Source organism: Larimichthys crocea, chromosome IX (genome assembly GCF_000972845.2).
Source record: "Larimichthys crocea isolate SSNF chromosome IX, L_crocea_2.0, whole genome shotgun sequence".
NCBI lineage: Eukaryota > Metazoa > Chordata > Actinopteri > Sciaenidae > Larimichthys > Larimichthys crocea.
In genome coordinates, this window is record NC_040019.1 from 7,039,155 (window position 1) to 7,180,610 (window position 141,456).

General features: G+C 40.3%; 13 protein-coding genes across 20 annotated transcripts in view; 2 read left to right on the top strand and 11 right to left on the bottom strand.

Moving 5' to 3' along the window:
- Positions 1 to 10,761: 10,761 nt before the first annotated feature.
- On the top strand, positions 10,762 to 16,306 carry sftpba (surfactant protein Ba). 2 transcript variants are annotated; one of them, XM_027282106.1, is made up of 10 exons: positions 10,762 to 10,945; positions 11,046 to 11,104; positions 12,023 to 12,097; positions 14,367 to 14,489; positions 14,597 to 14,710; positions 14,806 to 14,889; positions 15,057 to 15,240; positions 15,497 to 15,555; positions 15,641 to 15,706; positions 15,799 to 16,306. In XM_027282106.1, exons 1-9 carry the CDS (start codon positions 10,894 to 10,896, stop codon positions 15,695 to 15,697), a joined length of 807 nt encoding a protein of 268 aa, XP_027137907.1. In that variant the 5' UTR covers positions 10,762 to 10,893; the 3' UTR covers positions 15,698 to 15,706; positions 15,799 to 16,306. The 2 variants fall into 2 exon arrangements, with proteins under 2 accessions (XP_027137907.1, XP_027137908.1); XM_027282107.1 differs by having other exon boundaries at positions 10,767 to 10,945; positions 14,809 to 14,889.
- A 545-nt stretch (positions 16,307 to 16,851) lies between these two features.
- Positions 16,852 to 24,497, bottom strand: mat2aa (methionine adenosyltransferase 2Aa). Its single transcript, XM_010736307.3, has 9 exons — positions 24,126 to 24,497; positions 21,337 to 21,414; positions 20,963 to 21,085; positions 20,561 to 20,673; positions 20,271 to 20,414; positions 19,912 to 20,130; positions 19,556 to 19,738; positions 19,273 to 19,406; positions 16,852 to 19,183 (listed from the first exon to the last, which is right to left on the bottom strand). Exons 1-9 carry the CDS (start codon positions 24,217 to 24,219, stop codon positions 19,081 to 19,083), a joined length of 1,191 nt encoding a protein of 396 aa, XP_010734609.1. The 5' UTR covers positions 24,220 to 24,497; the 3' UTR covers positions 16,852 to 19,080.
- A 2,562-nt stretch (positions 24,498 to 27,059) lies between these two features.
- inpp5ja (inositol polyphosphate-5-phosphatase Ja) lies at positions 27,060 to 37,727 on the bottom strand. 2 transcript variants are annotated; one of them, XM_027281954.1, is made up of 13 exons: positions 37,098 to 37,727; positions 34,981 to 35,592; positions 32,884 to 32,991; positions 32,613 to 32,721; positions 32,408 to 32,524; positions 31,813 to 31,988; positions 31,430 to 31,541; positions 30,314 to 30,423; positions 30,013 to 30,223; positions 29,783 to 29,920; positions 29,625 to 29,690; positions 29,428 to 29,532; positions 27,060 to 28,384 (listed from the first exon to the last, which is right to left on the bottom strand). In XM_027281954.1, the coding sequence occupies exons 2-13, from the start codon at positions 35,586 to 35,588 to the stop codon at positions 27,914 to 27,916; spliced, it is 2,331 nt and encodes a 776-aa protein (XP_027137755.1). In that variant the 5' UTR covers positions 35,589 to 35,592; positions 37,098 to 37,727; the 3' UTR covers positions 27,060 to 27,913. The 2 variants fall into 2 exon arrangements, with proteins under 2 accessions (XP_027137755.1, XP_027137754.1); XM_027281953.1 differs by lacking the exon at positions 37,098 to 37,727 and having other exon boundaries at positions 34,981 to 35,643.
- Positions 37,728 to 39,285: 1,558 nt separating this feature from the next.
- Positions 39,286 to 41,839, bottom strand: smtna (smoothelin a). Its single transcript, XM_010736296.3, has 8 exons — positions 41,581 to 41,839; positions 40,984 to 41,072; positions 40,732 to 40,807; positions 40,498 to 40,626; positions 40,362 to 40,395; positions 39,932 to 40,052; positions 39,669 to 39,820; positions 39,286 to 39,528 (listed from the first exon to the last, which is right to left on the bottom strand). Exons 2-8 carry the CDS (start codon positions 41,059 to 41,061, stop codon positions 39,381 to 39,383), a joined length of 738 nt encoding a protein of 245 aa, XP_010734598.2. The 5' UTR covers positions 41,062 to 41,072; positions 41,581 to 41,839; the 3' UTR covers positions 39,286 to 39,380.
- Positions 41,840 to 43,001: 1,162 nt separating this feature from the next.
- On the bottom strand, positions 43,002 to 50,548 carry slc35e4 (solute carrier family 35 member E4). Of its 2 annotated transcripts, none has more exons than XM_010736284.3 (3): positions 50,290 to 50,548; positions 48,576 to 49,192; positions 43,002 to 46,075 (listed from the first exon to the last, which is right to left on the bottom strand). In XM_010736284.3, the coding sequence occupies exons 2-3, from the start codon at positions 49,171 to 49,173 to the stop codon at positions 45,543 to 45,545; spliced, it is 1,131 nt and encodes a 376-aa protein (XP_010734586.3). In that variant the 5' UTR covers positions 49,174 to 49,192; positions 50,290 to 50,548; the 3' UTR covers positions 43,002 to 45,542. The 2 variants fall into 2 exon arrangements, with proteins under 2 accessions (XP_010734586.3, XP_019127448.2); XM_019271903.2 differs by lacking the exon at positions 50,290 to 50,548 and adding an exon at positions 49,364 to 50,259.
- A 1,107-nt stretch (positions 50,549 to 51,655) lies between these two features.
- On the bottom strand, positions 51,656 to 63,294 carry osbp2a (oxysterol binding protein 2a). The gene is made up of 14 exons (XM_019271901.2): positions 62,723 to 63,294; positions 61,487 to 61,692; positions 57,837 to 58,087; positions 57,532 to 57,700; positions 56,134 to 56,254; positions 55,966 to 56,032; positions 55,735 to 55,872; positions 55,381 to 55,626; positions 55,050 to 55,170; positions 54,814 to 54,917; positions 54,410 to 54,505; positions 53,861 to 54,045; positions 53,544 to 53,764; positions 51,656 to 53,433 (listed from the first exon to the last, which is right to left on the bottom strand). The coding sequence occupies exons 1-14, from the start codon at positions 62,881 to 62,883 to the stop codon at positions 53,291 to 53,293; spliced, it is 2,229 nt and encodes a 742-aa protein (XP_019127446.1). The 5' UTR covers positions 62,884 to 63,294; the 3' UTR covers positions 51,656 to 53,290.
- Positions 63,295 to 64,783: 1,489 nt separating this feature from the next.
- Positions 64,784 to 76,306, bottom strand: atp6v0a2a (ATPase H+ transporting V0 subunit a2a). Of its 2 annotated transcripts, none has more exons than XM_027281939.1 (20): positions 76,140 to 76,306; positions 75,390 to 75,468; positions 75,085 to 75,182; positions 73,486 to 73,623; positions 73,001 to 73,077; positions 72,773 to 72,899; positions 71,819 to 71,901; positions 71,642 to 71,735; positions 71,348 to 71,560; positions 69,989 to 70,139; positions 69,742 to 69,881; positions 69,496 to 69,653; positions 69,321 to 69,411; positions 69,116 to 69,234; positions 67,569 to 67,779; positions 67,360 to 67,479; positions 67,164 to 67,280; positions 66,768 to 66,885; positions 66,452 to 66,623; positions 64,784 to 65,800 (listed from the first exon to the last, which is right to left on the bottom strand). In XM_027281939.1, exons 1-20 carry the CDS (start codon positions 76,248 to 76,250, stop codon positions 65,698 to 65,700), a joined length of 2,520 nt encoding a protein of 839 aa, XP_027137740.1. In that variant the 5' UTR covers positions 76,251 to 76,306; the 3' UTR covers positions 64,784 to 65,697. The 2 variants fall into 2 exon arrangements, with proteins under 2 accessions (XP_027137740.1, XP_019127436.2); XM_019271891.2 differs by having other exon boundaries at positions 73,001 to 73,098.
- A 3,882-nt stretch (positions 76,307 to 80,188) lies between these two features.
- Positions 80,189 to 83,560, bottom strand: nfkbil1 (nuclear factor of kappa light polypeptide gene enhancer in B-cells inhibitor-like 1). The gene is made up of 4 exons (XM_019271904.2): positions 83,187 to 83,560; positions 83,004 to 83,116; positions 80,999 to 81,110; positions 80,189 to 80,915 (listed from the first exon to the last, which is right to left on the bottom strand). Exons 1-4 carry the CDS (start codon positions 83,458 to 83,460, stop codon positions 80,326 to 80,328), a joined length of 1,089 nt encoding a protein of 362 aa, XP_019127449.2. The 5' UTR covers positions 83,461 to 83,560; the 3' UTR covers positions 80,189 to 80,325.
- Positions 83,561 to 90,589: 7,029 nt separating this feature from the next.
- LOC104923213 (apelin receptor B) lies at positions 90,590 to 92,637 on the bottom strand. Its single transcript, XM_010736246.3, has one exon. It carries the CDS (start codon positions 92,561 to 92,563, stop codon positions 91,487 to 91,489), a length of 1,077 nt encoding a protein of 358 aa, XP_010734548.2. The 5' UTR covers positions 92,564 to 92,637; the 3' UTR covers positions 90,590 to 91,486.
- A 12,834-nt stretch (positions 92,638 to 105,471) lies between these two features.
- Positions 105,472 to 113,677, bottom strand: LOC104923195 (TBC1 domain family member 10A). The gene is made up of 9 exons (XM_010736227.3): positions 112,979 to 113,677; positions 111,416 to 111,515; positions 110,118 to 110,225; positions 109,921 to 110,027; positions 109,719 to 109,833; positions 109,554 to 109,619; positions 108,783 to 108,972; positions 108,418 to 108,572; positions 105,472 to 108,283 (listed from the first exon to the last, which is right to left on the bottom strand). The coding sequence occupies exons 1-9, from the start codon at positions 113,158 to 113,160 to the stop codon at positions 107,879 to 107,881; spliced, it is 1,428 nt and encodes a 475-aa protein (XP_010734529.2). The 5' UTR covers positions 113,161 to 113,677; the 3' UTR covers positions 105,472 to 107,878.
- A 4,598-nt stretch (positions 113,678 to 118,275) lies between these two features.
- Positions 118,276 to 123,934, bottom strand: LOC104923190 (protein phosphatase PTC7 homolog). Its single transcript, XM_010736215.3, has 6 exons — positions 123,277 to 123,934; positions 121,460 to 121,639; positions 120,115 to 120,313; positions 119,144 to 119,267; positions 118,885 to 119,014; positions 118,276 to 118,661 (listed from the first exon to the last, which is right to left on the bottom strand). Exons 1-6 carry the CDS (start codon positions 123,476 to 123,478, stop codon positions 118,603 to 118,605), a joined length of 894 nt encoding a protein of 297 aa, XP_010734517.1. The 5' UTR covers positions 123,479 to 123,934; the 3' UTR covers positions 118,276 to 118,602.
- Positions 123,935 to 124,454: 520 nt separating this feature from the next.
- Positions 124,455 to 129,441, top strand: prnpb (prion protein b). Its single transcript, XM_010736202.3, has 2 exons — positions 124,455 to 124,600; positions 125,094 to 129,441. Exon 2 carries the CDS (start codon positions 125,098 to 125,100, stop codon positions 126,532 to 126,534), a length of 1,437 nt encoding a protein of 478 aa, XP_010734504.2. The 5' UTR covers positions 124,455 to 124,600; positions 125,094 to 125,097; the 3' UTR covers positions 126,535 to 129,441.
- Positions 129,442 to 133,848: 4,407 nt separating this feature from the next.
- LOC104923170 (calsenilin) overlaps positions 133,849 to 141,456 on the bottom strand; it is a 13,408-nt gene continuing 5,800 nt past the window's right edge. Inside the window, exons 1-10 of one of the 4 annotated variants that reach the window (XM_019278789.2) lie at positions 138,523 to 138,971; positions 138,088 to 138,090; positions 137,151 to 137,153; positions 136,863 to 136,987; positions 135,007 to 135,076; positions 134,617 to 134,687; positions 134,427 to 134,534; positions 134,235 to 134,339; positions 134,084 to 134,146; positions 133,849 to 133,979 (exon numbers count right to left, since the gene is read on the bottom strand). In XM_019278789.2, coding sequence (XP_019134334.1) covers positions 133,932 to 133,979; positions 134,084 to 134,146; positions 134,235 to 134,339; positions 134,427 to 134,534; positions 134,617 to 134,687; positions 135,007 to 135,076; positions 136,863 to 136,987; positions 137,151 to 137,153; positions 138,088 to 138,090; positions 138,523 to 138,625 — 699 coding nt within the window. In that variant the 5' untranslated portion in view covers positions 138,626 to 138,971 and the 3' untranslated portion in view covers positions 133,849 to 133,931. Of the gene's footprint in view, positions 133,980 to 134,083; positions 134,147 to 134,234; positions 134,340 to 134,426; positions 134,535 to 134,616; positions 134,688 to 135,006; positions 135,077 to 136,862; positions 136,988 to 137,150; positions 137,154 to 138,087; positions 138,091 to 138,522; positions 138,972 to 141,456 lie in introns of those variants that run through there. The other 3 variants (XM_019278790.2, XM_010736184.3, XM_019278788.2) reach the window with 3 other exon arrangements.

Sequence of the window (141,456 nt, forward strand, 5' to 3'; positions counted from 1 at the left end):
AGTTACCACAGATTTAACCCCTGGACCTGGATGACTGACAATCTGAATAACACACACACACACACACACACACACACACACACACACAGCTCAGACGTTGGATTTAATCACAGCCTCTCCGACTCCCTGTTTTGAATCAGGAGGGGACAGATTTGAATGCTTGATCAGTCGTCCCACCCTATATTGATCAATTAAACCACACTTAACCTGATGTGTATACATAGGAATAAAAACAGGAATGTGTCTGAAAACAAAATTATTCCAACTTTATGGGCAGCAGTGAATATATTGCAGGTCGCAAACAGGTAATTTCACTATGTACATTGGTTTTTGTTGTTGTTTTTATTTGATCTAAATATTCACGCTCACTCAGCTTTCCAACCTTTTCCTGCATGAGTCAAAAACATTTTCATGGTTGCATAATGTGGGTATGACTCTGGTGCCAAGGTGTGAATAAAATGGAACATTTGACTGTTCTGACTAAAGACTATTTTTGGGGCTTTTATTTTGATAGTGACAACTGAAGAGTGGTAGAAAAGTAAGGAGTGAGAGAAAGGGGAGATGACATGTAACAAAGGGCCACAGATGAGATTCAAACCCTGGGCTACAGATCAGGACGTGCAAGAAAAAGAAATTGCAAGCTCCCAGAAAACATATTGATGCAAACGCTTTGACCAACAAGGTCATCAGGCAAAACTCAGACAGTGTGGACAGCCTCTCCTGCTCGTGCTCACTCTCCTCCAAATTTTATCTAGTGTGGCTTCATTAGCTGCAGCAGGCATTGTTGAAAACTTGACAAATAATTCATTAAAATAACGTCATACACTTACATAAAACACAACATACACACACACACAAAAAAAAGTTTTCATGAAGAATAAAGTATATTTTAAATCACTTTAAAAGTCAGGTTGTTTCCTTGCTAACAAAGAGCGGGGTTCACATTTCTGTCAAGCAAATCACTGTGTTAGCAATCCCCACAGGAAGGTTGCACTAATCGTGCTCAGCCCTCTTTTTGAAGGAAGTCAAAAAAAAAGCAGAAATTAACATTGTTAGTTAACCTCAGGGTTTAGAAATTCAGCAAGGCACCTCTTGTATTTGACCAGTTTGCTGTTGGGAAACGCTGTTTTACAAGAAGTAAAATACAAAGACCAACATGCTTAAAAGGGTTTCAACAATGCCTCATAGTTCTGCTGGTGATTAGAGTAATTCCCCCTGTACAAGAAAGCAGAGCTGTTTTGGACACTGCATGAGTCATTTATGCCATTTATGATAACAATAACTTGTACTTGTAAGTTGTACAATCCAGAACTTACCTTTACCGTGACCGTAATAAGGAAACAATGTGCTTGGTGCAGGAGACAATAAAGTCGTGGCGTCAGAACGATTACAGCAAAAAGAATTTCCAGCATACAGGAACTTTTTTAAATTTATGACTGATGACACCACTTTAATTCAATCTCAAAAGCCTGAAAACAAGGGCATTCATCCACTTACAAAAATATGCAGCAAACCTCTGTGGAAATTCCGAAATAAAAAAAGAAAAAATGCAGCTTCCTCACTTCTTAGACGTCTTGTCTGTGTGCGTCTCGCCACAGAGACGGCGAACACGATGAGGTTTAGAAAATATGAGCATCGCCTGCCACAAGCACTTAAGAAGTTTTACTATAAGAATACTTGTTTGTTTTCAACAACTCTTTGCCCTCTGGAATCTAGCCCTATGGATAGCTTAACATGCTGTATGTTTTAGAATTAAGAAATATTCAGGCCCTTTTATGCCATTAAACAAACACTGACATTGCATTTGACTTTTCAGTGTAAGCTGTGCTATGTGTAATATACGTTTCTTAATGTAAAATTCAGCTGAAGTTATTGCATTCTTCTTCTCTTTTCTTTTACTACCCCTTTTTTTATCAGACAGTGTACACAAGGGTTATTAGATTTTTGTTTCCTGATAAATTAATAACTGGCTCAGTTTAATGATTGGCTGACACATAATTTACACACAAAATCTGCTGAAATGTCAAATGAATTTCTTATGAAGACTTGTCACTTATCAGACCTAAAATCATTTTTGCACCATAATAGATAAATAAATATTCTTTGGCTGCTGGTTTACTGAGTTTTGGTAATTGAGCACACTGATTGTAACTGTTGGACTCGTCACAGTCTCAGCTTTCATATGACACATCGTTTGTCTGTGTAACATGAATTGTCAGAGCTCTAGCAATGGAAATGTGATGAGTGGGTTGACTTTATGACACTATACAGATTTTGATATTTGATAATTGATTTGCTTGGTGTTGGAGTTGTGTTCCGTGTGTGTAAATATGACTTACATGTGCTTGTAGCAGAGTTTCTCCTGTTTAATTTAACATGCGATATGACTGTATTGGTATGTGATTAGTACAGTGTTAAATGTTGTGGAGTGACCCCAGGGTCCCCCAATTGTTATACACATATTAAACTAAGCTATTTATTTAATAAGCAGAGGATGACTTCTGAATTTGCTTTGCACATGATACAGTTTGTAAGAGTGCATCAATAATGGGTCATAATGCCAGATTTAGTTGTAGGTTGAAAGTGGCTTGCTTGATATTTTTGTATTAATGCACTACTTTCATGGATTTGCTGAATTTATGGGAAATACTTCATTTTTTTCTGGCCTTGCCCTACAGTATATTTATTGACAGAGCAGCTGCTCCAACTAAAACTAAGCTTTAATTGTGAATGTTTTGATGATTTTACCTTTTCACCTCTGGACCTTTCAACATCTGGAATGGACGAGCACATTACATTTGGCACATAATTCACCTGGAGCTACGTCTTGAACTTGTCTATTTTGTCACAAATTGTGACTCAGGAAGAAACAGCGATGTGCAGAATGTCATTTCACAAGCTAGGAGATGACAGAGAGGAACAAAATGTTGTCATGAAATACCGCCTACTATTATTCCTCTTCAACTACTGTGACGGCAGTGTGTCCTTGGATCACTGCACACAAGCACAATGCAAAAACTATCTATTGTTTCTTTACGTACGTCTTGAGTCTGTTTCCACTGCCCTTCCCCTCCGAGCTTGTTAAAAGCTGCTTACCTCACTGTATGCTCAACAGGAAATAAAACTTGTGTGTGTGCATGTTGTAAAAATGCTCAAATAACCAACATCAAAGTAAAGACAGAGATCCATCTTTGTTTTTCACCTCAAGCTGGCTTATGTTACTGTATAGTGTACAATTCCAGGTAGTCACACTCATCAATCATCATCAGAGTTTAAGGTTATTGAAATGACACAGTTGCTCTGCCATAAACTACTGGTCATACAGATAAGCCAGGAGTCATAATACAAGATTTGGTTTGGGTAGGTTGTGTTTGAAAGTGACTTGTTTGATATTTTTGTTGTATGTTTGATGTGAAACCACATATTAAACTGTCTGGTTAACACAGTGGACAGTTATAGAAATATTTGTGTAACGCTGGTTACCCTTAGTGTTAACTACAAACTTGACTTTGACTAAATTTAATTAGTTATGGGCTGTGGGTCAAGCAAACGCACAGGCACCGTTTCTCCAGGGTAGCATGAATACTTTAATGTCCGTCTCAACAACAGGACAACTGAGCACTCACCAACATGTGATAAATGATATCACTCCGCCAATATTAACAATCACCTATTAAATGCAAGGTGTATCCTGAAATATAGTTCCTGTGCTGAATTAAGGAAAAGATTTTTAATGAATTAATTAAATTATACCAATTCCAATGATACCAATTAAATTTCAAAATAAATCTCATCTTACATGTCATAATTTACAGTGAATTCAGAAACTTTTGGCTACCTATATAATTTATTATGCTTTATTTAATTTTATGCATCTATTTAAACATCTTGTTTAATTATTTTACTATCATACATTTTTTGACATCTTTTTAACATTTTATATATACCTGCCTCCAGTGTTTCCTCACTGCAAAATGTTGAGAGACAGCTTTGATGTCCTGTAAAAATTTAACCTGAGGGTAGAAATCAGAGAAAGCAGAGATGTTGTTACACATATTACAAAACTTTATTTATTACAGCATTATTCTGTGCAGTTGCCTGTTGGGGAGGGGAGCTCTGTCATGGACTGCCCTCTAGACTTTAACAGACAACAACAGACTGCTACTCCCACCATGTATGAAGGATCGCTACCACAGATCCTTCAGGACTCTTTAACACCAGCATGACTTCATGACTTTATGACTTTACTCTATATATTTCTTGTTTATGAGCCATTTCTCATCAACCTTGTGTATACGAGCTGCTGTTAAAGTTTATTTTTCCTGGGTGGGAGCGTTAAAATCTATCGTATCTTAAAGATGGTAAAGTAGTATGTAACAAATTAGTTCAATAACCAGAAACTGTAATTAGATGTTTGCAAGAAGCAGGAAGTTTATGGGCCTCTGTCGTATGATGTTTCTCTGTTATCGTCAGAGTCATAAAATACCTAAGTACTTAAATTCTAGTGCCAATAGGACTGATAACAAAAAGAGATCAGTCTTTCTATGCTGTACACTGTAAAAAGACTTAAGTAACTTTACTCAATCACACCTGTGGTGTTTCTAAAGTGTATCCATCTGAGATAAAGAGTAATCAAGATGTACAAAAATGTACTGTACAGTTAGACGACTTGGCTTTACTTGGTTTACGGTAAAAACTTTGCAACCAGTGCAAACAAAGAAAAGCAATACTTGCCCTAGTGTTAAAGCAGATAGTACATACAGACTCTCTGTCTTCTCTTCTCATGATTTAAATGAAAACCAAGTGCAATGTGTGAAAGGAAATCAGTGCTCTATGCGAAGGAAAGAAGAATGTTTGAGGGTAGTTTGTGCCCAAGCGGCAACGTCTGTAGTCGAGAATTGAAGCCAGTGCAGAAGTGCCAAAACTGTAGTTCCTTAAACGTCCATTTGAGGCTGGCTACAGAAGAGAGTCAGTCTCCATAAGTCCTCATGTTACAATGTCCAACTTCACAGCAGAAATAAACATGTTTACAGCCTGGTACAAAAAACTGTTTTGGTCTCTATAGCTTATTTCCCCGTACATGACAACTGTACTGAGGGTGAATCTTTATTGAACTCATCTGTTAGAATTATATTAATGCTTAAAGTTATGAATGATTAACAGCATCGCCGCTTTGATTGACAGGTGGGTGCTGTTAAAGATGACTTGTTTGAACATCATTCAACCCGCCTCAGGTCCACCGATGATCCACATATTTGCCAATTTTTAGACTAGCCGGGAGGTGGAAGAAGCAGGACAGCCAACATGGCGCCGGCAGGAGCCACCACACTGTATATGAATATGGTCTCCATTCTTTAGACTGTCAGTGCCTTTGTTTTGTTATTTGCATATGTTGCACATTTAAGTTACAATAATAAAATTGGCTTTAAAAATAAAAAAATAAAATGTCAGTATCTCTCTCCTCTTTTGTTTGACATATGACGGTTTATGGCTGCAACTATTGCATTGTCTTAGAGGTGTCAGTAGGTGACCAGCCTTTACAAAATCATAAATAAATATTTACATGTAAGCAAACTAGCCTAGATAAGCATTAAAGTCACTGCAGACCCGGCACCACCCAACAGACCGCACCAGCCAAACAAGTCTCTCAGGTAAGACGCCACAACAAAGCTTCTGTCTTGAACATTTCTAGTTCATATTTCTAGTAAAGTGGTTGATTAGGACAGAGTAGCAAGCCAGAGGCTTTTCAATTTAGAAATCAGTGATTAAAATAAAAATAAATAAGAATTACACATTATTATTTATGCAGACATGCTGCTTAATTATGTAATAAAATGATGGCGTTATGATACAAAATTGCGTCTGTACCATGCTGAATGGCATCATGTCCTTATTGGGAAAATAAGACACTTGATCTGTTGCTAATGCCAAGGAGGCGTACAGTATTTCAGCTCTACCACCACTTGGCAGATCACATCATAATCTGGTTTCTCTTAAGCCTCGTACGGAGGCAGCCTGCAACCACCCCGCTCATTCACAGAGTGGTCACCAGAGTCTCTAGAAGACTGTTTTGGATGCACAGGCTGGACTGGACTGCTGGAGTCCAGGAGGGCTACAGAAGGAAAAGCAGAGAGACAGCTGCAGCATAACAACACCAGAGAGGTTTGGGGGAGAATGCGGACCATCACACGACAAACAATAGTCAAGCAACAGAGAGTGATGTGGACAGTGGCAGTGAACGCATTTAACACGATGGACAATGCCTGATCTGCCCCAGTCTGTTCAGCCTCACCTCTTCACTCTGCCACCACTTCAACCCTGCTCCATCTCCTCCACACGTTTGCAGCAGCACCGCCATACAAGATAGCAGATAAAGTGAGAATGAAGCTTTAGGAGGCTGTGCCATGGAAAAGCAACTAGCCCAGATGGTTTGTATCCTGCTCAAGGCATGTGCGGCCCAACTGGCTGAGTAACTTCAACATGAGATTACAAATGTGGATGATTTTAGTTCTGTGGAAAACCTCATGTCTTGTACCGGTACCCAAAGTACAGAGCTACATGCTCCAACTTTATTTGAGGATTATGTTCTTGTTTTCAAGGATCTTGAAGGGTGCAATTTCTAAGATGGTGGTGAGCAGCACTGGGACTGTTTTAAGCTCCTTTCCTGGTCACACTGAACACAGCAGACTCGTGCGGAGTCGTGCCACATCCAGAAATATGCTGATGATACTGCTATGCATCATGCATCAGGAAGGCGAGCAGAGAGGCCTGACAAAGGCCTTCAGCAACTGAAGCAATAAGAAGATCTTCTTACTGAACATCTCCGAGAGACTGTGGTGGATTTCGTAGGTCATCCATCTGTCTTAAAATGTAATTTTTACTCGTATACAAACCAATGTGTCCTAAAATAACCAAAGGTTGTCTACAAGTTGAATCATATTATTGTTTTATAATCGTTCTGTCAGTGCAATTATTAGTTGATAATAAACTACACCAAACAAGGAAATGTACAGTAACTTGAATAAAGGAGGCCGCAGGTGGAGCAAAGGCATCACGAGCAGGGAGAGGTAATAAAATGTCAAAGGAGTTTTTCAGGCACAATGAATGAAATGACACATGAAGCATGTAAAAAGGAAATAGATTACAAGTCAGCTGTGAGCTATGCAAAGACGGGGTGTGGTGGACTGGATTTTTTAACCATGTTCAGTCATTTATCAAGGACATACGGTTTACCGCGGGTTTGACAGGCACCAGGCCTGAGATGAATGATAGCTTAGGTCTTTAAATAAAAGTGTATGTGTGTGTTTCCAGATGCAGAAAGCAGCTGTTTCAGTGACAAAGCTCTATAAACCCACACTACACTGTTCAAACCAGCTCCAAACCACAAAGGCTCTGCTTCCTTGCTGAACTGCAGCGGACAGAAAGGAATACAAAGAGGGAATCCATTTAAAAAAAAGACTGTAACCTTGAAGGATACCACTTGATTTGACTAATGCAGCCTGCTGAAGCTTTATGTCAGCAGTGGATCGTGTTACCGATAACTTTTGGCGTACATGTGGGCATGTATGTTATTTTAAGATAGATAAAATGTCCTTCAATACTGTAGTTTGCTGTAATACTCATTAGCATAAGCAGTGAAACCAAACAGTCAATATTCATGAGAAAGAAAAGGAGGAATATTCTCATTATTGCACTTTTCTGAGGAGGAACTGGTTTGACCAACATGAACTCGTCACTAACGACTTATTGTTATTGTAACAATGACATACTTATTGTGAGTAAGCCCACTTCAGACTCACAGGCGCGCAAATACGTAGTACTTGTTCAATCACTCCAGGAAGGTAATAAGAGAATAAAGAGACATCCCGTATGACATAATCTGTTCAGTTTTGTTTCTAACGTTTCAGCCACAAATGATTATTTTGAAGAAATGCACTTTGAATGAACAAGAAACACATTTTTCACTGCAGAAATAACCAAAACATATAGATCACAAATGTATCGTGTACATGCAACATGTTGGAATAAAGGAGTATGGAACAGAATAAACGTGTTGATTGAATATGCTGACACTCACCAGTACTACACCACAATATTTGAGTTCCCTGCAGACCTCCTCACCATTAAAGACCCCCAGGTTATAGCAACAGTTGACTAAACCTTCCCAAGGATTACTATTTGCTCACTGATGATATTATTTATGCTGTGTATGTCCGTATTCAATCCAAATTTGAAATACAACTGTGCTTATAAGATGTTTTAATTTTAAAAAACACCCTAATTAGCTGCCCAATCTTCACATTTAGAGATGCAAAAGCTCGGGAGCAGTCATGCAGACAACACCCGCAGTGACATATATACGTACACGACACACAGATAGATAGATATGCACACAGAAATGGAAGAGTCATGACACTGAACAAAGCTGAAATTAAATTTTGCTTACCTGACCTCAAGAACCTTTTTCCTGTGATCAGTCTGTCAAAGAACAAAAAGAAAATGAACAACTCAAAAGATTTTCTACTAACCTTGACCTCTACAGCGCTTCACAAAGTATAAAGGAGCAGCAACAAAAAAGGTACGACATAACACCTGTTAGACATTAATTTGTTGTACTTTCATAGCAATACTTTTAACACATTACTTAATCCTGTATTCCAGTATTCAGTATGTTCAAAATATAAATTGATCAATAATTAATAATATATATTTAATCAGGTCATATTCAGAGTGAAAATGCAACAGAGGGAAGGGGGAAAACAGTCAGATATAACAAAACGGACATGTACATACAACAAACAAAATCTAAATTTAGGGTGTGTGTAAAACATATTGAAAGTAGGTAAAAAAAAGGAACTACCAGCACTTGCACGGTTTCCAGAGGATGTGGTCACTTTTACAGTGCCTGCCTCCTGCCATCTACTTCTGCTCACATCTTACAATGTTCATTTTCATCAGCATTTTCTCTTTGAGGCTCTACATGTATAAGATACATAGAAACCAATTTAACACCTAATGATTAAATGATTAAATCTGCTTTATGACTTTAATAATGAATCATTTATCTTGATTTATGCCGCTGATACAAAACACACTGTAGGAAATGTGAACATTCAGCGTGGAACATTGTTGAGCAGACAATGAGATGACTTTGCAGCTCTGTTTATTGATTCAAAAACAATTATGAAAAACAGGGAGGAACAAAGACATTGCAGTTTAAATGTCAAAGTATCTTGTCAGGCAGAACGGGAACAAAGAATGATGTGGTGATATTAGAGGTCAGCTACAGATGCTTTGTAGTCATGCAGAGTTTTGTTTTCTCACGACAGGACAGGAATAACACCAGGCCATAGATGCAGCTTGAAAAGGAAGTGAAAAGAGTTAATGAATGACGGCGGAGCTCTTCAGGCAGAAGCGCTCATTACCAACACAGCCAAGGGTTACAGTGAAGCGCTGAATTTAAAATTTAAATGTATAAATGTTTGTACAAAATTTCATTGCAACCCATCAAATTTTGTTGGAATATTTCACCCTCGTATTGCACCCCCTAAAACATGTTAAAGCCCATTTGTTCAGAGTTTTTACATGTTCACAGCATCTTTAAACTTATACTAATAGAGAAATGTTTTGGGATGTAAAAACTGTTGCACTCTGTGTTTACTTGTAGCACATTTATCTCAGTGTTCTCAGGTCAGGTCTACAGGACAGGGAGGTAGTTGCATGCATTGCTCCCTGCCACAAGGAGTCGCCAGAGTAATATGTCTAAAAATATGGCGGGCATGCGCTTTATAAAAAAAAAACAACACAATCCTTTTTTTAGAAAAAAGGGGTGAAATCTTCACCCTAACACACTGTAGAGGCTTTAAATGCACTAATAAACATTTAAAGTATAACATACAACCAAAAGATAACAGTTAGGAAAGAATAAACATCAGCTTTAGTGTTATAAAAATTAGGATTATACTGGGGTTCAGATGTTTTAACTCATATAATGTGTGTGTCCTGTTTTTGCATGTCTCGTGCACTTCCCTTAGTTGCACCGTGCGTTGCTGAGGATGGCAGGGAGAGATATCGATAGTCCAAGGCAAGGATGTGAGAAACAGAAGGGTCATTCTGATACATAATGTTCATTACTGAGAAGAAAACCAAAAAGGAATGTTATGATGTTATCTGTATCAGGTGTCTGAGACAGTCCATTTTTAAAAAAATGTATAAAACTGCACTGTTAAACGCTCCTTCTTGTACAGGAATAATAAATTCAACTTAAACTTTCATACTTTGAATCCAGTCCTCCTTATTAAAGAGTTTTTCTTTAAAAATTCCTGTAACATTTAGTATAATGGGTGTGTTCAAATAAACCTCCAATGATGAGATGATGCAGATGATACTCACTGCTTTACACGTCTTATGTGTTGCTTCAGTACAATTTCTAGGAAGTTGAAAGCGTCTTATGTTTCACTTCAGTTTCTCAGACTAAAACTGAGATTAAAGATCAGCCTGTGGTGTTGTGAAAGAATTATTAGCTTCGATGTTTAAACAGTAGTAGAAGAGAAAATGTGCAGATATGTTGCTGGCAAAAAAGCAACGGCAACAAGGCCTTTCTCACCTACTCTCATACCAGTACATTTGTATTAGATAAACAAGTTTTTGAATCTTGGTGTGAGGAACTGAATATGTAACGTGACTAATATTAGCTTACTGAGGGACAGATAAAAAAACAGTTCCTCTATGCTGAAAACATCTCTTCATCACAATAACACGAGGACGTTTTGTTTGCCCCTCAAATTCTGGTTGGTGGGGGCAGATGAACTGAAATATAAGCTGCACTCACAGCTCCACTGTGCAGACGTCAGGAAGGAAGACATTTGACTTGAAGCCTGAAAATCACAAAGGATGGCCTCGCTCAAGATTGCTTTGCTTCTCTTCGTTTGTCTCGAAGGCTGTGGTGAGACTATGACTAACTGTACTAAGAAGAGTGGATAGTAAATCAGCAAAATGACGAGTTGTATTTAAGGTTCATTAATGATCAATATTCCCTCCTGCAGTTCCAACGTCAGCCTTGAATATCGACGGTTTGCAGAATGTTCCAAATGCCATGACACCTGTAAGTTTTGACTTTTGATTTGTTGTATATTTTCCCATTAAAACGTAACACTACACGCACATTTTGATTATGATGTGCAGGTTCGCATAATAAAACATGTAATTATAAAGAAATTGTAAGGATTCTCCCATGACTTTACTACATATTGTTCATGAAAACATTTTGTGTATTGTTATGCTCTATTTAACACTCTCTTTTTCAGCGGTGGAGGAGGTATTCAAAATCTTTTTTGAGTAAAATTATTATCAGCAAAATGTGGTTCAAAAAGTAAAAAATCAAAGTAAAAGTGCATGTTTGGCTGCTGTGACTGATATATTATTATATCGAACATTTCTAGCCTGTTAGTTCTGAAGCATCAGTGTGTAATTAGCTGTTGTAGCCTGTGAAGGCTGAAATATTTTATATACAGTTAGGTAGTTTAAACATGGCAGAAGTTAGGGTAGTCTTTGGTTGAACAACTTGGACATATGAAATGTTTTTAGAGGCCTCTACTTGTTTAAGCTTTAACAATGCGTAAAAATATGTAATTTTATACAAAATATTAATCTGTAAAGTAATTGGTCATTATATCTGTCAGTTAAATGTAGTGTAGTGCAAGTATAAAGTAGCATAGAAAGGAAAATAATGTGCACTTCTTTCATAGATTTGCATTTCTTCAAAATCAGGAAGTCATCTGAAGTCATGCTTTTTTTCTCTGAGATGATTCAAAAGTTCAAAACTTCCCCATGTTTTTCTGTTGTTTAAGTTCTGACACAATAAGTTTCTTCCTCACTTTAGAGGTTAGATTAAACATTGCAGATTTTTAACCACAACGGAAATATCTCACGTACACAACAATTTAGAATGAGCCGTATGCGTTAAGTGAATAAATCAGTTTAAGGCATTCATTTATTCTCATTATGTGACTTTCTACTCTAGAACGGGGACGTCTGCAAGGACTGCACCCAAATATTTGAACTCCTCGCTGACCTGTTTTCCAATCAGGACCTGCAGGTGAGTACAACAGTCGACTAAACGGCAAACACATTCCAGAGGATTAATGTTTGCCCACTGATATTATTCAGCTCACTGTGCTAGCTATCTCAAGTGCTTGCTCAGATCTACGGCTGAATAGTTTTCATTAAATTCTAAAAACACGCTTAATTCCTGGAGTTACATTTCACCTGTTCTTTATCAGTTGACGCACATTCATCACATTCAGAAATGCAAATCATTTGAAATCAGTCGTGCATACAGTAAGCACACACACACACACACACACAGATATATCTAATAAAAGGAAAGGTTCCTTCTTCTTTTTATGCTAAGGCACTTCCTATTTTCTATGTCTAAGAAAGTTGAAATGAAAATGTCACAGGCAGTTTCTGTTTTATCACCTGATGTCACAGATCCTGTTTTCTTCAAGCTCAATCTGGTCTGTGGGGAGTCACATCTGTGTCCAAAGAGAGAAAACTTAATGTTAATTTCTATGTTAATTTTATTTACCAGTGTTATCAAATACATAGTGGTTAATCAGGTAAAGTGATTAAGGTAAGTGTAAAGGTGCAACAACTAAAAGTGTACCACATATAATAATAGACAACTTGACAATCTCATCCTCGGCTGCACTGATTACTGGACATTTTGTACATAGTTTTTATCTCTATTTCTTATTTCTATAAATATTTTTTCTATTTTATTTCTATAAATATAATTTCTTCTAAAACTTTTATTTCTATTGTTTATATATATATATATATATTTGTAAAATCCTAGCACGCGTTTAATTTCTCCGCACATTTAAAATCAGATTTATCTTATAGTTAAATGTATGTTTGTATGTTTCTATCTATCTATCTATCTATCTATCTATCTATCTATCTATCTATCTATCTATCTATCTATCGAGGTGTATATTAAATTCTCATCACATAAAACTGAAAGTACAAAACATTTGCACTGTAATTTACCGTTAGGAGTGAATGTAACTACAAACTGATGTTTAATTATATGAACAAATGCATGAATGAACCAATAAATGATTAAATATCTTATAATACATAATTAATAATACTCACCATCACATCTGGTCTCAGCCAATCACAAGACATCATTTAAATGGAAACTACGACAATAAATAAACACGGGGTGTTTCCACAGAGTTATATCCTGACAGGTGTTAACTACCTAGCCCACTATCTAGTTTCTGTGAAGACCAAAAAGAGTTTTTCTTCTTTTGTTGTTTTCTTTTTTAGGTGCTAGCTAACGAGCAGCTAGTTGTTAGGAGGCATGTGATTGGCTGAAAGGTGTGCAGGTGGGCTCTACCTGGTGATAACACCATGATCATGAATCCTGATATCTAATTTAATACACTGAATAAAAATTAATTCCAATACACACGAACACACATATATCTAATAAAAAGAAAGGTTCCTATATATTTTTATGCTAAGGCACTTCCTATTTTTATGTCTAAGAAAGTTGAAATGAAAATTTTACAGGCAGTTTCTGTTTTATCACCTGATGTCACAGATCCTGTTTTCTTCAAGCTCATTCTGGTCTGTGGGGAGTCACATCTGAGTCCAAAGAGAGAAAACTTAATCTTAAGTTAATACTATTTACCAGTGTTATCAAATACATAGTGGTTAATAAGGTGCAAGTGTGCCACATATAATAATATACAACTTGCCAATCTCGGTTGCACTGATTATTGGACATTTTGTACATAGTTATCTTATACATACATCTAATACATAATTATGAATACTCACCATCACATCTTAGTTTTTATATGTTTTCTATACTGCTTCTTAATTAAAATAATTAACTATTGCTTTAAAGAAACACAGTTCACAGACACCTGGCTTATCAAGAGGCTACCTAACTAACCTGCTATGAACTTGTCTGGCTTGAACTCTTTTTGGCACTAAAGTGAAAGCTGGTATTAACAGCAGCTTTGTGACTCCTTTAAGGTGATTTTGATAGACCATAATTTCACTGGCTTTGGATACCACCCCTTGCTTCAAGTTTATACACAATCAACCTTATTTTATTATCTTATTGCCTAATATCTTTTTACCTGTTTCGTGTTTTGCAACCTCTGCATCTCCTTTCCTTTAACACATCTGATCTTGGCAAGAAATAATGTCCCTTGACCAATAACCAGTTATCAATCTCTATCTTTTGGCCTTTGGCATAAATCAGTAATCATACTCTTGGTCTTACTGGTGTTTAGATTAATATTATGGTCATAACACACACCTAACACAGCTCTTTATTTCAGAAAAAGATCATGGATGGCATTGAAACTGTGTGTGCTCATCTGCCTGAGCCAGCTGGCAAACTCTGCAAAGATGAGGTGGAGAAGATGCTCCCAATCGCCATCAAGTTCCTCACTGTTATTGTGGTAAGTTGCATGCTGGATTTATCGTCAGAATAATAATAGTAATAGTGTTTCTGATGTTACTCGGCGGTCTATTCTCAATACATGTCGCCCCATCTTGTTCTCTGTAGAAACCAGCGGAGGTCTGCAAAGTCATCGGGCTCTGTAACTCCTGTGGCAAGCAGGAGGAGATGCTGCGGTACTTTGTCAAGGAGGCCCTTGAGGCTGCTGCGACAAGTGAAAATGTCAGTAAATTACAGCTCAGAAGAACTCGTTTGAAAAGAATACTGTTACAGTCTGATCTCTGCTTGACCCCCCTCTGCCACTTTTGTCTGTCAAGCAGGCGCAGCCCACATCACAATGCTCCTTCTGCATTTTTCTTGTCAAGACTTTGGAGGACTTGCTGCCCAGAGAAAGGACTGAGGTAAGTCACGCTTACACAAGGAAGGAACACATAAATACATAAACAAGGACAGTATCTCTTTGTCTCGCACACCCACACAGACATGTAAGTAGACACCTCAATGTCTCCAGACGGCTGTGTGGACGACACAATGCACGCTGACCTTTCTCTCTATTTCTTCGGCACAGGGTGCTGTGATTAAACTGGTGGAGGAGATTTGTCACATTTTGCCCTCCTCCTACCGAGATCAGTGCGAGGCTGTGGTTGGCAGGTTTACCAAGACGGTGCTGGACGCCATCCTGAGCTACGCCACCCCTCAGTCCATCTGCACTCTCATTCACCTTTGCCATGGGCAGGAGGCTCCTGTTGTAGGTCAGTCTGCTTCACATTCAGCGACGTGGGGAGGGCTTCATCTTCTTTGTTCATCCCTCAGTTCAAATGCAGACCTTGTTTGCAACAGGTTTAACTGATAACAAGGTGTCAAACCAGTGTACCTACACTGAATGCAGCAATCATTAACTTTATGAGCTCATAATCCCATTTTTAGAAGCTGAATCCACCAAATGTTTACTTGATAAAGGATTAAATGAACACACTGATTCATATGTCCCTGTTTTTTCACCCTCAGACCCATGCACTCTGTCGACGTACAGGTGCAGAGACATCAAGACTGCAGTGAAATGTGGAGTAAGTAAACTGCTATGAATCTGTGAACTTGCTGAGTTTATGAATGCTCAGCAGTGATCACGTTTAACCTGTCTTCTCTGTGCAGACGATGTTCTACTGTCAGAAGTTTGCCTGGAAGCCTCTCAGCTACAACAAGTTTTAAAATGTTGAGGTAGGTGAAGTTTTTGAGAGCTTCTGAATTGTTTAATTAAAGATGTAACACACAGCAGCATGTAACATATATCTCAAAATTTCTCTTTCAAGAGTGGGACTAAAAGTATGAGTGAACTTCTGCGCCCTCGTGGATGAAGCCAAATCTTTCAACGGCAAACTGCAAATATTTCTCTAACTGCTTCACAGCTTGACAGTATTTGTTTCAGATACTGATTTGATATCTTGCTCCATTCATTTTGTGATTTTCCATTGTACTGTACATACCGTCTTGCACTGAGAATGGGTTAAGCTTGACAAAATACGACAGACAAAAGGACTATTTGGACTTCAGGAATAAAAGGAATGTTGAAAAGATATGAAAAGCTTCGCTGTAGGATCAGAAGGTGTTTAATGTTGAAATGTTTAATCTGTATACTTGATAACATTTTTCTATTTTTAACTAAGTAGTTTCTTTTGATTTTTGTATTAGCAGGCCTTTGTTCTTTATATAAAGTTTCATGGCTTCATTTGATTTAATGAGGTTTCTTCTTGTAATCATTCACACAGACGATCACAGAATAATGAACATTCTTAAATAAATATGGGCTGTGAAACTTAAGACCTGAAACTTTCCTCCTTTCTACTGGTGATGAATTGTCAGTGTGGCATGCTATACTACATACTATTTCAGCACTCTGTGTATTTTTGTAGGCAAGCTCTATTCATAAGTCTAAATCCCCAACCTAGTGACAAAAAGTGCACTAATGAGCAGCTGCTGTGGTATGAAAGGCATTAGAAACTATTCACATAGTTTTGTGTCACTGAATTCATCTTTACAGCCTTATACTGAATCTCACTTCTGCCGTCATGTTTAGCATTTTTATTTTCATCTACATTTTGTCATACTGTAGGTTCTCCATATACAAATGATTTCAGCTAATTAAAAGGTCAGCTGGCAAACTGTCCAGGATGTACCTTGTCTCTTGTCCTAAGTCAGCTGGGATAGCCTCCACCCCCCATGGCCCTGATGAGGATAAGCAGTTACAGAAAAAGGAGGGATGGATGAATTTAAGACTAAGATTAGATTGAATCTACTGTACGACCTTAACATGGAATCACATAAATCCGCTTTATGATACAAAATAAATAGCCAAAGCCAGCGAGCACAAGGTAGAGTGTTTATTTGAAGGGTTTAAAACAGAAAGTGAACAACAAATCAGACTCCACAGTGGGAATTACTGAGGACGGACATTTTGATAAACTTCAGGGAAAGGTTCGTAAAGGACGGAGTGAGATATTTGGGGGCAGGGCGTGGGGGGGACATTGCAGATAATGAGAAAAGGCACTTTTACACATTCAGGAACCGCACTGACAGACTCGCGTCTTATCATTTCAAAATGATTTAACAGACAATGAATGCTCCTAAACCCCCTCCACAGGAGACCATGTAAACAGGCTGGTTTCTCTGTACAACACCAACCAATCATTTGAGTCGTCTGTGGATGAGCTAAAGGATTCAAAGGAATCTTTGGTCGGCTGAATCATTCTACTGGAGGATGGAGAGACAGACTGAGCTCTCTGGCTCCAGTCTGAGGTGGGGACACAGTGCCACCTAGCTACATAATGAAGACATTTTTGGACACACCAGGTATATATACTGTGGTGGAAAAAAACAACACTGGATATCAACCTCACTCAGGCTTACAGCTGGCTTAGCCTCAAAGTCAAGACATATAGTGTGTACTCAGGGTGTCCCACAGCATTTTATGCATGGAAACTCTTTAAAAAAGGACAAGGAGAGGGGCAACCATGACAAACTCGGATTATTTCAAGTGTACTAATCAGGAGAAATCAGACTTATGACATCCAATGTGGTATGGTTTTAAAAAAACAAATAAAATAAATAAAGAAGAAAAGCTTCAGCAACAAGACATTTACGCATTTGGAAACTACTTCACACGTGACACAAGCCTTTTCCATTTTTGGTAACTCTCTTAATTAATGTGCTGTGCAAGTCCAGTGATAGATTCAAAATCCACAAGCATTAAGTAACATATTGGATCCCACGTTCTCATCTGTACAAAACTAACTCTTCTGAGAAGACGCTTGCGGTAATACCACGTCTTACATTCACTAAGCTGATTGTGTGCTGCCTCTCATCTCTTTTCTTCATCTGCCTATGGCTCTGCTCTTCATCTTCTTCCACCTTTCACATCATGTGCAGGTAAGACTGAACATGTGAGTGGAAAACAGGTTTTTTTAAATATACAAAAACTTGTGGCACAAATCGTTCATTGCTGGTCCAATTGTTTGGTGCCACAATTAGTCAAATGAGTTCAAGTAAGGTGTGGCCATGTGATAAAGGCAGCCCCTGCCCAGAGAGGCGACTGAGCCTGGGTTTCTCTGTAGTTACACCCAGAGTCACTCTCAGGCAGGGGTGAGTGCTGTACCCTCGACTTTATCTTGGTCAGTAGAACATTGACACATTCATCATCATCATTTGGAAAAATCACATGACATTTAAACCAACAGAATAAATTACCTAAAAAAAAAGAAAAAAAAAGGGGGGGGAGTGATTTCATGGCGCAGCCCAACATAACCACAAAGTCATTAGCAGCTTCTGACTTCTCTGTAAAACGTCAGAAAAACAATGGCCTGAAGGGACAGCACACATGAAAGATATTAGTAGTTAGGGTCAAGACAAGTGTTTGACCCCATTTGTGCCTTAAAATGTAAAAAATAATAAAATAAAATTAGAGGGCGAGGGCTGTAATGGGAAGAGAGCTCGTGTTTTTTCAATGCTAAACTTCCATTAACTCAACAAAATGCCACTGAATAAAAAAGCAACAGAGAACGCCAACAACTGATCACGTCTTCAACTAAACCTCTGATTTTAAAAGCTAAGGAATGAGACACTTCTTTACAATCACATCATTACTTGGTTAATACCGATCTGTTCCTTCTGGATTACTGCAATAAATATGGTTTAAATATAAACGGTCAATAATACTCACAATACAAGTTAGTACACTTTTGACTAGTGGTGTCAGAAAACAAGATGACTGTTAATAATACGAGAGAAACAACGAGGTGGGCTGGCAGGACAAAGATGAATAAACGCTGACAGCACTGCTCAAATCTGTGCGCACAATTTCCCCAACATGTCTTCATCTTGGCATTTGATAAACTATTGGTCTCTCTCGGAGATGTAAACAATACTAATAGGTGAGGAGAGGGCATCTTTTCATGTAGTAGAGGCTGCGGTGACGTGACTGTGCGTGTGTGAGGAGGAAGAGGGGTAAAGGAGGAAGAGGAAGGGAGGACGTAGGTAGACAAAACACACGTTTATCTGTGGTACACCTAAATGCCCGCTGGGAGATTAGAGGAAGGGGCTCAGTATTTCAGCTTTTTGGGCACCTCCCATGAAAAGTCTTCACGACCAAAGTGACCATAAGCTGCTGTTCGCTGGTAGATCGGCTTCTTCAGGTCAAGATCCCTGAGACAGAAATAAAACAATTTATTGAAACCTGACGTTAAACGTGTACAACTCAGCTCCATGTTAGCTGACATTAAACACCACGATACCTCACGATAACTCCTGGACGGAGGTCAAAGTTCTTCATCACGATTTCCAGCAGCTCCTTCTCGCTCTTCTGGGAGGTCCCGTAGTCAAAGATGGAGACAGAGAGTGGATGGGCGACTCCAATCGCATAAGATACCTAAAATTATGCATACATAAAAAAATCTTAGCTAAAAAACTACAACAACTACATATTAAAGTGGACCTACAATAATGTGTAGGGCAGTCCTCGTAGACCCACTGTTGAAGATTCAGGCTCTAACATATGAATTTTTGTTATATGCTCACCTGGACCATCACACGCTTGCAGAGCCCAGCTTTCACCAGAGATTTGGCCACCCAGCGGGCAGCATAAGCAGCAGAGCGATCTACCTTTGTGTAGTCCTTCCCAGAAAAAGCTCCGCCTCCATGGGCACCCCAACCCCCGTAGGTATCGACAATGATCTTACGCCCAGTCAGACCAGCGTCACCCTGTGGGAAGGGACACAGGACTTTGAGGTTCATGCACATTTAACACAAAATTTTGTCAATTTGGATTATTTAAGAATAGCTACTTGTGGGAAAGTACCATAATTTAGTTACAAGTTAGGCACTGTGCAGGAGAACTAAAGAGGTACAGGTTTTAAAAGGTGTTCCTGTCTCACCTGTGGTCCGCCAATGACAAAGCGGCCACTGGGCTGAAGGTGGTATATGGTTTTATCGTCGAGGTACCCACTGGGAACCACAGCTTTCACCACCTGCTCCTTCAGACAGCAGCGCATTTCGTCCAGACTTATACCCTCATCGTGCTGCACAGAGACCACGACCGTGTGGACACGCAACGGCACCATGGCGCCTCGATCCTGCCTGTATTCAACAGTCACCTGAAGGGGGGGAAAAAAACAAACAAACAATAAATATTAAGATTTGTTTTACCTTCAACACATTCACATCAAGTATTCGAGAAGGTAAAAGTGCAATAGTGTGGCTGTGTGAAAGCAGAGGTGCCCTTTCGTCGTCAAACCTGAGTTTTGGAATCGGGTCGGAGCCACGGGAGCGTTCCATTTCGGCGTAGCTCAGCCATCTTGGCATTGAGCTTGTGAGCCAGGACAATAGTGAGCGGCATACACTCCTCGGTCTCATCAGTGGCATACCCAAACATCAAACCCTGTGTGAGGTGCAATCACAAATCACAGCATGAATAGAGGTCAAGATAACACCACAAACTCTGTTACCACACACATTTCTGGCTCCAGTTACTCCCCCCAGCTGTGGATAAAAAACACAAACGTATAAATAAATGAACCCTCCGACCTGGTCGCCGGCTCCCACGTCCTCCTCTTTTCGATCAAGGTGGACGCCCTGAGCGATGTCAGGGGACTGCTGCTCCAAAGCTACCAGCACATTGCAGGTTTTATAGTCAAAGCCTGTGAAACAAGACAAATGGGCCTCAGTAGACAGTTTCACCTGTCAATCCTCACCGCCTGGAGAGGCACCTCCTGAGCAATTAGCCTAACTAGTTCAGCATCTTTAAAAAACACTTACTCACACTGCTTGTGACATTTCTCACTGCCTAAAGCCTTCTAAAATGTAGCTTTACCTGTCTTTGATTAATCTGAATACTCACCCTGAATAACATTATTTAACATTTAAGTGTTTAACCACATGAATCTCCAACTGAACTAAACCCGCAGCTACCAACGTTCATCACTGTACCTTTGGAGGAGTCGTCATAGCCTATGTGTTTGACCGTGTCCCTGACAACCTTCTGGTAGTCAACGTTGGCCCTGGAGGTGATCTCCCCCGCCAGGAGGATCATCCCCGTCTTAGCAACAGTCTCTGAGGACGCAATGACATGCAGTGTGAGAGATGAGAATAAGACGAAGTGTAATAGATCGTCAAGAACAAGCAGGTGAAAGAGGGACACAGTGTGCTTTTAATGTCATACTGGAGCAGGTCTAAGGAACATGCTGACAATTCTTACATTTTACAGGTCTGCATGTATGTGTATCATGATTTAACTAAATTATTTTCACTATTGATTAAAGGGTTGATCGTTTTTTTTCAACTGATCAACTGATGTGACTTACCACATGCTACTTTGGCGTCAGGGTCTTGACTGAGGTGTGCGTCCAGCACGGCATCACTGATTTGGTCACAAATCTTATCTGTGGAGTAAAACAGATAAACAGTATTTCTCAGAAATGTTGTCAACATACTGAGAGAGAGAGAAAGAGAACATGTTGCCGTAAGATTAATTTCACTACAGCAGCAATGGCATATTTATTCAGGCCAGGTGTGTAGTGCATGCTCATGCTTACTAAAATAGAGCAGTGTTTGTGTTTTAAACACACATTTTAGTGCTAAAGTGAATGTAAACTAAACAAATTCAGAGGATTTATCTTCTAGAAATGAGAATTAATAACATTTAGAAGTTATTATTTATAATATATCACTGCTGGTCTCCTAGTTAGGACTTTACATAGAGACATAAGTCAGTCTGAATCCACATTTGGATATTTTTTGCAACTTTTCTGGCAGTTTGAGTCACGAAAAGGCTTTAATCTCTAGTCTAGGTCTGATGATTACTGAAGTAGTGATGATCTGAGCTTCACTGAATCATTTGTGATAACTTCTAACTTTTTCTCTTAGTTCGAGAGCTCAGTGTGACTTAGCTCCCACCTCCGGCCCCACAATTATTCTTATTTCCATTCCATATGCATTTCCAGGATGACTGAATCTGTTTGGATGTCTGTAAAATTCAAATGTAAAGAAAACCTACAGAGATCATAGAGATCTTCTAGTGTCCTGCAACTATAAAGCATGTGGATGTGACTACATTACACCCACAGCTGAGCAGCAGCCCCTGCAGTGCCTATATATAGGTCTGCTGGTAAGCCTATTATCTGTTGGAATGGAGCTGCCCCGACCGTAAGACTCAAAAGTGCAACCTATTGTACGGAAAGTTGCTGAAAAGTTCAATTAAAATTGTTGGTGGTTCGCACTTTATTTTGTTGAATCTTGCTAAAAACCAATACAGTTAATACATCTACAATAAAATCATAATTTCAGGGGGTTATCATGTTGATTTTTCATTTATAGTTATAAAGAGGTGTATGCTTGTACAGCACCACAAACTACAAAAATGATACTCAAACAGCTTTAACAACCCTAACCTTCATAAAAGTAAAATTTATTACAGGGTCGTGGACAGGTGTACCTAATAAACTGACAGATCACATTACAGATGACTGATACTTTCCATGTCAAGGTGCAGTTTCTAAAGCTCAGACTTTGTAAGTTGAGTACAAAGAGGCTTATTACTCACTTATGAATAGACTTATGGTTGAGAAAGACAAGAGCTAAGCTGGACTTTATTGATCCCACATGAGGGAAATTCATGTGTAACAGCAGTGCAAGGCTCAACACAAACAGAGGGATGGATAAACATACATAAATAAATAAAATTAAACAAAAATTAATAATAAGATACAATAGAAATTCAGAGTTATACACACACCATGTATATTAGATAGTTAGACAGCACAATCCAAGACAACTTGGCCGTAAACTCTACTTGTTGTTGTTGACTCTGTCAGAGAGGTATTAATTTAATTAATTTAACTATTATTACTACTATTGAGGTTGTAGTTTGCAGTAGTATTATATTGCATTATATGGAGGCGTTTCTCAAATTCTGGCCACCCAATTTACATACATGGGGGGACAGCTCTCAGTATAATGCAGTTTAAGTGGATTACATTGGATTAGTACCTAATGAAGTGATATGTTTGAGAAATAATATATTATATATATATATATATATATATATATATATATATAAAAATAAAGATGCACTAACAAAGTGTGAATAGATAAATTAACTCCTGCTGTCTGCAGCTTAATAGAGCAGCATCATGGTTTTATATACAGACAGTAACAGCTGCAGAGCACATGTCACATATTGTTATGTGACACTGTGATGATGCAAACGCCTCAAATAAAAGCAAAACATTCACCGTGTTTAACCCTAGAACACGAACACTGGGTGATTTTCACCCACACAATTCTTGTCGTGTGATTTTCATTGTGTTGCTGCCGTCTGAGTTGCATGTTGGGTCCTTGGGTAGCTTCAGGCTGCTCACTGATGTCATTAATGTTATGTTTGTTTCCCTTCTCCCATCTTTTCTTTCAAGAGGCATGCGTTCAGGGTGATAGAGGGTGCCATTTTTTGTCTATCTACAATCTGATGCAGAAACACTGTGCCTTCACCAGACAAGGCTCACATGGACCAAAGAACAAGTTCCCAGCTCCAATATTTTTTTTGTTTGCCCATTTCTCTTTAAGGATTACCTGATTTTTTTAATAATTTTGCTGCCTTTTTAAAATGGGTCCCCCATGGTACCTTTATTTTATTTTATGTGACATTGTATATTGGGAAATTAAAGAAGAGTACTACAATTTGACATACAGTGTTGTACTTTTACATAAATTGATGAAAACTGTATTCATATACCCGACGTTAGTGATGGTGTTAGTCATTTTAAAGTCATGTATTAAATACTAAAGTCTCATTTCTGTAAATTCACCTAGAAACAAAGCACGTGGTGCTGCTGCGTGTGATTGACAGGCACCAACAGCTAGCACGCGGCTAAATTAACAAACTGTAACTAATTAACGCCGCTAATGAACAGCTGTGCTGCTCTTTTTAAAATGCCACTTTCACACGGTTACAACTGTGTTGACAAGAGGATGATGATGTGAGACCAGCTGACGGACAACAACAACACGCATGACCTTGTTTGTGAGATGCTAACCGGATGCTATCGGGCTAATTAGGAGATAAACTAGTTCAGGCTGTCAGGGGTTAAAAACTCACCGGGGTGTCCTTCTCCGACCGACTCCGAGGTGAAGAGGAAGCAGTCTTCATCAATGAATGAGTTGTTATGGAAACCGTTCAGATGGCCGTTCATCTTTGTTGTCACGCCGTGAGCTAAGAGGCTAGCTGTTTAGCTACAGAGCTGCTGCTACTTCTTACAGAGTTTACAAGGCGGACGGGTTTGTTTTGTTTTTGTTTCCACCTCCTGCTGCTGCTCATAAAAAATAAAGAGACCACGCTGCTTCTGGTGAAGTGTCGCCTGGCTCGGATAGCTGGATTTATCTGGTTGAACAATTTCCTCAGCCCTCTCTCGAGTCATCTCCTCTGCTGTCCAATGTTGTTGTTGAGCTCAGACCATGTGGTGCAAGTGGGCGTGCTCTAATGAAGCTCATGCTCTAATGAAGCTCATGCTCTAATGAAGCTCATACTCTAATGAAGCTCATGCTCTGACCCTGAGGTGAATTTATCAACTTTATTTATTATACCGCACCTTTATACAGAATTGTAGCGGAGAAGAGAAGAGAGTAAAAAAAGCATAAAAACTACAACAATGAAACAGATAGAAGTAAAAATTAAGACATAGGTAAAAAGCATAATTTAGAACAGTTGAAGTGGGCGTGCTCTAATGAAGCTCATGCTCTGACCCTGAGGTGAATTTATCAACTTTATTTATTTATACAGCACCTTTAATACAGAATTGTAGCCGGAGAAGAGAAGAAGAGTAAAAACAGCATAAAAACTACAACAATGAAACAGATAAGAAGTAAAATTAAGACATATAGGGTAAAAAGCATAATTTAAGAACAGTTGTAAGTGGGCGTGCTCTAATTAAGATCATGCATTGACCCTGAGGTGAATTTTCCAACTTTTTAAACTCAACTTTATTTATTTATATAGCACCTTTCATACAGAATTGTATTGTAGCAAAGTAAAAACAGAAATAGACAACAACTAACAGTTCTTAAGGCAACAGAGCAGTTGCGTGAAAAACTAGAGATTAGAAGAAGAGTAAAAAAGCATAAAACTACAACAACGAAACAAATAAGAAGTAAAATTAAGACCTTTAGGGTAAAAAGCATAATTTAAGAACAGTTGTAAGTGGGCGTGCTCTAATTAAGATCATGCATTGACCCTATGAATTTTCCAACTTTTTAAACTCAACTTTATTTATTTATAAAGCACCTTTCATACAGAATTGTAGCTTCACAGAGCAGAGTAAAAACAGAAATAGACAACAACTAACTATCTACAATAAAATTTAAAATTCTTCTCCTTACATACAAAGCTCTTCATGCTCAGGCACCATCATATCTAATAGAGCTCATAATACCTTACTACCCCTGCGCTCTCAGGATGCTGGGTTCCTTGTGGTTCCTATAGCCGGAGCTTTCAGCTATCAAGCTCCTCTTTTGTGGAACAAACTACCATTCTGGGTTCATGGTCAACAGTTTTAAGAGTAGACTTAAGACTTTCCTTTTTGATTGAGCTTATAGTTAGTGCTGGCTCAGGTCATCTCTTAGTTATGCTGCCATATGATTAGACTCCCCCTCCCTCTCCTCCCCTCTGTCTCTCTCTGTCTCTCTGTCTGTGTCTGCCTGTGTTTTTCAGGGTTATGCCTAGTCAGGCACGGTATTGGTTGAAGATGCAGTCACATCTCCCGTACTAAACCAAGGGTCTAAAGACAGAGGGTGTCACTCCCTGTACAGATTGTAAAGCCCTCCGAGGCAAATGTACTTTGTGACTTTGAGCTATACAAATACAATCTGATTTGATTTGATGGCAACAGAGCAGTTGCATAAAAAGCATTATTTAAAAACAGTTGCAGTAAAAGTAGATAAGACCTGTACAGTGAATAAGCACCAGAGATAAAAGTAACAGGGAATGAACAGGACCTAAAAACTCAGCAGTGAATGGTCAGGCACCTTAGGGGTATGTCTTAAGTTGTTTTTTTAAAAATGCGGCCTCACCAAACTTCTTTGTGGAGGTTCTGGGGATAACTAGGAGTTCAGATGCCGAGGATCTGAAGGACCTGCTTGGTACATACTTTTGTAGCATGTCACGTACAAGGTAGGTCGGTGTCAGGCCATTCAGTGATTTAAAAAACAATCTTAAAATTAATTCTAAAACTAACGGGTAACCAGTGCAAGGCTTTTAAAATGGGGTTATATGCACCCTCTGTCTGGTCTTAAAGGTCGAGTGTGTCAGATAAACGGATGCTGTTTACATATTATGGCAGAAATGTAATATAATATGCATAGCTGTGGTTAACCTCACTTTATAAAACCCGGACTATCCCTTAGAGGCCTGAAGAGGTGAAAGTATCGAGTATTTCAAGACATTACAAGAAAAAAAGTAGAATTTAAGGTGTTTATTCTCTTATTTTCTGGTGACCCCTCGGATTTATCTCCCTTTTCCTGGACTAGGTGGGGAAAGTGAAAGCAGTTCTTCCTCTCCACTACACAGAAATACAGCTTTTGTTTATGCTCAGTATGTGGAAAAAGGAAAATGGCAATGGCAGCTGCCTGAGTGGATCTGTATTGATGATTGAGAGCTGACCCCTTAAACTTTCTGCAGCGAGCTACACAGTTTTGGCTGCCAGTCAGATAAAACGTACTGCTCAGGGGAGGATTGTTTTGCCTCTTCGCCCTGCTGTCTCTCGTTGGTTTTAGACCAACTTGCTAATCCAAAGAGTAATTATCTAGATTGCAAACATCAGGGCAAAGCATAAGCTGTGCACACACTTCAAGATCTTCTTTGTGTAAAGTGATTGTCTGGATGCTCCGAGAGACCGACGTCTGTTTTGTTACTTGTATTTGAAAAAATGTTAGATTATTTCATGGCATTTGACAAGGCAAGTCACAATTCTTCTTCTTCTCCTTCACAGTTTTATGTATAATGTTTGTCCAATAAGCAGTATTTTGTCAGTTTATTGTTCTTGTTTTATTGAAACAGTCACACAGTTACATTAAACTTGTTTTCCTTGAAGCAGAACAAACACATTAGCCTAAAACACCCACTCACTGATTTCTATAGAACAAGGGCTGTATTCACAAAGCCACTAAGAAAAAGAGCATTGATCTAAGATTACTGTTCAAATCACATGGTCACATGTACATTTTCAGATTGGCTGAGGCGGTGAAATACTCCTAGCTCTATTCTTGGATGCATTAGATTTATTTTATGAATACAGACCAAGAACTATAGAGTTAAAATATTAAACCATCACCTGGTCCAAAATGCACACATTTAATTTATGTATTACCACATAGACCTACACAACCCACTACCCCTGCACACACACACACGCACGCACACACACACACACACACACACATAAACACAAACACACTCTCTGTTGTGAACTATGATACCATCAATATGTCTGGTCCAGGGTCCTTGCTTTGATAAAAGACTGTTAACGTTGATCAATATTGCTGTCAATAATAACTGCTCACATCCATCACAGGTTTACTCCGACTTTGGTTTCACATTCAATATGTTTGTTTATGTGTGATATAGCTTATGAGTCTATAAAAGCACTTGTCATCAGGAGTCAGGACACATCTTTGACTCCAGGATACACATAGTGTATGAGATGATGGTAGATTCAGAAACAGAGAGCTGCAGGGCTACAATGCGGAATGTTTGCAAACTACATTAAGAGTCATTAAATGTGCTGCTTCTACGAGCACAGTGACTTTATAGGATCAGAGCATGCTCTGAATTTATAAGATATTGCCGTCGCTCTCCTTGCACAGTACCTCCTTTTACCAGTTAAGGTTTATGTTCTACGCAGTGTTTGTTTCCCCTGTCTTTCCTATCTGTTTGACCCCTGTGGGGCTAACCTGAGCTGGTCTGTGTTCGCCTAAGATCGCAGCGATTAAAGCCTCCGGTGCAGTCACCCCACCGCCTGGAGACACAGGGCTGCGTGGACTGAGCGGGCTGATGGTGGGAGACTGCACAGTGTCTGGGGAGACCAGTCGCTCCTTCTTAGCAGCAGAGCAGGGTGAGCGGCTGCGAGTCTGGCCTTCTTTGGAGCGAGGACAGAGGCTGAGGCCCTGCAGGGAGGGGAGGGGGTTGGAGGAAAGAGCAGGGACAGCAGGGCTGCGGCTACGACGGTGGCGATGGTGGTGTTTGCCAGTTTTAGGGCTCGGGCTGCGGGAGTTTGGAGCCAGCAGAACCAGAGTGCTGTCATCTTCTGAGCTGACGTCTGAGTTGTCGGAGCCATGTGCAGTGGGGCTGTGGACTGGAATCTTGATCTGTTTAGGGTGGAGAATTCAAGAGAAGATAACAGCATGAGGGAGGTTGTTAAATATGACTATATGACCAAAAGTATGTGGGCACAACTCTTAATAGCCTTATATAAGCAAAAAGAAACAATATAACAATGAAGAAATACTGCACTACAAATAAAAGAACATACGTTTTTATCAGTATTAAGGCAACAAAATGCCCCCTGATTGTGTAACATTATTGAATTATTATTATTGATGCATACAAACATATTGTTGACAGGTGGTGCAATGCATCATATTTCATCCACTGATGATATTTTTGTATGTATGTATAGCTCTTATAGACACATGCATGTAGAGTAAAAAAGTATATTTGTAATGTAGAGCAGAGTAGTAAAAAAAAGTATTATAAGGTCTGCAATTATGGCTGACTGCCATTATCAAATAATCTGTCCATTATTTTAGTTTAATCTATTAATCGTTTAGTCCTTAAAATATAAGAAATTAATACAAATTAAGCTCAAATGTACTTCTGTATCACATCTTGTTTTATCCAAAACCCAAAAAAACTGTTATTATTCATTCAAATATAAGTTTACTATCATTGAAGATGAATACATTTGGAAAATATTCATATTTAAAGAATCAGATTAAGTTTCTGTTCATTTGACTTAAATACAAATATCTCAAAATTGTGTTCAAGAAAAGTATTGGAGTAGTAGGAGTAGATATACTCAGTCACAATGATTTTTTTAGGCTAGTAGTAGTGTGTGCTTCAACTTTGTGCTTCAACCAAGTGGCAACCTCTGTGGCTGTGAAGTGAAGCCAATGTGGAAGTGCCAAAAAATGCAGTTCCCCACTTGAGGCTGACTCCAGAAGTGAGTCAGTCTCCATAAGTTCCCATGTTAAAATGTCCAACTTCACAGCAGAAATAAAAAAGCGATTTTAGAAAGAGATATTCAACTGTCACATATGGCTGCAATGTTTGGGTGTCCACATACTTTTGGCCATGTACTGTATATCTGGGCATATTTAGCAGTGAGATGGCTCCCTTTGTCTTTTCTTACCTGAATTGGCGTTGACAATCCAACAATACTGTTCATATTATTACTGTAGTAGCCCAGCATGTATTCACAGTCATCTCTTGGTAAATCCTCCTCTGTAAATGTCACCTGGAAAAGGACCGAAGAAGAACGGGAAGAAATGAACCTTGAATTCATCTTTGGTTTCAAAACAAATGTGTGAATTTGAATATTTGACCCACCTGTGTTGCATGTTCTCCTTTGGCCCATATGTACGCCTGGTAATCTTTGTGATGCCTGAATCCAACCTGTGCAGAATAACAAAAGGCATCACACACGGACGCTGGACGACACATTGTAAGATTTTATCCTGAGCCTTCGAATAATAACTGAGAATTACCTTATATATCGCTACCCAGTCCCATGAGCTGCGCTGATAAGTTGACGCAACAGTGAATCTGACTGTAGCATCTGAGACTTTACACCACTCCTTGTTTACGTGCAGCTCCACCAGGGGCATTTCCACCTTGAATGGGAACTAGAAAAAAAAGAAAAAGCAAAGACAGTTAAATAAAATATAAATCATAAATTGACAGTGTATTTAAGTAAATATGTGAAACACTGTCTCACATGCAGTGAAAACACAGCAGAAACAGGCTTGTGGTCACTGATGGTGTAGCCCATGTGACTCCGGTACACATGCTGCGTCACTTTAGTCGCCCCACCCAACCAAGAGGTCAGACCACGCTGCAGTGCTGCATTGTGGGTAGGAACCGGGGAGCCGGTACGACGAAGGCGCCAGAGAATGCGGTCCGTCCAGGCAGGTTTCCTCTTCTTAGCACTGACAGAAAAGAAGCAAAGTGGTACAGACTGTCACAGAAGGTCAGGGTTGAGTAGAGAAATAAAATGTGACGGAGTAAGTTGGACAAACCTGGTGTCGTACGTGTGAGTGCCCACGTCAAACTTATAAGTAGGTGGGAATTTGAGTGGTCCCTCATTGAAGCCTTCCAGGATGGACTCTGTGTTTTTAGCCATGTTGAGCTGTAGAATAAAAAAATGACAGGGTATGATCGAATAATAAAAAAAATTACCTCCTTTCCTAACCACTCGATGGAAAATGTCACGGTCAAGGAAAGATGTGAAGGAAAGTCCATAAGGAGTTAGGAGACGAATCGGACTGCACTTACACTAGGCTATATTATCATGCCACAGTGGGTGATATTGATGTAATCTGTGGTAAAACTACAAAGCATCTGAGATACTACTGTACTTCCTGTGTGCTCTTACTGTGTTGTTTCATGCAGAATATATAAATGTGGACATACCAGTGGAAAATATAATCTTATCAACATCAGAATTGAAATAATAAATGAATACTGACCACCTGTCACATTTGTGAGTCAGTGCGAAAGTGTTGGTCTACTACTCATATGTAAACATAACAAGTCATGGTAAAAAATGGATGACTAATACTCAAACAAAACAGGCTTCATGATTAAAGTTTTTATATCACGTCATTATGTTTGTCCATATTCACACACTCTCTCTTTGCTGCCACAGGCTGTATCACTCTTTTTAAATACATTGATCTTTTTAATGTCTGGTTGTGATTGGCCGAACGGTGTGATTTTTTTGTTGCTGCCGCAAGGAATTATAGGACGACATTATCTCCTTTCCTTTTGTAAAGGATGGTCTGGTGTGTCCTTTGCTAAAGGAGATAAGAAAGGAAGCAATGAAGCTCCTTTCCTTAACATTTAGACAATTCAAACAGCTCTTATCATACATAAATACCTCCAGGTCATTTGACTCATTTAGGAAGCTTCCCAAGCAAAACAGACTATTCGACCGCACCCGGAGAGAAACAAGCAGGTTGCATATCTGAATGGATTTCATCCGTAGTAACAGGTGACGTTCATGTTGTACTACAGCGACCTCTGTTGGTTGTGGTTGGTGATCGAGGGACAAACAGGTAGTGTAAAGCCTCCAAGAAAAGTCAATCTGTCTCAGAGAAACGACAAATGTTTTAAAAATGCAGAAGGTGCCTCACCTGATCACGCTCCCACAGAAGAGGCAGCTTGTTGCTGTCGATGGCACATTTCACCACGTGGATGTCATAGTCTTCAATACGGAAGTTTAAATCCCCAAACCAAAACACGACACTGGGGACCCAAAAAAATACAATTATTATAAATATATTTTACTTTAAAAGAAATGTAAGGATGTTATGGTTAGGTTGTTTATTTGACACATAAAAGATCAAATACTTTTAAGCCCTATCATGCCATAAGGCCTCCAAAGATTTTTTTATTTATCACTGGTGAGCGACTCCTGCTATTTATAGCTCAGATCAGCTCCCATACATTTGGTGCAAATGAAAACAAAATATATATATTTATTTATGACTGCTGAGTGACGGTGTGCATCACCCACTCGTGGTCCAGTACACCTGTGGCGGTCCCTCCATCAAACTGCTGCTGCTGCAGGATGCTTTCAAAATCCTCCATCCGTTGCTCCAGGTTCCTCATGTGAGCTGGCAGGTGGCAGTTGAGAAAGCACACCGGGTGGCCGAACATCGTCATCCTCGCGCTGACGCCCCCTTTATTCCCCTTGAGAGTGAGAAAAAAGGGCAAAGAGAGGACACAGTGTGAAGTGGATCCCTTACGTATATCATCTTTAAAATCAAATAAATCAATACAATCAAAACAGCAGCACGTATCACTAATATCTCTGTTCGGGGACAAAGTCGGGATGTTTTTCCTGTCCCTGAACCACAAAGCCAGACAGCCTGCTGCTGCACTGACCTCAAAGAGAAGGAGACTGCACCAGCAGCAGCCAGGGGTGATGCTGACATCAACACGCACAGGAAGGTCATACACTGACATTATGCACCCCCCGCATGGACATGCACTCTCACTTTACCTTTCAACACCACACCCTGCTACCGTAAACCCACTGACACAAACCCACGTCAAATTTCACGACGTGATTAATCTCATAGCGACAATCTTCAATGTGCATCACATACCCAATATCCCCCAAGTCCTGTGCGAGTACTCTGTGTCTGCACGCCTCTGAGGAACGGAAGATGGCAGAATTTAGAGAAAACCAGCAGCAGCACTCCCTGCATACGCTGGGACGCCACCTATATGGAGGGGATAGGTGAACATATATAAACACAGTAAAGAGACTTTGCAAATGCAAAAATGGTATGTCTTTGACTGTGTACTGACCAAAACATATCCAAAAGGACTGAGTGTGTCCATGCAACGTTCACTCCACTGGTCTGAAAAAAGAACATCCTTCAGCCGCTTGTTTATCATGGAGTTGACTTCCTGGAGTCTGCCAGAAAAGTAGAGAACCGTCGTTAACAAGTGAGGCATTAATAAAAAGGACAGCGACAGTTAACAGGAGGGGACAGTTCAAAATGAACGCAGATGACTGAGTGGGCACTGCACGGCTGTCTCTCTGGCACTGCTGAGCCTGGTAGAAATAGTTGCTTACCCGATGATAAACATGTCAACGCTCCCATCTGAAACATTTGGTCCAAACAGAGAAGTGATGTCATCTGGCGGGACAGCTGATCCCACGTTCCATGTGACGATGTACACCCTTTCAAAAGGACAGAAACAGTGGAAATGCTGCATTAGATTGACAAACTATACACGCTGTGGGCATAATCTGTGCTGTAATCCTCAGAGAAATGGCTTTCATTTTTCATATAGGAACATCAGGAGACCTCATTAGGGAAGTATGACTCCCGTTTATTATCATAGAAGACAAGAAAAGGCAACAGCACCTTTGTGTAATTTCATCTTTTTTATCTTATTATCGTGTTTTTATATTTTTCATCATCATCATCATCTTTTCATCCTTAACCAGACCTGCTTTTTTAATGTCAGTTTTTCCCTTTTTATGCCCCCATATCATATCTCTTTATTTGATGTCTCCACTTTTAGAAATTAAAAAATAACCAGTTTAAATGTTTTATTGCTCTGGCTGTTTTCTGTGACTTTGTCTTTGTTGTGTTTTACTTTAATTAAAGTTAATTTATTTGGCCTTCTGGATCCTTTGCTCTGTGAAGTACTTTGTAAACCTTGTTTTTAAAAGGTGCTATATAAATAAAGTGAATAACTAAGTGATTGCAAAAAATCAATCAATCAAGTGAATAAAGTGATTATTATTGTTTATTATTCTAATTAATAAAATAACTTTCATCACAGCATCACTCTTTAAATTGATGATTTCTGCCAGACTTTTAGCGATATAAACTTGTTTACAAATCCTACAGGTACATTTGTAAGTGTAAAAATTAACTTAAAGGACCACATTGGTGGTTTTGCTTTGTTAGCACAGTAACTACAAATATTTATTTACATTACTGCCAAACCTTTTTCAGTTGTGTATCATATTTAAGAACGATTTCATCCATACAATAGCCCATAACATGAAAATTAATATAGAGTCATTGGAAATTTGAGGTAGAAGAATTATAGTCTACTATACTCTACTACTACTGTATAAAATATTATTCTTTATTTGTTTTTGTAAATATTCTGTTATCATCATGTTCATTCATTCATATTTGAGCACAGACTGTTTTGAAAACTCTCTCAGGTGCATTTAAAGACACTATTATATTGATATTTAAGACCTGAGAGTTCCATGAGTTCCATCTCCATAAATGCCATGAATGACCAAATCCACATTTTTCTTTAAAAAATGTATTGTATGCTTACAAATCTAATTCATAACAACAGCTAATCATGCCTTTCAGGAGCAAACTCCACAACAAGTATAATCTTTAAAACATCTGGTGACAATAACATAACCCTGACAATAAAATAAAAATAATGAAAATAATTGGTGTGGATTAAGTTTTCCATTCAAGTGTATTTTCCTATCATTCTGACATGAATGGATGCAGCCTGAGTTTAATGTGAATTGTGATTTTGCAGTTTAAAGTAATGGAGTTTTTAACAGGTCAATTTAACACTGATGCCACTATCTGACCTACATAAATAAACAAGACCCTCAGCGTGAAGATTGGATATTTCTACATAGTTACTCTTAAATTCTGACACTGGGTCGATTTGTTCGATTTTCCCTTAAAATCAATGAAACAAAGCGGTGGAAACATTACCATAGTATCATGGGGGCTGTCAGAATCAACACAAAATTCTTTGTAAGGGCTTTAATGGGCTAAAACATCCAAATCCACAAGGTTGGTCTATTACAATATGAGAGCTGTGTGTTTGAGTGTTGACGCTGCCATCTGAAGCCCTTCAGGCATGTCTCCTCCTTTATAGAAACACAGTCCCACAGAGATTTTTACAGGCAGTCGTCGGTAATGAGGAACATAACAAAAGTGCGCCTCTGGGAAGTCTGCCAACAAAATGTGGCTGTGTCACTCTGTCAGGTTCACAAAGCTCTCAGGGAAATTTGCAGCTTCGATTCATGTGACATGGTCTGGGCAGACATCAGCTTTCTCACAGCCGCTGACAGCTTCTGCAGCTGTGTTAAGACGTAATGAGGAACAACATTCACACATAAACCCTCACACAAGCACATGTTTGATAAAGGTGTGAGTATTTGTCTCACCTGAAGTCGTTGTTCTCTCCTGGCTTTTCGGATTGCACTTGGCTCTGTGTTGAGCCCCCGGGTGAGGGGGTCCTCCTTGGCTGAGGACTGAGGCAGGATTTGGGGCTGAGGCTGGGGTTGGGGCTCAGGTAAGGCTGGCTGGTGTAAGACTGAGGGCTGTGGGGACTGTGGGGACTGTGAAGGGAGAGGGAGGACTCTGTCGGCGAATGCGACAGGACGTTGGTACTCTGAGGTCCTGGGATGCAAACTGGGATCAAATGTATTTCCTTGGAGGGGTCCACTGAGATTCTAGTCGTCTTTGGAGCAGGTTTATTTCCAAAAGCTGTTGGCCTTGGCCGGCTTATGCTTGCCAGCGTTGCTGAAGTAGACCGAGACTTTGGTTGCCCTGACTGCATTTGGTCTGTCAGTTTCATAGGTGCACCTGCAGCCTGCATGGGCCTCAATCCTGACTGTTTCTTGAGCGCCTCTGATGTGCTGATGAGAGGTGGTTCCTGGATTGTGAGCTGTGGAGGTAAACCTGAACCGGCTCCAATCAATGCACAAGGGCCGGGCTGCACTCTGGGCCCACAAGGCTCAGGGCTGATTTGTTTGTGCTGCATGCGATCCATCAACCTGCAACAGGCAGTGTGAGGAATATTAGAACACAACATCCATCCATCCATCCATCCATCCATCCATCCATCCATCCATCCATCCATCCATCCAACCATTTTCTGTAACCGAGAGATGAAGTACACCCTGGACAAGTTGCCGGCTCTTTACAGGGCACATAGAGACAAACTGGGCAATTTAGAGTCACCAACTAACCTTTTAAATCCTATTAAGTCTTTGGACTGTGGGAGGTAGCCAGAGTACATGGAAAAGAACCCACGCAGACACCGGGAGACAGGGAGAACATGCAAACTCCACACTGAAAAGGCCCCAGCAACCTTCATCTCCTAAACCTGCCTTCGCTTGGATCATGACGTCAACGTCCTTTGTTTTGAGGATTTACATGCATTGAGCAGAAGCTGAGAGAATGCATCACATTACACTGAGCACCTATCTACGTCACGCTCCCCAGGCGTCACTGATGACGTGATCATGAGGAGGCAAGCGGGCTGAGGCGGTGCCTGAAGAAATGCTCTTGACACAAGTTAGACACAAGTATCAGCATCAGAACGACACTCAATAAAACACCAAAAAGAAAACGCAGAATTTCAGAATGATATGATATCGTTGGGTTTTATGGATGCATTCATATGTACGGCTTCCCTTCTATAATATCACACCATGATTGATTTGTTTGCATTAGTAATTCAATCCGCGAAACCACAAAGTCCAAAGTGTGTTGAAGGATGAGGCAGCATAACATGCAAACATTTAACGTAAAGTGCTTTAAAAACTCAATTTTCCAGCAGTGAGCTGAGGAAACTAACTTTGGACCTCTGTCCTGGATTACATCCTTGTTGCCTAGCAACGTTAATTACCCCCCCAACCCCCTTTTTTTTTTTTTTTTTTTTTTTAACAAAGCAAAAAATAGAAGTGTTGGTGATCATTATGGGATCGTATCACATCGTTCAAATAACATTTGATCTCTCTCTCTCTCTCACACTCTCTCGCTTTCTGGATTAAGAAACTGAACTCAGGTCAGTCAGAGGGGGCGCATGAGACGGGACACACACACACAGCTGCAGATAATGGAGCACATCAGACAATGTCAACAGATACTGTAGGTCACAAGGAAGAGGGTGATAGGAGGACAAGGGGCCTCCCACCATTTTGTTTGTGTGCCCTCCCACACAGAAATGAAACACCTCTCTGCTGTTGAATCATTCATGATACGTAAATTAGGACCTTCATTCATGTGACCATTGTAGTAACCTGCAGAAACTTTGCAGGGATGATGGTCAAGACAGGTTCACTTTAAAAGTGGAAACTTTTTAGAGCTTAAATGTCACAGGACAAATGGGCCATTTTTTTTTTTTTCATATTTCATAGTGAATGAGTCCGCAAGTGTGACTGACAGCTCCATTATCTACAAAGGTACCAGCCTGGATCTGACCACAATTTTTTTTTACATGCAAAATCCACACAAACACGAGGCTGCAGCGACCTCACCATCACATCTGTCTTACCTTAGCTTTTTTTTTTTTTTTAATCTCCAAGGTGAACCTTAAAGGTGATCTCCCAAATTCACAAGAAGAGCATCAGTCTCCCTTTTTGTCTCGCGACAGAGATGTCACATCCAGGCAGATGAGAGAAAGAGAGAGAGAGAGAGAGATGGGGAGAAGGGGAGTGTGTGGGGGGGTTGGAAACGATCGATGTTCGGTCCTGAGACAAACCGAACCAGGCAGCCTGCAGGACGGATACGACCCCGTCGGTGTACGCGGACAGCGGACGGTCTCCGTCACGGTGCAGACCGCGCCGCAGGGCTGTCAGGACAGGAGGCGGTCACGCTTGATGCGTCCGGACTCTTGCATGTTGATGTTTGTGCTAAAACACAAACAGCTGCTTATCCCTCATCCTACTTAACACTGTTGATCGGAGCTGCTGTGCACTTTTCGGTCATCATCATCATCATCATCATCATCATCCCGTCCGCACCTCCTGCACACCGACCCATCACGCGCTCAGTGCGCCTCTTTCTCTCTCTCTCTCTCTCTCTCTGAGTGCACTCTGGGTAAAAACACATGAGGGCACCTGAGGGGCGGGCCGAGCAGGAAAGGCAAACAAAAAATCAGCTGACCACAAATAATTGAGCATCTGTCCTATCAGTGACGCAATAATCTGCCATTAGTGCGTCACTGATTGTCAGTGAACTGATCAGCACGCCAATCATTAAATTCAAGTCTGCTCCCACAGTGGACACAGTGTTTATTTTAAAGGTGGGATTCTCATAATTTTGTCCTGATATGGGACAAAATTAAATCAATTTATTGCATCAACACATGACATGACAAAACACTCTCCAACAAAACACACACACTACTTTTTTTTTTAAATCAAAGCAACACTGTGTAACTTTTGTAATATAAAATAACACGTATAAAGTCATTTTGTTGCTGCACTGACTTGTAATCAGGTGAATGGTGTCTCTTTCATTCCCACTTTGCACTAAGTGCTCCGGGTATGATCACCTACAAGAAAAGTGTCACTGATTTTGGTAAAACTGGACCATATTTTATGTAGAAAATGTTTTCAGATGTCCTCTGACTCAACTCTCTGTGATTTACAGAGTTTCCTGATGGACAGTGAAGTACACTGCTGCCAAATGTAGCTGCTGTTAGCTGATGTTAGCTCAGTTTGTTTGCCGGGCTGCCCCTGACTGTGAGTTCAGAGCACCGGGGGGAGTGTTGGTGTTAGGAGGTTTTACAGCTGAGCAAATGCAGATTGGAAGCAGAGCTGATGTCGTGCCAGAACCGGAGCTGGGCAAGAGGGCAATGTAACCAGACTCAGCAGCCTCTATGGATGTAATGACAGAGGCAAAAAGACAGAAGGTAATGCTGATAGACTAGTTTTTGATCATAAGTAATGTAATAATGACAAATACACATGTACAACTGTTCATATTTATGACAGTGATATTACACAGGGGACACTAAATTACAAAAATACCAGTTTACACAACTGATTCGCTGTGGCGACCCCTGAAAGGAAAAGCCGAAAGGAGAAGAAGACTGTAAAGATAAGATGTAATTATTGTTATTATCATTAATATTATTATTCTCACTATTAATAGTAGATTTGGTCTGGTAGTACCTGAGTACATTATTCAGCAGGTGAACTGTGCTGAATGTTAATTAAAAAAACTATTCCACCTATTTAGTATTGCATCTCCATGAAGTTTGTGAGTCAGACTTTCTGTTATAAATTCAGTTCACTCAGAGGAATTCCAGCATTTCATTTGACATCCTACGAGTTAAACCAAATCTAAACAATTTATAACAAAGTCCTGGCTGAATAGTTTTAAAATAAAACATGTGGAATATGTTATCAGGCTTTCTACAGTGACACTTAGTTAAACCATCAGTTGTAGTTTAAAAACAACAGCACGTATAATGGAATGGATTTTTATTAAATGTGTCTTTAATACACTGTCAGACCCTCAACAGCATTGTCATAAAACGTGTTCTCTCTGGTGGTTATGACTGGGATTAATGCAGATGTGTAATCTCAGTGGAATGCACTGACCCAAAGTGGCAGCTGTCCACAGAGAGAGAGCACGTAGACGCCGAAGTCCCTGCTAACACACAGGCGCTAAACATTGTGCACTTACATTCACATGATGTATCAGCCAGATACATCAAATACATAATCCTCTCCTTAATGACAACAAAAGTGCATACTGTTATCTTTTGACCTCAGCTCGTGCTTGTGTGTATTAATTGTAAAAAAAAAAAAAAGAAAATCATGAAAGTCTACATTCTCTTTTTGGTTTTGACCAGGCCTTTCTCCACCAGGGAGCGATAAAACTCCTGGATGTACGTGTACACACACTTCCAATCGGGCTCTTTCATCCGGACTAAGTCATCAGGGTCCAGCAGAGAAGGGCAGCCTGCCAGCCTCCTGCGGACAGAGAGCGAGTGTCACTGATAAACGACTTGACACAGAACCATGAAGTCACTTTGTTCTTATTTGCAATGCACCGCTGGAACTCGTTCCAGACAAGATACATCTGTTTCTTCATATAAGGCATGATTACTTACTCTGCAGTGCTGAAAGCCAGCTGGAAGTTATCCCTGGGCTTGTTGGGGTTGAGGATGGAGTACTCAAAGGCGTCGGGGAAGAACCGGTGCACCAAGGCGCAGAAGGCTATGCCATCTTTCCAACTTGAGGAGAAGTTCTGAATGTCAACCCCCTGTTTTAAAACAAATAGTGGCAGAGAATGAGACACGAGGGGCAGAACTATGTATATATATAGCTCCACAGGGAAATAATTCACCGGCAAAGAAAGGCAGGGCATATTTACCTCATATGGCTCTGTTTTGGCCCTACACCAGTCCAGAAGCATCTGTTTGACATTTTTAGCGTTGGGTGCTGCAGCAGCAGGAGGACTTTTCTGGGCTGAGGCTTCAGCAGGACTGGCCCGGCTGAGGAGAAGAAACCAAGACAAGAAGATACACACTGTACGTGCAGAAGAAGTAAGGTTTACATCATCTTTTAACTCAGCAGATGCTCGATAGGATTACTAAACATACAAGAAGACTTTGCTTCACAGCAGTTGGGAAAATGATGCTGACAAACTGCGACCTGAATCTGGATTGATATCATTAATTAGAAAGAAGCCAAATATGTGGGCATGTCTGGAATTAAACGAATGCTTTACTTGTTCGTACTTATTCTTTTTTGATCCTGCTTTGTATGTTTAACATGCAAACTTGATCATACAGTCGACTCACCTGCCTGCTGGTGGACAGGACTGACCTGGCGGCTCTAACAAGATGCAGATAATCAAATTAATAAAAAGAAGCTCCCGTAATTTGAATTAAACATCAAATCATCACCAGGTGTCAGAGAGCGTCTTCGTAAACATACTGTTCGTCGGTGACTGCTGGTTCATCGACGCTCTGCCTATGCTGACAGCTGCGCCTGTTGTTCCTCCTTTGCTCAGGCCTTGCTGTTTCAAGTCCTGCTGCCTCGACCCTCGCTCCTGCTCCCGTTTCTCTGATGAGGGACGGTGGAGAATTGAGAAAGCGAGCAAAGCGTCATGGGAATATTATTATTACAGTAGTTTATGAGTAATTCTTGCATGGTTTTGATGATTTTTACCTCTCTTTTTCTTCATCAGGTCCCTCAGTGCGGCACGTATCATTCGTCTCTGTTCATAATCAGTTGTATTGTCCAGCTAAAGAGACAAAGAAGTGAGAGATTAGGGAGAGACACACAACTCTGGACAGCTTTGAAGAGAAATCATAGAATAACTGAACATTTTCTCTTTCATTAACTTGAATTACTGGGTTAAAGGTCGCCTAATTTTAGAATTGATGTCAGAAATTTTTAGAATAAACATTCAAGGCTCACCATCTTGTTGAGAACCTCTTCATCCTCAATAGCAGCCAGTTCTTCGCTGGTCAATGACGCATCAGTTTTTGACTCCATGTCTGAGGAGTCTGAGGACAAAAAACAGAGCACTGGTGAGAAATAAGCAAGCACGTAAACATGCTTAAACACAAAAAGAGGCAGATGTTTGACCTTCACCTTCCTCCCGTGTAAATACAACGAATGATTTCATCATTCACGTAGAATTTAAAATGTTTGAATTATTTCGATGAAACAGACTTCGTTATATACTAAACAAAATGTGACAAACGGAGAATAAATCATGTCGCATTAACTCAAATATAAACACAAACTGAATGGCTGTGCAGTGAAATATTTGTCTTACTGAAGTACCCCTCAGCGTATCTCAGCAACTGACGCAAGGGGCAAAAACACGTACAAATATAGTAATGCACCGTAACAGGACCATTACTAGAAGAATCTGATAACAGCGTAAAACTATGTGCTCAGACACAGGAGGAAAGGAGTTCTAGTAAAGGCTGATGGCACAAGATTGGGAGAATAAAGAAATAAAAATGTGAGAAATAGACAGTGTTGTGAAGGTGTAGTGTCACTCACCTGATGCCAGGATGCAAACTTATATGTAGTTGGTAGTCTGTGTAGAAGTTTTCAGTGCTCTCCTCTCCTCTCCTCTACTCAGCTCGTCTTTGGAGTTGTCCTGGAGAGCTGTGAAAGCTCAACCTCGAGATCACATCTCATATCGCAGCGCAGCTTCATAAGGATGCATGTTTGGAGAGTGAAGTGAAGGTTGCTTACATTAAGCACCCAAGATGGAAAAGAGGAGGAGGAGGAAGAGGAGGGAGAAGTCTCAGTCACCCTCAGCACTCTCTTGTCACTGCATCCTGGATGATGTCATGTGAAACTATGGGGCATTCCTTCAGCCAAACTCTTTTTTTCTTTCTTTTACTGGGTTATGCTTCATTCACAGGGCGTTGCAGACGAATCATATGGGTGGAAAATAAAGAGTTAAAAAAAAAAAAAAGTGAGGCACACTGCCTTATTCAGGCAAAAGACTGATCAGTAGCACCATGTTTACGGAAGCTGAAGAATCTGTACCAGAGAGCCAGAGTGCGTGCTCACGTACGTACACACACACACGCACACAAATATTTGGAAAAGAAAATTAAATACCTTCTTCAGCTTCAACAGTAATTATCCAGTGTCAAAAGGTTAAGCAGATTTAGAAAAATGATCTAATAAATCAGAAAGAAGACAAACGGCTCCACCAAGTGGTGAACACTCACCACTTCAAAATAATCTCATAATGTGTGACATGCATGCAGTAAACCATGACAGTGCGACCAGGACACTGAAACTGAAGCAACTAAATGGAATTCAGCCATTGAGCTATTATTTACACTGTGTGTGTTACATGTCAAAATAAGGCCTATCCCTTTTTTGGAAAGGCACGTACTGCTCAAACGATTACTGGTTTGATCGGGCAGTAGATTGACAGAAAATTAATCACCAACAATTTTCATGATTGATTATGGTTCTGTGTTGATAAAACGGCAATTTAAAGACGTCACTTTGTGCTTTGGGAACTTTCAGTGCCTGTTTATTATCATTAGTTGTGTCGCAGATTTATCTGTAACTTTTTATTCTCCATCTAAGAAACTGTACAGCTCCTTTTTTCCTTATGTTTTTTATGTTTTACCTTATGTTTGTTATGCATCAAATACACCAAGACAAGCTCCTTGTTTACTTGGCAATAAACCTGATTCTGATTCAGTGGATTGTATATGAATGATGGCAATAAACCTGATTCTGATTCAGTGGATTGTATATGAATGATATTAAATGGTTTCACGTGCCAATGGAAAATTACTGTTAACACAAGATAAAAAAGAAGAATTATATAAAAATGCCGTGTTGGATTAGTCTCAAACTAAACTTTGGTACAGCACAGGACTTAGAGTTGAATATCATTCAAACATGCAGGAGGTGTGACAGTTTGAGAAACAACTCTGACTCAGTAATGAGGTGGTTGATTTTGTTATTATTTATTGTACCGGTCCATTTATTTTTTAATTCAAGCAATTGCAGATCATGTGTATATGGATCGTCCATTTCTTTAGCCCAAAACAGAAGCACCTGTTGCTGCCGTTGGCATTTAGAATAATAACCAAAGTTGTTTTTTTGACAAAATGACAAATCAGATCACCCCTTACTCATCTACATTATGTCCCAATAAGGCAAGAGGCAAACTTTTCATCCTTAAACCAGCCACACATGACTATAAAATACATAAATATAATAAAATAAAATAACTATTTACACCCGACTAGCTTTGCAAACGATCAAAACCAGTATGTACACAGGACTGTATGCTTTGAGGGCAGAGTCTTCGTACCTCGTCAGTGCAACAGTTGCTTTGCCCCACACATAAAATCTACTCATGATATAAATGAGAATACGCAGCCAAACATCCACAAGTTTAACAGAGGTTATAAAACTAAACAAGGTCCGCTGACGCTGCTCCGATCATACATCAACACGAGTGTTTGAAAATGTGTCGATCAGATCACTCTTCTCTACTGAACACAATAAAAATCCATCATTCACATGCTGATGGTTTATTGTAGTTGTTCAAAAGCTGCTTGATCTCAGCCCAATAGTTAATAATCAGTGAACACAAGGGCATAACAAGTCCTATTTAAACAGCTGAGGTATTCAATAATGTAAAAACCAGTGAAATGTTCTGCTGTACATAATCTTTAACCCTGTTATTGAAGATCACTGACAACATAATGAGTATTATTTTGAAATATTAAACCAACCGACTGCAAAATAAAACCGGATTTTCAACTGACTGGATTTATGAACTTAAAGAGTCATGTGATAGAATAAAATAAATAAAATTACAAGAATGGCACATTTGAAGTGTTTATGCATGAAGTAAAATCTTCCAACGATCCCACCTGCAGTTATTCTTGTGGCAAAATATCCAGAAAATGTGGTTGGGGTGTCATGAGATTAACTTGGCATATGGCTTTGTTGTTTAATGTTGTGAAAGCTCAAACTGGATGTGAAGCGTGTCTGGTTACTGACCGAACCGGTATGACAACACAGCCTGACAAAAGAAAAAAAGGTTTCAAAGTAAACATTTGGCATATCAAACAGGTGAAACAGGAGAGAACAAGCAGGAGCATCCAGGATCAGTTACGATGTTTTCAGGAGCGGCATGCAGATCTCTGCCTAGTGTACCTGACTTTTCTCTTCAGAGAGAGAGGACAGGAGAGACTAGTGCCGTCCCGTATTACATGTATGCATGTGCAAGACACTTGAGGACCAAAATCTACAGCGTTACAGAGCCAGTGCTCGCTATGGCCGTTCAAAAAAATAAATATCTTCTTTCATGTACACATTAAAAAGGGGAATAAAATCTGTTTTGTCACAAAATAAAATGAACTTTTTTAAAATACTGAGCGAAAAAAACATAACACTGTCCAGCAGAGGTCAGTCAACTAATTTAAAAATTGCACTCAGAAAAAAAAAGGGAAAAATTAAACCAGAGGACGCTGGTTAGGATTCAAGAAGCAACCTTAGAGGACACCTCGAATTTCCATTCCTTACATCTCCTCCACGGGGGGTTTGAAAGCTAAAGTTGAGTGACACTCCTTAGAGAACTCGTGAACCTAATTATCGAGGAGGAACGTCGCAGGGAGCGCGCCGTTGTAAAAGATGGAAATAATTGGACTAATTCTACAGAGACCATCTTTTCAAGCTGGTATGAGAATAAAATCTAGGGCTTAAGTGGGAAGCCACACTGTGGTTCATAGGGGGGATGGACAAAAACACAGCCTCCTATTAAAAATGTGCTTCAGTAGAGGAAAAGAGGCGTCTCATTGCACTGAAATATTAGCTTTGGCTGCCACTGTAACTTCTGCCTCTTAACAAGCTTCCTGCTTCACATACCAAAAGAATAAAAGCTGCCTAAAACCCAGTCCCTTACCATGACAGGGCCAGGTGAATGTCAGGTAACAGTACTAGTAATATATATATTTTTCATACAAATTGTGCCCGTTCAGATTTGAGGCAGACTACTCACTAAGGCCTGCCCCACCTCAATGTCACATGAGGCTCTCTGCGACCTGCAATATCCAGGACGGCCCACCCAAAACATGGTTTAGTGCCCTCTGTAAATGAGAACATTTTCACAGTGGAGTAGTGTGAGTGACAGTGTGAATACCTCACGAGGTATCAGATAGTTTTAGTGTGCTCATGCATGCATATACCACTATAGGCTAAGTATGCGCCATTTACAGATGAAGGAAGCTGTCACTGTGATAAATGAAGGCAACCTTTTCCTCTCTGCAGACTCCACTTCTGTGTGACCAGAGGGGAAAGAAATTGGCACAGTGAGGAAGTTTTAAAAAAACCCCAAAAAGAAATCTGTCACGTCATCAGTGACGATGACGTTATAAGGTCACTCTCTCTCTGCTGCTCTTGACCCTTTGAAAGACACAAAGGGTAGAGCACTCACGCTTCATTTTCAACATTTTATTCATCCCTTCACTTCAGTCTATCTTGTCTTCCTGTTTCCCGTCCACTCTCTGCTGATGATACGCTGGTTCAGATGCATTAGCTTTGTCCATGTCCGCTCCACTGGTGGTGTGAAAATCCACCTCTACGGATTTTTTTGCTTTGGCCTTGCGTGCATCCATGTAGCTGACGATAAATTCAGAGTTCTGATAGATGAGCATGCCGGACAATGTCAGCACGGCGCCTGCGCAGCTCAGGGCAGACAACTCACTGCCGAAAAGCAGCTGAGACAACAGCAGGTTCCCCACCACGCTCAGGTTGCCGAGGATATGCAGAGTGACGGCGGAGGTGAGTGTGATGACGCAGCAGCTCGCCAGGTTGTACATGACCGAGCCCAGGCAGCTGAGCAAGATGAAGACCCACAGGTGGCGGTCGTAATGCAGCGGTGACTCCAGCAAAGCCCAGTTTTCTAAAGCCAGAGCCGCCACGGCCAGGATGCAAAAGCTAGGAATGGACATCAGGTAGAGCAGGAACACGGAGTTGATTTTCTCCTCCTGAAGTAAGATGCCTGAGTAAAGAGAGAAACAGCATGCCGTGGTTACAAACGTCAAGGGCATTAAACAAAAAGATGTGCAGGGAAACTGTAACAACAACAACCGAGAGAGAGGATGAAAATAGACTGAAGCCGTAAAATGCCTGAGTACACACAGAAAGGAATGCAGAAGACCAGCAAGAAACTAAATATTTCTCCGACTGCATTTCCTACTTCGAGGAAATGTCAGTCAATCTGAATCAGCAGCTCCAAGGCCTGCTTCATACTTTGAATATTTTGACACCTGCAACATTTTAGTGGGTAACACAAGAAGAAGGTGCATGTGTTTTTCATATTCAAAACAACAAAGACAGACTCTACTCTGTTCTCTGCTCATTGAAATGTTTATAACAAGCTTGGAAGACATCTGATATAAGGAAATTTTTAGGACATTATGCAAAGGAAGCTATAAAACTATTTCATGATTCAGCGCAGCGCCAACGCTCTTCATTTTACTGCACACACATTATAGTGTTTGACACACAACGGCTGTATTGACATACAAAAAGAGACCCCACCGGAGAGGATGGAAATAGCTTGGTGAAACTTGACACAGCTGGTTAGTCATGATTAAAAATAAAAGTAACGTGCAGCAGCTTTGATCAGCTGGACCTTGTTTACAAGTTCTCTGTGACCCTCAGGCACGTATCGAGTATCGTTTTTTAATCCAAGTGTGTTTAAGTTTAAAATTCTGGTATGCAGCATTAACATCCTAAATATCGGCTTTAGTGTTACGTAACAATTAAATACAGGGCCTCTATATATTTTTAGAAACTCATTACCTTCTTCTCTGACAACTACAATGTTGTGGAGACTAATGACGTTAGACAGCCTAATCCACTGCATGCAGAAACCAACTCTAAAGCAATTCTTCCCACAAATTGCTTCCCCGAGCGCAGAACATGAGATAAATGAACACACAGGATAAAATAAAGTGAAGGCACTATTCAGCCCCTGTGACATCAATTCGAGGAAGGAATCCGTCTCTTTCCCAGGACATGTTCACTGAGACTATAGCCATACATTCACTCTCAAAATGGAGTGTTTTGTTTACTTCAGCAGGATGATCTTTTCTGTAACTACATACAAAGACCGGACACATCATTATGTACTTGTAGGGTCCAAAGTGATTTCATACAACAACTCTGCATTTGTTTTGAATAATCTGGCTGCCTATTTACATAAGTTAAGATAAGTTAAGATAAGATAAGATAGACTTTAATATCCCACATTGGGACAATTCACTTGAATTGAAAGGTGGCTCGATGACACGCTGAAGGCCCACTCGAGAGTGTCGCTTCAAAATTGCTGCTTGACTGCTCCCACGAGTGGACGTGGCTTCAACACACACAGCGGACACAGCCCCACAGTCCTGGAGCTGAGAATTCATTTTTACCCGATTTTGAAACCTGATTTAAAAAACATGTCGATATTTTTAATCATTCAAATTTGGCTGTGTGGTTAATAACGCTTTTTTCTTTGGTCTGACATCTCACTTTACACAGACTTTGATATTAAACATAATTGCTAAATTAACACCTCTCTGACAGTGTCAACAAAAACTGAAACATTATAAGCTTCACAAAAGTCAAATTTATGGCAGAGTTGTTTTATTGGATCACATTGGATTGTACATGTCGGTGTATAATAACAGCCATTGTTGGAGGTGAAGGTCACATGACTGGTGGACTGGGAAGCACAGGAGGACACTCCCTCGGTTCAGTCAGTATCCTGACTGAGGTAATTCACTGTTTGCCCTTGGTCTCTGAGTGTATTATTGAGTGAGTCTTTTAGTCTATTCAGCACGTGATGTTGACTTTGCCATTGTAAAGTTGTTCATCTAATCTGTCTCTTCATTATTATGATCTGTTAAAGAGGGGATGTATTGATGTGATATGTATGCTTTCTTTCAGTCGTAGAAGTGATACCACTTAACTGCGCCTCCGTTTGACTGAAAGAAATCAGAATAAATGCTTTAAAATGGACCCTTCTTCTTTGTGCTCATATCAACAGCGTTTCTGTGCCTCTTTGTTTTGGACTTTCTTGAATACACTTTGTACAAAAAGACTACTTGGAAAACAAAGCTGTAAAACCTGTCTGCCAAAACTTCAAACAACACCATCCAGTCAGTCGGGCGCGACAGTTCGTCGTGCCCTCAGGATAGGTGTAGAAAACACTGCCCGTTCTTGCTCATCGACACGTATTTGTTTTCATCACGTTTCCCAGGAAACCAGAAAATGAGCCACTGTGACATTCCACCTTAATGTGTGGGTGTGTTACTGGACTGAAACATTAAAAAGTTCCAGGACCGCAGACGTCTGCTATGTCTGAGGAGGGCGGGTGGACGAAAATAACCACATGTCTGCGTCACTGTGACTTCCAGTGTAAAAACTTTCAATAGCAACAACAAGAACAAAACAAATCAACAGCCTGAGGTGACAAGCGAGACAGAAGACACAGTAAACGTGGTACTTACTCTGCTGGATGGACTTGACACCCCGCAACATGGTTGCTGCGAACACAAAGAAGCAGCCGGTCTGATCGAACTGGACCTCTCCCATGATGCTGAAGGAGGCTCCCAGGCAGATTGGCATCATGGCCGTGTATTTGAGGATGTGATGCTGCTTGCCCAGGATGAGCGTAGAGATGGCCAGAGTAAAGAGCGGCGTGGTGGTATAGATCATCTGTGCGAACGACAGCTGGACATAGTTCAGACCCATGTTCCCGAAGGCGATGCTGGCACAGAATGTCAGACTCAACAGGAACACTTTACATTTCGCGCTCGGGGTCAGGTCCTGCTCTCCGGACCCTCTGTGACGGACCACCCTCAGTTTGATCAGCCCATAGTCCACCACTATGGCCGTCAGCATGTGCAGCGCTGACAGGAGAAGAGGGTACCTGAAGTTGTAAACAGCGAATATCCATTTGTTGAGGCTGGAGATGGTGGTTCCTGTCACCAGCCAAACAATGACAGCTGACAGCAGATGGAGCATCTCTGCGGGTGGCCTCCTCCTCCTGCTGCTGCTGTCTTGCAGAGTCGCCTCGCATTTTGAGAAGCCATCCGCGTTGATCATGTTCGTATCATTGTCCTCTCTGAAAGGAAAACACATGTTGAGTCCGGAGCTCTGCAAAGCATGGTTAAAAAAAACAACCTGCGACACACACTGTTTGTCTCCTCTGCTCAGTAAAACCTGCACTTCTTTCTCTGCACCGCCTACAAACACGTGTTTCTATTTTGCATGACGGGCTGGTTGTGTAACTTACCCTGCGCAGGCAAAATGACATATGCTTGGACCAGGCAGGCAGGCAGGCAGGACGGGGGAGGAATGAGGAGAGCTGTGCGGGGCGGGCTGGAAAAAAGTACGCGCCTTCTCCACACGACGGGGACCGAGAGGATTGGTTATTATCCCGACATGCAGCAATGGACTGACGGTGACGAGTCGGTGTGATGCACCAAAAAGCGCCCCAGCAGTGTAGTAGTAAACATGTATCTAAACCGTGCAGCCCAGGCTTTAAATAGCAAGCTTACCTCACAGCCTGTGGAGATCTTGTGATTCCCTTTCCGAGCACAGGAGCGGAGGGAAACCCTAATAACAACTCCCAAAACACGGCCGCATGTAGCGTTACCGCTTCATGATGAATTAACGGTGACCGTGAACACACGAAGCACAGCAGCTCCCTCTTTTGTCTGACAAAAATAAAATAAAAAGGGGGGGTAAAGGTGGGTTATGTTAGCTCTGACCTCTGCTATGAACCGAGCTGTCACTTTGACACCGGAATGGTGTCACGGTTTAACGAGCGACCGTGTTAATTGGCGACCGTCCGTAGTTACGCCAGGTGTTTGAAACAGGCTGAAAAGCTCACGAATGCCTTTTCTTTGTTTGTTTGTTTTATCATTAACGTTACAGTTTATTCGTATTAATTAGTTATAGCGTTTTGTTTGACCTCTTCGTGTTTTAACGGCCGTCGTAACTACGGCAACCGTCGACGCTTTCCAGCTAACGGTCACCAGTTAACACGGCCGCTCGTTAAACCGAAACACCAGCTGTGTGTGTGTCATGCTAACGTCGGTTAGCGACCGAGCTAACAAAAACAACAACCGACACCTTCTGGTTGGACGCGGCGTTAGCTCGCTGAACATAAGCCACGCCACGACGAGCAGTCTGTGATATTTCCTCATGAATGTTTACCTTGTTATCCGACGAGTTCCTCAACAGCACCGGCAGCATCCCCCCATATCTCCGCCAGTCACTCGGTCACAATGCTGTCATCCAAAGCCGGAGGCGGAGGACGCACCGCGGTGTTATTGGTGGTTTATTTAAAGGGCAATGTCACTCAATAACACAGACGGCTCATACAGGAGTACACCCTGCAAACTGTGTGCAACCTCTCTCATAAGTGCTGCTCATGAATCATCCAATGGGAATGATGAAGTGTGTCATCATGAGTTGAAATGTGCAAATAATGACCCATAACATATTCTTAATTATAAATTGTTATTAAAAATAGGAGTATAGCCTACTGGGGTGCAGATGTTTGAAGTCTTATAGAGAGTGTGTGTGTTTTCTGTCTTTTGCATATCTCACTCACTCCCCTTATCTGGCATGTGTTTACTGATTCTGGTAGGGAGAGATGATTAAAAAATAGTTCAAGGACAAAAGAGAAGTGTCATTTTTGACAAGAAATATAATGTTCATTACTAAGCTGGTGGGAAGATGTCCGAGACAGCCCATTTTGAGAAAATTGTATAAGAACCAACTGTGAGAGCTCCTCAGGGAGCCTTTTCCTCTGTAACCCCTTTTGTGTGTTGCACTCCTTCTTGTACAAGAATAATAAATTCAACTTAAACTTGATACTTTGAATCCAGTCCTCCTTATTCAAGGGTTCTTCCCTAAAAATTCTCGTAACATATATATTCTATAATATATAATACATTCTAATATTCCTTTTTTGACTTGAATCCATGCAGAGATGACACTGTGAAGGCATAGAGTAACCTTTATAGAGATAACCATTATGAAAATTGTCATGTGGTTAAAGGTAAAAGTTCTTTTTAAAATATCAGAACAGGAACTGTACACAATAACTGACCAGATTACACTCTGAAGTCTGCTAAACTTTTTAACAAATATATATATCAAAGCCTGTCCCAATTAGTTCAGATGAAGTAAATCACCTTTGTATCACCTCTTAAAACTTGTATTTTACTCACTATTGTCACTAGTGTCACAAATATAATATCATGTTGATATTATATAGTACTGGGAAAGAAGCTGTGACAAAATAGTACAAGTGGAATATAATTGTGTATTAAAGTTTATAAAAAGTCTATCAACATTTCCTTTATCACATTTCCAAACTGAGTTCTTTTTGAGACATTTCTGGCATCTGGATTGTTATTTTGCACTCATGACAGCAGCTGCCATCCAGCTTCAAGCCCAAACTACACACAAACTGTCTGAAGATAAATATATTGTTGGCCCTGGAGGCGTCATGAGAGACACTGTCTTCTGTGTCATCTGTGTGAGACAAAAAATTTGACAGTAAACAAACAGCGAGGTTGGCGGCTTTATGTTTTTATTTGAGCTCAAAAATGTGAATATTCTTGAGATCGTCGGGCACAAAAGGTGAGTTCACATCATGTCTCAGTAAGAGTCTACAAACAATTAACTAGGTGAAGAGGCTTTTCACTACAGAAGTGCTTAAGCACTCTAAAACCATGCATAGCTACAGCGTACATATGTTGCCATGGAAACTGTCGAGTTCATGTAGCATGTATTGATTACCCGTGGGTAAACATAACATTGTGCTTTATTTGAACAACACCTTATTTGCATCATCAATAGTATATACTGTATCTTATAAACTTTAATTATAATTTCATGTCCCGTACATCCTCATTGACTGGTACACAATCTTGACTCTATTAAAGATTATGTATACACAAATAGAGTTTAAGTAGTGACCAAAGTGTGAATGTTTAAGTCGTGTGAAACCATATTCTCTTACAGTGATTATAAACAAGGTGTGCTCTATTTCTATTATATTCTTGCTATATACAGGCCAAAAGCAATCAGGCAGTCGTACATGTTATAATACACAGTAAGCTGAAGACTATAAACTATAATATTATTGGATATAGGATGTATATTTGCTACTAATGTACACCAATGCTCGCTCGCACATAAACACCTTTGCATATGTGCATTGCAAAGCCTTTCTTCAACTGTTCTCCGCTCCTTGCCTGATGTTTATAAATCTTTACATTACCATCATTCAGCTAATGGAATACTATTGGTAAAACATAGTTTTTGCGCTGCATCATTTTCTGATTTGGGGGTATTTTCTTTCTCAAGTGACTGTGCAGTTGTGTTATTGCTAACTTGCCCAAATAATAGAAACCACTCATAGAGCTAGCCATTTCTACTGTTTTAACTAGGGGAGGAAAACATGTTTGTTGCTACTTACCAAGATGATGAACCCTGATATTTGTGTACATTTTAAACAATAAAGTAAACAGCTACACAAGAACTGTGAATCCTTGAAGATACAGTTTCATTTTAAGAAGTAGAATAGTAAAAATCCCCAAGAATCAGGAGGATCTATAAATCAAGTTCTGCTGAGAAAAAGCCTTTTAGTGCGTGAAGACTGCTTTCTTCTGCTGCAGTCCTTTAAAAAAGCCTGGTGTCTCTGTCAGAACCCAGCAGCATGAGGAACATGTTGTTCCAGCTTTGGGGGAACAAGATGTTCAGTCCTTGTACCACTCCTTGCCCCCCAGTTATCGCGTAACACACCCATAGAAACACGTGTGTTATTCGGCGTAGAAATAATTTCTCTGTAAAGCATATGCCAATATTTCAGCACCACACACACACACACACACACACACATGAGAACTCTGCGTACTCTCATAAATGTCTGCAGTGTTGAATAAGCGTACACAAAAGACACACAAACTGAGGCCATGCATTCTGAAAATATAATAGAGCAGAAGAGAGTAAGATTAGTGAGAGTGAAAGCAGGAGCTTGTTTTTGTGCTTGAAATACAGGGAGTGACGGTTACTTTCAATAGCTGGTTCACTCACTCTCACACACACACACACACACACACCAAAAACTGTCCAGAGTATCCTTACATCAGGGGGAATCACCCAGCCTGTGTGATGCCATGGTGCATGGTGAACTTTTGTCCTAGAAGATCTCAGGGCATTGGCTCCAATCCTGTCTGTCTTTGGCCTCCCAGTAGCCGCCCCTGTAGACATAGGTGCTTTCTCTCATTGTATCATCTGTCCTCTTCTCAAACCACAGTGGCTGGTAACCCTCGATGTCTTGCCCTGATGCCACAGAATGTTGTTTTTATTAAAGAATGACTTACTTGAATATTTTTTCTCTGCACACTCTAACTATTGTCTACTACACAACAAGGTGGTTTCTTTGTTCTCACCTTCCTCCAGGGCCTGATTGGCTTGTGCCTCCCTTCTCTTCCTCTCCAGTCTCTGACACTCCTCCAGACGCTGCTTCTGGACGTTTGCTTCATCCCACAGACCTGCTTCCATCAGCCGCTGGTCCGGCCGCAGGCGACTGTCAGTGGGCGCGACACCGTCTTCTGGTTCATTGAGAGTCAGAGCCAAGGAGGAGAAAAAGTGCATGTTCTCTGCGTTATCTCTGGAGAGTGAAAGATAGAAGACACAGCACAATAAGACAAACGGTCAGACAGTTCACAAATGTGAGGTACAAATGTGTTAGATAAGATAAACATACGGGAGAGGATATTTCTTCCACAACAGTTTGGGCTGAAGAGTCTGATAAACTGTCTTTTGTTTGCCTTCAGAGCCTCCGCATCCTTGGCTGCTGTCCACAATTTTGGCACTCTCCATCTTGTCGTCCCAGGTTCCTGACAGGATGTAATGAGCTGTGCCCTCTCTGTCCTCTACGACTCCTGTCACCTAGAGACACAGAGATGATGTGATGCATAAAGCGATCAGTTACATTCATGCTCTGACTGCCCGGCATTGACACATTCACAGCTAGGTACTATTTTACTGCTTACTTTACAGCTTTCTCGGTAGTTGCTGATTTCACGATACAGTCTCAGGAATAAGGAATCTCTTGACGGTTATTTACAGTGATATGCTATCACAATTTTAGGCAGGAGTCATGCTGATTCTTGATACAAGCTTGTTTTGCTGTCGACTTGTTTTGCCTTCAGGTAAGTGTAAAACTGGGTAAATGCTGCGAATTTTGAATGAAGACAACCAACAAAGATCTGAAACAGTTCATTACAGAATGAAAAACGCACAGCAGACTTACTTTACGTGGGACTTCTCTGGAGAAGTAGCTGTAGGGGGAGAATTTGAGACGGCAGGTGTCCTTGGTAGTGTTGTTTACAATGTCAATGTCCCCAGACTGCCGAAAGCAACAGACAGGAAAACAGATGTGACTTAAAAGTGTATGATAACCCAAATTACTTTCTTTAGCAATGCAACACAAACACACACCCACACACCTGCTGTATTTTTACAAGACAAAACTGACTTACAAACAGTGTTAACTTTCTTTTGCCTTTATTGTATTTTGTTTTAGAAGATCTCGACTTAATTCTGCATTACAAGTTATTATTTTCACTTTTTAAGCACAGACTCACAAACAAAGTCAGAGGCAGGTTGTGTTTTTTTAACAGTTAAAAGCAGGAAAAGCGTTCGAGAGGGGCACACCTGATCAATCCAAAGTTTTCCCACAATAATGTTATGCACTGTTGAAGTCACTTTGCTCCACACATAGTGGTTTCCGCTTGAGTGGAACTGCAGGTGAATGTTTCCTAGAGTCAAGAGAAAGATCACAATGTGCTTTACTAGAAAATCATTTATCATTTATGTTGTAACAGGTATTCTTGTGTATATTTACAAATCATATCTGGCTTGTAAATTCCAAACTATCACTTGTTACTTACCTAATGGTACAACAGAAATATATTTTCCACGAAACTTGCTATCAATAGTGATATGCTGCCACAGGGTCCATCCTCGCTGTGACGTAACATGGTGAGCAGCAGCTGGTGGGTGATGACTGACCTGAGAGTAAAGGGTATCAGCAGGTGTCAACAGAGGTAGTACAGACATCACACTGTTTGCTGTTCACTAGAGGGTAATCTTATCATTATACAAATCCGAGTGTGTGTATGTATACAGCATGTATATGTAACCTGTGATGTGTATGTGTGTTTGTATGTTTGTTCTGAATAATGTCCCTAAGGGCCCCTCATATGTTTGCGTTTGTCTCACCTGCTCAGAGATGGAGCGATAACCATACTCGTCCAGTCGGTCCAGCTCGTAAGTCTCCCCCAGCAGAGGGTTGAAGGGCTTGGCTGTACGGTGGACTGTGGTGGAGTAGGAGGAGACAGAAAAGGCAGCCACCAGGCACATCTGCTCCAAAGAGGAGTCACAGCGAGCTGCTCGGTCCAGAAGCTCGCTGTACTCCAGATCCTCACTCAGACGTTGCAGCATCGACAGCGGTTCGTTGAAATTGACCTGCGATCACACACAGACAAAAGTTCATATTTAGAAAACCCATTTATTTAAAAAAAACAACAACAACTATATTACAGCCAATTTGTACTGCATGTTTTTTTTATTTACAGGCATAGGAATCTTGGACAGGTCTTTGCCAATACAGTTCTTCATGATGCTCCACAGGTTAAGGGAGTAATTTGGTTTGTCAGGGATACGACTGCGTCTTGTTCTTCCTAGCTGCATGTGGTTTGTGCCTGAGTTGTCCTGAAAAACAATCAAATAAAACAAAACAAGACTTTTGAGGGCTTTTCTGTCACAAAGATACATGTATTTAATATCAGCATGCTTGGGACCTACGTTCTCATTGTGAGTCCAGTCATTGGGCACTCCTCCGCTCATCATACTCTGATTACTCCCTGAGCGCCTGAAAGAAAGCAACATCATTATACAAGTTCAAAGGGTAACTGTGCTTGTGACTGATCTGGAACACAGCTCTCATTACTCTGTATAGAGATGATGTCTCACTTGTGCTGTATGTTGCCACTAGCAGTCACAGTTATGAATGCAGGGGAGTCCTCCATGGCATCAAAGAACTCTGCGTCGTCATTCTCATCACTCGCATCCCCCTCCTGAGAGCGCTCCGTGCCTACGGCAACAGACACAGGACCAGAAAATTTATAAGTTAAGTAATTTGATTGGGCGAGAGTTATTCCATGGGTGCTGCTCTGACGTATCGCTCCAGTTTACAGGCGTTACAGTCATCATCTATCTTAAGCTGCACTTAAGCACCACAAATATTTCAAAAACACACACAAGGGGCAACCATTTACTGCATGCTTATGTTAGAAACTGAACACGATTAGCTGATAATAAACCTGATGAGCCACTGTTAGTAATCAATACACAACTATAAATCAAACCAATAACTAACAGCCGTCATACTTTACCTCGCATGTACATCATATGTTACCTAGTGCTTCTGTAGTGGTGACAAAACATCCAAAAAAATAAACATATTAGCAGTTTGAATTAAACTAAAGCTCCCTGCACTGGATGGGGAAAATATTACATCAAAGTCCTATTAAGAAATATGATGTGTCAGCGCATAACGATAGTGAAAGTAATGTGTTAAAAGTCTTTTTGTCAATTCGGCATCAATATAATATAAATTGTATTTCTGTACAAACTTTACATTTTGTCGCCTCAACAACTCAAGAATTCAGCAGGCAGCCTTGTGTCTACAACTGAATCACAGCTTTGCTAATACAGCAGCACACAAATAATTACAATATGACAGAATAGAGTGCACTAAACCCATACAACTTGATTATCGTTCTTTTGTTTTGTTTGTTTAGTTTGCAAGTGATGCGAAAGCTGTTTGATGGTCTGTACTTTGCTTTATGTCTAATAAAAATCACCTCTGTATTAGTGTTTCTGTCTGATTTGCAGGAGTTACCGCCTTAATTGTTAGTGTTTCTGTCTGATTTGCAGGAGTTACCGCCTTAATTGCAGGTTTGTAAGTTGCAACAATTGTAAAATTATAGAGAATATGCGCCAAAGAAAAAAACAGTGTTGACAGTCACAAGAAAACCCACCAACACTAACTGGAAGACATTCGATGTGATATTTGCTTCACACACTATGTAAACACTTCACAAACTATAGCCTTAAAATATGTCTTAAATTAGCAAATGACATCCTCAACTATACAAATAATACACTTGTCACTAAACCGGTAATTTAAGAGGGCTATTCTGTTATATTTTTGTTCTTTTCCTGTAGATAAATGCACTAAAAATTCAGATACAAGTCTGACTGAGTCACTTTTCTGTGACAGATGTGCATCACTCCTACTGGCCAGAAGAGGGCCATATTCATATTCTGTGAGATTACACTTAAGCGACAGAGAGGGATGCATCTCACCTGTATATGAGGTGGGATTCTCCTTCCAGGCTCTCTCTAAGCTGTTGTGCTGTTTGGCTAACTGTTCGATGGTCTCCTCCAGATGGTGACGCTGCTCTCTCTCATGCTGCAGGGCCTTCTGCCACCTCCGGCTGTGAGATTCTGCTACGTCCAGAAAGTCACGACAAGCCTGAAGGCGTGAACACAACACACATCAAAAAGATCCAAGGCAGAGAACCTCAAGCTGCATCCCCTCATTAAAAGAGACATTTGAACACACAGCAGCCAGTTATACCGGATGAAGGCATACACATACGTGAACTCACATTGATCATAGCATTGGAGGTGATGCGGAAAAGGGTGGCTCGCTCATTAACAGCTTTCACTTTGTCTGTGCTGTCAGCAGATCCACGCAGTTCCTCGAGTTCGCTGAGGGAGCGCTGGAGTGCGGCGCCGTGCTTTCCTATCAGCTCATTACAGGTGCTCAGGTCATCTAGCTTGCTGGCCAGAGTCTTGAGCACCCCTTGGGTTAGGGCTCGGTCCTCCTGAGGTACAGGGCCTTCATCTCCTGAGTCGTCTTCACACACAAAACAAAAAAGCAAAAGGCAGAGCACCCCAAGATGACCATTAGAGACTGTAACTGAACATTTTGGGTGTTTATAGTGTTGAAATACTGTAGTACAAATAAATTTAAAACAAATAAATTCCTCATCATCAGACATATTGAGAAAGACATTTTAAACACTCTGAATTTAGATTGAGAGAGTGTTTGTGGGGAAACGGATCTAGGATGATAATAACACTTCACGCCTTGATCCCCCACACCCCTTCCTCTACAAGATCGGAAAGCTGTGAATGAACACTGTTGCCCTGGAAACGTAGTCCTGTGCAATCAGGAGGCTCGGCTATTTTTAGAAGAAAAGGGAGAAAAAAAGGATGACGCACTATCCTTTCCCTCCTCTCCTTCTCTCTCTACCCCTTGTTGGCAGCTCAGCTCAGCTGTCAGTCTCTGGGATTTTAGAGGGAGATCAGACATACTGCACTGATTAGAAGTCATCATTAAAAAATATATGACTTTAACTTCTGCCTGAACCCTATAGATTCAGTTTTTTTGCCTCGAGCTAAACCGTGAATGTGAGTAGTTCTTTGTATAGCTGCACCATGAAATCCAGTGAGAACTGTAGATAGTTTTATGCATAAATATCCTTATACATATCTGGTACTAGACCTTGGGAGTCTCACTCAATTTTTAAGTGAACTCTGAGGCTCTGAATAGCGCTTGTTCACACAATATGTTTGTCATAATGGACCTGCAAAAGAGTTTGTGGCTTGGAGAGGGTACTGGAGCAAATTGCGCTCTATTAAAAGCCTCTCAGTGACATTAGTTTGAAAATGACCCTGGACTCAAGATGCCTCATTAGTACAAATTTAACGGCTGGTTTCACGCCCTAAATAGCTGTAAATGTCAACACAAATAATCGTTCTTTAAAATGCAAACAACTGAAACCTTTCTAGGTCGAAACATTCCCTCACTTAAAGAAACAGATTGTTTGTGTAATCCCCAAAAAGCTCACAAGCACGTCGACTGAATCTAGGCCAGCGTCTGCATCGCCTGTGAGCGCTAAAACATGCGGACATACTACTACACTCCATTAGAGGGGAAAGGAAATAAAAACAATCAGGACAAAGTGGATTAACAAAGTCTCAGGAGGAGTAGATTAAAAATCCTTCAGGCATCTGTAACGGTTTCATGACCCATATACAGCCGAGAAAATGAATCTCACTTGACTTATTGTACTCGAGGTGTTAAAACACTATATTCTGAATTTGGTCAGGCTGTGATCCAATCTACTGCTGTGGAAGTGCACTTCATCTTACAGCCGTAACACACATCGATGGAAGGATAACATGCATACTACAGTGGGTGCTCGTCTGGTCGGCGTACTGATGTGTTATTTTTCACACAGGACACTGGGTAGTCTGAGAGAAATTGGTGACTCATCGTTGAATTGTGAAAAGCACACCCACAGGTGATAGAGAGAGCAACAATGTGGACACAGTGTGGGAGAGTGAAAAATCAGGGGATGCACTGTAAGCTCCTGCAGCACGGATGAAGTCTGACTGTAATATGCTATAAAATATGCATTCGCTGTCACACTCTCACATGTCAAACTTTCGGGTTGTTTCAAAACATACCTCTTTTCTAAAAGATGGTACACATGCAGTGCAGCGCTACAATATAAGTGCCTGATAACTTCTGCACTATCCACCTAATTACTGCTGTTCTAATCCAGTTTTAGCCAATTAAAATGCCCCACTAGTGTTGCTACAAAGCCCAAAACTACATTATGCAGTAATCCATAATCACATCATACACACTTTACCAAATCAAACAAGGATTTACGTCTGTGTGCATTAAAACCACAGGTTATTCTCTTTATAACTGTGTGAAGCAGAGAGTATTAGCAATGTTTGTTGAAGAATAAGACATGCCTTGGTCAAGACTATAAATCTATCAGGAAAATAAGTAAGACAGAACATACACACACAATTTGTGGACAGTGGGAAACCTCAGAGAGAAACTGAAACTGTGTAAGTATTTTGTCTCTAATCATCACTTTTTACAACGGTAGACGCAGCATACAACACCTTACTCATCAGTCATGGTCTCCATATGCTAATATGGTCAGAGTAACAGACAACACTGATTTGCATCTTGCAGGTACGAACCTTTTACTCAGCACTAAATGGTGCTTAAAGGCACACGCCTCTTAGGGATGATTCGTCCAGCAGCTGCATATATACAGTAATAATCCAGAGTAAAAGAGTAGGATTCAAATCAGCTGGAAACAAAAGACAAATATGGCACGCTGGATTGAGATTTGATTTTTAAATCTGGTTGTGTTCTTGGAAATCACGATGCCCTTTTGTTTACTTTAACGCCAATTCTGTCACGTGAGAAATCCAATCGGCAAATCGAAACAGATATTTGCACAGATTACAGCCAAACTTACTGAACTCCATAAACACACACACTCTGCAACAATGACAAAGACACACACACATGCGTTCAAGCAAGCATGCACAGCCTCTATCTCAATTCTTATTCTGCTCATAGTAAAATAATAATCAGATTACTTACAAGGTGACACTTATTTGAAAAGGCTTCACTCGTGTCTCCACAGAGTGTATGGTGAAAAATGTTTTCAATGAATATCCTCACACCCACTGTCTTTTTTTTTTTTTTTACCCCTCCTGCTACCAGAACGGTAGGAGGAGTCTAAGGGAAGGTCATTTCATTCAGCTCTCACTGTCGTCATACTGAAGGAGACAGGGAGGGGAGGAAGGAGACGGAGTGGGAGGGAGGTGGTAGATGGATGTGTGTTTGTGCACATTTATGGAGGAGAGAAGGAGGGAAGAGATATAAACCGAGAGAGATAGCGATGGAGAGGGAGGAAAAAACCAACCTGTGCACCTTTGCTCTGTTTCTTTTCTTTTTAAAACGCCCACAAGGAACAAATAAGGCCAGACAGCAGCACACCAGACTCATAGAATACAAGACGTATTATATTCTGTGTTAAGAATCAAAGTGAATATTGCATAAATGACAGCTAAAAGGAACAAATCATTTCAAATGCAGGTTGCGCATCGCATCCTTGCCCCAGATTCACCACGACATATTGATCAACACTGCCCTCTTGTGGCTCATTGTTCACACAATGCTTAAGGCTACAAGGAAATGTGCATTTAGGTAAGTGGGTCTCGGCTGCTTGAGGCTGCATTCAGGTTACAGCTAAAATTAGCTTGTCTAGCTCAGATGTTCTCAGGTGAACCATGTTGTTCTTTTGAAGCACAGATTCTGGGACATTTCTTTGCACCGGTACAGTGCTGTGTGGGGACATTCACCACATATTAGCACAGCTAGATTCACCAGTACACAATGACATCCAATCACTACTGTACATTACCCATTTACCTGAGTGATGCATCAGGAGAGTGGCATTGGCCTTGGCTTGCTGCAGGGCTGACACCCATCGCTGACACTCTCCCTCAGAGGTGGCCTTTAAGTGGTAGCTTCGGCCTCCGCTAGTTAACACCAGGTGGCAGGTGTCACCAACCTCGATGTGGGCTTTCGCCAGAGGAATGGTTCCCCGGCAAGTGTGTGCCATCTCTGCCTGAGTCCTGAGGGAAACAAACAAAACAGTTGGAGAAAAGATGAGTTGTTAATAGTGGCATGTGGCAGCAGGAATCTCTGCTCGATCTCCATGTTGATGTGTGTCCCATTTATAAAATGGGACAGCTCCATTTTTTAATGACTTTAAAGAAGTTTTCTGTTAAAATAGCATCCCAGTAAGTCTGTCAAGCATTCAAGTCTTAATGATGACAAGCACTGGACAATTTGTAGTCTATATTTCTCCGGAGGCTTTTGTCTTACCTGATTATGGCCTTTTTCATACACTTTTATATATTAATACTGGGTATTTTAAGATAACTTATCATTCCCTTATGGCTTGTACATGACATGTAACATACAAAATGTAAAGAGGATAATAATTTGATCACATTGTACATCTTTTATGGAAGATTTCTTAGATTTTTACATGTCAGGAAATGATCTCTGTTTTACATTCATGTTTTGCAGAGATAGCTTATGGTTTGTGCATGACGTGTAACATGAAAAACACAGACAGGGTATTAATTTTAGTACATTGCATGCCATTAATGTAAGATTTGTAGGTTGGTATAGTAAATGAATGGTGATATAGAGAAAACAAGCACTTTTTCTTAGACTTTTATATGTTTTGCACTTATACTGTTTTAAACCTGTGCAAACAAATAACAGAAATGCAACTCTAGCTTGACAGATACAATAACTACACAGTTTAGCAATCTTGTATGGAATAAATAAAGTTAAAGAGGTTCAAATACTCGTAAAATTAATACATTTTAAACACATATAAGTTAGCTTAAGCTTATAACTATGACTCAGGTGATTTCTACTGTTGCTGAACTGCACTGAATCATTCAGGGCACTCCCTCTTCGGACAGAGGAGCTAAAAAGTTTCCACGTATTTAAAATAAATCACTTTTTCTTACATAACTCATCCGCTAACATGATAATAACACATTTAATCTTTATAAACTTTAAAAAAATAAAAATTTAAAAAATAAAAGCGGGTTAACGGTCGCAGTAACCGTTGGTTACCGTTACCTGTAGTAGGACAGCAGGCCGTTGCTAAGGACGAACCACCGCCGCTGGTAGCCCTTCAGGTAGTTGGTCCATTTAAAGAGCCAGCCTTTGTAGGTGTCCAAACACGGCAGGTGGAGCCCCGGGAGAGTCGGGGAGGGCAAACACTTGACCAGTTCGTTCATTTTTTAATTTCTTTTTTCGTCTCTAACGTTTACCGGAGCTGGGATGGTGAGTGTGTGTGTGTGTGTGTGTGTGTGTGTGTGTGTGTGTGTGTGTGTGTGTGTGTGTCAACAGCTGCCCCTTCCTCGCGCTAGCTGCGTGCAGCTGTGTCCTCCGCTGAAGCTAACTGTCTCTGTTAGCTTGCAGCTGTTTTTAGCTGAAGCTGTGTCAGTGTTAACACTGAGGTAGTTTTTTTTTTTTTTTGTTAAAAACAACAGCAACAAGCAAAAAAAATAATAAACAAATAAAATAAATCTAGTAAATGTTCGAGTTAAAGATGAAACACATCGCTGCTGTGTCAAGTCATACTACATAAGCTGAGCCTGCACTTTGACTGCGGTGTTATGATAAAGCCTGTGGATGAGAGAGAGAGAGAGAGAGAGAGAAAGAGAGACATCATGATGACGTCCTTATCACAGGATTGTAGCATATGGGTGTGTGTGTGTGTGTGTGTGTGTGTGTGTGTGTGTGTGTGTGTGTGTGTTACACTGCCATATTGTGCATATTTGCAAGACGCTGTTATAAAGGAAGTAGGAAATAATGATATCAATATCAGTCTGTGGCCCCAAAAAAAGATTTAATTTTGAGAAAAGCTATGACTTCTTATGGCTTCCATAAATAAGAACAGATAAGAAAACATAACATAACATAACACAGCACAACACAACACAACATAACATAAGATAACATAACATAACATAAAATAACATAATATAACACAACATAAGATAACATAAGATAAGATAACATAACATAACATAACATAACATAACACAACACAACACAACATAACATAACATAACACAACATAAGATAACATAACATAACATAAGATAAGATAAGATAACACAACATAACATAACATAACATACCATAACATAAGATAAGATAACACAACATAAGATAACATAAGATAAGATAACATAACATAACATAATATAACACAACATAAGATAACATAACATAACAACATAAGATAACATAAGATAAGATAACACAACATAACATAATATAACACAACATAAGATAACATAAGATAAGATAAGATAACATAACATAACATAACATAACATAACATAACATAACATAACATAACATAATATAACATAACATAACATAACATAAGATAACACAACATAACATAACATAACATAACATAACATAACATAACATAACATAACATAACATAACATGACATAACATGACATGACATAAAATACAGACTGCTATTCCCACATGGTGGGAGTTGCTGAAGGAGCTGTTTAAGGCCTCCACAGTCTCATGCAGGAGGTGAGAGGAGATGTTCAGGATGTCTCCTCTCCCTCACTTTCTCTGGGATGTCTAGGGGACAGTCCTGGACAATGCACAATCCAAAAGGACTACAGGCTCCTCAGCAAGTGACACCTTTTTGTACAAGAAGCCTGGAGATAGCTGGTTACAATCTGCAGCCCAGCCAGTGCTACATTGCACTAAATCCTGCACACTGATCATGTAATCATACAGTATGATGCATTTGGTAGTTGCACCATGAGGTCAACGCCACCAGAGGGCAGCTTACTATTTCTTTTCTTAACTGTAACAACGTCAGTATGCATAATAGTTGGTCTATTGATTATAAAGTAAATAGTAACTTAACATTTTTGTCAAGATAAACACCAGAAGAAGACAAGAGGTCAGTATGTGGAAACTTTGCAGGCAGCTGACCCATTTAAGACTCAGACAGATTGACTTTTAAGTTAAGAGTGATGAGTTGATTATTGTTGGAGTCATTTCCTATAAATGAACAACTTTCCACCAAAGTGAATGAACGAGGGAGCTCATGAAATCACACCGGACACGAATACTTTGTTTGCTTGCATTTCTTCAAATCTTTATTCAACACATCAAAATGGTAAAATATTAGACTCTTGTACAGACAATAATTTAAATAAATACCATGAATAATTATCATTAAACGCAACAAGCAGTATCATCAAACAAAGAAAGACCTAAGGCTTCTTGACTTTTTCTGGAGTTTTTGATATTTTCTCTATCGATTACAGGGGAGGTTACGTATAAACAAATGCATTAATAAGTAAATAAGCAAACAGTTAGCTAACAGATTATTTTCATTTGGCATCATCACAGTCGTTAGTGAAAACTTTTCATTGTACAATCATTTCTGCAAAGTGCTTTGTGACAATATGCCTCACAAAATGTGTAATGTTTTTATTCTTTCTTCAGATTTTGATGCCAGGTGGAGCAGCTTTAAAAACTCCCAAAGGCATCCCCATATCATCATCCGAAATAAATCTCTATGGCACTACGTCAGGATGCTTGATATGGTCTTTTATAGATATTGTTGTAACATATTTGACCTTTACATTGCACCGTATAACTGTTTAAATACCATGTTGTAAATAATACGAAAACCAGTTTATACAGCACAATGCGAATAAAATATTTAAATCCACCCAACTGGGGCGACAAGTAGTGTCGAGCGATAGCTCACCTACAAAATGAAGTCAATAACAGAACAAGGAGAATTTTGAGCCTCTATATACTCAGAGGTTTGCTGGGTACAGTAGTAAGGCAGTCAGCACAGCCGATAACATTTTAAAAATCGTTGTGTTGAAAAACGTTGCTACAAGAGTCAATCCATTGTTTTGAAGGTTTGTTGTCGTCATCACAGTGTGAATTGTTCCAGCTTCCAGCATCCTTTCCAATTATAAAGTCTGCCTCCACTCCTCAATATGCAATACCTCAGAGTCCATATTTTATTTTTTATTATTATTTTTTTAAAGCAAGTCATCTTGTTCAAAAACGGAGGGAAGGAGGGAGAAGTCGAAGGGCACAAACTTGACACCGGTCCCGTGGTAGAATTTGTTCTGAAACTCCACCCTGAAATGAAATAATCAAGCAAGCGAGAACATTTTAATAAAGATGGAATAATGACGAGGATGATGGATGCAAACAGGAAACTAAACAAAGCAGTGCGACACTCCAAACTGGTTTCTAAAAAGTGCAATTACAGACATTTTCTGTAAAGTAACAACCAAACTGTAAGTATTATGTCATTAGTTATACATTATTATTAGTTATACAGTATGTTTCTTCTTTCTTAAATTACATTTAAATCTACTTAAAATTATAATATTATTTGTACTTGTACTTAAATATGTAGCTGTGTGATCATAATTCAGGAAACATCTGTAAAATATCAGTGTTTCTTTGCAAAATTTTGACTGAAAAATTCTCTAAAACTCTAGTTTATTTACTTTAATTTTAAAGTTTTTTCTGTAGTGTGGTTTTTACATTAAACAGTTTGAAAACAAGCAATTTGAAGACCTCATCTTTACTTCTGGGCGATTGTCAGGTGCATTATCCACTGTTTTTGGACATTTTATGGACCAAATAGATTCATTGGGGGCATATTCGGTTAATTACACTAGCTACAGTCAAATCTATGTTTCGTCTCATATCACAGTATATATTCCTGAGCTGAAGAATGATTGTGAGCATCCTGATCAGTTGTAGCAGAATGAGACCCACCAGTGAAGTCGGAGAGCATGGAGGAACGCTGATAAGCCTTCCATGACTAGTAGGATGGACACGGTGAGCATGGCAAAGAGGCCGAAAACAGGAACCAACAAGGCCACCCCGACTCTTGTGGTGATCCTCATACCCAGGCGCATCACCATGGCCCACAACACCTCTGACAGCTCTGAAACCAAGAAGAACAAAAAGCCCTTAAAGATGCACAATATGCAAAGACGCACACAAAAATAACTTCATGAGTAAGGTAAAGAAATGCAAGTAGAAACAAAGAAGTACAGACAGCTCAGCGACTTTTAGGGACCGCACTTACGGGCGTGAGCCAAGCTGAGCGCCCAGAGACGCAGGTATGATGCAGTGTTGGAAATGCAGCCCAGGCAGTACTCTATGGTGTGAATGGCCTGGTACAGGAGCACATCTGCTAAGTCAAACTGCAAAACAGATCAAATGATATATGTAAGATATCACGCTTAATTTATACTGAGGAAGATGATGTTAATACAACATATGTTATTCCTTAAACTTTACAAAAAGACAACACCGGTGTTCACAGGATAACTGATGGTTTCTGTGACCCTATTTTCTCTTTTTTTCATTTCCTTTGTTATAAAAGACGGCTACTTTTTAATCGCAGTCCTTTGGCAATAATTAATTAAGAAATACAAACAGCATGTAAACACACACATATAAAGGCAGCTGGATCTCTGACCTCTTTGGGAAGAGCTTCTCTGCTGGTCATTTCATCAAGTCCCTCCTCTTCGTCTTCTTCGTAGGATGGTGTAGTTGAATTGTCATCCTCACTTACACGCCTCACCCTCTCATAACCCTGAGAAGAAACAGCATTGATTTTTGGCAGTATTGACAAATAAACGGATGCATATTTTTCAAATATATTTCAGACATACTCTGCGTCTGCGCAGGCCTTTGCCTCCACGGTACAGCCAGTACAAGTAAAGAGGTTTTCCTAACAGCAGCACAGGAACAGACAGCATAGCTATCACGACTAAGAAAATCTGCAACCCAGTCTGTGGAATCAAGACAAGAAACACTCATTAACGAGGATCAAAACACACCCCGAGGTGATACTGTTTCAAATGATATCGTCACCACATACCTGTCCCGGGTAGAGAGGAGTGATATCTTTACCCTGCATGACAAACATGTTAATGAAGTGGATGAGGATGCTGGGAGCCTGGCTGGAGTCCCGTGCACTGTACGCCAACCACTTGTAGAAAATCATGAAGACCAGGTAGCCAAAGAGACAGAGCAGGAAGAGCAGCTCAGGAAGAAATAGCAGATAGACATTAAATTTCTGTCGGAAGTGCCTGAAGAGAAAGAACAAAGTATGGGAATAAAAAAAAGTGCTGAGCACTGTGGAGTGTGCCAATATAGCATGTTATAGCACACTTAGTGATGCAATATTATTATTATACCACAGTTTCATTAATCTGCTGAAACAACTATGACTATGATTGCTTTTCTTTGTGATTCAATTTCATTTCCATTTCCTGTAAAGAAAGTTTCCTGAAAATAACTATGTATGTATGTTTCAGAGGAGTTGACTCAACCACAAAATCCCCAAATATTAATTACTTTGTCACTTTACCTGTAAGGCACAGAGCACCTTATTTCTAAACTCAGGTTTATTTTATTTTTTTTGTAATTCCAACAGTTAAAAAAAAAATAACTTTTCACTATTCTGCACTTGCTACACTAAACTATATTTAATTTTTACATTTAAAATTGTATATTCTAAATTTATTTTTTTTATTGTGCATGTGTTTTTACTTGCATATGACAACAAATCTCTTGAATCTTGAATCTTACTGACTGAAATCCTTTGATCTCTTGAATTGAAAATCAAGTACATATTATTTGTTGGAAACTCTCCATTCTTAGCTGCTTGTCTGTAATTTACAGCTACACAAAGACATTTTTTACATTTTTACACTTTGCTGTGCACTGAAAAATTGTGTGAATGTTTACCAACTAAAAATAAATACATTTCACTCAGCAACTTTAGATATTTCTCCAACATTCTTTATATTTTTGTTATTGTCAACGCATCCTATTAACAGAACAAAGTATTAATCCGTCTCTTCATACTTTCTGACTTCCTCATCCTGTCTGTGGCTCTCAGCTCTAAACCCATTGGTTTCTACTGAAAGGCGTAAATCTTTAAAAAAAAACAGCTGGGCGTTTTTTCACAAATGGGACTATTTTCAGCTGTGGATTTGGTCCTCGAGAAAGTATTTATGGCAGCAGGACAGTGCATTTGGGACTGACTCAAAATAAACTACCTTGCCTATGTTCATGGTAATGAATGAACATGCCAGTGCAATGGTGTTGCTCACTGATGTAGTTTTAGTAACATGGCTTTGTTGGTCAGCAGTAAATCACTTTGTTCCAGACCGAAACTTTTTGATGGATTTAATGATTTCATGGTTCCCAAATGATGAAGACTACCAACTCCATGCCATGAGGTTCACATATTTAATTTTTCTTGAAGTATCTTGGCAACTGAATACAATAGCAAACACTCTCAAATTCAAATTTATCGGCACTTGTTGATGCCCAACTCTACTTGAAACCCATGCTGTAAGTATAGAACAGAAACGATGTAAGATTACTGACAGGGTCTTATATAGTCGAGTCACTCACAAGTGATTGAAGACACTCAGCACCACTCCAAAGCTCATGTGGATAACGCCAATAACAACTGACATCTTCATCTTGTAGGAGTTGAGGAAGGACAGCCGGTTCACCGCCATGCTCCATATCTGATCAAGCATTAAAAAAGCATCTCAGCGATGATGATATGAAAATGAGTCCAATTATATTCTGCCTCTAATGTCTGAGTACTCACGGGATCAATGCCAAATGGGTACGGTCCACTGAAAACACCACTGACGTTAGGGTCTAATGTGAGCAAAGCATTTGCTTGGAGGGTTTTGTTTCTGCAATGTAAAAAATTAAACATATTAATTAGAAAAAGACCTTATTTACAGACAATGAGTGTGTGTGTTTTACTGATAACTCACGTCCATTGCTGATTTGTGAACATAGCCTTGACACTCCAGCCCGAGCCGAATATATTAATAGACTTGGAGAAACAGTCATTGTAAATCAGCCCGGTGTAGATAGAGAAAAGCCCCATCATTAGGATGATGTAACGTCCATTGAAGAACGTCACCCATATCTGAGACCAGCAGAGACACAGCTATCAGCTAAAAACCAATTTACAATTATCAGACTCATTATAGATGAGAGGAGTGACTCATTCCAACCTCATTACTGGATCGCTTCTTCTTCTGCTTTTTTTCCGTCAGCACCATCCACAAGGCAAAGAGGCTCATTACCATCCCGTGCCCGAGGTCACCAAACATCACAGCAAACAGAAAGGGGAACGTGATGATGGTGTAGGGAGCTGCCGGTTAGAGAAACATATTTAATGTCCTACTCTGAAGTTCTTACAAAGCTGAGAAAAGACAATTCAAAGTTGTATTCTTTAGAAGACACGCTGTGAGCTCTTACCTGGGCTTACCTCGCGATAGTCCCCCACCCCATAAGCCTCCACAATGCTCTGAAAGCCAGATGTGAACTTGTTGGTTCTTAACAGCGTAGGTGGAGTGTCAGTACTTGGGATGCGATTCACAAAGGACGGCACGGTGGCATCACCTTTTCTCTTTTAAGACAAAAATATAAAGGACAGTGTTTGTAGTCAAGACTACCTAAACTGAGACCAAGACCAGGGTGTATCGAGACAGAGACAAGACTTTGAGAGGTCGAGACCTAGTCAGACCAAGACCAAGGCTTTACTTTAAAGCCTGTGAAAGCTTCATTATCTCTGTATTATGTTTCTATTCTCTGCTAGTTTAAAAGGTCCCATATTTTATACTTTTCCAGTGTTTTATTTCTTTATGTATGTATATACATCTCAATATAGGTTTACATCTCCTCTCTCACACTTCTCTCTGAAGCTCTAGCAAGAACTGGGCATTTTGTGTTTATACCACAGACTTTTTGGATCTGGATTTACATAATGCTGTTTTTTCTTTTGGTTTTGCAGATGAACTCTTTAACGTTTAGAAAGTAAAATTTTATTGCATGTTTGGCTGACTTCTCCTCACAGACAGACACAATCACTTTCCAGGAGTGCATGTAACAAAAATTATAAATAAGGCAAGTTATTAGTTTCACTTGAAGCAGGAACTTTAGTCCAATAATAAGTAATGAAACAGTGCAGAGCAACGTCGGCGTAGCACTAACGACAGTATAAACAAATGATGGTGAAAGTGGCTGAGAAATGGTTCAAAAAGTTGCTCTACAGTCTGTCTGTACAGTCTGTAGTTTTAGAGCAAACACCTGCGTGACACAGAAAACCAAAGAGAGGACAGGACAGGAGAGGTCAGGTCGAGGTTTAACCACAAGACCGCGAGCCAACAGCTGCAAAGCTCCTCCGACAAATCAAACTCAAGTATTTTCTGTGAAACATTCACAGGTTTGAGTGATTTTCTGGGTGAGAAATTTTATCTGGAAAACCACCTAATATGCAGCCTGGAGCAGGAGGAGTTCCTGGCAAATACTGTACTGCGAGAAAATGCTAACCAATGCAATAACAAATGATAAATCCGATAATGAAAAAACAAACATGACAGATGGAGCGATTCAGGACAGGGAGTCATCCAAATTACCTGCTGCCAGTATTTAATTAATTTAAAATAAATTGCAGGGATATAATTTGAGTACTTAACAGCTGACAGGTAATTAACAGCAACAACATCTGAAAAAAAGATTTCCTTCTTCGCCTGGACTGTGGATAGAATAAATATTTAATAGTGTCAACTAATCATGATCACAGAATAATCATCTCTAACACTTCTTTATACTCACCGAGCCTTCTTCTAGTGCCCCCCGCAGGTTTGCCAGGTCACTGACTGGACACCACACCTCAGCAATCAGACACTTGTTGGTGACGTCGAAGCTGCAGAGATTCAGGATATGATAGATTGCCTTCATCTTTTTCACCTGCACAACCCAGGCATAGGCTGACTCGGAGGCCTTCTGCAGAACCTGCCTCAGGTAGTCCTCAGTGCGGTGCAGCACCTGGATGAACACAACAGTTACTACAAACTCACTGAGAATACATGCATGTGTTAAATGTTCGCTGTTTTCAAGGTGTCGTACATTGTTCAGGTCTTGGATGCGTGTCCTTAAGCTGTCCAACACATCTGCCCGCTCCTCATCATTCTCAGGGTGCGGATAAAGATGGCAGTGGTAACTGAAGACAACAAAGACAGACATGTATGTTGATAATGAAGGAGAACAGGCATTTCAGAAGTAAAGCGATGATGTCGTTCTTACCAATCACAGATTTTTTGAACTTTCTGTCCGATCTGGTCTCCCCAGAAAGAGATGAGAAACACCACACTTTTGCTTATCTCACCCTGAAACAACACAGACCAAGAAGTCATCTCTGAAGCCCAAATAACGATACATACAGGTTTCCACTGATACTAATTAAGGTTTGTTCCATTTATTGTAACAGAGACTTTCCAGTGAGCGTACATGCACCGCGGCAGCACCCTGACTTTGACCTGAATGGAACGGAGCCTGAATTAGTATCATTAAAAACAAATATGTTTACCTACTGTTTCATGTCAAAATGGCTGCTGTGAAAAAGGTCTGTACTTTTCCTTGTGATAGTATAAAATCATCATTTCACTGACGCACCAGCTTAATTCTGGTCATGGAGTTTTACTTTAAAGCCTTGAAAACTTCAAATTATCTCTGTATTATGTTTGTATTCTGTGTAAGTTTATAGGTCAGAGATTTTGCACTTTTACACTGTTTTATGTGTTTGTATAAATGTATGTGAAGTCTTTATTATATTTGTAGTTTTAAGTACAAAAAAACATCTCAGCATAGTTTTACATCTCCTCTCTCATTCCTCTCTGGAGCTCTAGCTGGACGTTTTGTGTTTGTACCACCAAGAAGAGGAGGCTTTCAGCCCCAGGTTACGGACAAATGCAAACAGGGAGCAGAGCTGTTGCTGAGCCAAAACTGACGAGACTAAATCTGGGACTGACTTTTAGTCCTTGGCAAGAGCTTAATGAAATAAAAGGCTGAAAGACAGATGCCAAGCTGTTGGACAAGTAAGTAATATTAGCTGGCTGCTATGTCTTGTGTTGTTGCTTGATGTTTCTATTGCTAATAAAATAAGTGTTGAAGCTTTATTAATCTGGGTACTTTGCAGTTTCAATATATATCCATAGTATGTTTCTGTCCATCCATCATGAGGTACCCAATTCAACTCACGGTGTCCAGATCAGTGAGGTTTTCATCCACTTCTGCATAGCTGAGGATGGTGTAACCCTTACACACTCTCCACAACATGCGCTCAAAGGCCTCCACCTTCACTCGCTGGATAAGTCCTGACACAAACCTACAGCCAAGGATCAAATCACATTAGGTTTAAGGTTAATTTCCTAATGATATTAGGACATCCTGTTGTCTGGATATAAATGACACATGATTGCAGCTCACCCCAGCTTGGCTCCAAGTCTTTGCATACCGGTACATCCGGTGACAGAGTCTGTCTCCATAGTGGGGAATTCTTCATACTGGGGACCAAGAGCCTCATGCTAATTATAAAAAGGAGGATGTTTCATTCACGACAGCTTACGTTAACTGTTCCTTACATGCTTCTACACATAGCCGATGTGATGTTCACACACTGGGATGTAATATTTAGTCTCACAAATGCCTGACTCACACATTCTTTCTTTGCTGTATCACTTTTTTTTTTAAAGCCCGGATGAGTCAGGTGCTGCTCGTAACGGCTGCAATGTAACCGTGTCATTAGTTAAAGTCTGAACTAGTTTCACCTCTGTCACAAAACGCGTCAGCGACAAGAAAACAAGATGCTGCTGGCAAGGTGAGGGGAAGCATCTTGCCCGAGATGCAAAACAAAACAGGGCAGTGCATGACAAACGTGTGATAAATGAGCAGCTGAATAGAAACACACTCACTCTGGAGCGGCTGTGTATGAAGGTCCGTGTGATCTTCAGCATGTGTGTGTACTCGGTGAGCTCCAGGAGGTTCCTGCGCAGCTTCTCTTTGTTTCGGGCCACCTCGCTGAGCTCCATCTCCAGCCTCTGAAGCTGCTCCTGAACATCACCACACATTGAACAACATGCAGCTTTAAGTCTAAATTCAGTATCTTAACAACTCAAATAAGCCATGAATCAACACTGAATGTGACTGATGGCAGAAAGGTCACAATTCCTCAATTTTAAAAGAGAAAATATTATCACTGCAGATAGATTAAATAACAGAGATGACAAATGTGGCATTATTTTTCATGATGTTCAAGGATATTTCATTACCTGAAAAGGAACGAATGACAAAAAGGTAAAGTAGATGATGTATATTTAAATATTTAAATCTAGAATATAAAATGATAAAAGTAGCAACTCATTAGCAACAATTATAGGATAAAAAGTGAACTAAATGTACAGCAGTATTTCCTTCTTTTCGTTCCCTCCATCCTAGTTTCAGACACCTGGATAAGCCCTTATCGCAGTTTTGAAAAAGCCTGAGTTATGTTATGAATTATGGATATCGTAGCGTGTCTTTCAGGCTCCTAATCATTCAGGCTTCTCGTCCCCAGCTCGGGTTATTTAGCACTGAGTCAGACAAACAATGCAAACCGTGATGATAAATGATGTAATCGTGGTCTTCATGCTGAAATGCATGAAAGTGAAAGTCTGACATCAGCAATGCAAACGATCGGTTTTATTGTCTGACTCATCTTCCATTACTGGTGATCACGTGGACGCTGAATCTAGCAGGAACTGGGTTCATTCATGCAGAGATAGCAAACATGTCAGGGGAATGATGTTGAATATTTGTAGCTTAAATGAAGCGCTGAAGCAAGATGATAAAGTATATTTAGATGATACTATGAGGGGGGAAAAGGAGGATGTGGATGACACATCCAGTGATCAGAACCAGCATACTGTTTATTCATCTGTGATCAGTTCAGTCAGTGGAGAGAAGTGCACAGGAGTTCAAGATGCCTTATGATGAAAGGTTTATCAACCTTGGCCAAGGAGACAGTCATCATGACATGATGCTGCCCTAAATTCTGAAAAAGCTGTCCTCTCTGTCTAGTCTATACACCCTCAGGACGGTGACACAACTACTCTACGTCCATAAATAGTCAAGGTATTTGCCAATTAGTCTACCAACAAGTGGTCCGACATTGTTATCTGCTCTGTAGAGGCTTCTACATTATGCACCTACTAGACCGCGCTGTACTCTGACCTCAGTTACCATAGTAATGGTCAAAATGGTGCCTGTTTTCCTAAAGACAAACATACAGGAGCTCTTTGAGGAGGGTTTAAATCTGAGCCTCTTGGATGAGAGGTGATCTACAATCGACACTTCTTCCTGATTGACTGAGAACCTTCACAAACATACAGCTGCTCTTCATCTCAAGGAGAAGAAGACACCCAAGATTTAACACCATCCTTACAGTGACTTCAGGACATATGCTTGACACTGACACCCTCACATTGTTGTGCATGTAACATATTTAAATAAAATGTGGCCGGATTGATACTCACCATGATCTCAAGGACTTGTCTTGGGGGAGGTGCAAGTGGACTCTCATCCTCCTCTGGAACGGCTATGTTAGCCTTCTGAATCTCCCTCAGCAGGTAGCCTGTTCACACAATATGCTGATAGTTTGTTTCATGGTAATTACTGCTGAAGTGTCAGAGCGAGCTGTGAAATCGAAATCTCTGTGGGACCATTTTACGAAAACACACTCAGCCATGAGTTGCTCATTATACCCCGATGGTAATCCAGGTGTGTGTATGCTCGGGCTACACCCACATGATGAATCACCATCACCAGGTGCTTCTCTTACCCAGAATTCTCTCCATCTCCTCACATCGCTTGATTTCGCTGACGAAGCGCCGCTGGAATGAGCTGACACTCGGGTTGAGCTGAAACCAGAGGAGCAGGTCATCAGTCAAATCCCAACAACACGCTCCATCGTGGCATCTTTACACACTTATTGTTTATTATTGCTGCATCTTTGTTGGATCATTCTTTATGCACTTTTCAAATATAAAATATAACTACTGCTCATTTTCTGGGGAATACTTTGCACATTCCTGCACAGATCTTGAATTTAAATTACCATATTGTGCATATTTGTATGAGAGCTTTTCACATTTTATTGTCTTAACTTGTTTAAACTTGCTTTTTAGCTTTCTTTAATTATGTTTGTTATGCACCAAAACACCATGGGAAATCCCTTGTATGTTCAAGTTCAATGTTTAATTGTCACATATAATCATTCAGGTACAATCACGGTGAAATATATAATCATTTATCTGTAAGATGCTTAGAAATAAACCTGAATCTGATGAGATAATGTTAAAAACTTAATGCACATCCTCATAGATAGATAGATAGATAGATAGATAGATAGATAGATAGATAGATAGATAGATAGATAGATTATAGGAGGGAAGTTCACCACCTCACCTCCTCCCTCACCGTGCAAAATAAGGTAGACTCCATTTATTCTGTCTAGGATAAAACACACATACGACCACAGACTTTTTTTTTTTAAATGAGTGTTTGTGCATCATCAGCCTCTCTTACTTACATCTCGAAACTCGACCAGCCCCAGCTCTCCGAGCTCACTAATGCAGTCATATTCAGAGCCGGACTGCAGAAACAATTGCGCCAAGCACATCTCCTCACTCCGAAACACCATCTTTATCTGCCAGACAGACCTCCTCCTCCTCCTCCTCTTCCTCCTCCACCACCACCACCACCACCACCACCACCTTCTCCTCCTCCTTCTCCTTCTCCACCGCCTGGTAATCTGCCTGTAGCCTACTGAACCTGGATCCGTTCACTACAAGCGAAAATAGGACATCGCAAAAAAAAAAAAATTCAAGCAGTCGGTGCGTGGCTTTAACCCCCTTAACCAATTAACACCCACCCTCCCCTTGAGGATTAATTGTCTAATAATAATGACGTTTTTCTCATTCTGTGTCTGCTTGTCGCATCGCGTTGTCTCCCTTCAGATCCGTCTGGTGTCTATTAAACAAACCCTGACATGAAAACAAAGACAGAAACCTCCCTAATGCACCTTTTGCATCGAGCGAGCAGAGAGAAAGGCGTCATCCTGTAGACGCTTTACCTTGAACACCTGTCATAACCCCGCAAAAACATATATATAAAAACAAGGCGACGACGCAGCGGTGGCAGCAAAAAAAAAAAAAACGTGCAACAGGCAAACAAAGCGATAAATCATCAAGCAGCCATGCAGACAAATGAGGCTAAAGACAGCCTCATGCGTTTAAAATAAGCCACAGTCAGAAATAGACATCGGCCTTTATTCGCGCTACGTCGCCCGGCAATTGACACAGATTGCGTCTCCGGGTTGCCAGATATTGTCGCATCCTCTGAAATAATCGCTGTGTCTTGAGAGATGTTAAAACACAAAAGCTGGGAGGTTTAACACACACATACAGTTAGGTACGAATTAAAATCTGTTTTTTTAAATGTAGTTTCACCTAATCTGGAGCTATTTAACACCAGTTATTTGATCAACTTAATGAGGCACATTGATGTTTCAGCAGCTCAAAGAAAAAATAAGGACAAAATAAGGTTTTATAAGGACATTAGATATAAAAATGAACAAGAATACAAATAATTTAGCAAAATAATGCAACTTTTCTGTTGCAAAGTGAGACCCATTTTTATTTCTTGGCTTTTAACCCAGCATGAGACTCAGTTTCTGTTTTTGCTTTATTATTATTTTAATATTGTTTATCGTTTATTATTGTTTTTATATTGTTCTTATGTTCTATGTCTTACATTTCATGTTCTATTTCATGTACAGCACTTTGTGTCAGTCACGGCTGTCTTTAAAGGGTTTTATAAATAAAGTTGAGTTGAGTTGAGTTGAACATTTCCAGCACCAAAATGTCACCAATTATAACTATATATTATATTATATTATATCATGATATTATCTCTTATAATTAGATATCATAATTTATTATTCTCTAGGTTCTTTATTCTGAAATCTATCAGCAAATTCACCCAAATCCTAACCAACATATCATTGTAAAGTTTTATTATAAGATATAATTAATGTACTTTTTTTTTTTTTTTTTTTTTTGGTCACAGTATAAATTTTGGTTGAAAAAATAAAAAAATCCTTTGTCTCCTTTTAAATTGTGCCCATGGTGGCAGGTTATGTATTTATTTATTTATTTATTAAAGGGGGTTAGCTCACAAACCTGGCAACCAGCGCATCTTATTCTGTTCCATCACTGAAAGCGGGCCGACCATCTGCTCTTCTTTGTGTGTGAAATCCTTTATTTAGGCTGTTTTGGGGTTATATGGTCATTTTGTTCATGTTTAAAACACATTTAAATAATAATCACTGTGTTCGCGACACTCACTGACTTCAAGCTGTTTAGCTTCAGGAGTAAAAAATACCGTTAGTAGGCCCACATGACTCAACACAATCTGGATGTTATTACGTTTATTCTGTTTAAAAATCAGAAACAAGGTGTTCAGTCCACTCAGTGTGCTGCTTTAACCATGCATGTACAAACATTCACATCACATGTATTTTATTTTGACAGATGCTTTTGTTTCCCCACACATGCACACACCAGGAGCACATAGTTTATTTAAGGACAGTGTCATTTTGTCTCCTGAGACCTGTAAACTACTGCTATTGATGTGCCCTTAAGCAAACAACCATCAACTGCTCACTGATCGGCCTGAGATTGTACTCGAGATGTCATAAAATAAGATAAGATAGACTTTATTGATCCCACATCAGGGAAATCTGCTTGTTACAAAAGCTTGCAATACACACGAGGGATAAGAAATTACTGATACATAAAAAACAAAATAGGAAACAATCTAAGATGAAATAAAAACACCTTTCTAGGGTATGTACACTGAATCATTTCACAAAAATAATTACACACGTGGTATGTAGCTTTGTCCTAGGATGAGTTGAAGCGTTGAAGCAGGAGGTAATTGAACAGTGTAAGTAAATAAATAGAAATGAACAGCATAGTATGATTTGAGTGAGATGTAAATAAAGGTATGCCTGTATATAGTGAAATTATAATAAGTGCTGATGTGAGTGTGAACAGGACATTGCTTACAACCTTTATTTAACATTTAGGAGAGCACAGGGAGTAACATCACAAGTTTACCTGAACCTTTTATTTATAGAAAAATGATAAACCAATTACACTGGAAACAGATAAAGCTCCAAGAATATGAAAACAAAACCCCTACACCGGGAAACTTGAAACTAACACTGAGGATGTACAAGGGTTTCCAAGGAAGAGCTCAGGTTGTTTTGTTAACATTAACATTCACATTCATTTGAATATATGCAAAGAGGTGTTGCCGGTCTCCTCTGACTGGAGTGTTCTCCTGGGTTATGTTCACATTTACATACATGGTACTGGTGCAGTTTCAAATCAAATCAAATCAGATTTTATTTGTATAGCCCAAAGTCACAAAGTACATTTGCCTCGGAGGGCTTTAAAATCTGTACAGGGAGTGACACCCTCTGTCCTTTCACCTGATGAAGATCTGAAGACCAAAGCACTGTTAATGATGCACGACTGTGATCAACAATGTCTACAGTTTATTTACAGTGGACAAAATTCCAGATAAGCATATCATATATGTTATCGTCTCCTAACTTTTATACACAGTGTGTAATTTCTGCCACTGAGGTACATCAAAACAACAAAAACAAGCAAAAAAACTAAGTTTGATGAAGTGTATTTGCTACCTGGGCATTTTACGAAACACCGGCAGGTCCTTTCGGTCCACACCATGCAGCATCACATCCACCATCTCCTGCACTGTACCTCGTGGAGCTGGCCAGGGGATGTCACTGTAGCTTAGCTTTGTGGTGCCGGCTGAAGAGCCAGCATGAAAAGTAGCTGCACATCCCTCCTTGTAGCTGTGCTTCTTACCAAGCCGAGTCTCTTCCTCTTTACGTACCAGAACTCTTTTATGTGCTCCAAAAGCTTCCAAGCTATGTTGCAGAAATGTTGGCCCCTTGTGAGCCAGTTTGCAGCCTTAGCTCCTCAGATGTGGCCCTCCTGGTTTCTCCAAAGTCAGGGCTTAAATCTAAAGGTGAGTGCCATCAGGGCCCCTTGACTTTGGAACAAAAGTCTTTTGTCTTATTTACATAATTTCATGTCATGTTCCATAACTATTGCTCTCACCATACTTATCTTTCTTCCCTTAACCACGTTCTTAAATGTAACTTTTGTCTCATCTTTGTTTGGCATCAGTGTCTGACTCTCTGTCGAATCTAATTTGTGCTCGTCTGAGGTTAGCAGCAGCTCGAACACAAGATTTCCAGCATCATAATGGTTTCAGTGTTGTCCCCAGGTGTCAAAGTAGGCTAAATCTGTGTTACATACTACTTTTATTAACTCAACAGAAATCTGAAAGAAATATTATTTAGGATGTTTTAGGATTATATATTAATTTTGTCATGCTTAGAACACGTTCCCATGTGATGAATTATAAGTGTGTGTTTTAACAGACCTGCACAGTACAAACATGTTTTTTTACGACGTGCTGTGCTGCTTCAGGAGGAAAAATACTGTTAATAGGGCCAGTTGTCACTCAGGTTTAGAGAAATCTGGATGTTCTGACTTTTATTGTTATTAAATCAGGAATTTAACAGTAACATGTTCAGTGTTCAGCTCACAGTTCATTCAGGGAAATGTTTTTAAAAAGTTTTTAAAAACACAATGTTTGATATGATTTGCACAACGTTAAGTCCTCAGACTCTGGGCCAGTTTGTTGAGCTCCTGTGACAGCCTGGTGACTGTATCCAGGATTCGTTGCTTATCCTTCTCTTCTAACCGAGCTTCACATCGTTGAGCAAATTTATCAGGATGCCACAGCGCTTGCTGCTTACGGAGCATTTTACGAAACACCGGCAGGTCCTTTCGGTCTACACCGTGCAGCATCACATCCACCATCTCCTGCACTGTACCTCGTGGAGCTGGCCAGGGGATGTCGCTGTAGCTCAGCTTTGTTGTGCCGGCTGAAGAGCCAGCATGAAAAGTGGCTGCACATCCCTCCTCGTACCTGCGCTTCTTACCAAGCCGAGTCTCTTCCTCTTTACGCGCTGCTCGTGCCAGATATTCTTCATGCTCCCTCTGCAGCCTCTCATGCAGCTTCTTGTTGTCTTGCTCTTCCTGCTCTCGCTCTTGTTTGGTCTTTTTTCTTTTCCATCCAGAAGACGACGCTGCCAGTCTCTGAGCTTCAGCGTGCTTTTTATCGAAATACTCTTTTCTAATGCGGTCAGCCCAGTCACCATAGTCTTCCTCATCGTCATCGAGAGGAAGAAAATCATCAGCTGTGAAACGGAAACAGCAGTGTTATTATCAAGTGAAGAAAGTCTAAATTTAATTCAGCGTTAAAGAAGGAGTTTAAATTTACCATCATATACTCCGAAGGTTTCAGAGAATTCATCCTCGCATTCACCAAACAGCTTCTCCAGCCACTCCTTCTCAGGGTCTTTATCCGATGGACGGCTCATATTTTTTGCAGTCTGTGAAGAAACACAAGCAAATTCTATGTAAATGTGATCAAACATTATGAATCAAACTGAGATCTGTTGATTATTAAAATCCTAAACTGACTATTATGGTCAGCAGTTAATTTAAAGTAGTAGTTTTCTCAAATAATGTTACAGCTTTGATCAATAACAACACCATGAAAAACATAAACAGTTCAGATACAATGATGGCTGTGGCTCAACTTTAAGAATGTTTTTTTAACCTATATTACATGTAACATGCAAACATATTTTAAAGGATCTCCTTAAATATAATTATTAGGAATTGTCACTAAGTATACAGAGCAGGACCAAACATAAGTGACAGAGTATTAAAATGACTTCAGACACACAGTACGGTCAGTGTTTCTGTCCTGCAATTTGTTGTTACTCAATGACTAGAAACATATGTTGACACTAATAACCGTGGTAAGTTCAAATCAGCAGATAATATCAGTTCCTGCTGTTACAATAATAATAAAAAAATCTAAATACTGCTTGTGAGCTCTCAATCAACAGAAGTAGTCAGTAAAAGTAGATTGATAATTGTCAATTAAGTCATTTTTTCGAGCAATAATGCCAAACATTCCCTGGTTTTAGCTTTTCCCCATGTCTTCTCACATCATATTTTCATTACACTGGGGAACAATTTGAAAACAATTTTCTGTTGAGTTAGATTTTTATTCTGATTAAAACTAAAATCGGCATGCTGATTCCAAAATTGCAGTCAGTTTTTTTCTAGCACGTCAAGCTTTTTTCTCCACCGGATAAGCAAAACTCCACTGATTAGCTGTAGTAAGACTTGCCAGCTGATTACGATTGGACTCTACATAGCAACTTGTTTGTGCAGTCACGATTGAGACAGTGTGGTGAGAGGTGTGTGCAGCTCCCAATAGGTCAGTACTATCAATATCTGCAAACAGAAAGCTGGCATAGTGGGAATGAAGAGGATTTGTTCTGGCTTTTCTCTAAACCTTGTAACCTTGGGCATACCGTTGTAAGTTCTATTTCGTTTTATGCTGTTTTTGTAGTTTTCAAAGCTTGTAACTATTCCATCTTAGTGTTTTATTTACCTAGGTATATATTTCCTTTGTTCCAGATCATGTCTGCTCCTGCTACTTCTCGTCGTAAATGCCTAAACAACCCTGACTCCTTTTGCTATATTTGTGGTAGTTTCACCATTCCAAGTCAGAGGAAAGCAAACATCATTGCATTTGTCAAACAAGCATATTTTGCATATTTTAAAGTAAAACTCTGTAATCAAGACAAGGCATGGGCCCCTCACAAAGTGTGCAAGCAGTGTGTCGAGAGTTTACGGATGTGGACCAAAGGAACACGTGAAAAGTTGGCATTTGGTATCCCCATGGTTTGGCAAGAGCAAAAAGATCATTGCACAGACTGTTTAGTGAAAACAAGCACATATCTGTTAAGTACAATATCTTTCATATTTTTTAAGAAAACAGGGATCCTATAGTTAAAAAACTTGACGTGATAGAGAAAAACTGAGATCAGTTTTGGATTCAGCACCCAAAAATTATTTAAAAACAGCTGTCAGACCTAACTCAACAAAAATTGTGTTCCCCAGTGTTATCAAATAATCTGCTCGACTGATCGATTATTCATTTTGTCTATACACTGTCTGTAAATAACGTTAATCCCATCATCCACAAGTGTGTTTTTTTATATATGTATGTGAATACTTTTCTGTCTATTACCTTATTAATTAATAAACAAATCAATTCAGCTTTATTATGATAAATTATCCTTAAAAGAGACATGTTATAGACTTAATGAGTATTTTGAGAAGACCACAGACAGATTACACTGTACAGATATTAAAACACACACAGTATCTGACATAACAGTGATTTAAATGTCTGCAGTCACCTCTTTATGTTTCATCCAGGTCAGCAGGTCTTCAGGTGTGACTCCAGCAGAGTTGGGAGCGCTCATGGCCTCCGGGCAGCTCTTTTTCAGGGGCACCACCAGGTCATTGTACGCTGTAAACAAAGGAAAAATTATAGCAAACGTTTATAACTCAACAACATCTTCCTCCCTCGTCCTCTTCACCTGTTTTCCCGTGTTTCAGAGCCCTGTTGAGTGCGGTGTGTAGCGCCGTGTCTCCTTTGCGGTCCTTCTGCAGGACGGCGGCTCCGTGTCTGAGCAGCAGCCGCAGCACGGCGTCGTCTCCCAGGCTGCAGGCCAGCTGCAGCGGGCTCCTCTCTCGCTTGCCCTGGGAGAAGTTCACGTCCAGGTCCCGGTGCTTCCGCAGGTAGGACTTCAGCTTGAGCAGGTTGCCCTCCTCCACGTATCTCCACACACGCTTCTGTTTGCGGGACACCATGGACACTGACGGCAGCTGCTGGAGGGTTAGCGTCGGCTGACCCGGCCCTGCTTCATAACAACTCTTCTTCTTCTTGTTTGGCGTTTATTGGCAGTCTGCATCCTTATTGTTGCACATACTGCCACCTACTGGACTTTACTTCTTTACTACTTCCTTTTTCCTTTTAATTAACCCAGTTAAAACAAGATATCCCATTATGATTTTCCTCCCTATACTTTTGTAACCACTCTCCACTGCTCCTGTCCTCTGCAGCCCTGCAGAGGACACCTGCACCACCTGATCATGTTGTAGTCTCCTGTTCATGTCTCATTGCAATTTTTTTCTATTTTATTTCGTTTATACCTTGCAGTTATTATTTATATCATGGTCACTTACTTTTGTAATATTATTTCCATTATGGTCACTACTCTTGCAATAATATTATTATTTGTATCATGGTCACTTTCTTTGCAATATTTCTAACACTATGGTCACTTTACATTACAATACTCTTTTTATATATCATGCCACTTTTATCATCAGTACTTGTTTGTTTGAAGGTTGATTGTTTCCCCGTGGTGGGATGAATAAAGTATATCTAATCTAATCTAATTCCCTCTCCCTTTCATATCCATGACAATCTGTCTCTCTCTCCCCACAGCTATATCGACCAGTTGGATGTTTCCCTACTATATTGAGTGTGCTATTTAATCTACTGTCCCCTATTCTTAGTCTGCTCATGGTCACCTGTTCCACTCTGCTACCTCCACAACATCCCACCTCTCCAACTCCACCATGTAGTTTATATAAATGTCTCCCCCTTTTCCTGGATTTTCAAATATTGTTTCCATTGATTGATTACTTCCTTCCTTATTAAACGTTTTCCTTCTGCTTTTGATCATTTTACTTTCATTTCCACCTCCTCTTTCTTTACTGCCTCCTTTGCAATTTGATCTGCTTTTTTATTCCCCTGTATCCCTAAATGAGCTGGTACCCACATGAACATTATTTCCCCCCCCTGCTGTTAATCTGTGTTAATCTGGATGTTCTCAACAGTATTTCATATAATATTTCCTGATGTGTTTTTGCTGCTCTGTTTTTAATGCTCAAGAGTGATGAAACTGAATCACTACATATGATTATTTTCCTATCCACCCTGTCCTCCACCCATTCTATTGCCAATACTAATGCACATAGCTCTTCATAATAACTCCGACGGTAGCAGCAGAATGGTTCCGGTGTTGTCACTAGGTGTCAGTATTGACTTTTTAAATCAGGGATGTCCAAACTTCTTTTAAAGAGAGTCAGATTGAATATATCATTGCCTATGGGACTGTCCACTGATTCAGGCCTTTTGGAGTGAGGTGATGGATATGATTTTGCAGGTATGAAACTAATATGAGATCACGAACTATGTATCCTTGGTATTTTTTCTGACAAACCTTGACCTTAGCAAGGCAAATACATCTATGATTATTTTTGCATGCTACGAGCCAAGTACACTATAGCCAAATCATGGAAATCCACTTCTAAACCGAGTATCAGTGTCTGGATTGCAGGATTATCAGACTCGCTGGCACTGGAAAAACTCCCCTTCACGTTAAAGGGTAAATGTCTGATTTTTGACAGTATGTGGAGGTCTTTTATGGTGTTCTTTGAGGGGAGGAAAGCTTTGGAGGCATGTTCACCCCATATGTAAACCATTAACAATTGAAATTAGCATGTATTTATTCATCTATTTGTTATTGCTCTTTTATTTTTTATTTGAAATTCTTTTCTCTAAAGAAGATGACAGATTATTCATGTTTTGGACTGCAAAACAACACATGTTACTGCCCTGTAATGTTTATCTCATCTATGACGTGCCTTATTGTGATAGGTTAGTTTTGCACCTGTATTATATCTTGTTGTAGTGTGATTGTTTATTCTGAAAATTAATAAACACACTTCTTTAAAAAAAAAAAAAGAAGGCCAGATTTGACAATGTGAAAATGCCCTAACATTTAAAAATGAAAAAAATACCAATAAAAGTTACACAAATGCACTGTTCCGTAACAATTTGGTTTTCATTGTTGTTGGTTTTTTTTTAAAAATGACAATGTAACCAAATCTTAGCCAATCAGGCCTGAACAAATCTAAAAAACGGTTCTTCCTTTCTTTCACATCTGGAGTCAAATAACAAAGCATAAATTGTATCGAATACGTTAAAGCTGCATGAAGTTGAGTAATGCAAAGTCTGTTAACTTTTAAGTTTAAAATGTATCACTCTTGCTCTTCTCGTTAACAAAATCATTCAGAAAGTAATATTTTGTGTCACATCTACAAATATATAACACCAGCAGTTATGTTCTTAGAGGTTCAAATGTTTCTTATGCCAATCAAAAAAAAAGGGAAAAAAAAGAAGCCAAATCTTCCAGCCATACAGTATCTGACAATCCTAGCAGGCCATAAATAATATATTATATAAACGAAGCTTGTGCACAACACATATACAGAAAATCCCAGTAGAAAATTAAGGAAGTAAAGTTTAACTGGTGGTTTTGATTATTGCCTCAGCGCCCCTACTTCCAACATCAATAAGTAAGACATGATGCCGTGAAATGCAACTTCAACTCTTTCCTTCTCTTTATGATGGGAAACAACGGCCCACTATGAATCTCCTTTATTTATCTGTAGATATACAGTTTGACTTTTAGCTGTTTAATCCTACTTTAAAACAAGTGCACATACATGTGTTTATTACACTTAACTTCTACCTCTATTTGTCATTAACTGTATACAAATGCGTAGGACTTGTGGTGTTGCATCCACTGTGATGACTGAAAATGTATCACCAACGATCTTTATATAAAATCTTGAATTTGTGGGTAGTAGAGCTGATTACAGGGTGTTCATTTTTACTGAGAAGTTCACTGGTAGATTTTTTGGTGATTCCCCAGCCTATTTAAAATCTCACCACTGCATATACATGGCCCCCTATGCTTACCACTATTTCTATTTCAAAATCTTATGGCTTTAAATGTGGTGCTGCAAGCTTGAAAAATTAATTAGAACTTATTATTCAAAAACTATTTTAATTTGTTCTTATTCTCCTCGTGTGTGGTCAAGCACCACGATCCACAGAGCAAACAGATCAACATGATACACACACACACACGATTAAATGACACACAAACACAAAAAGAGAGAGAGAGAGAGAGAGAGAGAGAGTTAGCACATTGCATCGTCAAAAAACAAGTCTACAAATCTTTTTAAATCAATTAAACTCTTGCACACGGCCTCTCTGGGTGCTGCTCTTGCGTAATTACATGTTTGCACATGCAGCTATCTTTACCTGTGATGCTTAAATCAGTGCAGCTGAGCCTCTGAACTGGCTCAGTCCTGCTGCAGATGACAGGGCACCCATTTAGGCCTGAGGGAGGAGAGGATGCACAATGGAGAGGATAGAGAAGGGAATGAAGGGACACTTTGTGCCCCGTGAAGAGGATGATCTTCTCTGAGACTCGAATACTCACATCCGGAGTCATCCAAAGCTTGGGCACTTCCGTTCTTCTTTTTACTTTCGGAAACGACGTGTCTCCACTAACGATGAACGCCTTTGAAATGTGTGACATCTCAGGAGAGAAGGAGTGAGAGAAAAAAAAAGAGACATTTGATTTGTCACCTCAGGTGTTTGAGTCACATGTTTGCCACTATATATCTTTAACCTTCTTTTTTCTATAAGAACTTTCAGCATACTTGTCACACAACTTTGGGTGTGTCTAAAGCACCGGTGTCCTCCAAGACCTCAGGTGGAGCATGCATCTCTATCTGTTGTACTGAGGGTCCTAAAAGCAGAGATGCCTAAGAAAGACAGGATATCCCCGGTCAGGAACACTTACCTTGCCCACCCTTTGCCTTTCCTGCCTGTCCTGCTGACTCCTATCCTGTCCGTGAGGTCTGTCATCCTCCTGGGACGTCGCAAGAAGGAGCGCTGCAGGACCAGGCGGCAGGAAGCTGAGGGCCCTCTAAGACGCTCCAGGGGTCAGCATCTCATCCTACCACGCTATGGTCAGAGCTCGGTCAAAGTCCGGTCTGCTGGCCGTGCGACTCAGCCTCCATTGTTAGGACGGTGGAGAAAAGTGCGCACACTTCCTCTGTCTATTTTCTGCATGGCCTGGTTTATTGGGTTCTGATTTATGACAGCTGGACATGTGCTTCTTGCATACAGTAGGCCTGGCTGCAAGCCTGATTTAAAACAACACAAAGGCACTGTGGCTGTTTGTCACCCATTAATAAGACAATGAATGAGTTAGGGTGTGCACCCCAATAGAAACTTGGCCTTACCCTTGCTCTTAGTTTCTATTGATATCCATCATCAGGTAAACAAACTTTATCCAGTCTGGTGAAGATTTTGGATCGGACCTTTTCATCTGTCTGAGGGTAAAAAGAAGGACAAGTTTCTATTGGGGTACCCACCCACAATTCATTCATTGTCTCATCAATGGGTGACAAACAGCCTTTGTGTTTTTTAAATCAGGCTTGCAGCCAGGCCTTCACACCTCTCCGTCTAGACTTAAACGGTACGTTCAGGAAATAAAACAGAAAATAAACATGGTGTAAAACAAATATTCAGATCCTTTACTAATACCACACTGTGATAATACTTGTATACAAAACTTTACTAAATTAAAAGTATTGAAAGTACTCATTCTACTATCACTGTTCTGTAAGAACCATGTATAAAGTCAACTTTTCATGAAGTCAGAAAACCTTTGTGACAATAACTTTTCCAGCAGATCCAAGAGAGCTTTTAAATAGTTCCTTTAGATTAAGAAGTACAATCATTTTAATCTTGAAAAAGATCAAATTCATAATCACCAATTGTTGAGATATGGACACTGGACAGGAAGAGTATGAGCACATGTAATTTGTAACTAGTAACTAGTAACCAAAGCTTTCAGACAAATGTAGTGGAGTAAACACTACAACATTTACCTCTTAGATGTAGTGCAGTAGAAATATAAAGTTACATAAAATGGATAGTAAAGAAAGAAGTAGTACAAGTACCTCAAATTTCTACTTAAGTTGTTACAACAACTTAACTACAGTTATACAGAGTATTAATACGATGCTTATAGTTTAGTTAAACAATTTTCACAGCTCCATGAGTGTTATATTATATTATATTATGTAATTATAATTACAGATTTATTGATTTGTAAGCATGATTTTAACATCTGCTTGGAATGGAAACAGCAGCTTTTCCCTCTGTAATGAAGTGGAGTAGACGTATAAAGAAAAGTGCAACAAACACACAATTAGTTGAGTGACGCAAGAAAAAAGAAAAAAGAAAGAAAGAAAGACCGTATAGTTTGATCTGGACTGTTTCATAGATACAAAACATTTCAGATGACGACTGAAGTTTTAAACATTTAGTTCAAAGCAAAGCAGATTTATGTTGTCAGAAGTCATAAACGGCAGGTTGTTTCAGGTGTTGACTGTGGTGTCTACACGATACTATTAGTGATATAATTAGTGCCATGAGTTTGTCATCTGTTTTTATTTGATGGGTCTTTGATTTTTGTTTTCAGACAACACGCCTTTGCACAGACAGAACCACTGAAATTACCAATACAGTCACATGTTCAACAGAGAAAACAATGCAAATATACATTTTTATATATATATTTTTGGGGGAAGGAAAGTTTAAATGATCATTTATTTATTTTTTTTAAATAGAAAGCTGTCCTAGATGCTTGTCATTTCTTAGAGAGGGAGAGAAAAGACTGTTTATACACTCGGGATACCCCGCGGCAAGCCTGGTTCCAGCGAGGACATACTTCATTTTCACACTCTGTTATTACAGAGGAATGAAAACATTTGTGTAATCATTTCTGAACAATCATCTCAGACAAACACTCACTCTATAAGGAGATCAAAGGGCATAAATCCCTGTTTTCTCTCGCAGCTCTTTGTTTCTAGCTTCAGCAAAAGTTCATGCCATGAAATCTTTGTAACACGATCACATCAGCTTCATAAAACTTAAGAACCCATGAAAATAATCTAACCGGATTATCTTTCACAGTGGATTTAGACTTTGATTCTGACAGGTGGAGGATAATGTGACAAGTCGTCTTGTAAAAAATAGCTGCTGCATGGAGCTTAAAGATGTACTGTATGCTGTTTCACCAATAAAACACGTCGTTGTGCAGACTCTTCGGGGTGTAATAAATCTACTGTTGGAACTCTGTCAGTTTTAGTTCTAACAAATTGCAGAAAGCAAATGCTTTAGACTAAATTCAGAGAAGATTTTGCTCGCATGTGTTTTGTCTCGGATGAGATTAGGCAGAGCTGAGACAGTGATGAAGGAGACGGGGTGAATGTCGCTGCAGCTGTTGCACTTCTTTCAGATTTCACCTGTCTGACATTAAAAACTTCTTTTTTTTCTCCCTCTTCTTTGAGGAGTTCAGCTTTTGTCACATTAACCTAAATGTAAACTGTAATTGTTAGTGATTTAGACTTTAATACATTCTCCATCACAGGTATTAGGCAGGGGGCCAGATAGCCGTCGACTTCCACTACAAATCAGTATCAGGATTACTACAATCCTTCTGTCTCCTTCTGTTGCTGATTATATCCTGTAAAAAGCTCATTAGAGTCAAAATGGTTAATCATTGCATTCTAATTTGAAGCTCAACAACCTGTTGTGTTGTTTGTTTAAACAATACATTAAAATATCACATGGTTAACTGTGATAAAGGCTAAAAATGTCTTTTTTTTTAGATGCGTTTTGGGATTTAGTGTTACAGGAAAAGAATCCTGCGGTTGTGGTAATTAACCCTGAGAAGACTTTAACACCTCTGGGGCAAAGCCAAATGTCCTGTGGTTGATCCAATTTAGAAACTTTTGTACTCATTGATTGTTTGTGTGAGCGGATTGTAAGAGGAGAAGAAACAAACATGCTTGGAGAGGGAAACAGAAGTCCAACGTGCATTTCCTGCAGACATGTGCTTTGATTTCGACCCTGCGAAACACAATAGCAGGGAGACTGCCTCCCCTCAGCAATGCACCAACAGGAAGAAGCACATTCACTGGATGGGAGAAAATACATTCCAGCAAGACTTTAACAAGCTATCATGAGTAACAGAGTGAGACAAGAGAGAGGATGTGTTTTTTCAAAGCACCTTTTTTTTTTTTATTATTACAAATCATAAACATCAATTCAAAATAATGCGTATTCACAAAATGCTTTCATGTATTTGTCAGGAACAAATTCATTGTCATTCTGACATGCTCACACTCACTCATTCACACACAGACACTCACACACACACACGCACAAGCAGACTGTCAAAGCAGTCACCTTTTAATTGGGCCGGCCTAAAAACATTTGTCAGCTGCCATCTGTCTGTCTGTCTGTCTGTCTGTCTGTCTGTCTGGGTATCCCAACCCCCTCCTTCCACTATCTCCGTCTCCTCTTACAACACTCTTATCAGACTCTAACACATCTTATTGACTGACACGCCCTTCCTACACACACACACGCACACACACACACACACACACAGTCACAGTCATACGTAACACTGCTGGTATAAATCACACCTCAAGTGCTTACAAATGAAAACAAGAACAGCAGGAGCAAATGCATGAGGAATACACTTCACCAGGACTTGAGGACAGAGTTCAAAGCTCAGTGTTCTGCATAAAGTCCACAGGAGAACTAAAAGTAACACATGAGCATGTAGTCCTTTTTTTAAAATACATTCCACTTTTATAAAAACAAAATACAAGTCTGGCTGATGCTTGGTCCCTTTGTAGTAAGTAGTACAGTTTTGCTGCCCTGCAACTGACAGTGAGCCTGGAGCTTGAGTGTGGTCAGCGCCGATGACCACGAGTCTGGCGTTCGTCTTCTGAAGTCCACAGAGTGAGACAGGATCGAAGGTGACACCCTGAAACTGGCGGGCAGAAGATCAGCGGCCAAGCACCCAGCGCTGTAAAGTTCACCTGCATTGTTCTGCATTGTTCACCTCTTTCCCAGCATGCACTGGGCCCTCAGCTGTCGTCACACCTTTGTGGCCAGAGACTGAGCCTCCGTCTTCTGAGAGGACAGAGAGCTGGCGGGGCTTGCATGCAAGGACTTCTTCAGGTTGAGTAGGCACAGACACTGGGATCTGAAGCGCAGGTCGAAGAAGGCGTAAAGAAAAGGGTTGAGGCAGCTGTTGACGTAGGCCAGGCAGGTGGCGTACGGGTGAGCCAGCAGCAGGAAGCGCAGGAAGGCACAGGTGTCGGGAACCAGGTTCAGGTAGGAGAGGGCGTCAGCACTCTTCACAACATGGAAGGGTATCCAGCAGGCAGCGAACACCACTACCAGCGTGGTGATGATCTTTAGCAGCCTCCTCTTACGCTGGTCCTCTTTGCGAAGCGTGTTGAAGTGGCGGGTGACGGTGCAGCCGATGAAGCCGTAGCACACCATCATTGCCAAGAAAGGTAAGAGAAAGCCCAGAGCTGAGGAGGAGATGCTGAGACCAGCGACCCAGAGGTTCTCCTGCTCCTTGTTTTTGGCCACCAGGCTGAAGTCCATGGCGCAGGATGTGCGGTTGGTGGTTGGATCGTAGATGGTGGTGCGGAAAATCAGAGTCGGGGCAGCCAGGAGAAAAGACAGCAGCCAGATGGCGGTCAGGGAGGCTTGTGTGTGGCCTCGGGTACGCAGCTGGGTGCTGGACAAGGAGTGGACAATGGCCAGGTAGCGGTCGAAGCTCATGCAGGTTAGGCAGAAGACACTGGCAAACATGTTGAGCAGGACCACGTAGCTGCTGATCTTACACATGGCAACTCCAAAGGGCCAGTGGTAGCCCATGGCTGTGTAGACAGCCCACAGAGGAAGAGTGACCACGAAGGTAAGGTCAGCCAGGGCCAGGTTGCCGATGTAGACGTCAGTAGCTCGCCGCTTACCCTGGGCTCTCCACACGGTGAAGATGACCACGCCATTTCCAGAGAGGCCGAGGATGAAAATAAGCATGTACAGTACCGGGATAACAGAGTATGACGGCGTCCACTCAGAATAGTCACACATGGTGGAGTTTTCTTGGTCATCGTAGTCGTAGTAGTCATCAGGGGCAGCAGTTGAATCCATCTCCATTTTCTCTCTTCTGTTGTTCAAAAAAGAAACTCTATGTTTGGTGCAGATAGATCCACAGTAGTTGTGAGCACTCTGAAGTGTGTTGAGTGTGAGATCAGCCCGCCCTTATATACCCCACCAGACTTGTACCCTCCCAGCCAGCCTCCCTCTCCCCTCCCACTGCCCTCCTCCCCTCCTCTCTCCTCTCTCCTCAATTCATTAACATGTACCCCACTACATAATGTCACTTTAATACATAAAATATAGATTGAAATTATTAATACTTTATTTTTTATTTTTCAGGATATTTTTTTTCCCCTTGCTATTTTATGCAACAAAATAACAGGAAATTATCTCCAGGGCAAAATGAAACAGTTCAAACTTTAAATGAATCACCATATATATGTTGCAACACTGTTCGTTAGACATGTTTGGACGGTTGGCAAAGAGTCAAGCCTGGGCATGACAAGTTTCAAGAACTGCTCAATTTAAATATCAATCGAGAGTCGTTCTGGCACCGGAGCACTCTGCTGAAAGGTGAACAGGCTGCACTATTTACATATCTATGTCTGTGTTTTTCATGTCTGCACATGCTCAAACAAGCAAAACCACAAACAAAATAAAGATGTGTTTAACTGTAAAGAAATGTAGGTTAGGTGACCGCAAACTTTAATTAAGTGAGAATACACGATAATAAGAAGCCTTGACAGGAAGAAACAATGTTTAGAAACATGTCTAATATCCTTCAATTAAAATACCAAGTTGTATTTTCATTCCATAGAATTAAATAGAATTTCTATTCCAGTAAAAATCGATTTTTATTAACTGAACTCTGTATTTTCTTAATAATTCATGTACACTGTTGCCCATAAAGTTAGAATAATTTTGTTTTCAGACACATTCCTCTTTTAATTCCGGCTTAATGCAGTTTAATTTTCACCGTGATGTTTTGTGATGTGTGTTTTGAGAAGATGCACTTTATCTATCAAGAATAAATCATATTGTCACAATCATTTCATGAGAAGAAATAAAAAGATTTTATTCCAACTTCATGGGAAACAGTGTATTTAAGTAGAAAGTGTCATGGTATCACTTATCACACTGTCCTTGAATTGATAAACTGCAGCCACACTGATACACAATACAATTATATTAATTAGGAGCAGGAGCATATGATATAAATAAAGAAATACATCAATAAATACTACAAAAGAAAAAATCTGATATGTATTTACATAAAAGTCACACCTTTAGATTTATCATTTAAACTTTAAAACTAATTCTAAAACTCACAAACAAAACTATAATAATATGAATCGTGTATATATTGTTATTGTTATGTAATCTGATATAGTTCTTCTGGCATTTGTGCCTTTTTTGGACTTTCTGTTGATATGTTTACATTTATAACAAACATCCCCATCACAGGAGAGGAAAGGAGCATAGTACTACTACTACTACTGTCCACTACTACTACTACTACTACTACTACTACTACTACTACTAACCTACTACAATAATAAAATAAATAATAATAATAATAATAAATAATAATAAGAATAGTGATAATTGATACAAGTCACCACAAAATCGTTTCAAGTCTCAAAACTTCTAAATTCTAGTGAGGATCCAAACATTTCCAAGGATACCAAATATGTCACGCTCAATGCACAAGATGTCTAGAATATTTCATACGACTGAATGGTGCACATATAAAAATATGGAGTCTTGGGCATATTTAGATGTAAAGCACGTTCAAAAAGTTTTTTTATCAACTGTTACTTATGGATGAAACAAAAGGGCAAAATGTTAAACACTCTTCTTCTTCTTTGGTGTCTCCTGGGTGTATTTGTTGGCCCAGGTGGGGCGGCTCAGTCTTCAGCCTGCTCCGTCTCTCACCAGAGTGGCAGCAGTGGCGCCGGGCAGCGACCTTTAGACACAACTACTGTATCACTCAACAATGTTTTGCTTCACTGATCCCTTCCTCCAACGCTCCATCTCTGCCTCTTCCTCCCCCCTCCCCGTTCATCTCTGCCTTCCTCTGATTCTAAAGATGAGGATTGATTCCTGTCTCCTCCGCCTTTACCGTCATCCACTCTCCGAGAACTGTTTGTTGTTGCCAAATGATTGTGATGCAAGCATGTGGCATTTGATAATCAAACTGATGTGATTGTGTTTGTGTGCCTCCTCCTGCACCCTGTCCTCCCTCGCTCTGCTTGATTGTGCATCCAGCTTTTTGTCCGTCCGGCCGAACAGGAAAAGACCAGAGAGAAGTGAATCAAAGCAAGCTTCCTATCTGTACTCTGGCAGGACTTAGGTCTGTTTATAGCTGTGCTCGCTGACAGGGAGATGAATATACAGCTAAATAAAACATCAGGCCTTGATAAAACCCCCTTTATGGTGCAGTTTTACAAAACACACAACACAAGACGTCCGCTGCAGACAAAGATAGACTTTAATGAATCCAGATTTGAAGAATGGAAACACAATTTTTCATATTTTGAACCGTCGGGAGTGACAACTTCCAACTGGACTGACTTGCAGATCATTCATCGTTTCACTCAGCATACCAGAGAACGTTTCTACAACATTCAGCTTGTGTTTTTCCTCCTAATTGCCCACCTGTGTCTCAAATTGATTGTTGTTACTGTTGGGGCTGTCCTCTCATGTGTGGCCTTGTGCTGTAAACCACACACCATGAAGGCCTCCTGAACCTGAAGCACCACCACGGTGTTTCATCCGTCCTTTATCCTTAACCGTCATCCATCAGTGATGAGTCGTAGCAGACAGCATATCCGGGGGATATGGAAAAAAGGATGAATACTTGCTTCTCAAAATATACACAAAGCCAGAAAGACACAGTGACAGTGTGTCTGCAGGGCTGCAGACTGTCTCTTTGATCATTTCTCCTGACTTCACGTGTTTATGAGCCTGTTTTGGGTGATACCTGCAGTGCCAAATGAGCGTGAGGTGTGTGTTCTTGTTGTTTAGGCGTGTGTGAAGGTTGGTGGGGGTCCGACAGTTGTTTGATGTGTGTGTTAAGCTGTCACAGACCACATGCACAGGCCTCCCCTTGTGCTAAGACAGCTGGTTCCTCCGGGCTTTATTTGTGAGCGACTCTGAGTCAATCTTGAGCTTCTTCTGAAAATTCATGATATCACACGTCTGACCTGATGGCAGCTTGACAGTCTTGATGATAAACAGACCCTGAGGGAAATACAGAGTCATCTGCGACAGTTACATTACCGATCACATCTACAGTCTGATCCGCACTTTTAATTATCCGAATGCTGTCAAAGCCAACGCTTCAAGCACGGCTGGAAAGCTTGAACATTTGTTGCGCTGTGGTTTGAGTGTTCTCCCTTTACTCTTTTCACGCAAAGACTATGAGGTGATTGACACCAGGTTGTTAGACACAAAGGCCACCAGGATGGGAGCCGTTTACACCTTTCCTTACTGTTCTTAGCAAAGACTAATGTGGCTCCAGCTAGAATTTTATAGCTGCTCGTGTGGACGAAACAGCTATGAACTCGTCTGTGAATTGATATAACCGCTATCTTTGACTCCATCTGCCACAATCTTTGATAACTGCAGGGCCGGAGTGGGGCCACTTTTCAGCCCAGGAGTTTCAGGCCCGTGTTCAGCTCATGTAGTTTTTATTTTTTTACTGTGGTTCAACAAATTTGGGGCCGTCATTGTTCTGCATGGGTATCATATTATTGTTGGTGATTCTACTTACTACGCCCACTTCGGAGCAATTAAGGCATATATGTTTATCATGTACTGCTGTGTGATACATGTAGCTAAAAGTGATGTTGTGCTGTATATAAACACTCATGCAATGACTCTTGTCCAGTCAAAATACTTGTTGTATAATACACATTTTATTAAAGCATTCAGGCCAAAGGCATGCTTAAAACAACATAAGTTGTACTGTTTCAAGTATTGGTGACATATAATCCAGATCCAGTGCTCAAATCAGATTAATGTCAGATCTGTTGAACGTTGAAGCCCAGTTGTCACATGTAAACTAATTTGAATTTCAGGAGCCGTAGAGAACAGATTCACCCCAGAACCCTAATAACCCTAACCCTAATATCAATAGAGATAACAGTGCACTTTCTTTACCCCATCCAGCAGACAGCAGGCGTAGATGTTTTCATGACCTTGCAGCCCCGATGACCCCACTGCACTGCAGACATCCACAGCAGCAGCAGCTAAAATACACATGGATGTCCAGTTTCTGTTTAATGTTTGTATGCCAGTCGACCGGGGAACTTTGTTGATATAAATCTTCCTGCTTTCAACATTTTGTTGTCTTCTCAGCCAGTAGCAGCTGAACAGAAATATTTATGGACTATAAATGCGAGGACAGGGGAGGGAAATTCCTCACGAAAGGGTATAAATAGCTTCACACTTGCACTCAGGGCCAGAAGTGAAAATATAACTGTTTGAGAAAGGCGAGGGTGCCACCTCATTTCTTACGTAGGAGAGCTGAGAAAAGAGGAAACAAAGGGAGGACCATGTATCATTTATAGAAGCAGTGCGGTAACACGTCAACTGTGGTCAGTTTACAAAGAAATAGGAAGAGGTGTGCATCTTGTCTCACTTAGTAACTGTTACCACGCCAACACAAAAAACTAAGATGGTGAACATGGTAAACAATGCTAGCATTGTCAGTTGTGGTGTCTCAGTTTGAGCCCTTCCATACTTGCTATTTTGAGTACATACTTACATTCACGCTGTCAATTATGGCAAAATGCAGTGTACTGTTAGTACCCAATGGTGCGCTCATAACAGTCAAGAAGTTGAGTGTGGAACAACCATCGACATAGCGACTGAGGAAGATGCTGGAGCTGAAACGGTTGCAGTGAACGCGGCAATATACAAGTTTAGGTTGTACATATCCTATATTATATGTCATGTTATATGTTTTATATTTGTATTTTGGGACTCGAATGTTTGTGCTAATGCTCATGCTACGAAGAAGTGCAAAATGTTGCAGACGTCATTCCTGGTAAGTTGCCAAAAATTAGTGCACTAGTACAGAAAAATCTAGGTCAATAAACTCACAAACAATGCATATCTAGCCATACCAGATCAAGTCAGGGTATAGCTACAAAACAGTGTTACTTACTTACAAATAAAAACTTTCACACTATGGCTGTGAAGTTGTCAAAACTTTACGGTAATCTCGAGGCTAGTGACGGTGGTGTTTGCACTACATTACACCATATGATGTGTGAAACAGTTTTACTCTTTTGTAATGCCACAATCTTTGAACAGAGTGCTCTGTTGCATACCAGATACTTAATTTAGAGCAATGTCTCAACAAACCTACCCAGAAAATGCTTTAAAAAATTAAATTATGACCCGATCTACTGGTGAAGAACAGAGATAAAGAGTGTCTCAGCTGTCCAAACACCAAAAAGCTGCAATAAAACCTGCAACCGCATTTCCCTCTTCCTGTGGGGGGACATCCAGCAGGCCAGAAACTTCCCTCTGCTTGCTGCATTATATGACTCATATTATGAACAAAATCGTGTGAAACAGCGATGGCTCAAAGATCTGGAGGTAGTCTAGAAACTGTGTGAATTATTCTAAAAGCTCCGCAGGATTTAGAAAGCTTTTAAGTCTTTTATCCTTCACATGTAACGTGAACTCTTTTATAGATTTTTATGGCTGTCTGAACTTCACAGAGTTTTGAAACATAAGCCTGCAGTTGAGTTTCAAGGCTGAGAGATGTACACACACACATACACACACGTGCACAAAACACACTCCTCCACAACCCTACAAGCTTGCACACTGTGAAACACCCATGACTACGCTGAGTGCAATACAATAAGCTATTGTAACCTCAAACCTAAGGTCTTGACGCCCATATGCTTTTGTCATTAGTTTCAATTATAAAAGGCTATGAGGTCACTCGCTGATGTGTGTTAACACATACATCCCTTACTTTCTCACACACACAGTGCAAATATTAATGCAAAACTGAGGTTCTGGATATTTTGTTGCAGCCAAATCTATGTCTACTAATGTTTTTAGGATTTATTGTTGATCTGTAAAAAAACAAATAGGCTGCTTCGATATTTGAAGGAGTAGATTGTAGATTTGTTTTTTATATTGGGTAGCATGGTGGTGCAATGGTCAGCACTGTCGCCTCACAGCAAGAAGGTTTTTGGTTTGAACTGTGTGGGTACTCTGGCAGGTTTATTGGTTAATTTGTGAAAATTTCACGTATGTGTTAATGGTTGTTGTCTCTACAAACTGAACTGGTGTCCAGAGTGTACCTGCTCGAGTGACGGGAAATTGGAGCATGAGATGGACCTGCGGTTTGGTGCAGTGTCTGCAGTACTGTGGACCTCGTACCGGACCACTGTGGGGAAGAGGGAGCTAAACCAGAAGGCAAAGCTCTCTATTTTCCAGACCATCCAGGCCACATTCCAACCACCACCTATGGTCATGAGCTAGTGACCGCGGATACAAGCGACCAAAATTCCTCCACCAACCTGGGACCCTCTGGAGGTGTTCTGGGCACATCCAACTGGGAGGAGATCATGGGGCAGACCCAGAAACCGCTGGAGGGACTATGTTGCCCATCTAGCCTGGGAACACCTCAGGATCCCCCTGGAGGAGCTGGAATGTGTTCCAGGGGAGCGGGGCGTCTGGAGTGCCCTGCTGAACCTGCTGCGACATGACCCTGGATAAAAATCAGCCTCAGTACAGTTGTCACGAACAGAGACAGGATCTCTATGGAGATTGACTTGTTCTGTAGTCAGCCTCAAGTGGACATTTGAGGAACTGCAGCTTTTAACACTTCCACATTGGCTTCACTTCCAAAAGTAATTACAAAGATCATATCAATTATAGCCCCCGGTTGCACAGGAAAACTGTGTGCGTGCTGGGTTGCAACAGTATAGTAGATTTAAGTTGAACCAGGATGTTGGCTTGTGTCTGGTTTGTGTCAGTCTGTAAGGGATGTTTACCACATATAGTTTGGGTGATAATTTCACTGTTTCTCTTTGTAGGTTTGGCTGCACTGTGAGGTTTATTTAAAGCCTGTATGATCATGTGACTGTTTGTGATGGCTGACCCCGTCTGACTTCTTTTTTAGCGATGCTGCTGCATTTGCAGATCTTGCAGTTAATAACTCGGTGAGTGCAAAGTTATTATTAAAGATTAAAAAATTGTTATAATTATCAACCAAGATGCAAGTTTTTAACTGTCATTATATGCTGCTCGTGCTCACTATCAATATTAGCCTGTCCACTGGCAAAGGGTTATCAGGGCCAGAGCAGGACTCTCTTTCTCACTCTCTGCCTCTCACACGCACACACAAAGATCAACCCACATACCCCCCCCCCATCCAGTGTATCCTCTCTGAGCTACTGGCTTCCTTGATGGGGAAAGAGGGGACTAGATGGACGGGAAGAGAGGAGACAGTGGGGATGTGACACAACAATGGCAGGAAGTGACTTCAGATCAATACAGATTAGTGCAAAACAAACCAACACAGACACACCGAGCCAACAAACATCCCTGGTGAAGAGATAAACATGCAACACAAACAGAGCCAAATTTATGTCGCAAGGCCCAAAACCATTTAGGATTGGGGCCAATCATAATGTGCTAAATTTCTTCTTCTTTCATTACCAACAAATGAGGTTGTGACACCATTTATTCTTTGGGTGTCTGATTTACAGTTTAATTATGTTAAACATTAAACATGCACTCAGTAAATACCTTCAGTGACTGTAATCATACAGTATTTTAAATCCCTAAATGGTTTAACCACAAAGAATTGCTGCTGTGGTTATTTAAAACAGTTAAGCAGCTCTGCTCCATATTTCAAATGTGCAGACTGATAATACAGCATGATTTGACAGCTTCAATAGAAACAACAGGCTTGCCTCGCAGTGCACATTGACTGCAACTGTTGGCCACACACACACACCAAGGGGTATTACGATGCTGGACAAAACATGCAAAATGAAACATGAAGACAAATCAATAGCGCTTAGTTGTTTGCAGTAAAGTTGAAAAAGTCAACAGTGGGTGTAGTTAAAGAGGGGGAAAGGTTCAGAGGTCACAACAAGGTCCCTAAAACAGAGAACCTGATAGGTCTGTTAGGTTGTATCATGTGTAACGGCCTGCCTGACTTCAAACATACTGAAATCGAGTGGAAAGGAGCCAGAATAATTGGAAGATGTGATCTTTTACAAGTTCTGGATCAGCTGAGTGCACAACAGAGTACGTACACATAAAGATCCAAGTTTGACAATATAACAAAATGTAAAACTGTCTGGGTCTTTAAATATGATACGTTACAATACAACTTTATTGTCAGTTCACACTGAAGTTCATTTTGCATCCATTGGGCATACAACATACAACTTACACATGGCACTTTCCACAAACAGGATTTTGTTTAAAGGTCATCTATTGATGAGACTACAGGCTGCAACCAACTGAATTCCCCTCACCTCTCCCTCAAGCCACCCACCAAGTGTGTATGTGAACCTACCGACCAAGCAGCAACCTCTGTAGCTGTGAAGTGGAGCCTATACGAAAGTGCCAAAAACTGCAGTTCCTTGACCAGCCACTCGAGGCTGGCTACAGAACGAGTCAGTATCCATAAGTCCCCATGTTAAAATGTCCAACTTCACAGCAGAAATAAACATGTTTACAGACTGGTACAAAAAACTGTTTTGGTCTCTATAGCTAATTTCGCCATTCATGACATCTGTACTGAGGGTGAATTTTTATAGAACTCACCTTTTCAGATTATATTAAGGCTTGGTAATTTGACTGACGGGTAGGTGCTGTTACAGATGGCTTGTTTGAGCACCCAGACATCGTTTGGCTCACCTCAGGTCTGCTGATGATCCAGGTCTTCTGATATTTAGATTGCATAGGAGGTGGCGGGGGCAGGACCGCCAGCATTGAGGTGGCCAGCACCTGAGATTTTAAGCTTCAAAACGGCTCTTCAGAAACCTGTGAGTGACATCACACATACATTGTCCATTCTTTGTACAGTCAATGATCTAGACCCAGTGTTTCATTTGTCCGATCTGGGCTAGTGTAGAAAGATGGCTGTGCAACATGGTACAACTCCAAGAGGATCCGCTTGCTATGTAGATTTTTAAAAAAAAAGCTTTATTCTAATGTTATGAAAACATTCTTATTATTATTTTCAAGTGATTATGCACTAATGAAACAGAGTTATTATATTCCATTTCTGCCACCTATGTTACACACTGGACCTCTAACCCACACAGCACTATACATCATTTCATTGCATCTCCACCTTATCCTTCCTATTGTATAACTTAATTTATAGACCATTTATGTTTAGTTTAAAGCTTATGTTGACATTTCAGTACTTGGGGAATCAGTCAACTTAATGATCCTTTTGTTATTATGATCTTTTTAGCAGAAAATGACCCTTAGACAGGAACAATAACTTGGGTGTGGATCTGAGGTTGTTATGCAGTGTGCAATATAAATCAGTCTTATGATGATTCATCTGGGACTTTGATGTGAAGGAGATCAGGGGGATCCCCGGCTGGAACCAAACAGGTGCGTGTTATCATTTCCTACTACGGATCATAACCCAATGTCAAAAAAAACCTGATGGATGTGAGATCATTAGTGCTACTGTTATCCTGAGGATCACCATAAAAGGACAAGCACACATCCTGTCCACTGTCCATTGAACGAGCATCTGTCTGACCTCTGACACCTTCCACTTCGACTTCACTTCCTGTCCCACACGTGCAGCTCGGCTACTTAAAACCTTTCATCAAGGCCTTTGTGCCAAAACATGGAAAAGTCCCAAACAGGGGCGCACAGTCGTCTGTTCACTCACATATAGACAGGGTATGGACAAAATAAGGGCGGCACAGATTTTATTTGACCTGTAAGACATTACACAATGTGCTAGAACCTCTTTATGCATACATACAGACTGTGGGAACAGCTGCAATCCAGTCAAACCATTATCAAACTATTATCAGTGAGTCACGTTTGTGTTTTTTGTTTTGTGCCCCTGACCTCTACAGCTTCTAATCCTCCCTTTGGGCAGAGGGCATGATGGGGGATGGCAGGCTGGGGATAAAGGTGCAGACCCTCAGTCATTGTTACCAAAAAGCTTTAGAGGAGCTTTGCAGCTCATGTAGCCAGACTATAATCTCCCAGACGATTCACACATATGTTCCTATGAGATTATCCACCTCACTATGCTCACTCACTCCACCATTAACAGCTACAGTATATAAACAGACATCACATGGGTGGGATATCTTTTTACACACATATACAGAATATGAGCTTTGGTTATACGTGTGCAATCGAAAATAGACGCAATCAGAACGTTTCTGTAGTAATGAAATTACCATAAATCCACTATAAAAGCACAGCAGATTTTCTGGTAGTTCAAGGTCGAATTTGAACCAGTTCAGGCTGACCTGTTGCTCCTCAGTGATGGTGGTGATTTTGGTTCATTGGTGGGAAGCAGGTGAGGGATGTTGTCCTTATAACTGCACTAATTTAGACCTAGATACACTCCAAAATGGACTCAAGCAGCAGATGCAATTTTGTTTACACCACATTAGGTATCTGCATACCAATGCTCAAGACAAGTTCAACTTAAAGGGTCCAGTGTGTAGGACTTAGTGCCACCTAGTGGTGCAGTTGCAGATTGCAACCAAATGAATACTCTTGCACGCTGCACCCTCTTCCTTCTAAGCATGGAAGAAAAACTCAGGTTGCCAAAATTGGCATAAAAAGCAAAGGGCCGCATTTATATCAGTGTTTGGTTTGTCTGTTCTGGTCTACTGTACAAAAAAGTGGCGGTTCAACATGGAGGACCCGCTCTCACTGTGAATATAAATGGCTCATTATAAAACAATGAAAATACTATTATTACTACTGTTATTACTATTATACACTGATGGAAACATACTTGTAAATATTGTATTCCATTGCTGCCAATACATACTCCTAAATCTTACACACTGTACTTTAAAACATAGGGAAGTTCAATCAGCTTCACTCATGTGCGGCCATTTCAAAAAGTTTTGCATTACAGACCCTTGGGGACACGGGAAGATGACAAAATGTATGTTTTGTGAATGGGGAAAGTTAAATTTGAGCCTGCTGGCTGTCCTGTCTACACTTTTTTTAGGTCCTCAGTGGTCAGACAATCACATTTTCTCAGAAACCGTAGTCTCTTTAGTCATTGTGATAACACCACTGCATTGGGACAGCTGGGATCCTGGAAAAGAACTCAAGGTCATCAAACTTTTTAAAAAATAAATTTGGGTATTTAATGTCTTTGTCTGAAAGTGACAGCGGACAGACAGAAAAGGAAAGAAAGATGCAACCACAACGTTGAGGTCAACTTTTGCTGCAACATCAGTCGACAATGGACTGCGTTGACCAATCGAATATGTGCACTGGTATATCACTTAGTAATGTGAACTTTCGTTGAGACAGAAGACACAATGATAGCTGCAGCGATGACTTCCCACAGTTGTAAAATCCTGTCGTAGAGTAAGATAAACTGCTGTGTAGTGTTTCAGTGTCTGACGTGTCTTAAAAGTTCACGGATGTAGTGTATTACTCAAACTGGACCTCTTGGATCATATTTCATTGTCTCACCAGCACTTGTAGCAACACGTCCACATCAATATAGCCCCCTTTTTTTTAAACACAGAACTATTTTCAGATTGAATGCGGCTTCACAGCAACACGGACAGGGAGAAATAACCACTACAAAGATGGGAGATAATGCACCAAAACACGAGAACGCTGATTTCTTCAACATGATTATACCGTTGTTTGTACATTCATTGGTGTACCATGAAACAGGAGCACAGAAACTAAATTGTGACAGCGTGTACCATGATGCTCTTATATACAACACTGCCCCAGCAACAAGCTATTCCTACTACGAAAGCTACAAATTCTGCTCTGCTCTTTTCTCAGTGTGCGGTTATGGGGGCACGTCTGGGTCACGTCTCCATAAAGCCAATCTCCCATTACACCCCCCTCGCTTATAGCGAAGGCAGCGTGCAACAGCACGGGGAGAGACAGACAGGTGGGGGTGGGGGCGTCGTCGGGTTGGATTGAGGTGGAGGGTGGAGTTGGGTTTGCATTGTTTACGGATAGCAAAGGGCACAAAAGAGATGATGAGAGGAGTCAGAGTTGCAAAAATGCTCTAATGACAAGCATCGTCAGACAAACGGCACACAAAAATCCTTCACACAAACAGAGGAAAGCCACAGTGAAGGCTACGGGGGAGATGCCGGAATGTGACATGAGGAGGATGAAAAATCTCAATCATGTCTTCTGATTATTGGGTGTGATAAAATAAAATCCTGTATCCTGAGCGGATGTATGGAGACTGTAAGAATTCAAATGCAATTATATGCAAAGGTATTCATCTAGTACTACGATAAATTAAAAAGTGTTGAGGTTTCACTGGTTGGTAAATTAAAATGTAGGGGAGAGCATTCTTGGCTGTCATGTTCTTGGACTGCAGCTGAACCTTGTCGGGGAAGAGGAGGAGGAGGAGGAGGAGGAGGAAGAAGAAGAAGGCCTGTATACACGCAGAAGACTCCATTCAGAGACCAAAGGCAAATGGCTGAGTGAGGCGCTTTGGATGGTGCTGTGGGAAATTCGCCCTATTTGAGATGCAAATTCCTCAAAGAGCTGAAAGAGCCGGAGAAACAGGTGTCTGAGGAAGTGTGCTGCTGCGCGAGGGCGGGTGTGAGGGTGCTGAATGATAACACAGGGTGTATTGAAGTCCCGCTTGTTCAGTCCAGTCTGTGTGGCACTGCTTCTCTTGTCTCGCTGCCTTTGTTTCATGTTAAAATGTAGGTAAATGGGGGGGAAATACGACAGATCTGCTAAAGCCAAAAAAAGTTTCAAATTTTATTGATTTAAATGTAATTTGGTATAAAACAGCTTGTAGATATGAGATTTCAAATCAAATCAGCACACAGATCAGAAACAAAGTCCTAAATATTGACGAAAACAGCAGATTTACAAGCCCCAGTCAGGATCAGTGTCCTCTTTAATCATAATAGTTACAATGATTAGCATTAAGGAGAATCTCACCATCCTAATCGATTGTATTTTATATTTTTTTGAATGAATATTGAAGCTAAAACAACGTTTTTTTCCCTTCATATCATCATGCCTCACTGGATGAAGCTTAGTGGCACCATCTACACGACAGTATAAAAAGCTTCTAATAGAAACTCAGCTGATGTTCTTTGCTACAGAAAATGTTTAAAATCTTAATATCAAAAGCTTCAGAAGACTTAAAGCTTCCTAACAGACAAATAAACCCGTAGCATACATGTAAAAAATGAAAATCTCCACAGTGTTTTATAAATCAACAAATACCCACGACTGATTTCCATTATAAAAAGGTAGACAGCACATAATCTGATGTACAGTTACACGCGTAACTGCTGATGGACTTGAGAGCGTTACATGTTGATTCCCTATGAATTCATGCCTGGGTCACATTGCAAGCGTGAACAGTCCATGACATACACCGAGTTTGCTTTTGATAAATACAATACACTAAACTTGGACTCGTATTCTGTCCACAGGAACCCTAAGGGGCTTTTAATCTGAACAGATACATGAGGTGTGAGTTAAAATAAGATATTTATATTCTCACAACAAATATAAACACTTAAACTGTGGTAAAAGATCAAATGTTGCTGGTATGATGACAGAATGACTATCAATAGATATCATCTATTTTTACTGAAAACTGCGATCCAAATACATTAAGAGATTCTTCACTGCTCACGCAGGCAGCGTCACCCAGGCGTTAAGAGTTTTTCACTGAATCATCTCAGATAAAACGAGGATCAAGACATACTGTTTGCTCATTATCAAAGGTTTATGGCTCCCTAGACTTTCGATATCTTTTGTAGCTCAGATGTTTTGTGACTTATACACAATAATCCTTTTGCATGGGAGCAAAGAAAATCCTGTAGGGTCACGCACTTCAGATAAAAAGGACCTAGTGTTTCAGTTAATCTTTAGCTAAATTATGCTACTAGAAAAGAGCTGCTTTTGATTATAGGCGTACATCACTTGTGTTCCTAGTTTATGGTGTAAAAAATATAGAATAATAGGAAAAAGTAACTTATTGAGCATATAAGCAGAAAACAAATCTCCCACTGATTTTTCTTTTACACTAAAATTAGATGTCTTTAAGTCTAAGGACCCACAAACCTTTAAGCATGACAGTAAAACAAATAAACAGCGTTGTATTATCATTCTACAAAATGGCATTTTACCATATCTTATTCACGACATAAATATAAACCTAATGCTCTCTCAAACTGACAACAATCAAATACTGTATCACAATATGATTGAATAAACTGTTCGGACAACACAAATCTTTAAAAATACACATTACAAATCTTTGGCTTAGTGGCACAAAATTTCCCTGCACACACTTGTTCCTTCATTTGAGTCAGTTTTTTTTCTTTTTTAAACTCGTACTGCTGGTCACTGCAGAAGCTGAGGTGATAATCTCAGGATGCCCTCTATTGTTCAACAACTACACAGACGGACTCATGGACGCAGCATAACCCACAAGACTGTGCTAAATTAGTGCGAATGGCCGAGTGTCGCAAAGCAGGATAACTACGGATCTCTGCGTTGGCAATGTAGTGACTGATGCAGGCAGAGAGGAAGACTATAAAGGCAAGCTGCTCTAGAAACGACTTCATCAATTAAGACTTCATTAATAGCAGAGGAAAGACACAGAGAACTGCTTGTAAGAGGTAAATAGCAGCAGTAGCTGTTAACAGTGAGTTAGCGAGTGTATACTCCCACATGTTCAGTCATATGAAGTGAACAGCTTCATGCTCCCCACAGCCTCACAGACATGTGTGCAAAGGGCTCAGTCGCCATCTGGTGTTGCTCCCTGGCAAGTACAGAGTTCGATTACATTTAAAAAAAATATATAATGTAATGCTAAATTCCCATGACTTCGTTAAAAGTGCAGTAAACGACCTGTATTACAGCGACTGCTTAGTCTGAGCGATGGCATCTGAAGCCAGCTTCATTATTTTTTATAATGTTTACACTATTTTTGAATGACAGAAGTTGTTTTTGGAGTGTCATGGTTGTAAAAATGTCATTTTACTAATCACGACTACGACAGAGACAAAGTTCGTCATGATACTGACAACGAAGACGTGAGACCGAAATCCGAAATGAGTGTCACTGCTGTGTTAGTAAAGGTTGTATGGAAAGATTTACGAGTGTAAACTGGTGACAGTCTCCCTGCTACAGGTAAGTGTCATGCTCTACACTGCTCAGACTCTCTTTGGACCCTTCTATGGTCATGTGTTTGAGGAGAGGTGAGGGGTCAGTGGGAGGAAGGTAAGGATTAACAATCTCCTGCTGCGGTAGGATTGTTTTCTTCGGTTTCTCCTCTTTAGTCTTTCTACTTTCCTTTGCGTCCCCTGCTTTCACCCCGTCTGTTTTGGGCACCAGGAGAGAATCCACGATGATGGTGGGCATCTGTTTCAGGTCCTGTCGGCTTGGCGGCTCTGCAGCCATGATGGCCTTGGCGCCGTGCATCCTGGGAGGGGACTTGCAGTGGAGATCTCCGTGAGTCTCCTTCCAGCGCCGCAGCTGAGCATGGTGTTCCTTTTCAATGTCCTTTTCTGACACTTGTAACTCAATAACCTGAAGCACAAGGGGAGAAGGGGCGTGATTCATAAGCACAAGCACAGTAAGGCAAAGTCAAAGAGGAAGACAGCTGAGCTTGCAGTAGGTGCACCTTCAAAACAAACGACAACCATGACACAGGAAAAGTGTACCTCGTGCACGAGGAAGCTTTCTTGCATGTACTGTGGCTCTATAGCTCGGAGCAGCTCCATTGTTTCATAGAGACCTTGACGGGTCTTCAGTTTCTCTTGGGATCCCAGCATGCATTTCAGGAGAACCAGCCCCACTCGGAAGAGGATCTTCACTCCTGAGAACAACATCACATTACACAACGTGCAGCAGTCTTTGCTTCCTTATCCCAAAATGAAACAAATAAGCACACAACAGGCCTGGAGGAAGATTAAATACTGCTACTGTATTTAACTTTAATAACCAAATTATTAGTCTACTGTGCTACTGTGTGTTTTACTGGTAAAAAACACTTTTAATCACTATGTTTTTCAGCAAACTGTCTCACCCTCACAAAGGAACATGTCCCAGACACGCAGCACCGAGGCCCACGGCAGAGTCCGAGAGAAGGCACACATGAACCACTCGGTCATGTACAAGATGGGCTCCAGCTTGTGCTTCTTCAGGTGACGGTGGGCCACGGGAGACACCCGACGCAGAAGAGCGTAAAGGATCTCCCCGTCCAGCTGGATCGCCTCCTGTGGGGGAAACATGGAACAGCAGTCAGTGGAAAGAGAGAGAGAGAGGGGAAGAACTTTCTATTCAGTTAATCTGATTATCTCGTCCTTGTAGCCTGGTCACCACCTCAGGTTATTAGGTTGTTAGCATATCAGTGTCGAGCCAGAGTCACACTGATCTGAGAACACCACCACGAGCCACATATCACATGTACAGACTCTATAAACCGAAGTTAACTGATAATTTTTGACACTTGTGTTTGGCCGACTAAATCAGTCGATGATAAATAAATGCAAGGATTGGGTCCTGTAATGTGGCAGGAATGTAGTCTTTGAGTGTCAGTTCAGATAGATAATAATTGACATGCTGAACACAGTGAATATCTAATCCTGCTACAGGATGTTTTCTTCTATTAAAGTGCCTGCATGAAGGTCTAAGACTACTTTTCGCCTGCTGTGAAAAAATCTTCAGTGTTGGGGAAATGAATACCTGGTTGGTCTGCACCTAACCTCTGCCTCAAGCCTCCTGCTTTCCAGGCACTATACAGCCAGCCAAACAGTGTTCATAGCAAAATAAAGTGACTGTCTGTTTGGACTCTTACCAGCCCTGTACTGTAATATCCAGGAAGGTATTTCTCACAAATTTGGACAAGAGTCCAGAATGCATCCTACGACAAAAAGAGAAGAAACAAGGGTAAGCATTTATTACAGTAAAATGTGACACTGAATGGTACTCTGGTGGTATAATTGTGTGTGTATGTGGTTACCTCTGCTGGCATATGCATCAGGAGTACAGCAGCGATGGGAGCCTGAGCCTGACAGTATCCCTCTTCAGGACGATGCAGCGTATAAGCCTTCAACACACGGAACAGGTCCTGCTGCCTGAACGTATCAACACATAGATATTAGAATGATATTCAACACAACAAAGAGCATAATCAGCCTCTGGAAAAAGAAAGCAGTGCTTACCCATGACCTCCTCTTGCTGCAAACATTTCATGGAAGGGGAATTGTCGATGGAGGTCCCTCTCAATAATATCTACCCATTTAGGATCTCCAGGCTGACTGTCAAGTTCCTAAAAACACATAAAACATATTTCTTAGCCGTTTTCCTTTCACCAAGTTTAAGTGTAATCACAAACAGGGATCACAAATATATGACTTACCTGGAATTTGCCCTGGTTTTGTTCCCTTCTCACTTTCCCCCCAGTGAGGTAAAGCCAGGCCCGGCCACGCAGGGATGGAGGGATCCCCTTCTGACAGCGCTCTTTCACCTGTTATTGAGAACATGCACAGTTACACGTGAGCCTGCAGAAAGTAAGAAGAAGGAAGAACTGGAGGAAGGAAGACAGACATCGGAGGAGGACGGTAGCACGGCTGTGCAATCTGATGATGTATGACGATAGAAAAATGTCTATTGCTTCATATTATGCTTTTTCGTTCAATATTTCCCATAATTTGCATCACTCTTTGTGCCACACCCCGTCACACGTCATGGATACAGGCTGCAGGGAGGACATTTGCATACACAGACACAGATGAATGAGTCACAGAACAGACGAGACAAAACAAAACAAGGAGCTCGTACTTAAGCGAGAGTCAACTTCTGTGATATGGACGTGGTTTGGTTATGAAAAGTCATCAATCAGAAAGTGATAACGATACTTATTACATATTATGCCACCTACGCCACAAACATCTTCTACCACCTGCACAGGAATCATGTCAAACAAGTACAGAGAGAGCCGCAAAAGTGCAGTCGAGTGCTCAAAACAAACCTCAGACTCAGACGTTGCAAAATGTTTTTGGACGGACAAAAAATAAATAAAAATAAAATAAAATCACAAAGGTGAAAGGAGATAATGGATGGCTGCTGTTGCAACTTGTTGGTGCTGGGGCCATTCCATGTGGTCATGTCATATAAACTATTTAAGATAAGATAGACTTTATTATACCCACGGGGGAGGTTTGGCTTGGGCAATAGTGCTGCACGCAGCTGCAATCAACTTAATAGAATACATGGCCAATAAAACAGTACAGAGGTAACAAATGACAGCCAACAAAAAGTAAGTAAGAAAGATAAAATACTGCACATGCCTCATGGGGTAAAATAAATACATAGACATAAAGATGAGGAAATAAATCATAAATACAATACTGAGTCATTCCATTTACAGAAAATCTGCTATATCAATATATGTATTGTTATCTGGATATAAAATTCAATCAGGATATGACATGTTGATCATGTCACAGCTATAGACAGTACTGAAAATGCTGTTTTATTTTAAACACATGGCATGATGGTGGAAGGATTTCAAGTTTTGAAATAAATGTATATCGTTCAGTCTTTAAAAAGCATGTTGATGCTCCACCAGTGCTCAAACTCCTGCAAAGTGTTTATTCTACTAAGAAGAAGGCACAAAGTGAAGTCAGATTTCATTCACGGTTTATAAAAACAGACCTTCTTGTGTTTTTTGGCCATCCACTTGTCCCAGCTGTTGAGCATCTCCAGCCATTTTGCCTCCCGCTGCCTCAGCACCTCAATGGGGATTTGTCCGGCACTGTGGAGATACGAGATAAACAAATTATTGTCATGCAAACTGACAGTGGCGATACTGTACTGTGTAGTTATGACAGGGCAATCCTGTCATGAGAGGAGGCGGGACCTTGGCTCATCTCTTCCTCATCCACACAGGAAACCTAACCTCAGATGAAACAGAGGAACACTTGGCAATGGCAGCAAAGCACAAGGAAAACAGGAAGCCGTGGGAGAACTTTCCCCTTGTTCATTTCCCTACGACCTCCTACGCAAAAACCTACACCAGTATCTCACTTCACTACGGTCCTTTTGAAAGATCAGAGCTTGTTGTGTTGTGTCACTCTTTCCTTTCCTGATCTGCCTGGTCTACTTCAAACAAATTTAAAGAGCTGACTGACATGATTTTACACATAAGTTCACAACCTGTCAATCACTGATTTACTCTCGATAACAGAACAAAAGCATGAAATGTCCTACGGCAGATGACAGGCCCAGAACAGGCTGGTTTCCTCAGCTCTTCCTGTGTTACATTACAGTCATAACCAAAGTACTCTATGACTTTCAAAGCAAGGTGTAAATAGAGGCCACAACAAACCCACCCACTTAAGCCTAGACCCCAAATCAGCCTGCAGGTCAATAGACCTCAGAGACTTAGAGGAGATCTAATAAAAAGGTCAGTGACGTAAGAATGGGCAAAAACACTGAGTAAACATTTTAAAACTAAATCTGTAATGACAGTTAAGGAGGATACTGACTAATACACATTCATATTGAATGACAGTGGCTGATTCGGTGGTCAGACAGTAGTACAGTGGTTAGCACTGTCCCTTCACAGCCAGACCAGTTCCTGGTTTTGAGCCTCGGCTGTGGCCTTTCTGTGTCTCTAATTAAAAGGTTAATTGGTGTGAATGAATGTTTGTCTCTATGTGTCCTGTGATGAAATGGTGACTTGTCCAGGGTGTACCCTGCCACTTGCCCTAAGTCAGCTGGGACAGGCTCCAGCCCCTGCAACCCTGATGAGGACAAGCAGAGAAGTTTTTTGTACTTTTCTCTAATCTTTGATCGTAATATTCTTTTCTTTTTTTTTTAATAGTTCAATAATGACTCCGCAGAACTGAAGAAGTGACATCTTGACGGATCTACAACCGAGTCCAGTCGCCCCACATATTGAACCCTTTTCTGAAGAAACATGACCTAGTTTCCATGTTGATGTTTGAGAAGTTTGAGAAGGGGCCATCACTCTCCTGCTATCTGTGGATAGGTTAAAGGGTCAGGGGACAAAGAGACACTGATATAAGTTAAGACATATGTTGATCCTTTGTTTGCCTTCTTCCACACACAAACTACAGTCAGTTTATAGCAGGTATCAGTCTTTCTTTCCTACAGTTACAGTCACAGTAAACACAGGAAACCTTCTTATGTTGTTAATCTCAAGACTAACCAACACTACTGAAGGTAAACTGAGCATTATGAAGCTCCACTTACGAGTCTCCAGAGTACTGCTGTGCTCCTCCCGTGAATCCGTACTTGTCCACCTGTCTCTCCCCGGGGACAGCACCGCCGTTCACCTCCGGGTCGGATCCATACGAGCCGCCTTTCCCATTTTCTGTCAGCTTCTCTGTGCCGCCCCGCATGTCGAGTCCATTACCCTGCTCAGTTTTTGCCATCTAATCAACATTTACCTCAGCAGAAGCCGCCGGTCTACAGTGTGTTCGCATAACTTTCCCCTGAGAGCTGAGCCGACACTCTGAAGCTCTGCGTGAAGACGTTAGCTCACGTTAGCTACGGTTGCTAGGAAGATTTGCCACGAGCTAATCGCTAATGCTAAAATAAAGCCGCTAGATAGTTTGTTTCAGGATAAACCTGCTCGGTTTAAGTCGCATAGTCACTTAAATTAAAAAAAAACAAGTGGTCAAACTATCAAAAGAGAAAACGCAGCGACACAAACGGCTGAATAAGTAAAGTACCTGCGTGCTAACTCCGGAGCTAACATGGTAGCATCACACAGCTGTCAGCTGACACACACACACACACACACACACACTGACACACACACCTCGTCCAGCCTGAATCTCTGCTGTCAGCAGGAATGTGTGTGTGAGCTGCTGCTGCTGCTACAAGGAAGCAGACTAGTAAACAAAACATCCACGGCATCCCCCGACTCTGCACTGCCACCTAATGCTGCTGCTGAACACCACATGTTCAATATACATGAACACATACAGACACAAATACAGACCAAAACAGCTAAACTAACATCAACATGCTATGTAAAATCATTTTTAATCTGTCTTTTACTTGAAAATTAAGGTTTAGATATATAAATAGACAACTAATAGATAAAAACAGATTAACAGACACATTTAAAAATACAAGTATCTATATTAACATTTATTTTGTTAGTTGTCTATTCATATATCTGAACTAATAATATTTTTTATTTTTATATTTGATATTTTTTACATTTTTCTTTTATTCTATTTTATCTAACTATTTAGCCTATACATATTAATGGGTTTTTATTTGTATTCATTTAATTTGGTTAGTTGTCTGTCTGTTAATATATATATATATATATAAGAAAGCAAAAAAAAAAGATATATAGATATATAATATATATAGATATATATTATATATATATATAATATATATTATATATATAATATAATATATATTATATATTCTTTTTCTTTACTGTTTTATTTCAGTTTTTATCTACATTTATACATTTAATGGGCTTTTAATTTAATTTAATTTAAGTTCATTTAATTGGTTGGTTGTCATTTTTTGGCTATCTATATATTTTTATTATGTTTTACTTTTATTCTATTTATTCTAACTATGTATACATTTTAATGTTTTTTTTTTTAAATTACTATTATTATTTTTTTTTAACCTGCCTGTTCCCTCTCTGTAAAATGATAAGATGGCGCTTTCTCAGTTTGTGTTATGCCTTCTTTTTATAATGGGGTGAGGGTGGAGGGTCTGATTGATTGATTGATTGATTGATTGATTGATTGATTGACATAGAGATAGTGCTGTGTTCATGTTGCAGAGTGCAGAGGATGCTAAAAAAGACACGGTTTATGTAGCAGGTTATATGAGTGTACACAGTGAAAATAAATTATTATTTCACTATTGCATAGGGTGTGTCTGGTGTTAGATGTTTTTCGGGGCGATGGCCTGTGGGAAGAACCGGTTCTTGTCTGTGGTTGTTTTGGTGCATAGTGTAGTGTAGTCTGTAGCGCCTCCCAGAGGAGAGAAGTTGAAACAGGTCGTGGTTGCAGTGACGTTTTCTGCCCATTTCCTGACTCTGGAAATTAAGTCCTGACTGGAGGGCTAGTTGGCACAGATGATGTTCTCTGCAGTCCTGACTGTCTGTTGTAGTCTCTATGAACAGAGAACAGACTTAATAATGGTGGCGTAGAACTGGATCAGCAGCTCCTGAGGCAGGTTGAGCTCAGTACATCCTCTTCTGGGCCTTTTTGATGATGGTGTTAGGGAGACACAGTGTTGTTGATTCTGGTGATGGGCCGTGGAGCTCCTCAACTGTCATCTCTACAGTTTTGAAGCTCCAGATGTATTTTATTAGATTTTCACAGACATTGTGTGCTCATTAGGCTTTTACATCTGAAATCATCTCCAGAGTATAACATGTAATTTCGTTATAACTGTGTCAGTCACACAGTTAGCAGCAGTTCTCCCTAAAAATAACTCTGCATGTTTAATTAGGTCCATTTAAAAGTGGCTAGTCAGACTACTTTCACTCACCACTTAAGTAGCATCAGTAAGAGGATGTTATAAATCTATAAATCAATTACAAACTATATATATCCATACAAATGTATATAATGGGTACTTCATGGGTAATTTATTTGACACAGAATAGTTTATGATCAACAAATTAAATATTCTGCATTAAACTATCTAAGAGTATATAAAGCAATTTAAATTAGCCCCACCTTACATGCTAATGCATCAATAAACCAATAATATGATGTATGATATATGTGTGTGTGTTTTTACTGTTACTGTGACTTTTACCTGTAACAGTATTTTTACAGTATGGTATGACCAGTTTTACTTTTGCACACATTCTAATGAAATGTCCTGCTCAAGTTAAAGTATTTGAGCTGTAATTTCATCTCTTCTTCCTCATAGTGGTAGCAAAGGCAAAACTAGTCATACCACAATGTAAAAAAACTATTGTGTTACAGAGAAAAGTCCTGCTTTTATAATTTTACCTTTAATTCAACAGTGAAAAGTAAAAGCACACATCATGCAGATTGGCCCTTCCTTTCTGAATGCTACCCTTATATTACTGGATTGTTGATGCATTCACATGTAAGCAGCATGTTATGGTTGTAGCTACTTAAGGTGGGGCTAATTTAAACTGCTTTATGTACTCCTAGGTAGTTTAATGCATATTTTATTTGTTGATCATATGTTTTGTATGACCAATCATAAACTGATAACTAGTAGAGTAAATCAATGTAATAAAAGAAACAAGTGTAAGTATAAACAAGAGGACTGAAACAAAGAAAGTATTTTTTTTTAAGTTTATCATTGACTGGATGTGTCTTTTGTGAAGATCTGTTTCTGAAACAAGTAATAACATAATGAAAACACTCAAGTGAATTTTAGTATAAATACTAGATTCTTTATTTAAATATTATACATATTTTAAAACATATTTACATAAATTAGACCTGCATTGTTACACTGTAGACATAGGTGTCTCTTTCATACACACACAAACATCGCTTGCTGAAAAAGACAATCATACCGTACAGACTGCAGAAGCACCTTTTAGAACAACTTTACGGGAGAGAAAACACGGGCACACTTCATTTACATCGAGCACTGGGCAACATGACCGAGACGAGACAAGCTTGCAATGACAGGAAAGGCCTCTTGTTACAGGTCTAGCTATTTTGTTAAGGCTGAAACTGTGTTAACTCTAAGTTCACAGCACCGATACCGATCTCACCGACCTCTCCTCCTACATGTGGGTTACATCTCTGACAAATATAGGGCTATCTTTGAAGTAAATACAAGTTCAGAACCTTTATACACCATTTATAAACCATGTGAAAGTCAAGAAGGGGCTACAACTGCGTGAACGTAACTTAAAACGGTGCTGAGACGGAAACCATACAAAAAGAACAGAGCAGACAGTAGGACAGATAGTATAAATAATTGTCTTCATTATGTGTATGAGGAAGAAACACCATGTTATGTACAGCAGGGCTTACAGTGTAGTGCCCCAATCGTGTGTTTATATATGGCTTTCCTTCTTTGGTTTCATAAACCTGTCTTATACTTTGTTACAACCAGTCACATATAACTTAAAACCAAGAATATGATACAACTTTTGTTCTGAAAAAAACAAAAAACAAAAAAAACAACTGTAGGCATAGAAAACACATTTAAAATGTCAGTCTGAACATTTCCACCCACACGAGATTCAGAGCACAAGGAATTTACAGTATTGCTGCTGCGTGATGTTTGTAAGCGTTAATTACATACACAAAGAAAATGTGTCTTTGGTGCACCTGTTTTTAAACTGTAAATACATTGTCCGGACCACTGTGAGTGAGCTGTGAGACAAAAAAAAGACAGACTATCATGAGGAGAGCAGAATTATCTATGTCTTTGATTAATGTCATCTGATGCAGCACACACACATTTACACCCATTACAATCGTTGTGACCATGTTCACATGAATCATGTCAAGTCATATGCAGACATTTGAATTAAAAATGAGAAGTACCAGAGAAAGGTAAAGGGAAATAAGGAACTGAGAAATAAAAAACAAATTTCTCTCTCCGGCTGACACACGTGCGCACACACACAAACGCACACACACCTGATTCTTGTTAAGATATCTGGATCCTTTTGTCATCCATCACCATAAAACTAAATAACGTTAAAAAAATACATATTTTCCTTTTAAAATTCATGCCTGACCTATCATTGCAATTGTGTGCATTCCCAGACGCTAGCTTTAGCTGTGTGAGATAACAAACATAAACATTAAACAAGCCACACACACCTCTCACATGTACGCCACACACACTTTTATCATCCTTCCTACCACACAACGGCGATCAATCTCAGCACACATCTTCTTGTTAATTTCAACGAAGTGGAAGTGTGGGATTGATAAAGCTCACGTCAAGATTAACATCTACACGGGAAAATATATTTATGAATGCATGTGTACATCTTCCACGAGAGTAACGAAAGAGCCGTTTGCTTTGATGACCAAAGCAAAGACAACCAGAAAGGCCAGAACGTAGCCTTAAACAAAAAAACAACAACAAATATTTACAACTTATCAGGATGTGCGCACCGACAGACCCTCCAGCCAAGTGACGAAACCTGATGGACATTCACATGGAAGCTCTAACAACGGTTATGTTTCCCTTTACAAGTTTCTGTGATCGCAGCAATTACTAGTTAGCTCTTCTATTGTTCACATTCCCAAAAGCACTGACACTGAAACCCGAATCTTAAATCTCACCCATCCACTCCCAACATCAGCTTCCTCAGTCCATCTATATGCTTGGTTTAAAACACATTTACAACAAGGAACAGATAAACAACTGGAACAACAGACAGCTGGGTTCAACAGTCAACTCCATGACTACTCTCTGAAGGATCCAAAACCATGGCTTACTCCTTATTTAATATCACTGTTTATACACGGGGGCTACACAGTATTAAAAGCCCTCAGCCAAAGCAAACTGTCCTGCGCTGTCTCTAAAATGTGTTGATGCCACACAATGAGACACAGGAGACTGAAAGGCATCCCTTAGACCATCGTACCATCTCTTCCTGTATCATGATCAACATGAAATTGTCCTAGCTGCCCGCTTTCCCCTTAACCGTTCAAGCACCGAAACAAAAAACAGGAAGAAAACAAAATGTACACAAGTGGACGTCAGCCCCGCAGCGAGGAGTGTGCGTTGTGTCGGCGGGCCTCCCCCGTCAGCCCACGGGCTGCAGTGCATTTTCGTGGAGGGCTGCAGTTGAAAGACTCAGGCAGACGGGAAAGGAAGGACCAGCCCCAGAGAAGCACACACGCACTGTCACACACACTTTTTTAGTCTGTATATTCAGCCACAATAGACAGCAGCACCGTGATATCATCCGGCTTCCCTCCTGCAAGACAAGAAAAAAAAAAAAAAAAAAAAAAAAAAAAAAGAGTGTGAGAAGCCCGACGCTGAGAGAGTAACAGCATCTCCCTTTTTATTTAGCTCTGACTCAGACAAAAGGGAACCAAAGTAAAAGAATGCAGTCAAAGATGTGCCTCCCTCAGCTGAATTAGAAGTACTGTTTGTCGCCTTAAAGAGATGACGCAGCATCTTTAGCACAGTCTACTTACCTCTTACATTCAGCCCATTATCACAGGCAAACTGTGCAAAAGGAGACATATAGTTGGGGTCGTAGGCGAGGTCGTGAGCTTGCTTCGCAATGCTCTGTGCAGTCTGCAGGACGCTGTCGTAGTTGGTAGTCTGAAATGAGCAAAAATACGAAGCATTGAATGTGAAAGATGTGAAATTTGATCTGCATATATGTTGTTTGTTTATAACTATGTGTTACTATGTGTGAGTGTATGAATAAGCTTCTGTTAGAAGTGGCACCTTGAGTTTTTTGAGCTCCTGAAGAATCATGTAGTCTGGCATGTTGTCAAAGAGGCCGTCGCTTGCCGTCAGGATGATGTCACCGAGCTGCACGTCAAATGAGGAGCTGTCAGCTGCTTCGGGACTGGAGAAAACACGGAGGGGAGGAGGGGGCGGGACGGTAAGATCAGTCACAAGTGAAACAGGAGCACGCAGCGTCTGAGCTGTTTCCAGTATGGAATTAAGCAGGTCAGAAGTCACTCTGCCAAATCTCGAGAGTGAGCACAGTGGGGGCGTTTAATCTGACAGCTGACTCGGAAGCAGCCTGCCCCTGTGTCCTTGCCAGATGCAGAGAGGTCGTGTTGTTTACTGACGCAAAAGACTCAAGTTTTATTCCTGGGAGCCTTTAATCTTATGTCCGTACTTCGTCTTGACACAACACAGTGTCATAAATCTACCTTAAAAGGGAACTCTTAATTACTAAATCTTTATTTAAAACTTTATTTCACAACAGAAGAGCATGATTAAACCAGAGCATTGTTTAATAACTTGAAACAAGGTTATAAGAGGATCATATCAAATCATAAATCATTTAGGATTTGGGTAAAAAAAAGACAAAGATATGATAAAGGCTCTGTAATTTTACCAACTTCAAAGTATGTACATGTGCAGATGAGTGTAGTATTTTATTAGGTTGTGGTGATAATAAAAATGTAAACCAAAATAAACTTTACAACTGCACGAGAAAATTTTCCATGCGGGCGATAAACAAAAAGATGATCAGGTATTTAAGGTGTTTATGCCAGAGCAGGTCTTTGTTTATCCTGTAAACATTGAAAGTTCATACTGCAACTATGATTGCTGCCCAGAGAGAGGACATGGAATGAAAAGACTTAGTTATCTGCACACCTATAAGTCTTTTTTATAAAATATTTATTCTTTAACTGCCTTCACATGCCATTTGCAAGGATATATAACACTGAACTACTAACCTGTCACTGAGGACCACCCCTTCAGCTCCCGGAGGAGCGATGGACAGCTGGAAGGGCGTGTTGAAATAGTGCTGTTGCTCGTCTGAGCGATGAACCACCTCTCCTCCCCGAACCACCAGGAAGCCGGAGTCACCAAGGTTACAAGTGTGTAGCCGGTGACTCCGTCGATCCAGAACAACGATACACGCTGTGCTGCTCCCTGCAAAACAGAGCAGAGCAAAAACAACAATGAGGAACACCTAATGACACACAACAAAAATATATCTTCCTCAGTTTGGACAGAAAAAAAAAAAAAAAGCACACGCTGAATATGTTTTTCGCTTTACTTTATAAAGCGACAGAATGCTGCCCAACCAGAACATCAGCATCTTTGTAAACACCCTCCTTGTGAATTTCATGCTTCCATAGTGAGTGGGCGAGATTATTATGCAGTTTGCAAGTGGCCTTAACCCAAAGGAGACAGAAAACTAATCCAAGGGTCATGAATCGTGCCTGTCCCAGTGACTGCAGCTTTATGGGCTGTCCAAGTAACCTTGAGCAGGGAAGGTCAAGCACAAACCTTGTCACAGCTCCCAGAATACATGCAGGCCCCATTTGACATCGTGACAACAGGGAGGAGGTTAACATTTAGCGTCAATGCGGGTTGTGGGTCAGGGATGCCAAGTCTCAGAAGAAATGTGACCTTGGTCACACGTTTGACATATACATTCTTTTAATCGCTGTTATGCTGTTCAACCCTCCTCCTGTGGTGTCAGTTACAGATTCTTGACCTTTTGGTGTAAGGCAAAACATCCAGCCTGCATGTTTAGCCCCCAAAAAGCTCACGAGTCTCAACTTCCATGTGTCTGAATTACGAAATTCAGACTGACTGAGTTACTTAGTCACCTCACAGGTGTTACATCACAGAGTAGGATGCAGGTTTAAGCCCAAATCAATGATAAATAACAGGCCCCACAAAAAATAACACACTGGGTGAAGCTGGAAAAACATCTCTATCTGATCGTTTCATGCACCTTTCTGTCAGGTTAGACAAAGAAATATGGCCTGCAAATTAGACGGAGACCAGTTGTTATATAATAATAATAATAATGATAATAATAATAATAATAATAATAATGTTGTTGTTGTTGTGCACCTTGCTAAACAAGGCCAATACTCAGGACAGTCTGACGCATCCTGCAGCTATATTTTTCAGAGTATGGCTGTTCACATGGGAAGCATGACTCACTCCACCACTGCAGAGTATGGCTGTTCACATGGGAAGCATGACTCACTCCACCACTGACTGTGGGTGTAATATAACATAATATCATCTGTGTGTGATGTTGTCTCTCTGCGTACTCACCGAGCAGGGGAACTTTGTTCTGCAGAAGCTCATAATAACCAGAGGTGAGGATACCCACTGGGTTACTGGGAGTGAAGCGTCCCTCCTTCACCAGACGCTCACAGGTTCTCATTAAGGTGGCAGAGAACTGAGACGGGTCAACGCCGTAGTCACGCCAACCACCTACGCCATCTGCAACACCTGACGGACAAAAAGGGAAATGCACATTTTGTTTTAGTTGTTGTTTTGGTGCCATTCTAGCTTTGCAAATGTGAGGACTTGCTGCTTTTATTCACTACGTGTGATACTAGACTGAATACTCTGCTAAACATGGATTTGTGAGCGAGTGACGTCAGTACTTTTACATTTGGAAAAACAAACCAACGATAAAATTATGAGGTTTTCTCATTATCGCATTTCATTCATTGGCTTCTGTTTAATCTGTGCCCTTCAACAAACGCAGGCTTCTTTATCTTAACAAATAACATGCAAACATGATCTCTTTCAATGCCCAGCTGAAACCTTTTAAGCTCAGCACCTGCACCTCACCATTATTAGTGGTGGTGTAACAGCACACCGACTCTCATCCACATAAACCCAAACAATATGATATTCACAGTGCCACCTTAGGCAGGTTAGAAATGCTCAACCCTGGTGGAGATTATCCCGAGGCGAGAGAAATAAAAAACTCGACATGATTGAATTATTAATCATCGCTGTATTTGCCATCGTTTGAAGCACTTGCTCTGCAATTATCTCGAGTGCCGCAGCTGGTCTGTAACCACACAGCTTTGTAAGATTAATCAAACAATAAGAGTGAATTGGACCAGGTAGCTCAGAAATCATCAGGATGACTGGTTGGATGACATTTGATGGATAACTGCTCAGTGCATCATAACATAAAGAGCCATGGAGAATGCCTTTGTGGCTTATAGAAATAAAATAATGCTATATTATTTATCTCTATCTCAATTTATGTTATGACACACCAAAATAAGAGCTCTGTTTCCATGCTCTACTTTTAATTTCATTTTCTCTTTGTGTTTCCTTCAAAAGTGAAACAGAAATGACAAAGCAGATCCTGCGAACCTGCTTTAAAAAAAAAAAAACAGTTTTGATGACCACCTCCAGTCCTCTGCAGAGGAGTTTAACCACTGAATGTGAAACAGGTGAAGACCTGAGGGTTAATCTGAGATAGTGTATTTACTTATTCATTTTTAAATCACATTACCAGCTTAATAATTCAACACGATCGAGCCGGTTAAGTCAAGTATGTGGCCGTGCTATCCCTCCTGTCAGCCGGGCTGCTGAGGACAAAGCAAACCCCCACTCAGCTAAGCTAACAGGCTACAATATAGCAAACATGGCTGCCTCCATGCTCAACCATTCTGACCTTTACAAGAGTGTTAAAGTCTGAGAGGTGCAATCGGGCCCTTTAAAAGCCCTGTCCACCTTTAATGGAGCTTAAATATACATGTGCTGGTTTGATATGTCCACTATCTTGCGTTGCAGTCGTGTATGCATGCGTCGGAGCTCATGTAGGTGAAAGGTCATTCGCAGTTTCACCTCAGAAACTACCTGCAAACTGCACATGGAGACAGCTCGTGCACAAAATCACATCTGCACTGTAATATGTAAGCATTCAGCCGGCGTCATGGCAACCAAGCACAGCTAACATAAAGGTTGCAAGGCGGGCAAAACAAAAGTTATGGCTGTTTTTTTGGAGAGAGAGAGAGAGAGAGAGGAGGGGGTGTTGTGTTTTCATCCGGTACACGTGCAGGGCCAGCAGCTAACTGAAGGTCACCGGTGCACGGAGTGGATAACATGTGAGAGCTTACCCAAAACATCTGCGGTCCTGTGCCGGGCAATGAAACAGGCGTCATCCCCGTAGCACATCCCTTTCTTCAGGATCCCCTTGCGAAAGTCTTTCCCGAAGCCATAGCTGGCGCTGATCAGGCTGTAGTCCCGACCGTCCGTCTGAGAGAGCCCACCCAGGACAGCCCTGGCTACCAGTCTACCATACGACAGTACGGATAACATCCCCTAGCAAGCAGCGACCCCGTCTTGTTCTGAGCACACACACACACACACACACCGTCCTCTCTCTCTCTTTCACTTTCTACCCGGCCGCCTGGCTGTTTCTTTCGGATCGAGCTGTGTCTTTATCCGTCCATCCGATCCCGACTGGCCCGCTTCCGTGAAATAGTAACGTCCTCCTCCTTCCCCCCCTCTCCACAAGCAGCTACAACAAACTCCCGTATATAACAAGCACACCGTCTGTCCTCTGTGGTTGACGTGCGGTTTATGTTTCAGGTGTGTATTTCATGGTTCCTCCGCTGGGCTCTCTCCTTCCCGACATGTTTCCAGTGTGTGTCCAACACAGAGCTCAGCTGCGCGAGTACATACGGGTGCTGTTTGACGGGTTTTACAATCCTGACGTCACGGCCCAGCCGATTATCATCCAATGACAGAGCGGCTAACGGCTGAACCGTCCGTGACTACAGATCCCAGATCTGCCCGGTGCTCTGATAAACTGAACTGCGCAGGCTTTCAGATGTGCACTCGTTTTGCATCACCGGACGTAACGGTTGGTCGTTTGGGCTTAAACATATCACCATTTAGCCTACATATAATATGCTTTTTGTGTTCATAATAAAGTAATAATTTAACAAAAGCTCTATAAAGTGTAAACTGACTAAACTTATTTATAAACGCAAACAAAGACTAGCTTAACCTACCTCGAGTCACTAAATAGCTATAAACACATATCATAACAAGTATAACAACTCATAACGTATAACATATAAAATAAATAAAAAACCTTCTACAAATATATATATTTTTGTTTTCTCTGCGTTTTTGGCTCTGTTTTTGCTGGTCACGGCACCTCTTATGCTACTCCACGGTGCTTGCTGTGCCTCAAAACGAGCTCACCCATGAACCCGACAACCGCAAGCTGTATGGAAACAAATGCGTCATGGCGTCACGTTTCACGCAGACTAGCGTATGACGTCATATCGCGGCTTTTAGCGTCTGGCGCTGGTAACGTTCATTGGATGAGAGTTGGCATCGGAGAAAACACCCCGATAACGGGCAGACAGGCATCAACGCTTTGTCGCCGAATAACCATCGAAGCAGACACACATAAAGCGCCATTTCACGGTAAGAAATAATTTAATTATACGTAACGATGCTGTTATATAAGTCTCCGTGGGGTGGATCGGCGAGAGAACAAAGCCAAACATCGTAATGTAATTAAAGCGTCGGTGCCTGACGGGAACGGGCAGGATGCGGTCGTCACGCACTGTTTTTACAGATGAAAACACGCCTTTATTGGGTTTTCTTGATGTTACTGTGACTGGCATATTGATGTAATTGATTTATAATTTATTAATAATAATAATAAAAATGCTATTAATCCACCATGTAATGATAAAATATTAATAAGAGCTCTTCACTGGAATACATTTGAAACTTAGTTATATGGCCTGTGAGGAGAATATAATGCTCACGGTGTTAAATATTACATCAAATGGAAAGATTCTGCTTTTATTTGGATGTCATACAATAACAGTGGAAAAAAGGGCACAAATTGGTTTTTTATAATGTTTAATTGTTTTATGATCATTTCAAGCTGAAATCCTTTTCTCTTTAGGGCCATGATGGGGAGGTTGAGTGAGGTGGCTCTTGCCTCCTTCCTCATTCTGTTTCTTCTGAACACTGAGTCCACATGGGCTAAAAAAAGTGGTAGCTTTGGTAGCTCAAAGAAAACATCATCATCTTCCAGTAACAAGGGCGGGACGCAGTCAAAGCCCAGCTCTGGCTCCAGAAACACCAATCCATATCCTTCTGGTGGAACTTATCCTCATCCAGGAGGAGGTAACTCTAACCCAGGTGGATACCCCAGACAAAACCCAGCAAGTTACCCAGGAGCTGGTAGTAACCCTAACCAGTACCCTGGTAGAGCCAATCCTGGAGGTTATCCCAACCAGAACCCGGCCGGTGGTTATCCAGCTGGCGGTGGCTACCCCAACCAGAACCCAGCTGGTGGCTATCCAGCTGGTGGTGGCTATCCCAACCAGCGCCCTGGTGCTGGCGGCTATCCAGCTGGAGGAGGTTATCCCAACCAATACCCTGCTGCAGGAGGTTATCCCAACCAACGCCCTGGTGCCGGAGGCTATCCAGCTGGAGGAGGTTATCCTAACCAGTACCCTGCTGCAGGAGGCTACCCTGCAGGAGGAGGTTATCCTAACCAGCGCCCAGGTGCCGGAGGCTACCCAATGGGAGGAGGTTATCCTAACCAGTACCCAGCAGCAGGTGGTTATCCAGTCAGAGGGGGGAATACAGGACAGGGTTTTGGTATGCAGCCTGGTATGAATCCAGGAGGTTACCCTGGTGGAGGGTATGGTTACCCCAACTGGAACCCAAATAATAAGATCCTCAGTCCTGGCTATGGCGGAGGAGGCTATGGTGGTCATGGGATGGGAGGGTCTCCTTTCTCTCGTTCTGTGCAGAATATGGGTTACCAGCCCAAGTCGTCAGGTTTTGCCAAAAAAGCTATGGTGGCAGCGGGCGTTGGCGCTGTGGCTGGGATGGCCCTCGGATACGGACTTGGGCGCTTCCCTCGACCACATTTCAACTTTCGCAGCCCTCAAGAAGAGCAGAACTACAACAACTACATGTACCGCCGCTATGGCACCCAGTCCACTGATGAAAAAGATTATGGCCGTGATTACGTCTACAAGCCTCCGCCCCGGGCAGAGACTTACGAGAACTTCATGGGTCGCTGTATGAATAGGACCGACCTTCTCAAAAGTGATGGCAGCAGCTCTACCACTACCACTAAAAGTCAAGGTGGAGGCGATGAGGATGATGACACCGTCAGCATAGAGGAGATCGGATACCCAGCCCTAATTGAGCAAATGAAGTCCCGACGCTGCATGGAGCGTTACATGGTCTACTCTGAGCGCTTTCTGGAAAAACAAAAAGCTGAGCAACAGATGCAGCCGAGTCGCAGCAGCCCTCTGAGCTACGGGGTGATTCAGCTGTTCACCTCTGTCTTCATGCTGCTGTCCAGCATGCTCCTTCTCCAGTGAGAGCCATAAAGGGATTTCTACTTCCTCTATTATATCTGCACCTCCACTTCCTACTAATGTATATTATCTCCATTATACAAACCATAGCTGTATATTTTGCTAGCTCCTTGGGTCACACTGGATTAGTCATTTATTATCACTGGAGGAATCGTGCAAAAAGTAACAACATGTGTAAAGCAGCCAGTTTTAAGAGGCAGCAGTCATTTAAAAATGTAGTTAGACATGCTGCTGCACTTGTTTAGTTTGTTTTTGAATTTGTTTAGCATCTCTGTTATTTTTCACTTTTCTACTCCACATTACTGAGCACTGGATTCATAGAAAAGACATTCAGGTTACTTAAGTTCAGTTTTTCTGACAACAGATGTGTAAAATAGGAATGTTACATTAAGAGTTTTATATTTACGTGCAGACACATCAAACTAACATCACTCCACCGTTCATTTATCCTTTTCATCTGTACTGGACAAGTCACTAGACTGATTTTACAATTGGTTAAATGGGCTAAAAATGAAATATGAAAAGTGCCACTAATAAATTTGGATTTAAGTAAACAGAAGTATACAAAGTTGACCCATAATTAGTTGAAGACCAGTTGTCAGTATATTTTAAGAAATTTTACTTAATCCCATGTTAAAAAAAAAAAGAGCAAATTTCAGGTGTTTTGATCTCTTCCAAATAATCGAGTTTGGAAATAGGAACAAAATGAAAGATAACCGCCCCCTCCAAACAAAGGTGCTAAAAGAAGTAAAAGAACTTTACTTACACTTTCAGGGAAGCTACTAATGAGAAACAACATATAAATGTATTCACTCCACAATGTAGTTTTCCAGTGGTTTGCTGCAAATGATGATTAATCTGTGGTGATGGTTCTGCTCTGCACTGTTTAATGGTCATGAGATGAGACGTTCACATTTTAGTACTAATTCTTGGCCTTAATGGTGTTTACACACTGGAAAATAGGATAAGCATTTCCGAAGATAAGATAAGACTTTTTTGATCCAACGCAGGGGAAATTCACTCGTTACAGTGGCTCACGATATACAAAGTGGAGAATGAAATACTTGGTTACAGTAGCTCAGTAGGTAGAGTGGGCTCCCCATATGCAAAGGCTGAGCCCTTGCCGCATGCGACCCAGGGTTCGACATGCAAACAACATGCAGCCGTTTGCTACGTCATTCCCCCTCTCTCAAAAACTATAGCCCAAAAAACATCTTAATCTAAAAAGTGGATAAAATACTCATAAATAAATAGTTGGCTCAGGAGGTAGAGAGAGCTCTCCATGTCCGCAACGCTGAGTCCTTCCTGCAGCGATCTGTTCCAACTCCGTCCTGTGGTCCATGGGCGTTTCCTTTGCTCTCTCGCTCTCTGCTTTCCCATCTGTCTTCAGCTGTCTAGCCGTAAACAGCCATAAATCCCATAAATCCTTATTCAGTCAGTGACCTTACATCAATTAAACAAAGTGGGGAATCTTGGAGGCCATTTCCCTGCTGATGGTTTAATATCCCCACAATAAACAGCTAAACATTTGTATGAAAAACTAGGTACAGAATAGTCCTACTCCTCCTCAGGTACATGATACTAACACATTATTAGCTGCCTGTATAACCCTGGATTGCATGTAGTAGCTCTTGACAGTAAAGGGTGCATCGAAGTCGTCGTGTCCTTTGATTTGCAGCAAATGGTGCATGTGGTGTAGTGGCGTCAGTACCTTGCCTGCAGCTGTTTCAGAACAATAAGTGCATTTGTTGACAATAGCGCCTGATGCTTTTGGTCTGTGTTGCGCTGGCTCGGTGAAAGCTGGAGTTCACAACAATTCAAGATTTTAACCGTAAAATTGTCGCATCCCAGCTCTATATCTGCTTTATTTCTGTCGCTCATCACACACACTGTCTTTGTGTGGCATCTATCATCAGTCAGCCTAGATTAAAACTGGAAGTGGAAGCACTGGCACTGGCTTAAAACTGCCTGGAAGTTACAGAGAGCAGCCACGTCGAATAGTGTTGTCGAGGATAGATTTGTTCCCGCCTTGAGCTGATCAGTTTGACGTCTTCCTCTCATCACTTGACTCTTCCCCTAGCACAGTGAGATAGTCATTGGTCAGGTGTTGGCAGGTCTGTAAATGTTTGCTTCTTTTGAGCAGTTTTCTGAGTCAGTTTAATGGACTTTAAACTCCCAGTAAGTTTGTGGGGTTATGTATAGTGAAGTTTATCTTTTGTGTTTGGAATATTTTACTATCCCAGCTTAGATTTTTATTTTATCTGACTGTTTTAATTGTTATTTTCCCTCTATGTTTGTAACTTTGCACTTTGTAACTGTGTTTCTAAGAATGACACATACGTTTGCAGGCTGTCAGTGATCTATTTTCAAGTAAATATTCAGTTTAAAGAAAAAAAAAACTACTGCCTACTGTTAATTTCTGTTTTTTTTGACAGTGTACTGGTAAAAATATTCAGTTTGTAATAATTTATATGTAAAATCAAAATGAAAAAGTGTAGTACTGTCCAAATTCTCACGAAACAGCCTGTGCATTATACCAGGAAGTGATTTCCATCATGATGGCTCTATTCGGCTTTGTTCGTGTCCAGCCAGTCTTCACATTTCTCTTTTATCTCCCAGTAAATTGATTTTTCACATTACACACAGGGACTTCCTGTTCATCGTTGTTCCTAGCAAAATGTTTTAAATCGACTGACTTTTTCAAACCATTTAGGCTGTCAAATATCTAAGTGCAGTTATCTATGTTAGGATTAGATATTCTGTAACTGTGTCATGGAGCATATATTGTTCATACTCCATGGGTTTTGACCTGCAATTGTAAACACTTTGGGTTACTCATCGTAATATTACTAATATGATACAGTATGTCATGAATGTTTATGTGATAAATAAAATCAGTCACAAAATGTTTTTTCTGTGTAAATTTGATCATTTTACAAACACTGTCACATAATTTTATTTAAACTAATTAAATATTAAATAATAACATCAACAAGTACAGAATAAAGAGAGTGTAACAAAGATGAACTCATTCTGTCTCCTAGCCATTACCCGTTTAACTCTCACTCTGTTATTCTGCTGTTAGGGACCAATTTTAAATACATATAACATACAATACAATACAATACAATGCATACAATAATATATGTACTGTATATGCTGTATGTTTTTGACAGGATATTCTAAATGATAAAACAAAAGACTATATTTAGGCAAATCTTTTTATTTAACAGTGATGCATTTAGCAGTTTAATACAGTTCATTAAATGAAAAAAGGATGGCAACAACAAGTCAGTTCACATAAAGGTTAAATAATTTGAAATTAACGAATGACTAGTTGTCAAGATTTGATGGTTCCAGCTTATCAAATTTAAGAATTAGCTGCTTTTTCTTTTCTTACATTATAGTAACTTTGGGTAATTTGGGCTGAAAATGTTTGCTGCATTCACAGACATTTTCATATCAGTTTTCTGATATTTGATAGACCAAATACTAATTAATAGATCAGTTAATCAAGACAATAATCAGCAGTTTAATTGATAATGGAAATATTATGGTAAAAAACTATGGTATTTATATTGCCTGAAGGAAAAGTGTCATAGAGTCGCTCATATTGATGCCCAGGCCAAGTTCTGTATTAAAAGACTTTTTGTTGTACTGAAAGTTGTTAAATCTAAGTATGCCAATCAGAGACAATACTCGAGTCAGGCAGTAGAATAACCGCCATGTTTGTGTTTTTATTCTACAGCAGGATATATTCTCCTGTGAGGTTGCTAAAGCTCCAGAAGTCCTCATTGGTAACATATATACAATTAGTACTAAACAACAAAATCCCCATAGTAAATAATAAAGGACAGGAAAGATAGTTTGTTCAAAGAAGCTTTTATTTAATTTGATTTGATGATTAATCTCCCAGTGATCACCCTCACATATCTTACATATCACATATCTCTTATCCAGGCTGTTATGAGGAGAGGCACCACATATCTAAATGTGAGAAAGGTGTTAGTCACAGGAGCAGGAGCAGCTGCTTTAACAAAGGCCTGCTTGCTAGACCCTTGACGTTCGTTGTAGTAAAGCCGTTGATCTTTCTCAGAAGAGGTCTTCTTATGCCCGTAATGTTTCTCGGATCCATGCTTTGGCTTACCGAGCAATCCCAGCCCGGTGCCACCCAGCACCCCGGCTGCCGCAGCTCCAGCCCACTTCATGCCCTGCTTGGAAAGGCCTCGACCCTTGGAGGGGGACCCTTTACCGCTGTCATCTTTTTCTCGACCCTTGGAGGGGGACCCTTTGTCATCTTTTTCTTTTCCCTTGAAGCTCCATCCACGCTTACTGTATGCGTACTGTGCACCTGGGCACAGGGTTGCCATAAGCAACAGGCAAACCCACAGTGAGAGCAGCTTCTGCTTGACCATTACTGCAGATCTGTAACCTGCAAAAACACATCTACACGTATAAATACAAGATTTATTTTACCTAAGTTACTCAAACTGATATATATGATATAAAAGACATCGCTCGGTCTAGTTTTTATATTTATTCATTTGAGAGACAATAAGAGAGGAAGGTAGTCTGTTGGCTGTCGTTCAAACTGGCATTAAGGCTTTTGATGTTGCTCACTGAACTAAGTCACATGCTCACCAGCACTAACACAACAGACATCCAGAACTATCCACATGCTCTGTCAACACTGGGATTAGCTGGGCATCATGTGTGTGATGCATATTTCTCCTGTTGATGATGATTTGTTTTTCCTGGCTCTGATAAGCAGCATATGTTATACTACACGTTTCCATAGGTTGTTAGGAAATATGAACATAGACAGATTAATGATGTTGATGTGCAACTGTATTTACTATTGCAATGCATCTGGAAGGTGATGATTTGTCAATAGTAAATCACACAGGTATAAAAGTGTTGATACTATCCATTTTGCAGTGACTAACACAAAAATGTAAAGTATATTATTTATTTTTTTACCTTTCTGATCAGTCACACTGAGAGGCCGTGATCCCAAAGCGGCAGTCCTTTGTCAAACCACAACTTTTACAGTCCAGCAGGCATTTTTGGTAGGCTACCAGTATCATTTCCATACCTACATCCACTCAATAGAGCCAGCACAGCCCCTCCCCACAACAAACCCTGCTTTGCTATTGGTTCAAGATAAATAATACAGTACAGGTTGAATGGTTTTAGCTGATGGTGGCATTTTACATACATTATACACCCATTATTCACCAAATGCAAAGGCTGGTGTTATTTTCCATCACAAGTCTGTAGCAGCTTCCACCTGTGTGTTTGTACTTCCTTTTAATTATTAAGCGGGACATGTTTATAACTACATGACTAATTCTCAGCAGTGGTAAATTATTATTTATTAGAAATGATTAACTTATTAACCTTAATGTGCCTGTTAGCTGGAAGGCCTACAGAAAGAGGGAGACAAATGGAGTTATTATGAGACAATGGATCATTAATGCAAATTTAACAGAAGCATATTCTGTTTTTAGAATTTGTTTTTGCACATTTGATTTTATTTTATGACTCTTGTCATTGTGATATGTACAGTTACAGCCGGGAAGTGATTAGGCTCTGTTTGGACAGAAGGGTTCTCTTGGTTTGCTGGTTTTAAAAATGCATGACCACCATCCAGATCCCCAAACCTCAAACTCAAACCAGTTACTGCCAGTTTTCTGAACATCTTAGCCAGTGAAAGTATAACACTTACGTCAATTCTGAACACTATACAACCATTTTTAGTAGCTCTTTAGGTCATTAGTGAGTCTTTTTACAACCATTTTTAGTAGCTCTTTAGGTCATTAGTGAGTCTTTTTAAGCATATAATTAATACAACTGAAATACAGAACACAGAATTATATACAAGAGCCTGTTTTCATAAATGTGTTAATCATATATTTTCACTGTCATAGTTTGATGAAAACAAATGTTACTCTACGTGCATCAGGCTCTTAAAGGTATTTGGTCCAGAGGAACAAGTGTATATTTATCAATATAAGGAAAACACATTTGCTTATAAATTGATATATTCATGATTTAAAACAAAAACAGAGTAAAGTAACTGGAAATGACCTGACGGAATGAAATAAACAAGCACAGCAGCCAATAACAGATGGCAAGTTACGAAATATCAAGATCGTGATGCTACAAAAAATTTCAAATGAACAAGAGAGATGATTGTTCATAAAAGACTGATCAGACTGGTCAAAATTGAGTGAAACTCCTTCAGTGGATGCTTTGGGCAATTATGATGCTATAAAAATGTCAGAGGGTCCAAAGACTGTAGAACAAGAGAGATGATTGTTCATAAAAGACTGATCAGACTGGTCAAAACTGGGGGAAAATTCCTTCAGTCGATATCTTAAAAACTATGAATGTCTATGTATCATGGGTAAAAAAGATCCTCTCGAGGGGACGCCTTGGGCAATTATGATCCTATAAAGATGTTAAAGGGTCCAAAGACTGTAGAACAAGAGAGTTGATTGTTCATAAAAGACTTGACAGACTGGTTAAAATGTTCAAGATTAGGGAAAATTCCTCCAGGCGATATTATAAAACTATGATCCTCTTAATGGCACGCTTTAGGCGATTGTCAGTAGATTGTTCAGTATCACGCACACGTTGAATTCTCCATATTACTCCATATTATATGAATATAGCTAGTTGCATAGAACTTTGTTTTATTGTTATTTTTTTGCAGGTTTGTGATTACATAACATCAAATATAATGCAACACATATGATGCATATGATCATTTGCAAAAACATAATAATAAATTATATATAGTTATATATTTTTGCTTCTGACAGATTTTTTTTGTGAGGACAGTATTTTGAAGAAAAGATATTGAGTGGACTTACGTGAAGGTATATGTTTATTTCAGCAGGTTTTGGGTCAACATGACAATGACTATCAATGGCTATCACGTTTACACAAAAATCTGTAGAACTAAGAAACATAATTATTTTCTTTACAGTATGATACAGTAACAAACTATTCTCATTTGCCCAAGTTTCAAAGTGGTCAACCTCTTGTTCGTGTTCAATGTGGTTCGCATCACATGCTTTTTTAAATGTTGGGCAAGCACTCATGCTCATCTGGCATTGATGACATTTTTTCACATTTCCTTCATGTGCAAAACTAAAACTGTCATGCAAAGAAACATTTCTTCTTCAAGTGATTTGGTGTATTCGGCATAATTCTCTGCATAGAACAGCTTGACAGGAGAAATAAAAGTGCCGGTTTGTATTAAAATGTGTCTGTCAAATGTGTTGCATGACCCAGTTTTGTCCTTTTTCAGGATGATTGAAGTTATTTCAGACCCAGAAGCGTGCAGCTGGAAGCACTATGCAGGATTACTGATCCACGTCTGTCCACAGAAACTAGATAACGTTCTCAAAGAGCTGCATGGAAGCCATTATATTTTCATCCTGTTGAGAAAAGAAAACAGAAGATGCTGTTGTGGTGGCACAAAGCTGCATGAACTCGGTCAGTCACCATGTGGTAAAACTTGTCACTTTGATGTTGGGTTTACCTTTTGGCAGGTTTCTATGAATTCATCAATAGTCACGACTCCGTCTCTGTTCCGATCCATTTTCTGAAAAATGTCAGACGTAAAAGATGCAGTAATATTCGGATGTCACTGATTAGGCATTTTTGGGTCAGAGGTCACAGAGATAACATACCTGAAAGAATCTCTCCACGTGTTCGTAAGGTGAGTCTTCTCGTACGCTGGGTAAGGTATACCTGCCCATCATGTCATAAATGGACGTCATTATTGCCATCATTTCCTGCAGGAAAACCAGACAGATATTTAGTACATCTGCGGAAATGATGACACTTCAGCAGAGGTTGGTGTATTTGTTTGTTGAATGTACCTCTTTTGTAATGTAGCCATCTTTGTTGATGTCATACAGATTGAATGCCCATCTCAGTTTCTCTGTAACAGAGCCTCTAAGCAACACGGACAGTCCTATCACAAAGTCCTGTAGAAGCAATTATAGGATGAATTAGTAGCTTTATTTTAATATTTGAGGTATAAACACATGCAGTCCCCAGTTAACTCACCTCAAACCGGATGGAGCCACTTCTGTCCATGTCAAATGCGTTGAACAAGAAGTGTGCATATGTGGTTGCGTCTGAGAACACATATGAAGGGTTGGCAGTGAACATGAATTGGGCTTTGTTTCATTTCAATATTTACTTTTCTTACTTGCTTATTTTTATGTTTTCTTTTAGTTCAATTGAGGATGAATTTAAAATGAACAAATAAATGATAAAAATCTAAGTTTTGATGAGGATTAACTGCTCTAATTCTCATTTTCCAGACATTTTGAGATCAGTGTGTGAAATGAAATTTATGACTCCAAACAGTAGCAAGATTTACGGAGAGATACAAGCACACTGAGTTATTGAGAGCTACATTTTATATGCTTATGGATTAGTTACATGCTGTACCTCCTTGGGGGAAGAACTGTGAGTAAATGGTCTTAAAGGTTTCCTCATCCACGAGCCCACTGGGACACTCCTGATGAAAGAGAAAAATCGTTTAAGTCTGTGCTTCCATTATTATACAGAGATTAGATTTAGATTCCCCTTCAAGCATTTAAACAAACGTTAAAGATCTTTGTTTAAAATTGTGTCCAAAACAAAAGTGGAAATGAACTCAGTCAATTATTCTCAACTCAGGAATAACATACTGCCATCACCTCAAATCATTTGCATCATTTGTGTTTGTTATGTTAACATGAATTAAAAAAAAGATCTTGAGCTTAAAATACCAAACAAATATATTACAGTCATGAAATCAATCTGTCACAAATATGCAGTAGTTCAACAAACTGTTGCTAGATGTTTTTTCTTCTCTCTTCTCTTTTGTTAAATATCACTCGTCACACATCTGAGGAACCCATTTTTTGCTTAATAACAGACATTTAAAGTTAGTGCAGTGCAGATATGAGGCCACTAGAGGGGCACAAAGAGAAGGACGTCCACAAGCTTGAACTGCTGCACAGAGACAATTCTCTTCAAATTGTTACATCCTGATTTGGTTGAAATTGAGGGAAAGTGCAAGTGATGCATAGGAAACAGCACAACAAGAACAAAAATAAGTTTTAAGAGATGTCACTCAACAAAACACTCAACGCCACCAGGAACATTTCTAATATCACCGGCCAAACCGAAGAGTCACAAGCAATATTTTCATCCTCCAGGCTTCAAGTGTTGCCAGTTCATTGTAATTATAAGTTTTCATTACATTAAATAAACCCGTAGCAGTCAATTTCAGAGCCTTTTCATCACAGACACAGACACAGACGCAGGAAGAGCTCAGGTGGAACTGATAACATTCGTTCTGCTTTTCCTGCTACGACAAGTCAAAATGTCTGCTGTGAAAAAAGGTCTGCTTTCTTATTTAAATGTACCGTGTGAAGATTTCATTACAGTTTTGTTTACACTGAACATTTCTCAGCAGGAACTCATTATGTGTCTTTAAGGTCTCGGAAACCTCATAAAACATTTGCAAGCTTCTTTTCTTCGTAACTTTAAAGCCTCCATTGTTTACATCAGTTCTCCCCTTCTTCTTCTACTCTTGAATGGCAATTAGCTATCGTTAATGGCACATTACAGTCACTAACTGTCGATATGCATTACCCGCCTCTGCAGTCAACACACATATTACGTCACTCCCGTGCTCGTATATGTGTTGGTAGAACACAAAGTCAAACTACAGATTTTAGTGAGTCTATGTGCAAATTTTGACTTTTATATTTGACTTTTGTGCTTTAGATGTGGGTAGAAATGTAACAATCATGTTTCTAATATAAACCATAAAACCAAAAGTAGGTGGACACCCCCTGTGTTTTTGATGGTTAATCAACTGGAAAAAAAGTTGTTTATTATTGGTTATTATTTCACATTTAGATAGACTTTTTCCAACAATAGTCCAAATGTGTCACAACAGTTAGGGCAAGGTCCATTAAAGAAGTGGTTTTCTTACACATATAGCACAAATAGTAGAATAAAATAGAGAAAACAAAGCAACCGCCCCATGTACAAAGGCTCGGTCCTTGCCGCAGCGACCCAGGGTTCGAAACCGACCTGCAGCCCTTTGCTGCATGTCATTCCCCATCTCTCTCTCTCACTCTCATTTAAGGAATTGTAAATTGTGCTCGAAAGCTGGCTTTATTCACAGACAGCTGCTGAGATAATGACAACATGCACAACAAATAGTTCCCGTGCAGTCATGTCTAATGATAATTGTAAAAATGAAAGCTCATCCTTTTCAAATCAACCCGTGCTGATTGTGTTCATACATTTTTGAAGCCTCTGTAAAGTGACTGGAGCTCCTTCCTGGTAAACTGCGTCTGGGCTTGGAGCTGGTCAAGGCCCTCAGGTTGGTGACGCACCATGGAGAGTTCGAGGTCGCCGTCGCAGCTGTCTGTCAGTGGGAAACAGAGAACACAAGGGAGGGGTGGGAAAGAGGAGGGAGGAGGAAAGGAGGGAGGAAACAGTGGTAAGACAAGAAAGAAAGAAAAAAAAGAAAGGAGGGAAGGTGTTGAAAATACTAGAAAATCAAAACAGATGGGACTCAAAATGCTCACCATCTTTACACAAACAAAACGTAAAATTTAAACAAAAATGGAGAGGTTTGAGAAGGAAAGGTGAGACGAGGAAATGGGTGGGAGATAGAAAGTACAGCGTCAGATAAAAATGATGAGACAGAGCGAAGGATGTGGGGACATTTTTGACACAGAGGTGGAAAAAATTATAAGTAAGCATGAGTAAGAGGAACTTGTACCTTGGAGAAATTGTTGGAAAAATATAAGGGTGGTTAGAGGAAATAAGCAGATATACAGTATAGCATAACGAGCGGGTAAGAGCAGTTTGTTGAGGAAAATTGTGGATGCTTTGGAAATAACTCCTCTTCTACTCATCCCCTATCCCCTATATAATAAACACACAGTAGTTTACTCTATAATGAGGAATAAACTGAGATTTCATTAATATTTCTGTGCCGTATTTTTAGCAAAACTACTGTTCCAACCCTAATTCTAGTTGGGGAAATTATAAGATGCACAAAACATACGTGCTGCTTCTTTTTGCTCCATTGCTTGACATTTATGAGGTCACTGTTGTATAAAGAGCATTGATTTACACTGTGAATCATGATGCTTAAATATAATGGTGGAATGTAAATATATATATATAATATATGAATATATAAGCAACAGGGAGTCATAAAATCATCGGTGTCACTAATTAACACTGATTAAGCTTCATTTAGGTGTGTAAGTGGGTTGATCATGTATGAGCCAATATGCATAACCTCATACCTAAACCTAATGCAGCCATATTTAACCTTATTAGTAGCACCTGTGTTTGACAAGTGTACAGGTCAGCAGTGAAAAAGCAGTTATTATATCAGCCAAAGGGACAAAACTGACAAGTTCAATTCATTAAATTAAGGGGAAGAAGTTTACAGATACAGCTGGGATGAAATTAAACTATGTGCAGAGGAACGCCCCCAGAGGTACTCACCATCTTTACAAGAACAAAACACAAATGGGAAGTTGAAAACGACCAGACGTGGAAGAAAGAAGACAAGGAAAGGTGATGTAGAAATGAGAGAGGAAAAAAGAAAGTTGTAAAACCGTTAAAATATTTGGCTTGATACCTACAAGGTACAAACATTTAGCAACACGGTTTCAAAGGATGGAGTCACATTTTAAAAACATTTCCGGTTGCTGTTCACTGCAAATATGAACAAGAGGAGCAATTACAGCAACCAGACTTCTTCTTTGTAAATGTGTGATTGCTGTTGTTGAAGAAAAAATGTCAACGTATCCATTATTATCTTACAGCTGGCAGTTTCTCATCATTTTAGCATTACTATTACAGTCAACAAAACCAAAAACATTTAACAAGATTACTGTTCAAAAAGTTTTTAACATCCCGATTAGACTTCAAACTTACCTTCCAGTGACAAGGGCTCCCAAATCCCGAACTGTTTGAGAACGACAACAAACAGTCCAATGACAACGACAACGGCAATTACTTCCATGCCATCCAATCCCATTGTTGCCTTGCATTAGATACCGCCCGTGCAAAAGACTTTTTAAAAGAAAACTTAACACTAACGAGTAGTTTTGTACAACTGATACTGAATCTGATCAGCTCGTACCATCCCAAAGATCATCTGCTGCCAGTCATCTCCTCCCTCCAGCCACCTCCTTTTTTAATCAGTGTTTTTGTACAGGCATCAGCTATTATATTCACTTAAAGGAAACCACTGACCAGCTAGGGGAAAAAAGGACTAACAGGCTGACTGCAGAGCATCCTCAGTGAAGTAAACAGGTTCAAAATCCATCATCTGCAAAGAAATATCAAATTCATGAAGTCCTTAAAAATCATCCAATGCTATCTCCACTCGCAAACGATCCATCTCTCTAACTACTGGCCAGCATATTAAGTCCTGGGCCAGATCATTTTAGGATGTCTTCCACAACTCCATCACCTCAGGGGCTCCACCCCCACTCACTCCATCTCCTCTCGCTCCATCCTGAGCTGTGTATGTGGTGAGAGGAGGGGGTGAGAGTTGGGGGGGGGATTATTACTGAAGGAATTTCTTTACTAATAGTCTTTGATTGACAGTCCATGCTGTCTTTATTTGCTCAGTCATTTCAAAGACGTAAAGCTGTAAAACCAAGCATTGATCCACCTTCGCTGATGGCAGCGATATGAACAGCACTTAGAATAAAGGAGACTGCCCTGCCCATTGTGGCGCTGCTTGTGTCTACTGTTCGACAATGTACATGGTCAGTAACTTAAGAAGATTCACTCAGAGGCTGGACAACATTGTGATTGTTGTGACTGTAAAAATGGTGGTTTGTTTATGACATTGTAGTTAAGACTGGTAAAGTTGAAGTCAATAGCACACCTCAGATGCTAATTCTGTAAAATGCTCCACATAATGTACATGCAGTGCTTTGAGAGTCTTGTTGTTTGTGTTGTCGTCTTTGTATGATTGTGCTGTGCTGGAGGACAATGAGAGTAAAGAAGAATATTAATATAGTTTGCAACTGATGACTCTGCACAACATAATGGACTGAGTTTAAGTAGGAAAGGGGGGTGGGGAGGAAATCAATTGTTGAGAGCTAAAATATTGGTCTGGAACATGGAGAGAAAGCGGGCCAGAAATGCATTTGGATAACTGGGGAGGGGTTATTTAAATGGTCCTTAATGCCACTGAAATAAATGATACACTGAGCCACTAGAGGCACTCCGAAAATATCCAAAGAAATTCTATACTAGCCTTGCAATAGACCGCAAGGGTGGTGTTATATCTACATTTGAAATATGTGTCCAGCATTTGTACCATAAGAAGTTGTGGTTTCAGAGTGAGATTTGATGCCATTGTTCAATGCATGTTTGTGTTCTTTGGATGAAAAGTGTCTACCATATAACAGAATAGTTAATTTTTGCTTATTTGATATAAAAAACTAGAAGAATACCACTCAAGGTCTGTCAGCATATAAAATAAAATGGCAAAATGAGGCCATAAAATTATGATTTTTGTTTTTTTTTTGGAGCTGCTATTATAGTTTAGTCTTGCATTGGAAGAAAAACCCAAATTGTGATACCAGAGGTCACAGATCATATAATAAAATGGTGACCATGGTTATATTTTGCATGCATATGTGGATTTCTGCAGTGTTTTTGATGTGTGAGTGAATCCTGCCTCACAAGACGGAAACACTGACCATTACACCAACATGCAAGATGCATGAGCTCATGTGGGAACTCGCCTGCCATAAAAAATAATGCAGCATTATACTGTTTAATGCACCCTAAGTGCTGAGCTATACCCATTCTTCTATTAAATACAGACAAGAGTGAGGTGGCTTAAGCATGCAGAGATGCAGACAGTGCAGCCATCAGTCTCACTATTAGGTTTTAATGACTGCAGTGAGAGCAACATTACAGCTCAGAGCCTGAGGCCATCAATCAAAAAACTATCACGTAAGTTCTTGTCACACAATTAAACACCCTTAACTTTGCTCTCTCTCTCAGCCCTTTTCTTAGTGCATGCTTTTAACTCTTTTATTTCATCTTTTTTTTGGCAAACACAAGCTGATTATAGAGGCCTCATACAGTACACACATCTTGCATGATGCATCATCAAACATTAAATTGTTTTGTCAAACATGCAAGTTTTCAAAATAAAATCCATTGTATCGCAGCATTTCCTTCATCTGCAGGCTATTCATAGATCTTATTCTAACAGCTGATATTATTTGACAGAAAGCACAAATGTTTTCACTCTCTATAATAATACAGGGCAGTTTTACTTCCTCTCTTTTACAAGAGAAGAACACTCAGGAGGCCCAGCAGAAGCCACAATCACAGTTAATTGTACGTTTAAACGTTTTGCTTCACTGATCAGCTGATTCCTCTCGGGAAAACACTGTGGTTTCCTTTACGAATACCAAATCAGATAAGAGCTCAAAAGTAGTAACAAAGCAAAGCAACTTTACCCAAATATACAATACACTAAAATGTATTTGTATACGTTAATATCACAGCTCTAAGATTATTAAAATAACACCTTCAGGATTGAAGCCTGAAGAAATGATGAATGTGGTGGAGCCGGTCAGGAATGCATTTTAACGGTGCACCAGTGGGTTTGCCAACATATAATATTGAGTAGACTGAGTGCTCTCTACTGGTAACAAGCTGCTATTTCATGTACACAACATTCTCTGTGGATGTTTGTTGCGTGGCGTCAAAGTATCTATTTGCCAGAGTGTTATTCTCACTTTCAAAACATTTAGTCATGTTGAATCACTGAACCCAACATCAAGCCCACCGTTTCCAGTATATTTTTTTTATTAAATGTTAGGGATATAT

Bases quoted from the DNA above. Each gene is read 5' to 3' on its own strand.
- prnpb (XM_010736202.3), top strand. From the start codon at position 125,098: ATGATGGGGAGGTTGAGTGAGGTGGCTCTTGCCTCCTTCCTCATTCTG.
- nfkbil1 (XM_019271904.2), bottom strand. From the start codon at position 83,460: ATGGTGTCCCGCAAACAGAAGCGTGTGTGGAGATACGTGGAGGAGGGC. The intron at 81,111-83,003 runs GTGACTGCAGAC...GTTTCTTCACAG, and splicing joins CCTGGATGAAACATAAAGAG to ACTGCAAAAAATATGAGCCG. The intron at 80,916-80,998 runs GTAAATTTAAAC...TCCGTTTCACAG, and splicing joins AACCTTCGGAGTATATGATG to CTGATGATTTTCTTCCTCTC.
- osbp2a (XM_019271901.2), bottom strand. From the start codon at position 62,883: ATGAACGAACTGGTCAAGTGTTTGCCCTCCCCGACTCTCCCGGGGCTC. The intron at 56,255-57,531 runs GTGAGATGCATC...CTGTTGCCGTAG, and splicing joins GAATCCCACCTCATATACAG to GCACGGAGCGCTCTCAGGAG. The intron at 53,434-53,543 runs GTGAGAACAAAG...CTGTGGCATCAG, and splicing joins CAATCAGGCCCTGGAGGAAG to GGCAAGACATCGAGGGTTAC.
- smtna (XM_010736296.3), bottom strand. From the start codon at position 41,061: ATGGAGTCAAAAACTGATGCGTCATTGACCAGCGAAGAACTGGCTGCT. The intron at 40,627-40,731 runs GTAAAAATCATC...GTCCCTCATCAG, and splicing joins CCTGATGAAGAAAAAGAGAG to AGAAACGGGAGCAGGAGCGA. The intron at 39,529-39,668 runs GTAAGTAATCAT...CTCTGTCCGCAG, and splicing joins CTGGCTTTCAGCACTGCAGA to GAGGCTGGCAGGCTGCCCTT.
- LOC104923213 (XM_010736246.3), bottom strand. From the start codon at position 92,563: ATGGAGATGGATTCAACTGCTGCCCCTGATGACTACTACGACTACGAT.
- sftpba (XM_027282106.1), top strand. From the start codon at position 10,894: ATGGCCTCGCTCAAGATTGCTTTGCTTCTCTTCGTTTGTCTCGAAGGC. The intron at 10,946-11,045 runs GTGAGACTATGA...TCCCTCCTGCAG, and splicing joins CGTTTGTCTCGAAGGCTGTG to TTCCAACGTCAGCCTTGAAT. The intron at 14,490-14,596 runs GTAAGTTGCATG...TGTTCTCTGTAG, and splicing joins AGTTCCTCACTGTTATTGTG to AAACCAGCGGAGGTCTGCAA.
- LOC104923190 (XM_010736215.3), bottom strand. From the start codon at position 123,478: ATGTTATCCGTACTGTCGTATGGTAGACTGGTAGCCAGGGCTGTCCTG. The intron at 121,640-123,276 runs GTAAGCTCTCAC...TTTGTCCGTCAG, and splicing joins CAGGACCGCAGATGTTTTGG to GTGTTGCAGATGGCGTAGGT. The intron at 120,314-121,459 runs GTGAGTACGCAG...TCTGTTTTGCAG, and splicing joins GAACAAAGTTCCCCTGCTCG to GGAGCAGCACAGCGTGTATC.
- atp6v0a2a (XM_019271891.2), bottom strand. From the start codon at position 76,250: ATGGTGTTTCGGAGTGAGGAGATGTGCTTGGCGCAATTGTTTCTGCAG. The intron at 69,654-69,741 runs GTTGGAATGAGT...TGCTGGTCTCAG, and splicing joins AGAAGCGATCCAGTAATGAG to ATATGGGTGACGTTCTTCAA. The intron at 67,281-67,359 runs GTATGTCTGAAA...GTTTCTTCTCAG, and splicing joins AAGGCCTGCGCAGACGCAGA to GGTTATGAGAGGGTGAGGCG.
- slc35e4 (XM_010736284.3), bottom strand. From the start codon at position 49,173: ATGATCAACGCGGATGGCTTCTCAAAATGCGAGGCGACTCTGCAAGAC. The intron at 46,076-48,575 runs GTAAGTACCACG...CTCTTTACTCAG, and splicing joins TGTCAAGTCCATCCAGCAGA to GCATCTTACTTCAGGAGGAG.
- LOC104923195 (XM_010736227.3), bottom strand. From the start codon at position 113,160: ATGGCAAAAACTGAGCAGGGTAATGGACTCGACATGCGGGGCGGCACA. The intron at 111,516-112,978 runs GTAAGTGGAGCT...GTATCTCCACAG, and splicing joins CAGCAGTACTCTGGAGACTC to TGCCGGACAAATCCCCATTG. The intron at 109,620-109,718 runs GTAACCACATAC...TTTTTGTCGTAG, and splicing joins TGATGCATATGCCAGCAGAG to GATGCATTCTGGACTCTTGT.
- mat2aa (XM_010736307.3), bottom strand. From the start codon at position 24,219: ATGAACGGCCATCTGAACGGTTTCCATAACAACTCATTCATTGATGAA. The intron at 21,086-21,336 runs GTAAGTCACATC...TTGCGTCCTCAG, and splicing joins TGACGCCAAAGTAGCATGTG to AGACTGTTGCTAAGACGGGG. The intron at 20,131-20,270 runs GTTTGACGACGA...CCCCCCCTTCAG, and splicing joins GACCCGATTCCAAAACTCAG to GTGACTGTTGAATACAGGCA.
- inpp5ja (XM_027281953.1), bottom strand. From the start codon at position 35,642: ATGGATGGATGGATGTTGTGTTCTAATATTCCTCACACTGCCTGTTGC. The intron at 32,992-34,980 runs GTGAGACAAATA...TCCTTTTGAAAG, and splicing joins GGAGAGAACAACGACTTCAG to GGTGTACATCGTCACATGGA. The intron at 31,542-31,812 runs GTGGGTGATGCA...TTGGGTCCCCAG, and splicing joins ACAGGTGTACTGGACCACGA to TGTCGTGTTTTGGTTTGGGG.